General features: G+C 40.9%; 9 protein-coding genes and 2 long non-coding RNA genes across 15 annotated transcripts; 5 read left to right on the plus strand and 6 right to left on the minus strand.

Annotated features, from left to right (window-relative positions):
• Positions 1 to 18688: 18688 nt before the first annotated feature.
• Positions 18689 to 21290, minus strand: LOC134181715 (carbohydrate sulfotransferase 11-like). The gene is made up of 2 exons (XM_062648982.1): positions 21269 to 21290; positions 18689 to 19515 (listed from the first exon to the last, which is right to left on the minus strand). The coding sequence occupies exons 1-2, from the start codon at positions 21288 to 21290 to the stop codon at positions 18689 to 18691; spliced, it is 849 nt and encodes a 282-aa protein (XP_062504966.1).
• A 14018-nt stretch (positions 21291 to 35308) lies between these two features.
• LOC134182482 (uncharacterized) lies at positions 35309 to 44999 on the plus strand. Its single transcript, XR_009970336.1, has 3 exons — positions 35309 to 35353; positions 35497 to 35570; positions 44951 to 44999. It is a non-coding gene; the product is annotated as an uncharacterized LOC134182482 (long non-coding RNA).
• On the minus strand, positions 36316 to 39040 carry LOC134182579 (uncharacterized). The gene is made up of 11 exons (XM_062649999.1): positions 38903 to 39040; positions 38612 to 38818; positions 38045 to 38088; positions 37882 to 37980; positions 37766 to 37816; positions 37674 to 37701; positions 37539 to 37600; positions 37050 to 37205; positions 36837 to 36993; positions 36567 to 36770; positions 36316 to 36507 (listed from the first exon to the last, which is right to left on the minus strand). Exons 1-11 carry the CDS (start codon positions 39006 to 39008, stop codon positions 36398 to 36400), a joined length of 1224 nt encoding a protein of 407 aa, XP_062505983.1. The 5' UTR covers positions 39009 to 39040; the 3' UTR covers positions 36316 to 36397.
• Positions 42520 to 42919, plus strand: LOC134182712 (uncharacterized). Its single transcript, XR_009970404.1, has 3 exons — positions 42520 to 42593; positions 42664 to 42821; positions 42891 to 42919. It is a non-coding gene; the product is annotated as an uncharacterized LOC134182712 (long non-coding RNA).
• A 299-nt stretch (positions 45000 to 45298) lies between the features above and the next one.
• On the minus strand, positions 45299 to 47808 carry LOC134182481 (uncharacterized). 3 transcript variants are annotated; one of them, XM_062649886.1, is made up of 13 exons: positions 47717 to 47808; positions 47617 to 47664; positions 47483 to 47551; positions 47352 to 47428; positions 47125 to 47272; positions 47037 to 47060; positions 46606 to 46969; positions 46463 to 46538; positions 46352 to 46402; positions 46235 to 46279; positions 46096 to 46175; positions 45882 to 46032; positions 45299 to 45679 (listed from the first exon to the last, which is right to left on the minus strand). In XM_062649886.1, the coding sequence occupies exons 7-13, from the start codon at positions 46638 to 46640 to the stop codon at positions 45299 to 45301; spliced, it is 819 nt and encodes a 272-aa protein (XP_062505870.1). In that variant the 5' UTR covers positions 46641 to 46969; positions 47037 to 47060; positions 47125 to 47272; positions 47352 to 47428; positions 47483 to 47551; positions 47617 to 47664; positions 47717 to 47808. The 3 variants fall into 3 exon arrangements, with proteins under 3 accessions (XP_062505870.1, XP_062505868.1, XP_062505869.1); XM_062649884.1 differs by having other exon boundaries at positions 46606 to 46678; positions 46848 to 46969; positions 47483 to 47777; XM_062649885.1 differs by having other exon boundaries at positions 47037 to 47084; positions 47153 to 47272; positions 47483 to 47777.
• Positions 47809 to 50949: 3141 nt separating this feature from the next.
• LOC134182062 (uncharacterized) lies at positions 50950 to 60735 on the plus strand. 3 transcript variants are annotated; one of them, XM_062649387.1, is made up of 4 exons: positions 50950 to 51088; positions 54509 to 54718; positions 59888 to 59955; positions 60120 to 60735. In XM_062649387.1, exons 2-4 carry the CDS (start codon positions 54713 to 54715, stop codon positions 60526 to 60528), a joined length of 483 nt encoding a protein of 160 aa, XP_062505371.1. In that variant the 5' UTR covers positions 50950 to 51088; positions 54509 to 54712; the 3' UTR covers positions 60529 to 60735. The 3 variants fall into 3 exon arrangements, with proteins under 3 accessions (XP_062505371.1, XP_062505373.1, XP_062505372.1); XM_062649389.1 differs by lacking the exon at positions 50950 to 51088 and having other exon boundaries at positions 53744 to 54577; positions 54654 to 54718; XM_062649388.1 differs by lacking the exon at positions 50950 to 51088 and having other exon boundaries at positions 53744 to 54574; positions 54652 to 54718.
• On the minus strand, positions 53032 to 54682 carry LOC134181716 (uncharacterized). The gene is made up of 6 exons (XM_062648983.1): positions 54625 to 54682; positions 54493 to 54561; positions 54390 to 54432; positions 54294 to 54321; positions 54003 to 54230; positions 53032 to 53636 (listed from the first exon to the last, which is right to left on the minus strand). Exons 1-6 carry the CDS (start codon positions 54680 to 54682, stop codon positions 53316 to 53318), a joined length of 747 nt encoding a protein of 248 aa, XP_062504967.1. The 3' UTR covers positions 53032 to 53315.
• A 5899-nt stretch (positions 60736 to 66634) lies between the features above and the next one.
• Positions 66635 to 67221, plus strand: LOC134182790 (uncharacterized). The gene is made up of 2 exons (XM_062650226.1): positions 66635 to 66895; positions 67063 to 67221. The coding sequence occupies exons 1-2, from the start codon at positions 66683 to 66685 to the stop codon at positions 67177 to 67179; spliced, it is 330 nt and encodes a 109-aa protein (XP_062506210.1). The 5' UTR covers positions 66635 to 66682; the 3' UTR covers positions 67180 to 67221.
• Positions 67222 to 75146: 7925 nt separating this feature from the next.
• On the plus strand, positions 75147 to 78691 carry LOC134181717 (uncharacterized protein K02A2.6-like). The gene is made up of 3 exons (XM_062648985.1): positions 75147 to 75330; positions 75523 to 75619; positions 78646 to 78691. The coding sequence occupies exons 1-3, from the start codon at positions 75147 to 75149 to the stop codon at positions 78689 to 78691; spliced, it is 327 nt and encodes a 108-aa protein (XP_062504969.1).
• Positions 78692 to 79794: 1103 nt separating this feature from the next.
• LOC134182594 (CD109 antigen-like) lies at positions 79795 to 91308 on the minus strand. Its single transcript, XM_062650020.1, has 32 exons — positions 91007 to 91308; positions 90790 to 90950; positions 90702 to 90727; positions 90472 to 90637; positions 90340 to 90410; positions 90230 to 90281; positions 90087 to 90160; positions 89973 to 90024; positions 89825 to 89912; positions 89658 to 89757; positions 84765 to 84980; positions 84512 to 84709; positions 84334 to 84450; positions 84211 to 84270; positions 83926 to 84156; positions 83721 to 83870; positions 83242 to 83643; positions 83074 to 83185; positions 82876 to 83014; positions 82596 to 82821; positions 82313 to 82537; positions 82207 to 82258; positions 82022 to 82147; positions 81784 to 81960; positions 81635 to 81716; positions 81334 to 81571; positions 80898 to 81281; positions 80639 to 80797; positions 80407 to 80582; positions 80253 to 80346; positions 80122 to 80196; positions 79795 to 80062 (listed from the first exon to the last, which is right to left on the minus strand). Exons 1-32 carry the CDS (start codon positions 91090 to 91092, stop codon positions 79913 to 79915), a joined length of 4665 nt encoding a protein of 1554 aa, XP_062506004.1. The 5' UTR covers positions 91093 to 91308; the 3' UTR covers positions 79795 to 79912.
• Positions 91309 to 104589: 13281 nt separating this feature from the next.
• Positions 104590 to 106660, minus strand: LOC134181718 (carbohydrate sulfotransferase 9-like). The gene is made up of 2 exons (XM_062648986.1): positions 106573 to 106660; positions 104590 to 105416 (listed from the first exon to the last, which is right to left on the minus strand). Exons 1-2 carry the CDS (start codon positions 106658 to 106660, stop codon positions 104590 to 104592), a joined length of 915 nt encoding a protein of 304 aa, XP_062504970.1.
• Between the last annotated feature and the right edge of the window lie 37519 nt (positions 106661 to 144179).

The raw sequence follows: 144179 nt of genomic DNA on the forward strand, positions 1-144179 counted from the left end.
ACGCTCAATTCAATGTACATGTGCACACACGCTTCTCTAACCAGCACTCTGACGTATGCATTCAGTCAAACGCAAATTATGTCATCAAACCCAAACCCCTCCCCATGATTGCGCTAAGTGCCATCTTGTCCGTACGCTGAAGTCGCGTCCGTACTCGGAAGATGCGTCATGTCCGTAGATGGAAAGTAGACCGTCAGCAGTGCGGCGGGACGGATGGGCGGATCGGGTGCAATTTCGGTTGGCTTGCACATTGCGCTCCTTGTGGACTATTCGGGAAGCCCTCTCGGGATTCGACTTGGGTGGGCTTTGTTTCGTCGCAGAAGTTTTGTCGTGCTATAGAAGGAAAGTAGAGCCGTGCGGGGCGGGTTCAATTTCCACTTCTCACCGCGTGCGCTCGGACTTGCCCGATCGTAGGCTAGTCTCTATTATTAGTTTGTGCATGCATTATCTATTACGTTGCACAGTATCTATACGACAAGAGACGTGACAGGAGTCCCTCTTCTAGGGAGGAATTGTCGTTTCGTCGATGTCTTCGGGACACACGTCTTTGGCGTTTACAGTCATGTCATTTCTGCTTATAAGTAGTTGGATCCATTATCCTTGACTCTAATGGCCTCGATTCGAAATCGGTAACTTTGCAGCGATAACGCCCACTGCATAACTCCCTTATTCACGTACTTTGTTTGGTTCAGGAACGAGAGAGCGTGATGTTCAGTTTGTAGGATGAACTTTCGGCCGTATAGAAACATTCTCAGCTTCTTCACGCATTATGAAATAGCTTAACATTCCTTCTCTACGGCTGGAAAATTATGCTTACGTTCCCTCAACTTCTTACTGACATAAGTTACTGAGAAATATAGATCGTCATGTTCCTGCATAAGAAATTACCAATTTCTACGTCAGATGCATCTGCTCTCAAAACAGACATCTTACTGTGATCAGGCAGACGAAGTAACAGTCGAGACGTAATCGCAACTTTCAATACTGAGAGAGCGTTTTCTTGGGCGTTTTTCCACTCCAACCTGTTGGACTGTAGCTTCTTGGCAATTTTTTTCAATGGTGCAGCGACTGCTGCGTACTTTAAAACGTAGTCGCCAGAAAATTCCGTCAATCCAGTTAATGATCGAACTTCCTTCTTGGTGTTTGGTCTAGCAGCCTCTCTAACCTTGCACACGTTGTCCTCGAATGGACTGCTTGTACCATTACGACACCATATCCTACGAAGTCAATTGCCTTTGTACCCACGGCCGTTTTTGATGGTCTCGCATTCGGCTTGGCACGAGACATCTTCTGGAACACTTCACGTACCGTACGTAGATGTTCCCCCCACGAGGAGTTGTGCACCATTATGTCATCAAAAGTAATCTACAGTTTGCATTCCCTCCAGCGGTTTATTCATCGCCCTTGTCATGGTTGCACTCGAATTTACCATTCCAGAAGGCATTCGCAGGAATTAATACATTTCCGTCCGGTGTAGCAAACACAGTCTTAGAATAACCTCCTCCGCCACGGGTAATTGTCATATTCTTTGGTTAGATCGATCGTTGTAAACTATTCGTCGTTGGTGATATTTTGTATCGCATATTAGTTATCGACCCTATAGGCTCTTTGTGAACACGGCGGCTTTGTTCAGTGTTCTAAAATTCATGCAGACACAATTCAACCCGTCCCGTTTCCTCGCGATGACTATTGGCGCCAGATAGAGCAAGCGAGATTCCCAAATTATCCTCATCTTTAGCATCATCTCAATTTCCTTCCGAAGTTTCTCCCTAGCTCACGGGAAAAGGTACGGGGTAAGAGCACGATCGTATGGGGTTCGTTGTCGTTAGCTTAACTTGGTGTTGCATTAGGTCCATCCTTCCAGGACCATCGGTGAATACTTGTTAAAAGTCCGCGATCACCCGTTGGACATGCGTACGTTGGTGAGCGGTGAGGTCTTCGCCCGTCGCCACGTCCTCAAGCGACTCCTGAGCCCAACACGTGCTCATATCCAATAGCTCATCGTCGAATATTGCGTCGTCAGGACCGCCTGCTTCGTCATTTTCCAATACTGCCGACTTACCTGGTCGAGAACGGCTTCTTCCTAACTTGGTACGTCTTCCGCGCTGTCAGCGGCGCGCTCGTTTCTGTCGTGGTACATATGTCATGTTCGTATGGTAGGTCTTTCTTTCCCTCTGATGTTGACGACGTAGTCTATCAAACCTACTAATTGCTTCATCTCATAAGGGCCTTTCCATTGCCTAACCAACTTGTTTCGATGCGTGGAACATAAAAGCAACACCAAATCATTCGGCTTTAGCAAGCGCTTATTGTTTTTTGGTCAAGGTACCGCTTATATCGGCCCTGCAATCTTCCAAAATTCCTTCTTGGCTAACCTCAACGAGTCTTTCAGCCATTCTTTTAGCTCAAAACATATTGGGAAGAACTGCGTACTTCTTCGTTATTATCCCCATTCTTTCACAGCCACCGTAGTACACGCATCGGTCTTCTCACAGTTCTGCCAAAAATTATTTCGAATAGCGCAAACCTAGTCGATCCTTGCGGTACCTCTCGATAGGCAAATAAAAGGGATTTACGTATCTGTGCCTTTGACGTGGGTGTTCGCAGCACAGCGTCTTCAGCATGGCCTTCAAGGTGTAGTTGAACTTCTCTACAAGTCTGTTGCGCTGTGGTGTGGTACGGAGTGGTCTTAAGCGGGTGAACAGCAAGCAATTTGGCAAACCTCGCCCATACAATCTGTCATAAATTTACTGCCAACGTCACATAGAATTTCTTCTGGAATGCCCAGGAAACTGTAGATTGCGACAAACGCCTAGGCCATTGACTCTGTGCTTATATTGTTTAACGGTACGGCCTTGAGTAACTTGTAGCATAGCCGACGCACGTGAGTATAAATCTGTGCCTGTCTTTACTAGGTGGGTGTATGAGACCAACCAGATTAATGGAAACTTCTTTAAACGTTAACTCCAGTACCGGAATTGCTGTAGAGGAGCCTTACTTGACCCCTCTTCACGGTCTTCTGACAAATATCACACGTTCTACAGTACCTGGCAACATCTTTACGTAATCCTGGCAAGTCGAAATCCCTGATCACTTCGTCTGTTGTCGTACGAGTACTCAAATGGTTTTACATGGCTGAATCGTGTGCTAGACATATGAATCGTTGGCGCAAATGCGTATGCACCATACCTTGTCGAACTGGCTTGCCGTGGTTCACTTCTGGATGGTTAAATGTTCTATATGGTACATGATTCCTGGTCTCAAACTCGACTTCCTATTGTCCTATGATTCGCACCGCGTCCCGCACCCGCTCATATTTCACCATAAAACGGTCGTCTTGTTGCATCCTGGCAATATCTGTTTTGTTGAGCGTAATCAATTTTGTCGAAATCAATTTTGTCGCAATCGCGTGTTTTAACGGTGATATTTGCGTTTCTCTGCGTGCTCGTGCCCTGGTGGTAACTGCATGCGCTTTGATCCAAATCGGATGAAGCTCGTCGACGGGCCTATAGCTCCTAGCACATTTCCAATTATGACTTCGCACACGGCGTCGGGATGGCAAAGGGCTTAGACAATTGCCATAAAATACGGTGAATATATCTCAACGTCAGAGATTGGCAGTCGCTTTGCGGAGTTGTCGGCCAAATGTATTATTTCATACCTTCCTGTGTACTGGCTACCCTAAACGTTCATTTGTTTCACAAAGATCAAGCTACAACCAGTGTCGCGTAATAGTCTCACGGTCTCGCCACCAACCTTGTCATCTCTTACCGGCATGCTTCGAGGACTATCGAATTGTTGCTCTCTCCAATGGTAAATATGTAATTTTAACTCTGTATACGTTGCTAAATGCAATTGCGTGACCTTCTTCAATTGATTGTTCGGCACGTTCCCATCCTAGTACACACGCATTCGGCTGAGAGAAAGTTGTCTCTTGTGCATCTAGATTTCGGGCAGAATCGCCCTTCTCGTCGGCTACCGTTCGGTCTCCCAATGTCTGGATTATGGCATTGGACTTCATCACAGACTTACTGGGGCGCACTATGCTCCAACATTCTCTAGCCTTATGACTAAGATTTTCACATTGGAAGCATTGTCGTTTTGCTCCCTCTCTTTGCATTCGATGGCTCTGTGACCTTATTTATCTAGTGCATACGAAGCATTGTACACCTCCGCTTATGACCACATTTGATCTTTACTCTCTAACAATTTCGTGACTCGTATCACTATCGACCGGAGCCTTGGCTGCTGGGAGTGATACCGCATACAGTAGTCGGTTTCTAGCCTCTGCTTCGGCTACCTCGCCCATGGCGTACAGATTCCTTTAGCATAGATGCTCGGCTAGTTCGCTTGGGCAGGAGTTAAGAAACTCTTTCTTCACGACAATGTTACGCATTACTTCTGGAGAAGATTCGTCGATGCCTGGCAAGTTAATCCTCTTATCAAAGTAGTATTGCAGTTGCACTGTAACTTAAAGCGCTGATTCATCCTGTTCTGGCATAACCCTACGAAAATTATTTGTTGCTCTGTAATATAACTCGTCTTGTACGTCGCAAAATGATGGCAGTTTCGGCGCTTTGGACCTACACGACTTCCTCGACGCATCGCGTCCTACCAACAACGCACGGCTAGCTTCAATTTCTAACCTTTTAGTTCCAAATCGTTAATCATTTTTAATTTCTCACGTTCAGACTCGCGGTGTGGTCCTTCTGCACTGGCCTTTCGCATTGGCAGCGCCTGCTTCGGTTCTGCCTCTTGCTTCCTCATTTATTCTTCTGCCTCTAACTGGGCCATCTTCAACTTTGTCTCTCTTGTTGCCTATCTTCCTTTCAATTCTCTGCTGTTCCATCATAAGGTTTTGATGTCGTCGCCCTCAAGGACTAGCTTCCGTCCCAATTCGATCAGGCGGTCGATGTCGGAAGGCCTCCTGGTTACTTAGCAGCGTACTTAACCGAATATGTCGAAGCTCACATCACGAACTTACATGCACACTACTGGTACTTGCCTCTAAGTCTCGTCTAAACTACTTTCTCATCTCGACGCTATTTTCTCAATTTTTTCGGGCAGGCCGCCAGAATGTCGCCAAAGCTAGCAGGAGTCTACTTTATCGGCATGCACAAATGGCCGAAACAGTTCCTCGTAGAGGCGACACATTTTGCCAAAAGCTCAACTCAATGTACACACGCTTCTCTAACCGGCACTCTGACGTACGCATTCATTTAAACGCAAAGTATGTCATTCAAAACTAAACCCTTCTCCCATCGCTATTATTAGCCTATGCATTCATTATCTATCACGTCTAGTATATACAACATATATACAACAAGAGACGTTAAAGTATGTATGTATGTATGTATGTATGTATGTATGTATGTATGTATGTATGCAACCAGCGCAATTTGTGTGCCATTTGGATTGATCTTGAAAACGCCTACGGCAATGTCCACCACGATTTGATTCATTACGCTATGGATCATTATCACCTTCCTATCCAGTTTCAACGGATTGTCAAGGACTTGTACCACAGACTTGCAATTTTTGTTCAATCACCTCAGTGGTGCACTGATCTGATTCAGTTTCAAAAAGGTGTGTTTCAAGGCGACCCTCTCTCTGTTACCATTTTCAATATGGTAATGAATCTGTACTTTGACACTGTTACTCAACCGTCTTTCAAATCTCTGGCCTACACTTTTTCCTATGCAAATTGTAACCTTATTCTTACACAGTATGCTGATGACACCTGCCTTATTACAAATAGTGTTTCATCTTGTCAATACTTGTGTCGGATAAGTGACTTCTTCTTTCGTTGGGCTCATATGAAAGTCAATGTGGCCAAATGTCGAAGCCTGGCCTTGTCTAGTCGGAAACTTCCGTATGTGTTCAACCCCTCTCTTGTCATCGGTAATCAAACGGTGCCTTTCATAGGCTCATCTGTCTTCAAATTTTTGGGCCTACCTTTCGACATACGGCTATCTGACAACGTCGTAAAAAAAACCGTCGTCGAGCGACTTGAATATCTGTGTAAAACAGTCGACTCCCTGAAGATCAGAAGACAGCAGAAGCTTAAAATCTACCGTTTGTACGTCTGCCCGAGCATGTCGTGGCTGCTGGGTTTACTTGACCTTTCCATCTCCTGGGTAGAACGACATGTGGATAGCCTAGTAACGCGTTTCCTGAAACAGTGGTCTGGACTAGCAAAACCGGCTAACCCATCCATCTTGTTTCTGTCTGTCAAAGATTGTGGTCTAGGTCTTCCCAAGCCTTCAACCAAGCTCATGACATTGGTCAGCTGCAAATTGCGCCGCTTGCTGGATTCCGGCGACTGTGTGGTCAGGCAGTTAGCAGTTTGTGAAAGCCATCACCAATTGCAGATAAAGAACCGCAAATTTGTTGCTGCTAAATTTGCTGTGGACTCGTCCCTCAAAGATATTGAACGCTCTATACTGCAACAAGTGGAGAACGTTGACCTTGACACTCTTCAGCAAAGGACTGTCCAAGGATCCTTCTTTAGGTCTGATTTCGACCAACAACAGGGCTGGTCAAGAGTGATAGGTCATCTTCCTGATGCGATTTTCAAATGGTCAGTCAATGCCATCGTAGACACCTTACCTCACAACGCTAATTTGTTTCGATGGAGGAAATCCGCTACTGATCGTTGTCCCCTTTGTTCAGGTAGGCAGACGTTGCTTCACGTTCTTAACCACTGCCCAATTGCTCTAAATCAGGGTCGGTTCACTTGGCGGCACAATGAAGTGCTCTCTCTTATTAGAGACTTTCTAGACCAGCACCTCTTGCCCAATTTTGAGCTTGAATGCGATCTTCAGAACTGCTGCTACGGGTTCTTGCTTCGGACCTTCTTCTCCACTCTCCGTCCTGATATATGTATCTTTAACAAAGAGGAAAAGCGCATAGTACTAATGGAACTTACTGTACCTTTTGACGAACTAATGACTGCAGCGGCACACAGGAAAAGCACCAAATACAGAGATCTCGTTTACAACATCCAAGATGCAGGCTATCATGTTTCGCTTGTGACAGTAGAAGTCGGTTCTAGAGGCGTTGTTTCTGACTCTTTTTTCACTTTCATCAATGACTGGACAAATACCAAGGGTCATGAATCGTCGTCTCTTTTCGATTCTATACGTCGTAAAGTAATCTGCTCTTCCTACGCCATCTGGTCAAGAAGGAACAGTGACTCGTGGTTTTAAATTGTAATGCTTATATTATAGTCACGTTTGGATAACTTGAGCTTAGCTACTAGCTGTTATTGTGCGCAGCTGTAAGAGTGCAGCTTAGGCATAGCTGTAGTTGCTCCCCTTAGGTTTGTAACCATAATAAAGGGTCTCTCATATGTATGTATGTATGTATGTATGTATGTATGTATGTATGTATGTATGTATGTATGTATGTATGTATGTATGTATGTATGTATGTATGTATGTATGTGGCTCAATTGGTTAGAGTGTGCATTTGGAGATTGGCCACATCCGGGACCTTCGGGTCAGAGTTCGAGTGCGGGAAGGCCACATACATAAGTTCCCTTGGGCAAGGAACTAACGTACACTTGCCTCTCTCTCCGGAGTGTCAGTTCTGTCCAGCAAGTTTGAAGCATGAAGTATAAAGTATGAAGTACAGCAAGTATGACGTACCTAGTGACATGATAGTGTTACTGCTGAAAGTTTAGAGTATAGCAAGTATAGAAAGTTTAAAGTATAGCAAGTATAGTCATTGCAGTATCGAACCTGGGTCCTAAGGGTCCTTGTAAAAAATGTATGTATGTATGTACGTCTGTATGTAGTGTGGCGTCTGTAGCACAATTTGTTAGACACTGCATTTGGAGAATGAACACAGAAGAAACCTTTGTATCAGAAATTTTGGTACAAGATGGGCACAGACGCATTCCCTTAGGCAAGAAACTAACATGCAATTGTCTCTCTCTAAGGAGTGTCGTATCTGTCAAGCCAAGTACAGCAAGTGCATAGTGACTGATGGATGTAGCTAGCATTACTTTGTAACAAGTGTATAGTGACATAGTGATTGTTGGTTTATAAGCTACATTATGCATAGCAAGTGTATAATGACGGTTAACCTGGGTCCTAGCGGCTCTTGTAACCAAAAATGTATGTATGTATGTATGTATGTATGTTAAATGTAGGCTTAAAGTATATACATTAAATTATTTGTAACTTAGATACAACTACAGAAAAAACAAAAAATTAATAGCCATGTCTAGTACGAGTTGTCTATATTAATTGATTAATAAGCAAGACCAATATATAACACCAGAAGCATATAAATAGAGAAGACGGAGCGTCCGTCTAGGCATGGTTGGGGTGATGTCGTTGTGATGGTAATATGAGGAACCATTATCCTAATATGGTAACCTTGATTTAACGCTGGAACGACAGTTTTGACAGTTTCGCTGCAAGACGCGCTTACAAAACAATAGGTAGATGTTGAAAGTAACATTTACATCAGTACAGCTCGCTAGCACTACTCAGCTAGACAGAAAAGTGGTAAATCCGCATGTCCTTTCAAATGCTGACGTGTCAGTTGTCATGTCATTGTTCGAGCGTTGATCTGTTTTATCGAAGTTTGCTCCGGTCTCAGTCTTCTCGAACTGACGCTAACTCAAACAACAGCTCCGCCTCTTACCATAACAACAATATCACCCCACCCATGCCTAGACAAAAGCTCCATCTTTTCTCTTTATATGGTCCTGATAGCACTAAAGTATACAGTGTGCAGTGTACAGTGTACAATACGCAGTGTGAAATACGCATTGTGCAGTGTGCACACTGCACACTACACACTATTGCACACTGCACAATGCTCACTGCGTACTGAAGTCTGCACATTGCGCATTGCGAATTGCACACTGAACACTGCACACTGCGCATTTCACACTGCACACTGCACACTCTGCACTGCACACTGCTCACTGCATACTGCACAAGCATCGAGCCTTACAGGCCACGACACAAAGCACACGTTGTCTAGAGACTTGACGTACAACCCAAACTGATCAAATGGCAATGACAAGAAACAGAATTCGAAATAGCCATCTTCCCTCATTTCAAATAGGACCAACTCTTGGCCAGAACAAATAAAAGAAATATTGTTCAAAAACCGTTTTACAGCAGCATGATGTGACATTCCAAAAACTGAGCTGACGTAGTCAGTACCACTGAGGGTGTACACCGCGCACTGAGGGTGTACACCGCGAGAAGACATGCAACAAGGTGTGACAGACTTTGCAAATTAGGGTGAGATTTCATAACACTTGATATTTCACATATGGTAAAAATTCTGAATTTGGTCTTAGCTCAACGTATACCAACTTGTCAGAAAAATATCCCAGCTCATCCAATGCCAGTCCATCCATCCAGATGTCCGTATCATGAGCAAACACTATTACTGCAAAAAAGGGGCTCTTACAAGAGTGGTACCAAACACCTTCATTCCCTTCCCCTTTCTGGGTTTTGGGTAATTTCTCACACCTACCCCCAGGCGACAGCAACAATGATTGCTCAAAAGACGGGAAGTCACTCAAAACAGACTGTCCAACATGAAGCTCTTCCTTAGCTAACGGCATGAATGTCTCAGCAGCAAACTCTATCAGGTCTGCTTTGAAATCTGGTGTTGCCAAGGCACAGGCACACTCTTTGCCAAGAGGTATTTTCTCAGACGGTGACGGAAACTGATAAAATGACTTGCTTTCAACACCAACTTTCTTTTGTCTCACTGAATGAAGTAATTGCCTAAGGGAGGCAGAAATTCTGGTTTGTCAATGACAGTAGTAACCATATCATCCCCTCGCAAAAATCCAATTTTCACAACAATTTGACGCCACATGTATTGACAAAATTCAAGCAGGGATACCCCTTGAGATGGAGGGTGCTGATGAAACACCCGAAGAAAGTCAATAACAAAGTCAAATGCAGTTTGATTGGTTGTCAAAAGAGAACATGTCGTAGCAAGATTGGTGTCAAAACAGGATCCGTGACAAACGCTAGTCTGATTGAACTTTTGGGTCATTGGCGAATTTCACCCTTGCCCGTTGCTATTGCGAGTGGTAATGGACAGGTCTGGGCAAGGGCAACTCCACTAAGAATTACATGTGCATATGCATTTTCCAGCAAACGAGTAGCTTTCTGCACTTTAGCTTTCTCTCTTGAAATCGATGTACGGGTGGTAAACGTCCGGAGTTTTGTCTACTGCGTTTTCCTGGAACTTCTGTAGGAGGACATAAAGCATATTGCCTTACATAAGAAACCAACCGTCTCCTAACAGCATTTCTTATGTCTAGCAGATCACTCCTAGTTGGCTTGTCAAGTGACTGGGGACAATGGGCAAACCCATTATGCAACTCAACAGCATCATGAAATTTCAAATCAAGTGATTTTTCAACCAATTCTGTCACAATAGTTGGTAAGTGAGTGTCGTGCATTATTTTTGACTTTCGAGTTTTGCCAACATCAGAGCAAAAGCAAGACACCACATTTTCCAGATAGACTAGGAAATTACTAAGTTCAACTAACTAAATGTGGGAAGGTCTAGACACAACTTGCTTTAAGCCACAATTGATTTCAGTCTCATACAATTCATCTAGCGCTTGATTATGAAATGGCACACCTAATTTTGACGCTGTCCAGAGTCCTTGCTCGAAATGCTGGATGATGTCAGTAGGGTACGTCAGTACATCACTGAGTGTTTGGACAGCCAAGACCTCGTATTTATCACGGGCATATGCAAAGAGCAGGTTACAGGTCTGTTTTATGCAGGTATTACGAGGGACCCAGTTCCCTGATCTAATTGCCATATAGTAGGCAAAGTAGACCATTAGGAAGTGAAGCAAATTACACCAGAACTGGCTAACTTAATTTTTCCCTTTGCACAATTCCTGCACACAGATCTCAAATTTTCCTCAGTCCTGAAACTCTTCAGAAATGTCAAAAAGGCCCATATCGTAACAATGTTTTAAAATTGCTCTCATTAGGGCTTCTAGTAATGCTATGAGAATTCGATGTATATCCTTCCACTTTGAGACCTCCTTTTCATGCCACAATTTGCTGTTATATCGTGAAACTCTCCATCCCATAACACACTTTTTAGAACTTCTGACACCGTTTTGACAAAATGCCAATCACCAGGTACAGGAAAAAGCCATTCAAAAGTGTCAAGATCTTTACGTTTTAGATTCTTCATGATAGCTAGCATAGAGCTGCTGGTTCCCTCCAACGACAACATAAAATGGAAAGCCTTCCCGACCTATGCAAAGATCTTTCTACTGTTCAATAAGGTATGATGCTACATCTTCTGGTCTACCTGAGTATGCCTCTCTAACCGTTGCATATTTGATCACATCAGACTCAGCAGGTGTGAATAACTCTAACCTAGTCCATAAGACCTGGAGAAGTGACTGGGAGCACTCTAATGGTTTGCAAAACAAACGATCTGCGGAAACAATAACAGAAAGCACGGTTTATGCAAACTTACAATAATGTGCTCGTTCAGAAATGGTCAAGTCTACGAAATCTAATTCTTGCAAGCTTTCAGGCAGTCGAGATACCTCACAGCTAGCTAATTGGCAAGCAGTTGGACAGGGTTCTGCAGGTGAGAAATGATGTGAAACGTGGCCTGTCAGGAGATGGAGCATTCACTTTTAGTATCCACCACTAAAAATCTTCTTTGCAAAAGGCATTTTGAATTCCAAGTTGTCAACAGTCTCTCTCCAAAACTTCTTCACATCTAACTCATGAATCAACTTTCGTTCTGCAGCCCAATGTTTGCCATGATTTCTGATGCGCTGGATGGATGGCAGAATCCTAAACATACCCAAACTCTGAAAACCCCTGTCTCTAAGGTCATTAGCAAATGCCAACAATCCTAGCAGAGTTTGAATAAAACAAGACCTTTTATCTAGCTAGTTGCAAAGTAATGCAATAGCCGTATGCAACTTCAATTGCCATTTAACCTCAGTGGTGTCTGAAATTCTGGCATAACTTTCCAAAATTTTTTTTAGCTCAGGATGAACAAACTGTTTTAAAGAATGACTAAGAGATTTGCCTTCAGCTGGAAACAACGAGCGGTAATCAATCCTTCCTGAAACAGGTAGCATGCTGCACGGTTCCTTAATCAAATTACGAAAGTTATGAGCTGTAAATGATGTTTACCTAGTCTCAACGATCTTTCTGTACATAGCTGCAACACCCTTGGGTGAAAAATGTTTCGTCATATATCATGTAGCCATGCTTTCTAGGGCCAACATGAATTCAATACTTATATATGCTGTCCAGGTGTTCATCAAAGTATCTTCGAAAGCACAAAACTTTCATTTTTAAAGAGTGACTATCTAAGCAGGCATTGGCCTCTCTCATGGCATCTTCAAAGAAGGATATAATATCTTTGTACATTAAATAACCATCGATTTCAAGGGTATGGAGAGCTGACAAGGTGATTTTGGCCATAGTTTTGCTATCATCAAAATTTGAAAGAAGGTCCCCAGCAATATCTATTTGCCGATCAGACAGGCATAGGGCCGCACAGTTTCCACATACACAGTCTCTGCTAGATATCTGTGGAAATCCTTCAAACTGAGTAAAAAAGTGACACTACTTCTGCTCGTTCTCCCAACATCTCTCAATTTTTATCCCAATCACCTCGATCACATAGTTTGCACTGCTGACATCCTAGATAGGTTTTTATCTTGGAAGTGTCCTTCACAAATGGGACTGTCCAAGTGCATGTCCTGTTCTAAGCGAAAAAACTTCTTCCAAACCAGTTGAGGGCACTGTGTAACGTCTGAGACGCCAGACCAATTCTTCACTTCTCCGCAAGTACAAGTTTTACTACTCTGTTTGTGACACACCGCACAGTGAAATTCACATTGTTTCTGCCATCTAGAGATTTCTCTAGGACGTGTTCTTAAACAGTAAGCAAAGCAGGTTTACAGAGGCAACTGCCTGGTCGAAAATCGAATGCTCTACTGCTTCCACGAGACAAGTAGGAAGAAAAAGAGGATGCATTATGCTCATTGCCAGGGTGTCGCATTTCAGTCCCACCGTGACGTTCTCTGTACGCAGCAGAGTTACCTACCTGCACCCACACATCGCACGAATGGCATACGTGCGTGCCTCTTACGGTTGACTTTCTACCATTTTTTGCGAGAGGCGTAAATCCGCTCCCACTTTGTCCACTCATGATGGAACATCAACCGCACACTCAAGGTCAATGGCTGTATGTACGCGCTTAATCAATTAAGGAGAATACAAATCGTCAAAGCCGAAGGCTCAACAACCACGAATAGACACAAGGTTTCCTACCTCGATCACTGCCTAAAAAGGACTGCCAGAATGCAGAGACACTGTGAAGCAAGCAAATATTACCAGTAAGCTACACGTAGAAAGACCTGAAGCTTACCAATGTCAAAAGCCGGACTCAGTGTGATCCTTGCTGCAACAACACAGAACAGCTACCGTGGGATACTCGCCAGCTTGAGGGGAATGATTGCTCGCTAATATGTGAAAGCAACTGCAGATATCTAAATGGCGTGAAGTAGCACCGCCCGACACAACAAGTCACGACCAAATCTGAGTGCCATCTGTCGTGAGTTTAGCTAATAGCGTTGATACGGCGATGGTTTGCACGGTGCCAGCGAGACATGACAGCTTAGGAAAGCACACGCGCGAATGAAGCAACTCTTCTACTCTGCGTTTATGCAGATAAAGGGAGGAAAATCAGTTGGGCAAAATGTAGAGAACAAAAGAATGTCGCTTACTTTGACCGCTCACAACAAACTACGTAACATTAGTCCAAAAAACTCATACCTAGCAAGCTCCAACGCAACCGATTTCTTATCAAAGTGCACGTGCTAATGACAGTCTTTCACATGCTTTACAACAAATTTCAATAACACTCACCTTGTACGATTACACCACGAGTCAAAATGACTGGAAACCACCATAATCATCGTCACGTTGGCCAAGTCTTGCACCTCCAAACAAGAGAAGATTGCACCTTGACAAAAAGTTCTGAAGAAAGCAATAGTGCAGACACATCTAAGAACCAAGTAGGTTGGATTTGCTCCGCTCTATATGTTGAGAGAAATACAAATAGTTGAAGCTACCGGCCGACGAACGTCATAATTGGCCGTTTTGCTCGTCTTCTTGCAGGCGTATCTAGATCTCTTTAAGATTGGAAAGCACACAAAAAACAGAGAATAGGTCAGTTGTCAACGCTGCGTTGTAAGATATGCTGAGCTCTAAGACTAACTAGACTCTGAGCCGATGATTCGAGGTCGTCATACAAGCTAGCAATACGCCTTACATACGGTCAGATTATCCGGGACATATCGCAAACTTGATTTCTCCGGTTGTTTGGTAGACTGTTTGTGATGACTGGACGAAGATCGGCACACAAACGCAAGAACGTCGTTTTTGTCATTCTGAAGTTTTTCTTCCACTCCCCGTCATTCCAAACCCGACGCGCTTGATCCGACCATCTGTAGCTGCGGAGCTTCATCCACTCTGTTTGTCTTAGGCGTGCTTCTTTGGCTTTTCTAATCAGGAGCTGACCAAGTACCGCAAATATTTGCAGAAAATTCCTGCGAAACACCAGCATCGACGCCAGTAGCCGCTTTTCGTTGCTCTGTAACGCAATGATTTGTCGTCGACGCCTGGCTATGGCTGCATACTGCCGACGACGACAAAGTAACAAGAGCACAGTCTGTTTATCCATCGAATGCCACGTACGTAATACACCCTAATTGCATGCCAATGTTGCTAGCCTTGAGTTAACTGTTCTTGCTAGTCTGGTTAGCACTAGCCAAGAATATGACAGCTACATTCTCTCAGGAGGTCTTCAAACCGGTTGTTATCTATAATTAAGTTTACTAGCCAAGATCGCTAACTATAGTGTGGAAACGCCAAAAGAGTTACTAGGCTTCCCTTTGCTTTACGGAGACAACATCACGTGATACTGCCACGTTGCTATCCTCACCACCGAAAGCAAAGGAAGGCTTAGTGTCGAGGCTACTCCTAGCTATGATTTCACTAGCAATTCGCTTAGCAGTTGTTACTCTGACGTAACGCACCTGTCAAAGGCCCTTCTTTCGTTGGTTTGACGATTTGAGTTTCAGGCCAAGATGAAGGCACAATATTTGCTTTTTGCATCGCTTGTACTGTTTGCGACATGGAGCTGTGTATCTTCACTGTCTCTTGTTGCATGAGAAGACTAGCCAGATTTGCAAAATGACTTGGCATTTAGGGTTGGCTTTACGTTTCAGGTCTCCCAATAATTATCATGTTGTGGCAGCAAAACTTGTATCACTGGAAGAAAGATTTGTTGTGTACGTTCACGTAGAAGACATTCTCTCGAAAGCAAAACAGAATGCGTCTGTACACGTGATACGTTCTACTGGCAGCTCGCTTGCTAAAAACAAGGACAGTAATTGCCAGGCAGTAAAATATTGATTTAGTTTATTTCAACAGTCGTGTCATATGTGGTGTATTTTCCTGTAGGTTCATTCAACGCGTTTTCACTAACGTGCTATTCTTTAACCTGTCTTCACAACTGTGCACTTACGGTCTTTCACCGTAGATTCCTGAAGATGCTAATCCGTCTGCAGGTCCTTAAAGCATCGAAGTCAAATTTCGACGCATCTGCAAACGTTTGTGATCAGAAGTCTACCACTTACGATATCTGGCGAGGTCAGAATTATCCTCATTCAGACAGATAAACCTACTTGCAAACCAGAAGAAACGGGCATGAAATCAACCTCTAGAACGATGAAGTTACTATAATTATAACATAACATAAACGTTTCTTAGTTATGGCAAGAGTGATTGTTCTTGATCGTGAGACGAGATCTGTGACAGGAGGAGTTACTGTCACCATAGAGGTGGGTGTGGTAAATCTTTTAGCGCGAGTTTATGATCTACATTCTTCGTTCTTCATTGTGTTATAGAATGCTAAATCATATACCATTGGTCGTTATTCCAACATCGACCTAGAATTTGGTAAGTGCTTAAGATCTAGAACTTAAATGCATTAATTAATTAGCTAGAATGTAATGGTAATATCAACACGCTGTAGCACCAGCTCGCAGTCATTGGTTGATTAATGATTTTGCAACTGATATATCTTGCGCAGGTGTTGACAAGTTTGAATTTCCATTGTCTTCTGAACACGTTCTTGGAACATTCACATTGTGTGTTACATTCGAGGTAGAAGCGTTTACCAACTGATGTGTTTAGCGTACTCTAAGACTTTCTGTCTCTTCATACATAGAGTTGGCCTCAAAACCAACATTCTTGCTTTACGTTTGAAGTTAAACGTTATGATAAACTGTGCTCATTCTAATCAAAATATCTTTTGCAGTAAGTACTCATTGCTCGCCACCTTGACACAATCGAAAAACTTGACGCTTCAACGTGCAAGGAAACTCTGTTACACTACATGCAAACAGTCAAGACATTATAGACTCTACATTACTCAAATCAATTAAAGATATCTTATTGTAACAGGCTGCGAGAGAGAGATGACGTATCAATGTCAGAACGGATCAATGTCAGAACGGATCACACAGCGCATTCGGAGACAGTGATCATTGTAGAAGCAGCTGGCATGTTGAACCAACAAACGTTTGTTAAAATTTCTATAACATTGTTTATGATGTCTTTTTCATGTTGGACCGCGTATTGTTGAGATCTTTTGGTCAAGTGGACTGCCCAATTGAAATTTCTATCGATAAAAAAGTGCAGAAAGGAGCGATCCACTTCATCATATCAAAACAGAACAACTACGTTTCGTTTCCGCCGGTGTGTGGAGCACTACACAACGAGAGGCAAGGATGCAGCGGTGGTGGTTGCTCTATGACTGCGTACGTTACATTGGCGCTTGTTCAAGCTGGATTACAACCAAAAGTATAGCAAACGGATATTATATGCTCAAGATAAACTGCTTATGCGATTTTTACGATAAGAGCGGTAACCGGGGTGCTGATCCACTTGACAAACAACTATCCTGAGACTTTTGTCAATGTGTAAGCGACTAAAGCCAGATTATACGGGCTACTGCAGTTGGACGGTATATAGTTACGAAACAAAAGCAGACGCAGCTCTCGATTCGTTAAGAAATTGTGCCAAACTGATGGTGACCACATTTACTGGCAATACACACTTTCTCCAACTTGTGAGAACAAGTGGGTGTGGTCCTATTATTGCCGATCAAGCTCTTACGCCGTGGATACGAGCGCCTGTGCATTATTGGCGTTTGCGAACAGAGGAAACATCGTTTATAGCCTAAGAATTGTTTGCTGGCTACTCGAGCAGCGTATTTCGAGAGAAGGATCTAAGTTCACACAAGCTAGTAGGAATTGATCTATAGCATATATAACACGGAGTGTCAGTAAGTGTTTGCTATTGCGTTTATTGTAGGATACTGTGGTGGCACTTCAATCTCTATCGGAATATGCCCAGTTGACTTTGTCTGACAGACACGTTTCGGCAACGGTCCAACTTACAGCTAGTGGTCTAGACCAAGCGCTAATTATCGATTCCTTGAATGCCATGCAAGTACAAACAGTCCAGGTTAACTCCGAATTTGTAACAAAATTGTTTAATAGCAAAATAGAGCAAAACCTTGTTTAGCTTTTCGTTCTTCCTACCCCAATGCATTGAATTTTCTGTTTGTGGTAACGGCTGCCTGGTAGCCTCACTCGGAGTCAACTACAACATACCCAAACCGGACGAGATAGCGGCATTTGACGTGTCTACCATTGTCACACTGCAGAAGGAATCATGCAATACGTCGTCAGAGTCTGCAACAGGTTACCTCTCTTTGCATGTCAAATATATGCATCATCGCTGCATGTAGAATATGGTTGGTGTAGGTGGATCCTTAATAATTCGGATAGCTCCAACATGGCGGTGACAGACGTGACATTCTTATAATGTTTCGTACCAGTGCAGACGGAATTGAAGCAGGTTAACATTGATTATCATATTAATGAGACCTACCACAAATTTCTCTGTTGACTAGTTGGTGAGGGAAGGGCGATGTATGATCTAAAGAACAGACTTTAAAGGTCGAATTCTCGGCGTTTCCTTTGACGAGATTCGTCACTTTTAATTAACAAACAAATCATAGTCTTTGTGAACACATTTATATCTTTAGGTAACAAACGAAAAGTTGTTTTGACGTAACAATGAAAAGGATTTCAGTGGTCGAAGACTTGCAAGGTGTTCCCGTCATTACGTACAACTATTACGAGCCCGACCAGAAAGGAGGAACTATGCTGTATCCACGACAAGATCGTGAATGACGAAAGAAAATTGTACATGACGTTGACTGGTGACGTATAAACGTGTATATATGATTGAAAATGCAACAATTTACTTTCACGTTAGTTGATATAATTGAGAAACGACGAGATGCGCATCGTGCTGTCCAATGTGTATCTTTTAGAATTTAGTTACATATCAAAGTGAACAGAAAGCGTTGAAGTCAGGTAGGGTACATTTATCACAAACTCTGACGGTTTCTTTCCTTTTTCGCAAATAATAAATACCATTGGTAGGTGCTGATCATGATGTCTACGGTACTGTTGGCGAATTCAATTGCATGCAAATAGGTTCTAACATTCTGACAAACCTGGCCTCTATATAATATTATAGTCTGCATACATTTACTGTTTCATTCTACTCCGTTCTGGTTTCTCATAACCAAAAATCTCGTAATCATTGTAGTAAACAGACAGAAGGCTATTGTAGGATGCCTCAGGAAGTTGAGATAAATACGGAGTTTTGTCTTTTTTCGTAGGATTGACGTGAGGCATCTTTAGCCAATGCGGCGCACCTATTATCATCAAGAGGTAGCGACTGTCTCTGTCGACGGTTGAACTCTCCATATCGATGTAATAATCGTAGTGAATGTGACACGGATAACACGCCAGGTTCTGTGGCATCCACTGATAATTTAACTTAGCAGTTTTCGTCGTGTCGTTGCCGAAACGAGACACAAACGTGGCAAAATCCCAGATACTCATGTTTTGCCACGGATGTTTGGGATCGCTATGTCCTCTCACAGAGTCAGCGTACTTTACTATTCTGGTACTATGTCGGTCGTGACCTTCATTTCTCTTTCGTAACATCAAATAGTCTGCTGCGAAACGATCGAGTGGCTTTCTGTAAGCCATAAACTTTGTGTACGTTCTAAGTCTGTATTCGATTTCTGATCTGTTCTTGTACGATTTTAATGTCTTCAGTCCACTGAGAAAATGAACCGATTTGACCGCATCGCCGATAGTTGTGAACGAGCTTTTCAGTACTTGCATGACTGCTCTCCAAGAGGTCGAGCCTGACTTCCAAACGGGACAGTAGATAACTTTGTGATTGTCGTCTACGATGACGCGTTTGTACAAATTGTTAAGTTGTTCTTCAGAAAGAGGCTGTCGGAATTTCTTGCATCTGTCGTCGATAGAGGCTCTCACACGTGCAAAATGTTTACGAGATTCTGTAACATTAAAGTTTTAAGTTTTACATTAGAGCAGAGAAGCTTCAACAAACGTCAGACATTTTGTGTATCAACAGTTAAATAGTAGCTTGGCAGTTTTCTCTACGTAGAGGGTGCACGCAGCGGCGTAGCCAGCATTCCGTGCCTGCACAGATCGCATTTTTGTGTTTGAAGATTAATAGTGTAATGCTGCTAATTACATATGTGTAAGTATGTATGTATGTATTTACATAAGACGATGTGAGTCCTGCTAATCCTTCACTTTGATGGCGAAACCGTCAAGCCATGAAGGTATTCTTCTCCAATTTAATCAGAACGCTTAGGAGGAAGAAGGGAAAACACCCAGCCAAAGCTATAGTGTTTGCGTTTAGGCATACCATGAGGATAAAACTACAGATGGCAACAAGAAAAGAAAAACAATCAGCTGGCTACTGGAAACCACTTACAGAAGGAAAAGAAGTTATAAGCAATTAATGTAAAAATTAAATCTAGCTTGATTGATGTATGTATGATTGCAATGTAAACGATCTATACTAAGCTTTAAGCGACTCTTTCAATACAAACAGAAAAATGTATTCATGTATGTATACATTGATTAAAAAGTGCTTATCAAATCGCTCGACATACGTGTATACACCATCGTGTATATATAACGTCACTATAGAACATCTTAGATCCCACTGTCATTAGCATCCTGTCAATAGATCTCACTGCAACCACTGTTACCACATGAACACTATACTTACAATGTAGGAAAACATCAATCTGGTAGCGTATGCACCCGAGAAATCGCAACAGCATTACAAGTTCATGTCGGTGCAAACAAAATTTTGGAAAGCTTGTTCTCCTCGGCCCAGGTCTCCCCACAGCTACGCCAGCCAATGTAAGGTGTGTGTTTGTGTAGATTAACTTAAGACTGTCGATCCAAGTTTGCACCTGCTTTGTGGGACGGCCAGCTGTCTAGCTGAGTTTCTAACCGTCCATTTCTTCGTTGCTATTAGAGCTACAAATAGTTTGAGACTCCAAGGCTATCTTAAAAATAATAAAACTGCTTTAATTTAGCAGTTTTGTTATGTATAGCAGGAATTCGTGATATGCCAAATATTTAAAATGGTGTGAGGCAGCTAAAGCATGGTAATCTTCAAATGTCGGCTAACATTTTTTGGTATTAAGATAGACAAACGTTGAAATTGCAAAACCCCAAATTAAAAAAATGCAAAACGCATTCTATATCAAAGATATCGAGAAGGGCTCCAACCTCGGCCTCTTTATTCATTGTTCCCAATTCTTTACCCAAGCATGTCAAGTTTAACGGCATGCCACACTATGCCCCAAAGGCGTCATGGAATTCAGGTGTCCGAGTGACCCAGTAGAAGCACCACTGTCGGCCTACAAGAGGTATTCTACCCAAGCCGAAACTCGAGCAGCGTCGCCATCTGCTGGCTATAATACGAAAGCCAGCAGCGTGGAGTTCTTATCCACTACGCTAAATTTGAACACGGGTGGTAAGCGTTGGAACAAGTGTGCTTTCTGTAGATGGTATGGCCGGTCTAACTCTATTTCAGTTTCAGGTCTGTCACCCTCGAGCAAGATCAAACTATCCGAGACGCCGGATTCGCTCTCGATTTCATGTGGCAGTGTGACTTATATAGGCAAGCCCCGCTTTAGAACCCAAAAACGAAGCCTATCCACACACTATGGTGTAAGACTTCAAAGACAAGAAAAAGGTCCGTTCCCCCACAACCTCGCTCACCGTCGAGACCGAGCACACCCATGTCGGTCTTTCTCGGTGACATAAAAAATCCATAAATATGTTTATGCAACGCCCATCCAAAGCAACTCGTTGAAGACTTTGTCGACAAGCTGCGCATACGAAGAGATCTAATACAAGTAGTGTTTTTCAGCGATATCTTTTGGATTATTTCTAGTTTTCCGCACAAAGCAAAAAACTGGATTTAAAAGTGGTGCGACCAAGTGCTAGTGGTGGGATTCAATTAGAGTAAGTACGACTAGAACTTCATCAAAAAGCACTTTGTGAACAAGATCACCGATACTGCTAAGAATATCAAGGTAGCCAAGAAGGTCAAACAGACCATAATCTTACTAACTCCCCGCTCCTCTTCCTTTTTTTCGTGAAATATCTTGAACCAAGCACTAGCTACGACAAATGATTCAAAGTCTATGGCTGTAAATTGCAGAAGAGTTGGTTTCCCTACAAGTGTTTTGACAATCCCGACAACTCCAACTCCCTGGTTTGCCTATTCCAAGCTCAAAGTTCAATACCCACTCTTTCTGAATGAGTGGCAATCATGCAAACGCACATTACAAGAGAGAGGTACGACCACTTTTGCCGATTGGCTGCGGTACTACAACGACCGCAATATCGATCCATTCCCAGGAGCACTCACCAAGATGAAAAACTTCTATTATGAGTATGGAGTCGACATTATGAAGACGTCGTCCTACTCCCTTGTGTATGGCTCCAGTTCCAACTTCGAGGCACCCACCAAAACCACAAAGAACCCATCCTCGTGGCTCCCAAAAAGGAGTCATACAAAATGCTGAATAGTGCAGTGGTCTTCGGGCCAAGTCTCGTCTTCACAAGATATCACAAAGCTGGATAACACGCATTCGATCACAACAATACGACTATTCACGCCTTTGCCAAAAGGTTGTAGACAACGACGACAACGGTCTATACCTTTGGCAAGAGCGAAGCACATGCCCGCAGCGTACCAAGAGTTGTTCGGCACTACGAAATTCCCAAGCCGATGGGAAAACGTCGTCCAAAACATTGTCCAAACCTCTGATCAAACCACAAAATTGAGGTTTGGCATGCAGAGATCGGCATCCGTGTCCCTCCCAATCTCTACTATAAGTTCGCGGAGATTTGTCCACTATTCAATAACCGAGAGGTTGATGACGCCGACGTCCAAGAGATGCTGGACTACTTACAACTCTCTGGTAGACGCGTGTCAACGCTAAGAAGCTGCTTAGTACCCTATATGCCAACAAGATTCTCCTATATGCTCCACTACTCCAATGGTATATCGCCCACAGCCTGAGGTCACAAATATACTGCTCAATCGACTACAAGCCCAAAAGATCTTCGAGAGGTTCTTTGAGCAAGTGAAAGCCGAAAGACGTACAGGAGATGAGTAAATAGCCTAGGCCCTTTTGCAGATGTATTTGAACTGCTAGGTAGCGTCAATGAAAAACTCATCGAAGCGTTGGAGCGGCAAACCAACGGCATCTACACCAATGGCGAAAATGTCGTTGACAGCGCTATGCGGAGCGCTTGGATCGATGCAGATGGATATGATGAGATTGGTGACACCTATGAGTTGCATTCCAGCAAGCCACAGATCACCATCAGGAGAGCCTTTTATGTGGGCATTGCAGTCTGTGAATTAGCCAAACTACAAATGCTTAAGTTCTACTATGATTTCCTTGGCATGTATGTAAACCGTCGTGACTTCGAGTTGATTCAGGTGGACACCGACAGTATGTACATGGCTTTGGACACAAAGAACATAGACGAAGTGATACTTCCAGAAATGATGAAAGAATTCCAGGCCCAACGTCAAGAATGGTTGTCTAAGAAAACTTGGAGCAACCACATACCCGGTCTATTCAACCTGGAGTTCGAAGCATCACGCGTCATCGCCGTATGCAGCAACTGCTACTATGTAGACGATGGAGCCGGGCATAGTAGTAAAGCTTCCGCCAAAGGAATGTGCAAGAAGCACAACGACATCACATGATGGCGCTATGTCTCGACTCTCCAAGATCAAATCGAACGTGCTCAAAACAGAAGCTTCCGAATAGTGGACGGCTGCATGAAGACTTACCTGCAAGACAAATTAGGTCTCAACGCTTACTATGACAAACACCGAGTCTTCCCTGATAGCATTCACACGGAACCAATATACTAACCAGTCAACAAATATCAAGCCAAAATTATTTAATACTCCCAACGAGCCAGCCTCTACGCACTAATTTCATAAATGATGTTGGAGCTGAAATAGAGTAGCGTGTAATACCTCCGCTATATCAGAAACGTCCATGGCGACCATCTGTCTGTGATATAGCGACAGATGGATCAACACATCATCGGTCATGAGGAGTTTTATCGGTTATATTTGTAGTTTGACGAATAATCGAAACGATACTATCGTCAAATACAGCAAATCTTTGGCTAGTTTATCACAAATATTTGAATACACCGACTCTGGAAACATCTCTAAAATACCATCTGGAATATCAATCTTTTACGATCGAAGATAGCCCTCCATCACCCAAGCGGCGAGTCTCCAAACCAACGGGTGCACATCCTCATATAAAGGAACCGATTATTCAGCCATGACTGGTATACGGTACACTATGTATATTGTTATATTGAGGTCTCACGCGCGATTCCAGCGACAGTGTGATAGGACGGAGGGACAGCCTGCCTCATATCTGAGCAAGGCCTTGGAAAGTTGATCTTGAATATTTTAATAATATTTTCTACTTAGTTTATCTGCAATGGAAAGACACGTATCGGCGACGAGCCAATTCAATCGGTTGATTTTGAAGAAAAGAATGTCATCTCAAAACTCTTTCCTCACGGGCATCTCCTCAAAGTCTTCAACTTTTTCTTATAGCTGGTGTTGGCAAATCGACAGGCTTCCACCTTCTAGGGATAATGTTTCTTTATGGTCAGTGCGTGTAGAGTCAGACCCAATCCGCTCACAGCGAGCGCAATGGGATTCACACAGACAACCCACCACGTCACCCACAACCCAGCTCAGGCTCGGTCACATGGAGCGCCAAGTTATTGTGTTTGAAGAATCTAAACAATTTCCGATAACACCAACATCGATGGCGGTAAGTACAACTGGGTGAGCATACAAATGTCACTATTTGAAAAATTAACGTTGATGTGATTGAAGTTGATTGCTAAAATTATTTCCTTATATATGAGGATACATAGTCTTTTTCGCCTCCTCCAAATCTCTTGGAATGTGAGCTATTGCTGTACTAAGATCGCATATAGATTACTGCTTTGTCCAACGCCTATAGCTAGATGTGTTTGTGTAATAAATCTATTATTTTCAGTGACCGTACCTTCATCTCCCTCCAATTTGATTCTAAACCCGCTCACGACAGTTTGAATACCATTCATTTTGATTTCAACTACAGTACTTCCATCTTGGTTTCAACCCCATCCACTTTGGTTTCAACTGCATCCACCTTAGTGCCGACTGCGGTTTGCTGACCAACCACGCTGTTCACATCGGCACCAAGCTTACGCGCGGTTCTGTTCGTTCTCTGGATATCCTTTTAATTTTCTAGTATATCCAGACTATTTTGACCCACTGTTTTCTACACCAAATCCTTCCTACTTCTTAACATCTTGACGTCCTGCGTCAAATGCACCAAGACTTCAACTTCCTTATGAGTTTCAAACTTACTGATCGCCATTGAGCAATATATATATATATATATATGTATAGGTTAGATGATTTACACCTTATTCAATACTTCAAGCTTTTCGAAGTTTGCCTAAATCGACAGCAGGCTTACACACTGTCTCATTCAACACCCCAAAGCTTCTTGAATTTTGGCGAGCAAGCTTTGGTTGGTCTCTATAGCCAGAATATTCTGATTTAATGTTTTCAGAAATTTATCAATATTCTGATGTCTACCTTCCATAGTGGACAATCTCGTTATAACCGGGTTAGATTCCTCCAACAGTTTATCGATATTCTGATGGCCACCCGCTATCAGCTGTCTATTTTCTCTTGCAAATTCCGCTCCCTAATCAGACGCAGCTTTAAACAATTCGAAGTCCAGAAGGATTAGCAGCAAGTCTTCGATCTTCCTGTTTGTTCCAAAATTGTTTACTAACCTTATATAGTCACTGTATATAGATATTATATAAAATGGATCTCATTAATTTCGATGACAGATACCGTGGCAAGTCGAGAGACAATTGGTATTTTCTACTCCCCGATTGCTATTACATCATGGTTGGACTGACGGAATGTGGAAAAACAACATTGTTGTATAACATGTTGATGAGGTGGATGAAGCCCGACGAGTCGATTATCTACACTATTATTCCCTACTAAAAAAACTATTGATTGTTACAAGACCTTTTTCGATTTCTCGGAGACCAATGGAGTAGATTCCGAATGCTCGAATCGGAAGAGGTGATACCCATCAAGAAACTAGACGGTGATACTAGTAAGCTGATCGTCTTTTATGATATCAAAATAGACAGCAGGCATATGAATCCATCAAGAAGTACTTTTCACTCTCCAGAAATCGCAACTGCAATTGTATCTATCTTACTCAGAGTTACTACGACGTTCCTAAAACATTCGTCGAAATACCAAAGCCTTTTGTCTCTTCCATGGTCTGGGCAGCAAAGATATTCGACAGATAGCGGATGATCAAAGCAACGCCATAAGCAATGAAGAGTTTGCCGATATCTATAGCAAGGCATTATGCGAAATCTACTCATTTATGATTCTCAACAAGACGAGCAATTATATATCCGAGATGTATCGTTGTGGTTTCATAAATTCTATCTAACGATGACAACGTTTTCTTCTATGAGTGACGGATATCATTCAACAGCGCCACAAATATCTGAGAGATATACGCAAATACCAAAAAGAAGGCCGTCGACATATACGTTCAATAGTGTACCTTGATGAAACTTGAGCAAATTCAACTATAGTCTCTGAGCGCTTGTGGCTAGATGAAGAAGGAAAGGGAGGATGGAAAATAACCTCTGGGAAAGGCAAACGTCCTATCATATTCATGCAGGCTCCAAAAACGAATGGACTCCAAAATATGCTCTTGTGTTCCGTTCCAAAACCCATGCTGGAGATTATCATGATGAGATGAATGGAGAACATTTCTTGGATTGGTTTGACAACAAGCTACTACAGAAATTTCCTGGAAAATCTCTTATCATTTTAGACAACACTCTTTATCGCAATGTAGTGCTAGGAAAAGTACCAACAAAATCCAGCACCAAGACCGTGATGAAAGAGTAGCTTACAAGCAAATCATTGCATTTAAAGACACAGATCTCAAGGCAGACGTTTTTGCAAAGATCAGAGATGCCGCTCCCAACAGGAAACTGTTTCAGACGAATGATCTGGCACAGCGACTTGGGCATACAGTTCTTCGATCTCCTGTTGCTCACTGTAAGCTAAACTCGTTTAAAATGGCTTGGTCAAAAGTCAAACGGTACTTAAAGAAGCACAACCAAACCTTCAAGCTGGCCGACTTGGAAAAACTGGTACCTGCAGCATTTCAGCCTGTGAATCCGGAGATTTGGAAATCGTACTGCAAACACGTAGAAACAGAAGAAAATTTCTGAAAAAAAGACGGAATGAAGGAAGACCTCGTGGAGAAATTTATATCACAAATGAGATAGACGACGACGATGACGATTACCAAGTGACGGAAAATTCATAGTGATGTTCCTCACCAAGACGAGGAAGAAGACATTGGTCATCCAAGCCCAGACGAACACGCGACCAAGCGTTGCTGAACGAAGGCGAAACTTTGAACTAGAGTAATTAATCGTAATCAGGCAATTAACATGGCGTCTGCTCTCTTTACCACTTAGCTGTAATCATATCCTAACCATAACATTTTACTACACTAATGGTCTTTGACATGCAAAAACGATATCCTCCTGGCTGCGTCTTAATTACACAATCTGTTTAACGTCTAGAAGAAATCCGGGCTCTTGCGCTTTCGAATGATGCCAAGATCGTCGCTTACCGACAAAGGACACAGCAGTTATTGCAATTTTTGTGATTACTCAGTGAACGCAAACAGAGAGTAGACCGTACACTTTTCGGAGAACCAGTTTGTAAGTTGGAGTGCCGATAGAAAGAATGAAGCAACTAGTAATAGCTACAACAATAATGTAAGGTGGTGCTAAGCTTTACTGCTAACGTAGATCTAGAGGTGCAACTGTAATAATAAACGAAAGGTAATTGCAGCAGAAAGCGAATTATGAGTTAGCGGGGCAGTCTAAATCCGAGATGCCCAAATTTATATTGGACGTGGAATCAGGTGGATATTCGTGCATGGATCCGTGGATCTTTGGATTCGCGTTTCCAATTAGCCAACACGGCCACAGTTGTGTAACAGCCACATGCGGCAATCTGCGGTAATCTCATATTAATGCAGTATTATATTGCAATCTCATATTACAGTCTCATATTACAGTCTCTTATTACAGTCTCATCGCATGGTCTTTCGCATGGTCTCTTCGCATGGTCTCATCGCACGGTCTCATTGCATGGTATCATCGCATGGTCTCATCGCCTCATCTTATTGTCTAATTTTGACACAAATGGCACGCCATACTGACGGATAGTCAAAAGGAAGCGTTACGGGCTACACCCTACGATTACCTCACTTTCAACTATCGGAAGGTGATGCCTTGAATATAACCCAGACTCAATACAATGAGATTACAAAGGAATAGACCCAGGGGCGGAGCATTGATTTGAAACTCTCCAAGTCGCAGATAGAAAAAACGGTGGATCGATTTGCTCGATGTTTGCTAAATTTATACCTAAAATCCTCAAATTTGCCCTCGCGGTGCTCGGTACTCTAGGATTGAGCGCCGTATCCGGTGCTGTCTCTGTAGCCACAAAGAAAGCTGTTAGTGGTGGTGCGGTTCGCCATGTTGCGGTTCGACGTAGTGTGAGAAAGGGCGCGACTAAGGTGTGATCAAAGAGTATGGATTTCTGAGCGCGCTGTTAATCCGGCTTAGCAGCACCACTCATATTAAATACAAATACATTGGGTATCGGTAGTGGAGCCGGCAGGAGCCAAAGGATTGATGTACCCGGATCTTTTGGCTATGGAGTAAGAAAAGGACGAAGACGTGGAGGCCTCTAACCAATTTTACTGATTGACGATGCACTCGAGAATGGTGTGGTAGACAACTATCAAGGCACCTATAGCAAAGACACCATACCCAACAAACCCAAAGCCGATGAGTCTCTAGTCATCAACCTAACAGATTATTTTGATGTTGATGGAACTCATTGTGTGGCTATATATAACGATCCCAAGACACGAGATGTGGGCTACTTTGATAGCTACGGGATGCAACCTCCGGAGGCTGTCTACCGGTATATGAAAACGACAGGAAAAGCATCGTGTACAATTCGAGCATGCTCCAATATATAAATAGCGTCTGGTGTGGTTAATATTGCCTCTACTGTATCGTTCATCGTTTTCAAGTCCGCTCCACAAAAGATATTCTTATCGATTTTACCCAAATTCAGTCCTTGGAAAATGAACGCTGAGTAAGTGGTTTTATGTAAACACTTTTTAATGTAGTCGTATATATAGAACCGTGGTGTCGTACTGAGCGAGGTGCAAAAGAAAGACTCCGGAAGTGAATCCGACTCCTATGCGGACAATGAACAATAAATAGTTTAGTGATGAGGTTGACGTGCCAGGTGTCTGCAACCACAAGAGCCAGATTTATGTTGAGGAAAACAGTCAAGGGTGCTTAATTGGGTAAAGTTATAACTAGTATAGCACTTATCGGACCAACACTCAAAGGGATATTTGGTAGCGGAGCCGGAAAGGGGTTGCGCTTACCCGGCACGGTAGGTGAGGATAAAAAAGTATCGTGGACTGACCAACTAGCCGAAGAACTCCATAAACAAGCGAAACGGCGGTTTCCGACGAGACGTGTCAGGGTGGGAGGTGTGGGCGACACATGGTCCGCGGATCTCGTCGACATGCAGTCTTTTTCAAAATATAACGACCGAATATTGTATCTTCTCAACGTCATAGAAGTGTTTAGCAAGTACGAGGAGCATATTCCGTATGTAGAAAAGACGGTTAAATGTATGGATCATGCTTTCGACACGATATCAAAAAGGAAACCAGGTAGGTTGTGGGTGGGTCAAGATGGTGAATATGACAATAGGACCACGGATCACTTGCTAGAAGACAATTTGGTATCAAAATATATTTCACATACAATGAGGGCAAAGTGGTGGTGGTGGTGGAAAGATTTAATCAAACCCTAAAAACCAGAATGTGAAATACATGTCGGCCAACAACACTTATAGGTACATAGACGTCTTGGGTGAATTGTTGAAGAAATGCAATACCTTGTATCACAGATCTATACGAATGACCCCCACCAAAGCCAACGGCAAACAAAACGAATCAACCGTTTGGACAGTCGAACTCCACAAACCCGTTGTTTTAACAACGATCAAAGTCGGTCATCGTGTTCGAATGTCCAAGAAAGAGACCACCATTGAAGATACACAACCAACTGGACCAAAAGGTTATCGAGATTGTCGACATACAATACCCTAATTCGGTGACCTATAACGTCCAAGATTTGAATGGTGAGCCCGTCGATGAATCCTTCTACGAGCCAGAGCAACAGGCGACCCAGCAAGTGTTTCGCATCAAGAAGGTTTTAAGGAGTAAGGTGACCTAGCGTTCGTCAAATGGAAAGGATATACCAATACATTCAACAGTTGGGTGGACAACCTCACCACCCTTCGATAAGATTTATGATGGTCTCCCATAATTGCTCTTATTTGACTAGAATTTTCTCTTTCATGAGTGCACATCGTTGGTCTTGCTATGGAAGAGTAACACCATGTGAATATCTTGAAAAGCATAAAATCCAATTTGAGGAGTTGTCTTTGGTGGTGACTATACTATATTCTCTCTACCCGTCGAGTTCTTATCGCAATAGACCTTTTCTGATCTTTGGTTAGATCGTATCGTTGCAGTTGTTTCCTAATGTGGTATTTCATGTTGTATTTGGATTTTGGGACATAGTGAGCGTACGGCTGTTCTACTTGGTGGGGGAGACCGCAGCTCTTGCATGCGTCTTCATGCTCACACACCTTTTTAAATTTATCACTACATACACATTTCTTAGGAATGGGATCGATCCATTTTAACTTTGGAGAAGGATGGAGAACGTAGTACCAACATTGCTAGTTGTAGTGGATAGGAATCCTACAGTCGTGACACCGAATAACCTCTCGGGCTTTGCGGAAAATGTCGATGCCACGCCAATCGCCTGCTTTGCAAGTGCACACCATCTTAATATCATATAGAATTCGTTTTCTAATATCTGTTGTGCTTGCACAAGGATGGGCACCTCAGTTCGATGGCTCTCGACAAGACCTTGAATGTCTTGAACCCACCAATCAAAGCGCTTAGCCGTCTCGTGCAAATACACGACCTAGAGTATATCAGCCACAAGGCGCTCGACTCTGCATTGTGTGTTCGGACACATCCCTCCGAGAACATGGACGAAGAGGAGACCTTGGAGGGCAAACCATATAATGAGCTTTGGTGCAAGCCAGTGCCACCATCTCTAAAACCAAGACAAGTAAAAAACATCCGCTATGTAGCGGTAGTGAGAGCTGGTAGCAACGGTAGGTCTGTCCTTAGATAAAGGACCAATGACGACGTAAGTGTACAATGTCTTCATAGCCTCCCTCTTTGGCATATGCTATGGCCCATTTGAGATAGGGGGCACCCCATTCAAGACATAGAAATACGATGTTTATGTACCTTTCCTAGCGGCCTGTGCTATGGTGGAGTCAATATCGACAACTCCCAATTTACGACACAGCCGCACAATGGATTCACGCCCTTGCCTGTGGCACATATCGTAGCGTTGTCAGCGCCTGTGGCACTCTATTCGTGACATAAACGCACAGGATTCTCGTGACCCTCTGCGACCCAGGCTACGGCCTGGTTGAAGTTTGTGACACCTCAATCACGACACAGACGCGCTATGAGTTCGTGACACCAGCTTGTGGTCTATATCATAGACATGTCTACGTCGGTGGCGCTCCAGTCATGATAGAGGCGCACGATGTGTTCGTGCCCTCTGTCCGTGGCCCAGGCCATGGCCATATCAAACTCGGTAACACCCCAATTACAGCACAGACGCATGACGTTCTCGTGACCGCCACTTGCGGCCCAGAGGATTTCTTGTTTGAGATCGGTGGCTCCCAATTTGCGGCAGAGGCCTGCTATCTCCTCTTGACCACCTTCTGCGGCCCAGTTTATGAGTTTGTCAGGTTCGACCATGCCTTTATAGTTGTAACACAATCGCACGACGTGCTCGTGACCTCCATAAGCAGCCATATTCATAGCCTCTTGGATAAGAGTTTGTAGAAATTTTAGCAAAGTGATTTAGGTTTAACTGTCATATGAGAGTATCGTGCCTGCTTGAAGATGGTTTCAGGCAATGCCGTTTTGGTCTGCTTTTGTATTATTTTCTTGATATATGGTTGCCCTGAAAGCCATCAAATTTAAGAGGGAAATCAGCAAATACAGCATGTATATACCTAGATGCCGAGTTTGAAGTGTTGGTGACACCCAACTGCTGTTATAACTAGGAAAGAGCTGTCCAGTGTATCACAGCAAGCGCCGTTTCTGAACTTTTAAGAATACAGGGCTATTGCAAAAACGATATTTATAATACATATGTATACCCCGCACATCTCTGATGCAAAGTTCCTGGTGGAACGGTTGCCTTCATGAACTGGTTAAATAGTAAGCATTTAGTTTACGTAATAAACTAATAACACTAATAACTAGATAAACCAATAACGAGATAAACTAATAAGCTAACCCTAATAACTAAAACATTGTGGGTGTGGCTGTTCTAATAGCGTCTTTGTTACCCCAAGCAATAAGACGTTCTGTCTTACTTCTTCTGCTAATATTTTTTGTCTTCGGATAATTATATATATATATATATATATTATTTTTATTTTTCCTTTTTTATGTATGACAACTACTCTCAAATCGAGGAAACTAAAGTAACTCCCCTAAACTAAATCTACATTGACAAGTGCTAATCTGTCTAAATTAGGTTTGAAATGAAATTGCCAAAGTCTAACAGATATCTGCTAATAGATTCTGTTTAGAATTAGAAAAAAGTTCTAAAGCTACTTTGTGACAATGCTCCTGGCTTCTCTATATACTCCAAGGGTGTAATATATAGAGCAGAGACAATATGATCTCATGGGATCGAGTCATCTTCTCGGTTTCTCCAGCTATACGTAGCCACAACATCTGTTTTCTAGGCTGAATAGTTGACCTAACGGGCTTCAGGAGTTTCTGATTGTTAGATCAAAGTAAGCTTCCTTGTCGTGGAAAATGTCAAGACGTCACCATGCAGGTCTTGCACCGGCGAATGAACCGGGGGAGGAGGGGGGAGATGTAGCCCGCTCACTGTAGAAATTGGAATTTTCTGTGCTACTGACTTTTGCAAATCTGTTTACGGTCTGGCAAGCGAATTAGTTTTGCTTACTCATGATGACATCCACAGTAAAGCCTCCACGCTCGCGAACATCTTCTTACGCCACTGTCTTGTATTGTTGTGACTACTTCAGTGTTCTTAACGTCCGCAATCCCGTGCACGAATTTGCGTACATTGATTGTCAAAAACAAACGCATTGCATGCCCAGAGAATATGATAAACGATGGAGAAGATGGTTCTAGAGTATCAGAGCTCTAAATATGTCACATGTCTAGCGTTGAATTTGTCGCCACAAGACGTTCGCAGAGATCACGCATCAACCAAAATAGCAACTCCATAAATTGACTGGTCTGCAGCTTAGCAAAGAAGAGTCTCTGATCGGTCCATTTGAACGTGACGTTACGCTAACCCCTCCTATATAAACCGCTGTTCGGGCATCTCGAGTCAGGTGTGCGCACAGGCATCTTTTTTGGGGGGAGGGGTTGCATGGCCTAATTAGGGGCTGATCTACCGAAGAATTGTATAAACCGTAATAAACAATAGTGTTTTGCCGGCTAACGATCGTACCTCGTAAAGAGCATGATCGAGCAAACTTTTTCTTGAGATTTTCTGCTGTCTTCATCACTAGAGCCGTTAGCTCTGTCGCGTTCATTGCCTGATCGCTATTCATCAATCCGTTTACCGCTAACGCGATCGACATCCGTTCTCACGTTTACCTCATATGTACACGCCCCGAATCTGCCTTGCCTCTCGAAACCAGATATAATAAACCGAAAGCACATTATAACGCAATTTGTTTATAAGACCCTAATTTTAATACTATTTTTTGGCTAGGCACACTGTTAGAGCTATCATATACAAATATAAAAGAATTGTTTGATTTTTTGTGTTATTGGCCCTTAAGATAATGAATACAGAAGCACTACAGAGCTGAACCCTCAGCGGTGTATGTTATCATATCTCGTCACGTGATATGTTTTGCACACTAAGATGTTTATTCCAACCCACTGATCTCATATACGGTTTCCAATACAGGCATCTAGTAAGCAATGTCCAGACTTGCCTACTTATAGGTCAGTCGACAAACAGACCGGCTGTCATAGACAATGCAAGTGCCCCATTCGCGCCAAATTTCGACACAATTGATTAGCCACATACACCGAAAATTCAAGCTGTCAGACTGCAGAACGGCTCCCTATGCTTATATAAACACTGTGTAACAAGGCAAATGTTACACGTCAGGTAGCCTCGACCAGGGGCGTAGCGTAACCTCTAGAGATGGACGGTTCGACTTCATCTTATATTTTCTAGAGTCTGGAAAATAGTTGGAAAGCGATCTGTGACATGTTTCGGTGTATTTGGCACAGTGTAAGTCATTATGCAAATGGCGAACTCCGCGTCGCCGTAAAGAGCGCGTCCGTACAAGTGCTATTGTAAGCGTAGAGACGTTGCATCGGCATCGTGCAAGGGGTTGGTATCAGCATGCGGCTTCGATCCCATTTGCAAGTAATCAGTTCCCGTTTGCACAAAGGATCCAGAATAATTATCATAAAAGATGTGCATCTTTTACTAAGGAGAGGAAGAAAGACATGCTCAACACTTGGCGGACGTGGAAGCTGCAGGCGGATGTTTCAAACCTTTGAAGTTGCAACATTTGGGTTTTGGACACCTGCTAGTTTAGCTACACTAGAAATAACTGCCTCTAAAACGATGAAAAAACTAGACTTTAATTTAGTCAAGCGTTTAGTAATTTGTTAGAAAAATTATCTGTTCGTCTTTGGCAGTTTAATGCTAAAATATTGAACGATAGATTAGATTTAGCAGTGGATGTAGAGCTGTGCAATTTGTCAACTGTATAAATAAATATTACGAAACTGTGCGCCATCATTTTTCCGAGACTCTGCAAAAAGATGCCGTCAGTACCGTCGGTTTTAGCAGTTCCAGTTGGTGAACAGAACTCTTGAAATTAGTTCGAACAGTTGCAAAAATAAATCAAGCTTTAGTTTCAGCATTTCCGGCAGGGTGGAACAGAAAATCGAACACAGCTTGCGTTTAGATATACTAGCTTGCTAGAGTACCAATCGAGATTTACTATTTTGAAACTTACCTTTCCGCTCTGCTAACAGGTTTTTACTTTTCTTGTCTCCAAATGCAGTGAGATGGACCGTCGGGACACGATTACGATGTCTCTCCATGACGTGTACTAGCACGAAAGCACAGCAAGTAGTCGCTACACAAACTCCAAAATATACGGAAAGAGGTTTTGAATGCTGCCACATAGCTTGCTTTTCGCTGAGCTTGTCTATCAGCAGTTGCCACCCAGATCTTATTACTTAATTTGATATTCGTAAAGCGGATGTGGAAGTCAGCTCAGATAGATCGAATGGTATCTAATGAGAGGTATCCGGGACCTGCTGCCACATGGGGCCGCTGCCACACGGGGCCGCTGCCACACGGGGCCGGATGCGACACTAATATAACGCGCGTTCTCGATGACTTGTTATTACCTTCCCACTCTCATCAGACGCACCACGGGTATGTAATCTTCCAAGAACATTAGAGCTGTATGCGACTCCAGTATTCTCGCAACTTGCACGAGTTCTAACTCTGACGCTGTGTTGAGGGGATACTAGGAATGAGTCACATATTACTGTCTGAAGGTTTCTCTAACGTTTTAGGTCTCCTATGAAGATAGCGTATCATTCTTGAAAATCACTATTGAAAATTAAAAGTGCCTCGTTGTTTTGGTAAGGTAAGAAGTTTGCTAGCTTGGGTTTAGTTTTTTCAAGGCAAAATTTTGGTTTTCGTTTTATTTTGGTAAAGTTTTTTCTTTAATTTTATGAATTTTACCTTTAGTTGTATCTGCTTGTACTGCATGCATGTGGTTACTACTCCCATATATAAGTACAGGTGCACTAGGCATAGATACTGAAGCACTAGGTAGGTGTGGACACACCTGACCATCACTGCAATAGTACATATGTGCAAGAATTGAGCGCGCGCGTGTGTGTGTTTGCATGTGCACCTCTGATTAGCTCATCCAGCTATCAAAGCATTCTGACTCTACCCTTTGGAAAGTTGAGATGTGAATTCGACTAGAATTCGGCAATAACATAGTTCGTATTTGCACTCAAATTCGGGAGAATTCGTTGCGTATTCGTACTGAATTTACCCCTACACTCAAGCGAATTCGCTTCGGGTTTGTTGCAAGTTTTGGCCACTTTCACTTAGTGACTTCGGGACGAATACTTACTAAACAACGCGGAATTAGGTGAGAAATTGCTCTGTATTCACACCAAAATTCAGCAGAACTCGCAGTGTATTCTAGCAGAACTCGCAGTGTATTCCAGCAGAACTCGCAGTGTATTCCAGCAGAAACGGAGGCGGAGTCTATTCGAATTCTCTGCGTATTGTGGCCATTTCTATACTCAGTGAATTCGTACCGAATTAGTTGCAAACGAGAAAATCGCCGGACCTTTTGTGTACAATGTATGCGTATATCAATGCCACATCAATTCAGAATATCGATCTCTACTATACAGTACTACACTGCAACAAGTCTCACATAAACTACACCAGTCACTTCTTAGACTGAAATCGGCACTTGTCTCCAAGCACTTTGTTCACCTTGTTCAAAACGACCTTTAGGTTTTCATCTGGACCCAAAGGAAATCTCAGCATACAGTGACCTGAACACCACCACAAAGCAATCATCAGTCACAGTGATGAACAAGACAAGCAGACATACTTCTTAAAGCTTCCATTTTCTTCACATCCAGCTGTCGCTTTTCTTGTCCTTTCCCTGTTATGCTGCTGCAAGCCTGCTCTTCCTTAGAAAACAGAGTGTCTAGCAGGTTCCTTGCTAACTCTGTTCTGTTAATAGCAGCCTCAGCTTTGTTTAAGCACAGAAAAGGAACCATCACATTCAGTCTTCTGTCTTGAACAAACGCAACTGATAATTACACAAACAGATGAGTAATAGTTCCTATACAAAACTAAATGAAAGTATATCTGGTACCTTCACTTGATGAAGCATCTTGTATAGGAGATGGAGCAGCCGGTGATTCCAACATAACAACAGACCTGTCAAGCTCTTCCACTGATGATGTGCTCCTTGTTTGAGTATGTTGAACTTGGTGAGGTGGAAGATCAGTCTTCTCAACTTTGACAGGAACCTGAAAGCAAAGCTGTTGTTAACTGTTCAACACATGCTAGGTGTACCGATAATTACCTTCATCTGCTTGTACTTAAGCAATATTTTGTGTATATCCTCTATCATAACTGTGCTGGTATCCGACTGAGAAGTCAATGAGTCAACAGTTGATTTCAACTCTGCCTGAACAGCATTCACTAGCAGGAGAGTGTTTTGAACTTGTTGTAAACTGCTCTATCAATTAATACAGAGCCAGACATTGTTAAGTTAATCTAAAGATATTATTAGGTCTGCGGAGAATTCAAAGCTTCTCTGCTGTAGGGTCTGTGATTAGCCAAACCGGCATGTACTTAGAGTGCATGCATAGCTCCAGAAAGATAGCTAGCATGTTTACTATAATCTACTTGTATAGGCGTATGACTTTATATTCATGCTCACAAGAAACATTCGAAAGCGGGAACAACATGCATACTTAAATACTCTTTCTTCAATTGCTCAATGCACGAGCAATATCAAACACGTTATTGTACAACTTCACTTAAAGCTAAAGTTGCTGCAAATACTTACTTTTATGCATTGTATGTCTTTTTGAAAAAGATCCTTCCCACTAGGTGATACAACACACTTCTCTATAATGAAAATCAAACTTGTATAAGTACAACGTACAACCGTATATATATAGTTTCAATGCCAGCACTGTACCTGGTTTCTGAATTGACAATAACTTTCCCTGTATACAACAAAATTACACATGACTATATACAGACCTCAACACACCAATGTAAACAACATACACAATTGCCTCCATCCGAGTCAACGTTTAATTCGTCTGTGTCAGAAGATATCTATATAGACCAGCAACCACCTGTGCAACTCTAACAGTCTGGGAAACAAAAGTGATCAATCTTACATTATCTGATATTGACATGCTTCGTTGTAATGATGATGATGCCTTCTTTGCTTGAGAAGCATTTCTACATTTCTTGACTTCTCTGACAAGAGACTCTGTCTGCAAGAACCACACAGTACATTCAGATGATCAGCAAACGCCTCTGTACACGAGTATATCTTACTTCATCATATTCTAGTTTCCGTTTGGAGCCTCCTTGTTGTGCACCTAAACATTACAGAACAAGGTCAGAACTAAGACAATTCTTTGAGAACCGACACCATCTTCCTTCATGGTGAACGAGTAATTGATGCGAATTATCAAGATATTTCACTGCATGCCCAGACAGTTACTAGGCCGAGCCTTGACGAGATCCTTTCTCTTGTGTACTAGTTTGAGATTTCTGTATCTAGCGTACATGTAACTAACGTGCATGTACATGCATGTGTAACAAACCAGCAATTCAATTTATTGTCATACGGATTTACAATCGAATGGGGAGACGGATCAACATAACGACGATGCCAGATTAATTCAATTTTGACTCGGCACGACATGCGCCACAACTGAAGTAGGGGTCCCCTTCCAGGGGTTTACTGTATATTTACGAAAAGAGTGAGGTGACTCCCAATTGACGCAACGTAAGAGAATAGGAAAGTGAGTTCTGACAAAAAATTGAGGTACGTGTACTGAAGCTCGCCCCAACAATCATAATTGTCCATTTTTACTAGTACTCTACAGCTAGACAGACCTTTCAGTGTGCCTTTTGTAACGACTGATGTCACACGGCAAGCGTACGATGTCTTGTCCGGAGAGTAAAAGCAGAAAAGCCTGCATTGTGGACGAACTTCGTCGAATGCAACCATGTTTCCATGCTTATCTGTCAGCCTCCACGGCTCCGTGACCACCCTTTTCACGTTGTCTGCATCGAACTTTATATTGACAGTCGTCAAGCAATCTACAGAAACAGGAATAGTTGACTCTGAAGTTCACAAAGATATATCGTAGAAACGTGACCAGCAGACTGGCTCGCTAGACCTACTCGAACCACTCTGTTCAGCACTGTCGTAAATATAGTCATCTTGTTGATTGACCCCTTGTTTAATTCGTGTGGGTCGTGTGGTTCTTGTCTTCGTCTTCTCTGCCATTGATCTCCAAGTTGTAAGACTTGGTAATAAGCGAAAACTGAGCACATGGACGTGTAATCATGCTCATTGGCCCACTGATTGCACGAGGTTATGACTTCATCAATTATCGCATTCCATTCAGTACAGAGAGCAGGTGTGATCGTCGATCGTGTTGCGGACATCGACCAAATGAACAATCCGATCGAATTCGAAGCTGATGAAGAAGACTCAGGTCGCGATGTGGAAGAATTAGTGAGTCCGCTTAGGCGCAAAAGGAGGAGAACGTACCGTGAGTTTCGGGTACCCGAGAAAATAATACAAGAAAGAAGGAGAAGGCATCGCTCAACAGCATCAAGGGCTCAACATGATGACTTGTCCACATTGGTTCAAACTGTCAGAGAAATGTCTTCAACGGTATGCTTACTGTTAATTATAATGAATTGCACGTGTAGTAGAGGGATAGTATGATATAGAGAATCTGTACGTATATATTAAATTTACTCGCTTCAGAGCTGCAAGTGTAGTGTGTGTGTGTGTGTGTGTGTGTGTGTGTGTGTGTGTGTGTGTGTGTGTGTGTGTGTGTGTGTGTGTGTGTGTGTGTGTGTGTGTGTGTGTGTGTGTGTGTGTGTGTGTGTGTGTGTGTGTGTGTGTGTGTGTGTGTGGATATTTTGAACTTAATTGGTCTTTTCTGATAGAACATTATTATAACATTATTATTAAATATGATTCATTATCTAATTCTGAATGTTGACACAACTCTTGATATTTGCATCAAATACCATGCAGTTACATAGATTTTTGTTCTGTTGTTTTCTCAATTTATTGTGTTAGACTCAACATGCATATGATGCCTGCCCAGCATGCAGAGGCATGTTTGTGGACATTGTCCAGTCTCTCTCTTATTTAGCTTTTATGTTATTGGGCAGAGATTTGTTTTCTGAGCCATAATTAAATCAACCACTCTACAGAATGTCACATTTTGCTACTACTCATTTCATGTTTTGGCTACTGTAAGTTGAAGAGTGCGAGACATGATGCTATATGCAATACTATTTTATCTCTCGTTTACAGAAAACTTAATTTTTTGGAGAGCTGTGTTGCATTAACTGCGGACACAAAATCATTTTTGTTAGTACATATCATTTTATTTGTCTTTGAGCTGATCGTGATATTCATTACATTATAACAAATTACTTCCATTGATTGGGTCTAGCTATTTAACTTCTTTGAATGGCAGAAACTAGATAATCTGAAAAGAACGTGCAACTATATAAATTAGTTTGTCTTCTATGGTGGTAACTGCATCTGCTGACTGACATTTTAAGTTACTGAAACAACAGTAACTGTGTTCAGCTAAACTGTAATATGTGCTTAGCATCTTTTTTGACTTGAACTCTGACACTGCATGCATAGATGATTCTGTACTGTGACTGGATTTGGATCTTAAACATTATATCTATAATACTGAATTATACATAAATGCATACATATAAGGTACCTATGAGACAGGATATTATTATACGTATCATGCTTTCATAAACAAAGTTGATTTTCTTCTAGGTAGCTACTGCTTCACAAAGTTGTCAAATGCATCTTAGTGATGGAAACAGTGCTAGTAGTGATAAAGATGTGTCACCAAACAGTAGCTTTGATGATCAGTTGCTATCTGGCCTCTCTGACATTCCTTTATCCGATGGAGAAAATATTCAAGAAATTGGGCAGGAAGAGTCTTCATCACCAGTGTTTGACAGCTGTCCTCTTTCTTGCAAGGTCAGTGCTTTGTTGACAATGGCTTTGATCAGTCGCCACAAGCTGACAACTTGTGCAGCCAATGACATCATAGCTCTACTGGTTGCCCACTGGCCAGATCATCATCGGGGTTTTACCTCCTTGTACACTTTAAAGTCACGGTTTGCTGAAATGGTGGGGAAGCAACCTGAAATGCAAACTGTTAACTATTGCAAACAGTGCCACTTAATTCTGAATGAAAGTTTAAGTTGTCAGGAGTGTGACCAAGCCGCAACAGTTGGCGAATGTCTTCAAGTCAATTTAGAAAAGCAAATTCAACAACTTTTCCAAGGTATGATTGTCTCAGAATTGTGACATAAATTAATTGCATACTTATTAGAGGATTTTCAGACCATAGTTTTGTATCACACCTACACAAGAGATCTGACAATTTAGGAGATCCTGATGTAGTTGAGGATGTCACAACTGGCAAGGAGTATACCAAGTATCTCCTATTCCATAGATCTGCAGTGTCAAAGAGTAACCTAAGTTTGACTCTAAACATTGATGGTGTAGCTGTTTTTCGAAGTTCCAAGAATGGTAACCTGTGGCCAGTTTATCTGACAGTAAATGAGCTACCACCAAAGCTCAGGTAGGCTTGTGATGTCAATTGCTTTTGGTACACTGCTTCAGTGATTCTGTTTCCTACATAGATTCTCTCCTAAGTATGTCATACTGGCAGCTGTTTGGTGTCAGGCATCAAAGCCAGATGTGTACATCTTACTAGAACCATTAATGAGGCAATTACGTCAACACTTTGAGCAAGGTACAATTTGCATATTTCATGTTTCTGACAGGCAGTCTTGTAAGCATACAAATACAGAGGCAAGCAGACAGTTAGGCAGGCAGATATATACTCAACTGGTGGCATTAAAATGGATGCATTACATGTCGTCTGTGCACTAGGGATACCAGTTGAGACTTCTTTCTGGAAAGGTCGATGCCATCCTGCTCTGCTTCTTGTCACTGTTGATCTCCCAGCAAGAGCTTTAATTACTTGTATGAAGCAGTATAATGGCAAAAGCTCATGCCTTTATTGTGAGCAAGTTGGCACAGTCGTATCCACCCAGACATATTGGCCTTATGAGAATGAAGCACGTACAAGAACTCAACAGTCTCTAAAAAGAGATGCCAAATCAGCAAATTCCAGGGGAGAGCCTGTTAGGACAGTCTTGTCTGCGGTTGCCTAGTAGGTCAATTAATTGATATACATTTACAGGTTGGTGATATTAAAAGTGCATCTCCACTGCTGCTAGCAGAACCCTTTGACATGTCAAAGGGAGTTGTAATAGACTGGATGCATGGTATGCTGTTGGGGTTGCCAAAGAAGTTGTTGGAGTTATGGCTACAACCAGTGAATCGACATCACGTGTTTTACATTGGTGACAAGGTATCTTTTGTGGATCCAGTATGAGAAGGTATTTATATAGTTTGCTAACTGTTCAGTGCTTGCATTAGATTGATGCTCTGGATAACCGACTCTTGAAAATTGAAGTGCCAGATATTATTACAAGGAAACCTAGAACTTTGAGAGATGCGTCTGGTTGGAAAGGTTTCATAAAGTTTTGGTTTTGCACTTAGTAGTTACTGGTTTATACTCCATGTTCTTGTCTTATCTAGCCAATGAACTTCGTTCATGGTTGTTCCATTATTCTGTTCCCGTGCTTTTTGGCATCCTTCCTCCTGTCTACTTTGTTCACTATGCCATGTTTGTTTCAGCAATGGTAACCTTGAATGGTTTGTCAGTAACTCTTAGGCAACTTGATCGAGTCAAGTGCCAGTTAGATGATTTTTATAGGGCTTATGAGCGACTTTATGGTAAAGCACTTTTAGATGTATTCTCACTTGCTGTTATATTGACTATTGCACTATATTTATGTTTATGCAGGTATTGAAAACTGCACAATGAATGTTCACCTTTTGACTCATTTGCCAGATGTTGTTAGACGGTGGGGCATGTTATGGGCATACAGTTGCTTCTGGTTCGAATCCATCAACGGACAAATAAGGAACCATGTTCATGGCACTAGATATGTTACATCCCAGGTTATAAGAAAATCAAGCTGTTACTTTCAAGGGTACATGTATAATGATCATGTATTGTTGTACTCTTAGGCTTTCACGTCAATGGCAGTTATACGAGGTCTGCTATTGCTGCAAGATGAAGATGTATCAAACCTGTCCAGCACTGCTCAGTGAATGTGTTCCAACTATGGCAGCGATTACTACATACAACTGATAAACCAAGGTTAGAATGTTGTTGCAAAATATTGTAAACTTGCCACCAATAGGTAAAACCTGACATGACAGATATAGCTGTTTATTGAAACATTGTACTATAATATTATGTAGAACTTTTGTTGAACCATTGATCAGGTACATATCATTGGGGTTGTCTGATCAGAATCATTCAGTTTTGACACAGTAATGGAGAAATATTGGTCTGTATTGAGAATAGATGTTTATAAACTGTGTGCATCTGCATGTGCATGTGCATGTGCATGTGTACGTATTTGCTTCTGTATGTGTTTATTGTCTTCTTGATACTCACACACGTTAACAATTGCTTTTGGACAGATGTCACTTAGTATTCAAGCAGTTAGCTATAGCTTTTTCAGATGTTTATGTATGCATTTTGAAAATAATTGAATGTTCAGAAATTCACTAAATAATTTGATCTTTTACTTTAGAATACAAATACGTGAATTGTTTTCTGGATGTGTTGCTGTTGGATTATCAAAGAATGAACACCTGAACAGTTCAGCTTTGGTTGCTGTGAATAGGTTTTGTGATGAGAGAGGTTTACCTAGTGTGCTTCAGAACACTAAGGCACGTGAGAGTCAGAGACATGATGTCTTAATTGCATTTTGAAATTGCTTTTGATGTATATTAATTGATTGCAATGCAGGTGTCCATTGTTGACAAGATGATTGTGAAAGGCCAAACCGTGTTTGCAAAACGTTACCATAGAGTCAAGAAGAGTATATCGTATGCAGTGAAACTCAGTACAGGTGTCAGAAGAGATGTCAGATTTGGGCTTGTGGAGGCTTTTATTTCGTATGAGAATGTGGCAATTACGCTGATCAAGGAGCTACTGCTGTCATCCACCCAAATCAACGAATACTGTGACATTGATATTCTTGATCAGTATGTTGTCAGTGATCTTCTTTCACATATATATATATACAAAGTGGAAGTTTCACGTAGTGTTGTAGCAATTGACTCTGTAGAGATAGTTGAAAAGGTAGTTTTTATGAGAATTCCTTCTCAAACGGGTTACAATTGCTATGTGTCTTGTTTACCTAACTGTATTGAGTGTGATTAGTACAAGTGTAGTGTAGCTGGACTTGTGTGTACCAAATTGCTTTTTTGCATGTAATTTCGTGTTACGTATAGTTTAGTCTAAGCTATATGTGAGAGATAGGAGGTTAATTGAATACTCCATCTATATATAGGCGTTTATAACTAGACCATCAGCTGCGTGCATGTGTATACTGCATCAAGGGCGTCGCTGGACCTAGGGAGGCCAGCAGCTATATTAAAGTTTAACTATTTTGATTGAGACCTTTTCTGTTGTGGACCACAGCTATATTGGGGGCCAGGGCCTCCCCAGGCTCATGCCTAGCGACGCCATTGACTGCATGCAAGACCCCAAATCAGATAATAATTAACTGTTTATATCTTGTGTGAGTGTATCGAATCGGTTCAGAGGATTGGATCTATCTAGAGATAGATAAATGGATATGTCTGATGGTTGCGCGTTGCAGCTGGACTTCTCAACGATTTCGAATACGATATACTGTCTAGACTTCTGCCCGAATTCGAAGAGAATCACTACTGCCTGTCCTTTGGCCAGAATTCGAGGCGAACAACTACCGCATACTCCGTATACGGACCGAATTCCACCCGATGCAAATACTGCCTTGCTTCCGCTACGCTACCGCTTCCGTCAGAGTACGAAGCGAATTCATCGATTTCGGCGCGTGTTCTGCTCAACTACGTAGCACCTCTCACCGAATTCTGACCGTATTCGCATCTCAACTTTTCAAAGGGTAACGTGGATGGATTCTTTATGACATAATATCAAGTTTATTTGTCTCAGATTCTGCAAAGAAAGCTTTGTCATGTTATAAAGTAAGAACGAATTTGTATTGCTAACACGCGTTACCTAACAGGAACAGGACTGTTAATTGGATGCACTAAAGATGTCACCTGAATTAGTTAGTGCAGTCAAAACAACAAGTACAGTCTAAACAACAGAATGAAATAGAGCTGCGTTGAAATTATATAGCCTACTTTTCAAATGGAGAACTTGAACCTTGTATAATACACTTTGGTGATCAGTAAATGAAGCTTTTGATTTATAGTAGATAATCCATAGCATTCATAGCATTGTAAAGCAAAATGCCCATTGATGAATAGACTTAATTAGCAACAAACTTCAGTTACAGTGCTTACACATTAGTACTGGGGAGTTTGCAAACAATCAACAATACTTAATGTCAAAAGTTTACTTGCTTGATTTAATAAGAAATGTTTCTCCCATGCTTCTCAAACTGCTCTCTCATTTCACGTATCCATACGCACAGATCATCTACTATAGACCTGTCAAGAGCTAGGTATTCTTTTCCATTCCTATGGACAGTGTTTGGGCGTGGTTTCTTGCACTTGTATGTGCTCCAGAATTTGAACAAATCAATTGCTGGTAGTAGACATATGTCAAAGGTTGTGGTGCTTGAAGTAAATTCCCTCTGCTGTATGTGTTGGTCAATGCTCACCAAAACAAAATCACCAGCTGTTTTCAAAGGAGGCATGTTGTTAAAACTTCTGTAGTCCAACCACAAAGCTACCCAGGGATCAATGCTAAGCCAGCAGTCTCCAGGCGCTATACTATGTTCTCTGAGCTGCATTTACATAACAGCAGCAACAACAACAACAGTAAGTTTAAATCGTTATTTGACTAGTGCTAAGCTCCACTGCAATAAAAAAGTCAGTCTTCAGTCATTTCTTGTTGCTTACATATGTTTATCTGCATTTGAGCAACAAGAAATGACAAATTGGTCTGCTCAGCCTCTAAGGTAAGCACATTTGTATGTGACAACATACTTGCATATTATCGTCATCTTCTGCTCTCCATTCTTCTGAACTTGCCGCTGTTTGACAAAGTCGCAGCAGCGAGGTATCAAACAGCTGAGACTGCAAACTTTCCATGTTCTCACTTGAGTTTTTGGTTTTGGTATCGGTTTCCAAGGGTGAGCTTTCAAAATACAAATTACTAAACTGTCAAGTTGTATCAAATTTTCGGCTATAGTGCCTTCACCTTTGCTGAGTTGTTACGCTTTGAGCTGAAAATGTTATTAGTCTGTGCACTAGCCAAGATCGAATTTCATCAATGTCACTCTGCAGTTCAGCAAATAATGCTACTAGGTATGTAACTAGTTAAACATAAGGTTGTCTACCTCACAGAAGTGTTGGTTATTAGCGACTGCTTCTTGTCTCATGTACTAAAAAGTTCACAGATTGGTAGAAGTCGTTGTGCAAGATTTACATAGAAAACAGTTGAAAATAACATTTACCATTAAACAGTAGACGCCACAGCTGCAACTGTCTAGCTGCCTTGGAGCATTCTGTAGAAAACAAGAAACGATTTTGTGATGTGCATGAGAAATAAGTACTGAGAGTTTTACTTTCACAGTAATGTCACGCCAGTTACCATCCACATATGTTTCTCCTGTCTGTCTTGCTGTATCTGACAACCACTGTCTAATAAGAGCATAGCATAATTAGAGTGTCATTCAAAAATAAGAGATGTGCTGTTGCTTCTTTGTACCTTGTCTTAGGAAAAACGTCTGAGCACATAATCATTTGTGGATCATAGTAACGAATTTCTTTCTTGTTAATGTCTATAATCTAAAATATTCTTGCCACTAGTTCAAAACAAGGTTTAGACAAACTAAACGACAAACAGTACAACACCAATGCTGCTTTATAGGCCAATGTATGGGCATTATGAGAATATCATAATGAAGAAGTTCTTTCTATATAATTTACAATCAAGCACTTGTGACATACTGTGTTTGATTTTCTTGGTGTGATCTCACCAGCCATTTCCTTGTCCATGGTCTTAAAGCTTGAGGGCCCTCTTTGTCCAGCTTTTCAAAAAAATAGGTATTTAATGCTTTAACTTTCTTTCCCTGTGCAAACAAGACTTATTTATGATTACAGAACTTGTATGCAAAAAGCCTTTGACTAGTTCAATACCACAAGCTGAGCATCAATTTCCCACTAACGTGACAATGCATTGATTAGCTGCCAATAGCAAGACAAACCACTTTGAAGACGTCTATACATTAGTAGGTGTCTTTATAAGATCTGACATTGTCATTGAGCCATCGTTTGGGATGTAGTCGTGATATGTCACCAACTGTTACTAAACCGAGGAAGTTGGAACATCTGAGAGGTGTGCTACTAGTCTCTTCATGAAATGCTGTAGCCATCTGTGAATTACAAGACACTGGTCATTATAATACATGTAGGCCATTGGTAAGGTGCTAATAGTTAATCGGTACTAAGTACCATTTCATCCACTTCTTTCTGCTCTTTCAATGACACAACATAAAACGGATGAAGTCTTTGTTTCTTTGGTAAACTACCTGTCATAATCCGTACCATTCTATTCTTATCCATGACGTGATAAATGAACTTACTTGGAACCGCTTCAGTGGCCTGTGCTTCAACAGCTTCCAAGTCTTGCAAACAACAGTGTACTGCTTTGTCTAGTTACAAAATTCATAGACCTAAAGTGATGTGAGTTTAATTGGCAGATCGCGTGTCATCATACTTGTAACTTCTAGTTCGTTGCTGGATTCAGTTTCTGTGACAGGATCATCTATTGATTAAAGGACAATCAGTTTTGGTAGAAATAGTAGACTCAAACATACCATTAATTGCAATGTCCAGGCTTTCATAGTGGTTTTCAGCGTAGTGTCCAAGAAGTAAGGGAATGGCATGTCTAGCTGTGTGTCCATTTGGCTCAACTATAATATCGAAGCATGCAGTCTCCGGTGCCAACTGCGCTACTAATTATTCTGATGTTATAGGAAAGAAATGTTGCTACAGCCAACACTGCTATGTGATCAGCCCATGTTCCATTTCTTCTCAGATTAATTAATCAGATAGCTTGCCCAGTCTTTGTTGACAACAAAGTGTGACATATCAAGAGGTTTGCCTTCTGTATCCTGGATATGCAAGGTAATCAGATGATGAAAGTATAAATCTTATTGTAGTATAGTATAATATAATTATAGTATAATCTTATTATATTATATATATATATATATATATATATATATATATATATATATATATATATATATATATGCAAATATGTATATATATATAATTTCTTACAAGAAAGGGGTGAGCTTCAAGATAAGCAACTGTGTTTGCTCGCAATTCACTGTGACTGTACTTTTCTGTTGAATGAAGTCGTTGAAGCTGGTCTTGAACTGCATGAAACATGCAATTGCCATCTGTAGGCATTCTGCCGCGAAACCGAAGTCCTGAAATCTGAACTCTTTTATGCAAGCGAGCTCTGTTGAGGTTGAGGTCATGTATTTCTAAGCATGATTGTTCCATAGCTCTCTTAAGTTCTGAAAATTTTTCTAGTTTCAGTTCTAAAGCATGCACAAACACAGGGTTTAGAATAATGGTATTTGTTGTTTTTACTTTGATTGCTTTGCTTGCCTGCTTGAACAGATCTTTGTGTTCCAATGTCTTTATAAGTTCCATGAACTTTAGCTTTATCAGAACTTCCTGCATACAACATACATACATAGAAGTGCATGTCTGTGATGACTTTTCATCGGTAGACAGAAAGAGAAACAGAAGTAACAATATATGAGGAAGAAGTTTAGAGAAAACAAGAAACAACTGTAATGAGGTTTTGCTATATTTACAACAACATTTATTGAAACATTATTATACAGCAAATCTGCAATTACATCGTTCAAACAGGTTTTAGCAACCTGTAGCCAATTAACATAGCTAAAAGTGACTTTTGATTCCTGTTCTGGGAGATACTCAGAATCACTGGTCTTTTCTGACCACATCAGTTAAGAGTTTTCTTGATGGCATAACCATTTGGCTACTGCTCTGTGGATGCAGCCTTTTTGTTGGGAAGCAGAACAGCGACATGTCCACTTCATAGTTTTAGTGTCCAAACAGACAACAGTTCGACTCAGCCTACCCCAGTAGTGTACTCCATTGGCAAACACTGAAAAAAAGACATACCTGCTACCAGCTGGAGTTAGTTGGCTGTTCACTGAGCTAACTGCAACTGGACATGTTTTCCTAAAATAACATGGCCAAACTTAAATAGGAGTGTCTGTGCAGGTGCATGCCTATGTATGCGTGTAATATAATATAATATAATATAATATCATATAATATAATATAATATTAATATAATATAATATAAATATAATATAATGTAAATATAATATAATATAAATATAATATATAATATAATATTAATATAATATAACTAGCTGAGTAGCCCTTTCTTCGCCTAGGCAAAGTTTAGAGCTGTGGTTTGTTATTAATTAAATTGATGTTCAGTAACTGACCGTTTACCTGCCTGATTGACTGATTGCACGACTGACTAACTGATTGTTCAACTGACTGTACGACTATGGACTGAGTGCACAACTGACTGCATGACTGTCTGTATAAACGTCTTCGTTAGGGTCACCTCATTGAATCAAAATGGTGTGCTGCATAGCCCATTCTTTGATCAAGCATTACTCAGTGAGCCAGAATGTACACTACTACTACTACTTAGCAACATGGTATATTTGACAATAAACCAATTGTACATATAACAGCAAAAGTAGAGCACCAACATATAGTTCTAGACAGTTTGTATATAATGATCTAGAGATAAAGGCGGCTCTCTGCACAGATGGAGAGCACATTATCAGAATTGATATAATAACGTTTGTGAGACCTGGAGCCACGCAAACACATGATGGAAGAGCAAATGCCACTCTACATTGAATCCAGCAAATGGTGGTGTTGTAAGACATATTGTTGTTCTCCGACAGAAGGGAAGCCAGCTTCATTATGCACGTTGCTGTCAACTTGCTTGCTCCACCCATAGAAGAGAAAACAAGAGGTGTGAACGATGCCTGTTCCAAAAGACGTCTTCTATTTTCATATTTTCGCTTTTTCTCTTGCTCCTGCTTTCTGTAACATGAGGCAATACTCGTGCTAAGTACACTACTACTACACTACTACTGTTTCCACACACACACACACACACACACACACACACACACACACACACACACACACACACACACACACACACACACACACACACACATCTCCTTTATATTAGAGATATAACATAATATAATTTAAACTAATATAAAATAATGTAACATAATGTTAATTAATTAAACATAACAACATAACATAAGTTGATATAATATAATATAACGTAATGTAAATAAAATTAACTTATGTTAGCATTTCATGATGATAATTTTCTTGTCTCATCATGACATTGCTACTCCCAAAGCAAGTGCAAAATCTTCTTGACCGTGTATATACTGAACCTGCAGATTATGAAGTTTAATGTCAAGAGAACCGAAAGAGAAGAACGACAGAAGCGATCTACCGCTCAAGCCTGGTTCACAATATTGACGCCGACGCCGACGTCGACGTCGACAATAGAAATGAATCCTATTCCAGCGGCGACGTCGGCGTCAACATCAAAGGATGCCGCCGACGTCGAGGCGGTTTCTTTGAAGTTTGACGCTCAGCTCAGCGTTGGCGTCATATTGTGAACCAGGCTTCAGACATACCAGCAGTCTCGTACCACGACCAAACTTGACCGAACGCGCAGTTAATATCTACAGGTCGATATCGGCAACTAAAAAACGTACGGCATTTTCGGCCCCATGTGGCAGCGGCCCCATGTGGCAGCAAGGTCCCGGATACCTCGCAGTTGGGATAGATCCGGCGTAGCAGCGGATTTGTTCCGGGGGCTCTTATTGCTATATGGGGCTACAGCCTACAGAAAAACACCTAACGCGCGCATGAATGTTACTACTCTAGTCGGGACCCCCTTTCAGAGATATTTCCACTGTTAACAATGGCAGCGATGAATAGGATTGACACTAAAACAGTGAACAATGCAGTGTAAAACGAACGAGCTAAAGGTAGTGTTATCCGGGACCTGTTTACAAAAGACATGTTATTTGGTAAGCCAAGCTGATACACAAGTCAAGCCGAAGGTGTGGAGCCAGGTATTCATCATTGCATGTATGTAAATTGATTTATGGATCGATTGCTGTTGATAGAGTCAATATCTATCTATCTCTATGGTTCTCCACGTTTTTATTATTCACGCAACAGCTCACTGCAGACTAATCAACAGCACACTACTCTCTCAACGCAACGCAATACACACACGCACTATCAGACTCCCACTCGTCACTGTACATGTACTCTAATTTATTAGACAAGACCAGATGCCATTACATATCTGATAGCTAGTATAGAGTTTGTGGATGCCTTCCAGTCTTGCCACTTTGAAGGTTATCGCGTCCAAGCCCATAGCAAAGAGCAGAATAACTTTTAGTAGGGCAGTCAGTAACTTACTGCAACAGATTTCAGTTCGCTTATTTCAGTCTACTGCAAGTATAATTTGCACTAATTAGTTTACGATTTGACACTGAGTTTGACTTTTGGGATTTGCCAACTTTGGCAGGGGACTGGTAATTGTTCTCTGAAATAAGAATATATATATATATATATATATATATATATATATATATATATATTAGTAGAATTGTTTATTGGCTAAATAGCTGTAAGCAAGCTCTGCCAGACAAAAGAGCAATGGATGTACTGTACCTGTATCTTTTGCAGTGCATCAGCTGTTTCTCACCGGGTTGTGTAACTTTGTAAAACCAATCATAGCTTTTTGAATTTTATTAGTGGCAATTAAACTTCTATGCAGCAATTGACTGCGTTGTCTACTGTATAGTGATTGCAAAGTTGAATATATGACTGAATGTTTTTCGGTGATGTATAACATGAAATACTATGAGACACTAATATTAAGAATGCTGTTGTTGCTGGTGTTCAGTGGTATGGATGTTAAATATTTTGTATACATGTATTAGCATTGTTAAGTTGTTAACTAAAATAATAGCAATCTACATCACAAATTTTTGGTGTTTTGCAGTATGAGACTGAATAAAGGCATAATTATTACACAGGTTATTTCCTGGACAGTTTGGTAGGATTTCAGTTGTCTTCATGTTAAAATGTCCATGTCTTTGTTTGCTTTTGTGGGACATAATTGATAAATATTTCTTAGTAGACAAATGTTCTACAAAAATCTTTCTGGTGAAACAATTTCATAGGAAATTATGTTCAAGAGAAGTGATGACCATTTCTACTTGTATTTTGTACACCTCTCTTTTGACTTATTATGGATTCTAGAATGCCAGATGATAGTTACTCTATCTACAGTACAAAAGATATCGTATTAAATATTTTGCATGCAGTTATCCTGATCTGTCAATCAATTATGCAAATGAAGCCAGTTATTAGATTGGGCAACATAGGTACAGCACTGGTTATAAACTTTGTTTTTCCCTTGGGTTCATCTTACACAATATGATGCAGATCAAACTGTCTATCATGGGAAGAGATCTAAACTACTCTTGACCTGCTTAGGATTTTTAATTAACATATACACGCAGCTGTGATTGTAGATTTATGTGTATGTGTAAGTTGTTGTTGTTCAGAGGTTACTCACATACAGTGGAATTTTGATAAATGAATTGCAGGAGACACTAGAATTTTGTAATAAGTGAACGCATCCGGATTGTTGTTGCACATTCAGGACATCAAAACTAAATTCATCATATCAAGGATTAATTACATTGAGGTTTGCTATAGCAAACTCCACTGTATCCCTGTGCTGTTTATAGAAATATTATCTACCTATATGTTGGCAGTGGCTGTTGGTGCTTCCCATTTGGGTGTACAATATACACAATAGATGTATGTATATGCATATACATTCAACACATTATACAAGTGCGAAAGATACCTTTCTTTGAAAGTAGACCTATGTGGCTCAAGAATAGAGTTTATGAAGTATTCTGAAAACGCTGTTGACTGTAAGTGCTACAGGTTGTGATAACATAAAATTAAGTCCAGATATTGATCAATTTCTAAGCATGCCGTTCCCAAAGCATTGAAGGTTAACAGAATGACCTATACCGGCAACAGCATGTCAACTTGGTTATTGATAGGGACTTTAGAACTTCACGATGTCAAGTTTGCTGTAAACAATATGCAACAGGAGTTGTATTAAACCTGAAACGGTGCTTATGAGTCTTGGGCTGACTTCATGATTACATTCAATGAACAGACAACATTACATTAATATAGCTATTGTAACCCATAAAAGATCTGTCTACCATGCTTATAGAATTGTTCCTTCATGTCACGTATTCAAGCACACAGATCATCTAGTTGAGAGCTGCTAAGGTAAATGTATTGTTTCCCATATTTATAAATAGGAGTTTGGTATTGTTGCCCGCACCTGCACCAATACCTGAGCAAAGCTGCTGCAGGTACAAAGTATATGTCTGGCATTGTATATTTTGCGGCAAAGTTGTTGAAGTCAATGTGCAGGTTGTTTGTAACAAGCACAAAATCACCCACAGTTTTTAAATGAGGCTTGTTGACAAAGCATCTGTAATCCATCCACAGAGCAACACGTAAGTCAATACTAAGCCAGCACTCTCCTTCTTCTATTGGATGTTCTCTGAGCTGCAATGAAATAACAGTAAACATTTAATCATTGATTTGACTATATATATATATATATATATATATATATATATATATATATATATATATATATATATATATATAATAGTGCTCAGCAGCAAAGTGACAAAAGTCAGTTGTCATTCTTATCTTGTTGCTCACACTCACTTGAGCAAAAGTGTACATAAAAATGACAATTTCTTTTTGAAAGTGTGAAGACCACTTTCAGAAATTGTAGCAACAAGGTACAAATGACGAAATTGTTTGGCCTACCATATTTGTAATGTGTGAATATGTGAGTTGTTAGTGTGTTGTTGCACTGACACACATTCCAAATGATGTCTACAAAATTATAATATAACTTACTATGGTATCATCATCATCTTCTGCCTTCCATTCTTCAAAGGTTGCCCCTGTTTGACATAACTGCAATAGAGAAGTGTTAAACAGGTCACGTTCCACAGTTTCTTTATCGATTTCCTTGATTCTTGTGTCCCCACCTTTGAAGTCTGTAGCTTTCACTTGTTGATGTAACTGTATGCTGTCACTATCAAGAGCATGAGTACTGATGTCTTTATCCGACAGTGGAGCAACCTGTTTGAATCACACTAAGTGAAAACATGATCATATGACATCAATTAACAGAACTGATAATACTTGTAAATTTGTTCTTGTTGGTGTTACACTATAAGTACCATACATAATTGCAACACATCCATTGCAGCAACTTCATATAACTATATACTGACTAACCAGGTATGATTGTCACTGACATCATCATGTACAAGTAAAATGTCTGCACACAGATTGATGTTGTATGTTGCAAAAGACAATACATATTGCTAAATTAACTAACCATTCTTCTGCAACAGACTTCTTGGCGAATCTCTTTCTGTTGATTTGTCATCTATAATTTCTACATCACCTATCAAGACATCCAGGGAATCTATTTTACTATCTAAAAATTGTAGTGACACACTTTGCTTACTGTTGTTGTCTGCTTGTGTTTTACTTGCAGTTGAAGTCAGTTTCCAAGAGCTGTACATTCAAGATTCAAAGCTCAAGGTTTAGTGTTCATGCAGGTGTGTGTGTGTGTGTGCGCGCGTGCGTGTGTGTGTGTGTGTGCATGCGTGTGTGTGTGTGCACGTGTGTGTGTGCGTGCGTGTGTGTGTGTGCACGTGTGTGTGTGTGTGTGTGTGTGTGTGTGTGTGTGTGTGTGTGTGTGTGTGTGTGTGTGTGTGTGTGGTTATATAATTATGTAGGTTCTTAATTACTCCATTTGCACTAGCAACTTTCGAACTGGGCCAGTGTACTGATGGGCAGGGTTTCCTGTGTGAATTTGTCAGTTAGTGTAAAAAGAAGAAGACCAGTTTGCCACTGACATACGGAACCATCTAAGAATAACTGATAAAGCATCCTGGCTTGGTTTGAAAGTTGCTAATGTCAGTGGGGTATATGTCCACAACAATTATTTTGTACCAGTGTGAATTTTTCTTGAGACAAATTATGTTGCAAATCCATGATCGTGCTAATGACATGTGGCACTAATACGGAAAATGTAGTGAAGAAAATTAGGCTGTTTGTAGTGTGCGAAACACATGAACAACATACTTCTTTGAAGTTGTATGAGAGCCTCATCATTTGATAGAGTGCATGCTGTTGTAGAAAGTTAAGCATACAGACAACAGGTGTATCTTCATGGCATTGGAGCTACTTACCATACATATGAAAACACCACAATCTGCTTTATTGGTTTGAATTGGGAAATCCTATGCATAACAGAAAATGTAAGTCTTCCTAAAGCAACAAATTTATATATACTGACTCTTAGAGAGAATCCGGCTATGCAAGGCCACTTGCCCGATACACTGAACTTCCATTTTGCTGCTTCACATCGTAAGGACTCTCTGTCAAACAAGGGTTTGTGTCAATAATTAGCACAGGTTATCAAGTTCATTGCAACGCTATACCGAATGCATACTACAACTGTATAATTGGTTTGGTTTGGTTGAAATGAATCAAGGTACTTGATTTCAGCTCTGTTGATGTCCAGAACCTACAAGGTAGCAAGTGTATGAATTTCCTGTCATGTGTACAAATAATGAAGTTTACCACAATTGTCCAGTGACCAGGAAGATGAACTGGTATAGTAACAACGTCATACTGAAAAATGTTGACGTCCTGTCACAAAAGTGTTATGTAAAAGTCAATGTATGCAAAAATTAAAGGGAATGGCAACAGAGATCAGAAAGCCTACTTTATGCCATTTCCACCAAAGTGGTCTCTTGCCATCACGACACAAACTCAGGGACATGTAGAGAAAAGTATTATATGAGAATACTTGAAATCCCTGCGATACCAGCTATTTCAATATTTTTCAATTACTGCAGTGACTAATCATTTTACTTGATGGCATAATGATATTGTAATTTTTGAAGAAAAGCATTGATAACCTGGCAACACCACCCATTTCTGTTGTGTTGCTCACCATAGACACAAAGCCATGCATAAATTACTGAATTACTTTCTTACTTTATCATTCACCCAGTTGTTTGGGCACAGACTACACAATTCTGCAGCTCTCAACTCCTGGCCATCATCATCGTAGGCAACAACACTGTTTGGTGCTGTGCCTTCCCAGATTTCATCCACCTAGAAATTATTTGAAGTGCTATTTTGGTCTTATCTTTAAAAGTTCTACCTGCTCTTGTTGTTCTCTCGTCAAAAACAGCCACTTTGGACCACTGGCATGGTGTTCCTGTTCCATTGAGATAATTGTATCGCCAATTATGACATCATTCGGTAGAGTGTAGGGCAAAGACAGACAGAGAGTTTGTCTGCAGTATGTATGGTCTGTGACATTTGCGATGGCACTACATTTTGATCTTCCAAGAGCAATGTATTTCTCTGTACTCTCACTTGAATTACTGAACAAAATTGATATTGTTATTTGGATGTCTTTAATTAATGAAAGGAGCATTCCGGAGATATGCGCTAGCTGCTAGCTCCGCCTTCGCTCTACTAACAGGAAATATATACTAACCAAGTTGGGTATCTGGGCACTATCTCAGAGCAAACCCGGCAGATGTACATTCAGATTGTTTAAAAACATAAAAACTGACCGGGGGGGGGGGGGGGGCTCTTTCAAGAATTTTGTCTGCCAAGTGAAGCGGTTTTTGCACACCATCAGATGTGCAGTGTTTCGGAATGCTCCTTTAATGTGATATTTAATATACCTGGATGTGCCAACAATCTTCTCACCAGCTATTGGAACAAAACAAAATTTTTGTTTAAGTGTTTAGTTAGCTATCAAAATTCAGCATTAGACAAGTACCATCACAAATACCGAGACTCTTGTAGTGATTCTCGGCATAGTGCCCCAGAATTAGAGGTGCCTCATGACGTGCTTTGTGGCCATTTGGTTCGATGATGATGTCAAAATGGTCATCAGTACGAGATACACTGCTAACTATTCGAATGTCATGGGATAATGATGTTCCTAGTGCCATCACTGCAAGGTGATCACCCCGTGTCCTGTTTTGAGCAAGATTATCAAAGTAGCTTTTCCAATCTCTGCCAGCTACAAAATTGGCCATGTGTAGAGGTTGACCAACTGAATCCTGCATCAACAACTTGATTAATACATGCTGCCCAACACTGATGGAAGAACATTGGTAATGACTTACAACAAATTGGTGATCTCTAAGACAAGTTACTGCTAGGTCACGCAGTTCACTGTGGCTGAGCTTGTTGTTGGAATCAACTCGCTGCAGTTGGTCTGCTACTGCATGAAATAAACAGTTTCCAACGGTAGGCATTTGCCCTCTAAATGTTAGACCAGACAACCGAATTGTTTTTTCGAGTCGACCTCTATTTTCCGTGATCTTTTGTATGTCTAAACATAATTGTTGAAGTGATAACTTCAGTTCTGAACTTTACTGAGAAGATTACAACATAAAATTATTTGCCGTACCTACTGAAAAAGTAATTCTTGCAGATGAGAATAGTCTGCTCATTTTTCGTTTCTTTGCTGACTCCTCATTTTGAGAGCAAAATCTTTCACCCACTGATGTAAATTTACTCTCTGAAACACAGTACATGTACCAAATTTCTTTTTATGTTTCAAAAAATCTTGCTATTAATTTACCAAATGTAAGCGCTTATGGTGATACAGTGTGCAATATTATCATATTCTGCATTGTCAGAAGAAAGTATGTTCTATTATCGCAGTTAATTAATTAGTTTGTTTCACACATGGAGATGGTACATTTCAATGTACTAACATGCCTTTTGTAAAGTAGAGATAATGCTCTTTTCCTACAAAAATTAGATATAGCTGATGATACAGAAGGTTGGCTAAATTCCTGTTGTTGATGGAACGGTTTAAGTTTTGTAGCACTGTATAGGGTTTTACATATAGCACTGTCATTCTGCTTTCTTACATAATATCTGCCTTGCCAGCTCTCTCGGCAATCTCATATGGGCCTTTCCAACTCTGCTTCCTTTACGAGAAAGTTTTTTGGTGTTCTGTAGTAGAACATTGTCACCAACCTGCTCACACATCAACATTATTTATTAAACCATAACGTTTCTGAATGAAGGATTGCATTAACAAATCACCTTGTATTCTTCTTTTTTATGTCTGGCGTCATACTGCTGTTTCTGTCGTTTTTGTGCTTCTAAGATGTTTTTCTTCACATTGGTGTCCACCATCTTTCGCAATTGGACCATTTGTTGTACAGACAACTCAAGTTCATCATCAGTAACAGTGAAAGTCATGACATCATCTGTGATTTCTAAGGCATCAAAGAAAACATGTTTGCATTCTAAAAGTCTGTATGGCTATGGAAAAAACACTACAAGGCATAAAACACAGAACTCTTAATGCAAAATGATTCTGAACAAAGGTACATAACATGCAATAGACAGCGGAAACTAAGAAATTTTTAATTGGAGTCACTGCATGATTATATATTATATAAATAGTGACCAGAAAAGTGTCTTAGTGTCCTCCTAAAACTATACTAGGAATTGCTATTGGTAGAAGCTATCTTGCTATAGCTTCTGCCTTGTGTGACAATCAGAACAGAAGTAGAATTACAGAGTCTACCAGGTATGTATGTTCCATAAGCTTTCTAGTAATGAGAGTGAACAATAGACATGGTGAATCTGATGTAATGAGTACTAGTCAATAGTCAATACGACTAAGCTCAATTATGACTTTGTGTCTCCATAAACCAATTTGTGCTGTACAAGAGCAACCACATATAGCACAGCTAGATGTAATTGCCACTCACTGATTACACTACAGCTTTCGCTTTTTCTCTCTTGTTGTAATGCTTATATACCTGCGTTGTCTTCAAAGTACTCGGCTGAGGTTTTGCAGTAAGATCCCCATAGACATACATACTGCAGGTACATAGATTTTGGTACACATACGTTTTTAGTTACAAGCGCCTGCATGGTCCATGATTATATACACAGAGAAACAGAAAGAATTACAGAAATTTTGCTGAAAACCTTTCAAATAGTTATGAAAAGCGATGCAACTGCAATTGTTGTTTGTGAGAGTAGCAAATGTCTTTTCTGTCATTAGTGTCATATACCTACATGCATACATACGCAGTTCTGACCATTTGGCTTTGCTAGCAGATCAACAGGAAGTCTTGCGTCTCGTCCATAAAGGAGGAAAAATGGCGAATATTTTGATGATGCTTGTTTACTGGTATTATATGCAAACAATACTGAGTCCAAGTACTTGAACTAGTCACCCTGGTTCTCTCCAACCATCTTCAGAAGGGATCTTTGTAGCGTCTGATTGAACTTCTCAATCAGGCCGTTGGTTTGGGGATGGTAGGCTGTTGAAATTAGATGGTTGACTCCTGTTGTTTCAAATAATTTGTGGTTGAGGCAATTGACAAATTCCCTGCTTTGGTCTGACATAACAAGCATGGGCAGTCCGTGTCGGCAAAACAAAGTTGTGAGGAATTGTGCAACTTCTACAGCAGACTTGGTGTACAATGCAGCAGCTTCTGCCCATTTTGTATAGTAGTCCATACAAGTAATGATGTATCTAAAAACACGTATTAATGTGTGGTGTGTGTGTGTGTGTGTGTGTGTGTGTGTGTGTGTGTGTGTGTGTGTGTGTGTGTGTGTGTGTGTGTGTGTGTGTGTGTGTGTGTATGTGTGTTAATTGTTGCATAAATGTATAAATGCATGAATGTGACTCAGATCTCACTTGTGCCCGGTAGGTGTTGCAGGCAGTGGACCCACAAGATCTACTCCAATTCGATGCCAAGCACTCTTCACTGGGATGGAAGTAAGCTCTGAGGAAGTTTTAGAAAACTTTGGATTTGCCTAAAATAGATCAATAACAGCTGATAACATTAAATATGCAGCTGTTGTAGATCATAGTCGTTTGCCAAGGACGTATCCTACTTATAATTTATTATTATTATTGTTGTTGTTGTTGTTGTTATGTAGATTCCTGGTATTTTTTGCTAAGTTTGAGTTGTCCTACCTTTTGACATGTCTCACACGTCTTGATGTACTGGTCAATGTCTTCACAAATGCCATGCCAAAAATACCTGGAGCATACTTTTTTGCGTGTTTTGTCTCTGCCAAAGTGACAGCCTCCCATGCGATTGTCATGGATCGACTGAAGAATCTGCTCCTTCAACTCCTTGTTTTGAATCCACTGTCTCTTGATCTTTTCACTCCCACTGTTGCTTTCAGAGTAGTACAGAACACCATTGTTCAGGGTCACCCTCTCACTAGTGAACTTCCGTATGGCTCTTTTTCTGCTTTCTGTTGCACCTTGTACATACCTTCCACCATGGGATTCACTCAAGTACCTAAACGCTTCTTGGTACGTAATAGGATTTCTATTTGACATGATGAATTTCAACAGGTGTACACAATCTGAATGCTTGAATTTAGCTTAAAGTCAGGGCTATAGCTGGTCAAATTGAAATATCATGAGCTCTAATTAAGTTATAGTCATCATTGTCAGAGCAGTGGTGACACATACTTCTTCTTTGCTGCTGAAGACGTCTTTTCTTAGCTATTATAATGACCCACAACAACCTTGTTTAGAGTATAGGCAATTAAATGGAAGTGTTCTGTGCTGCAAATAAATCATTTAGCATATACTAGGGCAATTGTAATGACCCCACAACAACCTTGTTTAGAGTGTAGAGAACTAAATGAAATTGTTCTGTGCTGCAAATAAACCATTTAACATATAATATAGGTAATTGGCTTATTCTTTATTTTTTTGTACACAAACTGCTTGTTGCCATGTTGTAGTCACTTACCTTTAATAGCACGTACTCTGATTCTTGGCATGAGAACTCGATCCTAACTCTCTCTCTCGATCTCTTTCTCTCGAACATTTCTTATCTACTAGCACTCTAGATCTAATGTATTAGAATTTATAATGAGTCACTCTGCTAGTCATAATGTGACTGTTCTATTCTAGCTATGATCTCTGTGGTGCATTTGCAGCTGTCTGTAGTGATATGATGCCCAAGTGACCACAACAGGATTACCTCACGATCGGGTCTCTTCATTATAGCTTCTCTTTGTCCGTCGAGTACACTTACTTAATCAGTTTGCTTGGACAATATTTTGAGTTTGCGTGCATGTAACCGTAACTCAACCAATGTTAGTTGCTTCTATTAAATATGTAACCGTAATTAAATGCACATATTCACAAAGCAGTTTGGACTCCGCAAGTTTTTCTCTTGGCTTTTGCATGGCATTCGATCACTCGACATTTCATTATACCTAAATGTGTAAAGTCCACAAGTAAATTTGTTTGCATTTTTAATTTGAGGTAGAAGGTATCTAGGCTGGTACTAATCGATCCCCACCATTACTAAATCTAGAGAATTAAACATGCACATATAACACAACACATATAACACAACTTGCTTGTATGAATTTTCTCTCAACTTCCTGGAAGCATTGCAACATAGAATTTAGATCTACAGTGTCTGTACTTAGTTGAGGAACGCGTGCTACATGTTAAATTGGTAAGAGGCAGTATTTACCAAATTGTTTAGAACTGGACTATTTCAAAACTATTGCATATCTTCATTGTAATGTTTCAGTTACACTGTGCTGAACTTGTTGCCACCAGCACATTCTCACACATCTACGTGCTAGTATTAGCAGAAAGAGAGGTACGCACCACTTATTCATGAAAAGGTTACACTACGTGAACACGTATGTTGTACAGTATGTCATCAGACAGTTGGTTGGAGCATTGCAGAACATTATTGCAGACTACTAGTACAACTTTAATTAAGTGCTATATGTTTATAGTAGAATTACTAGGTAATTGAATACTAGCAGAGAGTTAATGTTGATTGCTCTTGTGAAGTGTTATAGTTGACCTTATAATTAGGTGTTGTATCGCTGATAAAACACCTGCAATGGACCAATGAGAGCACCTAAAGGTCACGTGATATGTAAGCATATACTGGCATTAGGTTGAAAATATGTAGTTGATAAGTAAAACTGCTTATACAAACTTCTATTATGTAAATCCTCTCCAAAAAATTAATAAGTAATATCAATTTATTAATCTTAATAATAATGTTCTTTAGGTCTGTCTTCAAGTGTAGATCAGTACAGCATAATTGTGAAATCTTTAGGTAGTTTGTATACTGTTCAATTTTGGTATACGTACTTTCTAATCTAATTCTAGTTGTTTAATTAAAACAACTTTTGAATCTAAGACAACTGAATGCATATGGCATCATCTTGCAATATATACAAGTGCACCAATTCTTGAAATCAGTTGTTAATTAAACGTGTGCATATCTGATCATGCACTACTTCTGCAAATGTGCAGTTTCTGAAGAAAAACTACACATACAAACTTCTACTGGCCATGCTAATCTTTTGAAACAGTTTCAGTAGTTAATATTAATATATTCATCTATAATAGTTATGTATCTCACTTTAGATGAAAAATGCTAATGAATTACAATGTATCCAAGTGGCTGATAGAGATGACACTTAATCAATGTGCTTCCTAGTAAAATTGTTTTTCTAGTGACGATATGAGTTTTCTACACACATATTAAGTTTGAAAGGAATTGAATGTTATTTTAATGTAATATTAGAGCTCCGATTATTTGGAATCGACTGATAAGTATGGACATATCTGATCACTACTTCTACAAATGTGCAGCTTATGGAGTAAAACTGCACATACAAACTTCTACTGGCCGTGTTAATCTTTTGAAAGAGCTTCAATAATTAATATTAATATCTTCATCTATAATAGTTATTTGCATATCACTTTAGCTGCAAAGTGCTAATGAATTACAATGTTTCAAGTGGCTGGCAGGGATGGCACTTAATCAAGGTGCTTCGATCTGATTCAAATTGTTTTCTATTGATGATATGAGTTGTTCTATGAAAATATTAATTAAGTTTGAAAGGAATTGAATCTTCTTGTAATACCAGCTCCGATTATTTGTATTTGTAATTGGCCGATAAGTATGGGCACATCTGATCACTACTTCTCCAACCATTCACTTTTTGAAGTAAACCGCACATACAAACTTCACTGATCTCACTGATCTTGTTAATCTTTTGAAATAGTTTCAATTATTCATATTTATCTCTTTATTTAATATAATTAGTTGCAATTGGTTGCAAAATGCCAATAAATTCGAAGCCTTCACAAGCAATAATTTATACCAGCAACTTATATAGAGGTACTACATATTTTCAATAATATTTCTGTTGCTGGTATAAATTGTTTAATTAATTAAATTGAGTATTAGTATGCAAATGCCTAATCACCACTTCTGCAAATGTGTGTATACAAGAAATAACTTTTCATGCAAACTTCTACAGACCGTATAGTTGTAAAAGGTAGGATACTTGATATCAATAATATAATGCTACAAATTCACTAGTAGTATCTAGCTGCAATATATACGTGCTATAAAATTCTTAGAACAGTAAAAATGCCAGACTATCTACATGAGCAACTGCATGTAAGTCTATACATCATACATTTGTCTTCACTACACATAGGTAGAATATACAGGCCATAGCCGTTACAGTTTGAAAAGTATAAGTCAATGCTTGTATACATTCTTGGTAAGAACTTGGAATATCTTGCTGTTCTTAGACCTTGAGCATTTCTTGATGGCATCTGTTAACGCAAGAGTAACTAGAACAAGTCAAGAAATCATGTCATACAGTTAGATTCCATTAACATCTTCACACATGCCCAACTAACTTTTCAGTAAAGTTGACAGAGATCTTGGGTTCTACGTGGCACGAAATTGCGGAACAACTTGTGTCGACCAAGTGAGCTAAATAACAAAAAACCTAGAAATAAGTCAGTACAAGAATACAAACTAAAACTACCTTCTACCGTCTACATATATTTACAAAATCAAACCAAGATTTTGGCAGCTGCGGTGGTCTTCCAGGATCTTTCAAGATCTTGAGGTGTAAACACCCTGCCGCATGCACAAAGGCGAACAGACGACAGTTTGCTTCTGTATGTACTTTCTACAGCAAGCAAATAGACTCTCCTTGTAACCATTGCCTAAAACAATACGTATATTGAACGAAACAAATTTCTTGTGATTTCTTGACCACACCCTTAATTTTTCTTGCAGGAACCTGCACTAGCCAAAACAGCAGGTAACATGGTCGTAATGCATCCAATACTCTTGTACCGATTAGGAAAACAAGCAAAACAGGGTTTGCTTCCGGTACTTGCAATATACTTTACAAACCAGACTGATCTGGTTGAGCACGACACATAATAATAAAATCTAATAGTACCCGGGGAGTTCGTCGTGAACAACGTCGCTCTGCTACTGGCGGAGACCGCTCAAGAGATGTATATCATCCTGACTTCAGTCAGGGAAAACCTGCTTTTTCAATTAAGTCACAGTCAAGAATTCTTTTGCAGACGTTTACGTGAAATAGCAAGTCATTCCATGCGGGAGCTGCTGCTGAACCTGGGGAAATAATCAAGGACCATCGCTATGAAGCCAATGTCATCGCAACTGGAGTTGTCTTCTATCCATTGGCAGTGGAATCATTTGGTATATAAGGCTCACATAGCCTTGAAATTCTGAAGTCTATTGCGAGAAAGACGTCGCTTTTGCATACTTTGACAATTAGCAAAGCTGTGTTTATAACTTGCATGAACAACTATAAATATGACTTTGGACATTTACATATATATATATATATATATATATATATATATATATATATATATATATATATATATGTAGTAGAATGATTTTAAATAGACTACATTTAGTTTTCAAACATAGCTTCTTAGATTTTTCCAAATAGGTGTGATATTAAAAAAAATTATTTATTGGCGACCGAAGCGAGCCACTATCTCGTCATGTCAATTGAAATCGATATATTTTATAAAAAATGAAGAAATAGAAAATAATATATATATATATATATATATATATATATATATATATATATATATATATATTCTCGTTTCACTTGGCACTATCAAGAGCACACCGCGTGAAGTTGGGAACGAGCTGTGCTCCAAATTTGATTGGGAAAGGGTGTTGGGACCTTTCATTGTACTATCTACCGAAACAAATTGAAACCCAATTCAACGCAAAGATACTGATACAAGTCAAATGTCAAGTTTCGACAAAAAAATTCAGCTAAAACAACAATAAGCGTATGGGAAATCCACAAAGCCTATCTAGATAGAGGAACACTAATAACGAAACCTTACGCTAAACGTAGACGGAGAAAGAAGAAAGCAATCAGACTGACGTACAAAATGGCGTCAAGGTGTCTAGAAATTCTACAGTTTAGGACCCAAATGTAGTTACTACTCGGATCTTTAGCCATTGCTACAGGGATGACGTCATCGATTGGCACAAATGGTTCTGTGTAATCAACATTAGTGCGTGACCATTTCGTCCATTCCATTTTCAATTTCCGGCAACAATTGAATATTGAATTAGAAATTGAAATTGCCTACAAGTTGCTTGCAATTTCAATATTCAATTCTATTAAAAATTGAAAATTGATTGATCGACGGACTATAATTATTTGCGGATTAAAATGAATATTGAAAACATACTTAATTTTTAACCAATTTCCTTTTTCAATGCGATTGAATATTGAAATTGCAAGCACGTTAGTTCAATTTTCAATATTAAATTCAATATTCAATTTAATTTAAAAATTGAATATTAAATTTTGAATTTGCGTGGCCAATTCGTCCATTCCATTTTTAATTTTTGAGACAAATTGAAAATTGAATGTCAAATTAAAAATTGACTGGCGTTGCTTGCTCTTACAATATTCCATTACATTGAAAATAGAACTTGATTGAAGACCAATTGTCATTTCAATATTCGTTTACTTTGCAAATAGATTCAATCTTTCCATCCGTCCAATTTTCGTAAATTATGAATATTAGATTAGAGCCTCCGATGCAATTTTCTTTCTCCGTACTAAATGTAAATAGAAAGTTACCCGCAGCTGCTAGCGCGAGCCATATCTCATAAACGGTATAATGACACCGCGCGGGCGGTCGCCGGTGACTTCAATATTCAATTCTATTGAAAGACGAAAGTTGCGTCTAGCTTAGCCACGCCCAGCCACGCCTCTGGCACGCATGCAATGTAATGCAATTAAGAGATGCAAGGAAAGCCTCAACTGGCACGCGACCGACCTCTCACAACAAGTCGGTAAGCACTTGCACCTGGTTCTCGTCAACCGTCACGCTCAATCGTGAGACATTCCTTGCGGCGATGAGCGAGGGACGCCCTTGGCATGGAGGCACGCGTCTAGGGCATCTAGAATCAACGAGATCAACGTCTAGCCTACACTGGAAAGTTGACGTCTAGTCGATTTGGAAAGACTTCAAGCAACTATCTAGCTAGAGGACATTTGCGTGGATCATCTAGACCACGCCTCTAAACATCTGACGGGGAAGCCCCAGCCAGTATCTATCATCTGACGATATAACGGCACGTCGTGCATTCTCTCCACTCTCGATCTCCATGGACGAAGTTGACGAAGATTTTGTTCGGAAGCGAGTCGAAGAGGGTAATAGTCATGCTGTCATCAGTGAAGAATTACAGACGATGTTTCCAGGACTTCGGGGACTTAGCGAACGATCTGTTCGACGTTTCTGTACAGACAGAGGCCTAGGTCGACGTTGTTCTCTGACTAAAGAGGAACTAGAACGCCGCGTGTCTGACGCCGTAAGCGAGGTGAGCACTAGCTATATATCTCTAGGTAGCTGGCTGCATGCTCATTAGAGTTAGATTAGGTCATGATTTGCTCATGATCACTATAGCTAGGTCATGATTGTACACTGCATGTATACTGTGTGCATGGCCTATAATTCCTGTATGTATATTTATATTGACTTTGACAGGTCGGACCATCTTGCATCTTCAGATCGTCAAAAAGCAAGAAGAAGGCAATGGCTACACAATGCAAGTCAAAGTCTAAGATTTCTCGTACTTGCAGGCGGTCACCAGTAAATTTTTGATTTTTTTCTTTGACTTTTACAAAATAATATCACTATACATATTTTAACTGCTAATACGGTCTTGTTTCAATATCATTTTACGTCAAAATTGTAACATGGTGGCACCTAAATATTATATACTCATGATCAGTTATAACTCTTGATCACAGAATGTCATCGCTGTAGTTTGTCTTCTTTAGTCTTTCTAACTTTTCTTTGTAATGAAAGCTTGCATATGTCCATTTAATTAATTAATATATATATATATATATATATATATATATATATATATATATATATATATATATATATATATATTAATCTCATTGCATATCTTTTGGGAACAACTGTCTATTATTTATATCAATATGTTCATTATGTTAGAAACTGCAGAGAAGATCTTCAGTTTTAGAGATGTCCACAATTTTGAGCGACGAACAAAAGAAGACGTACGCTAGTGCCACGAAACTGGAATTGATGTCGTCAGAAGTCTCTGAAATAGCAGTGATAACGAGCCACCCTCTGAGGGAGCCTCCACTGCTGGACGTTCACAACTCCTGGTCCGACCTCTTCCATGGAGAGCCATTGGAGCAACAAAGGAGTTTGAGTTTTTGGACAGAAAGTACGCCAGAAGGCAGACTCAGAGAGGAACGCGGTACCAAGAGTAAACGGAGCTCCATCTACCAGAACACGTCCGGGAATGACATTGTACCAGAATGGGCTCTAGAAGACTTCTGCTAATTATAATACGTTTGATTTTAATATATGTCAAAGAACACGGACATATAGAGCTAGATCATTCAAATTTGCTGTTAACATTGTTGTCCATTGCCAAAGTTTGTTGAACTAGAGAAATAAATCACATAACAATTAATGTCAATCACCTGGTTAGTGTGTCTTAAGACTACCTATAGCTCATATTTGGAAAAATCTGTACAGAAACGTCGAACAGATCGTTCGCTAAGTCCCCGAAGTCCTGGAAACATCGTCTGTAATTCTTCACTGATGACAGCATGACTATTACCCTCTTCGACTCGCTTCCGAACAAAATCTTCGTCAACTTCGTCCATGGAGATCGAGAGTGGAGAGAATGCACGACGTGCCGTTATATCGTCAGATGATAGATACTGGCTGGGGCTTCCCCGTCAGATGTTTAGAGGCGTGGTCTAGATGATCCACGCAAATGTCCTCTAGCTAGATAGTTGCTTGAAGTCTTTCTAAATCGACCAGACGTCAACTTTCCAGTGTAGGCTAGACGTTGATCTCGTTGATTCTAGATGCCCTAGACGCGTGCCTCCATGCCAAGGGCGTCCCTCGCTCATCGCCGCAAGGAATGTCTCACGATTGAGCGTGACGGTTGACGAGAGCCAGGTGCAAGTGCTTACCGACTTGTTGTGAGAGGTCGGTCGCGTGCCAGTTGAGGCTTTCCTTGCATCTCTTAATTGCATTACATTGCATGCGTGCCAGAGGCGTGGCTGGGCGTGGCTAAGCTAGACGCAACTTTCGTCTTTCAATAGAATTGAATATTGAAGTCACCGGCGACCGCCCGCGCGGTGTCATTATACCGTTTATGAGATATGGCTCGCGCTAGCAGCTGCGGGTAACTTTCTATTTACATTTAGTACGGAGAAAGAAAATTGCATCGGAGGCTCTAATCTAATATTCATAATTTACGAAAATTGGACGGATGGAAAGATTGAATCTATTTGCAAAGTAAACGAATATTGAAATGACAATTGGTCTTCAATCAATTTCTATTTTCAATGTAATGGAATATTGTAAGAGCAAGCAACGCCAGTCAATTTTTAATTTGACATTCAATTTTCAATTTGTCTCAAAAATTAAAAATGGAATGGACGAATTGGCCACGCAAATTCAAAATTTAATATTTAATTTTTAAATTAAATTGAATATTGAATTTAATATTGAAAATTGAACTAACGTGCTTGCAATTTCAATATTCAATCGCATTGAAAAAGGAAATTGGTTAGAAATTAAATGTGTTTTCAATATTCATTTTAATCCGCAAATAATTATAGTCCGTCGATCAATCAATTTTCAATTTTTAATAGAATTGAATATTGAAATTGCAAGCAACTTGTAGGCAATTTTCAATTTCTAATTCAATATTCAATTGTTGCCGGAAATTGAAAATGGAATGGACGAAATGGTCACGCACCAACATTAGTTGGATCATATGTGTTTAGACTCCACAACAAAGTTTCTGTGTCTTGCTGAGCTCTCCTGGCCCAAACAACTTCCGCCACTTGAATGGAATCGTCAGGAAAGAAACCTACTTCACCAAGTCGTAAGACTCTCGCAAAATAGACGTAAATAGGATCTTGTCCATCGTCTGTCGGTACGTAGACACAGTGTAACTCTTCTTCGTCGGTTAGTGCTTGCCTCATGAGAACAGCGATCCACGACGACTCAGAGGCTTAAACTTAATTTCTGCCCAGCGCTCCAACAGGTCTGACATGAAGCATGTTGCCAGGAACATCTACATCAGGAATTGCTGCACGACGAAAGGATTTGAATTGAACATCTGGACCATTACGCAGTAATCTGATTCGACTCTCGTCAAGATCGAAATTGTCTGGCATCCATTTTCTCATAGTCAGAAAAGACGAGTTGTTGGCCTGTTGTTTCTCTTCTCCATACCTTGTAGCAAGATCGCCGTAGTCTCTGTTGTATACTCGAAAGAAATCTACCAGGTGACCGTACTCAACATGTCCTAGTATGTCCTCTCGAGACTCTCCATAGAGATATCCAGATGCTCGTCCTGTGACACATTGTACCATGTACTGCGTATACCGCTGATCAAAGTCTTCAGTTGCTTGGTCAGACTCAAAACCTAACAACTGCAATGACTCCCTTGGATACAATGGGTGTATATTATATATCGGCATTTGCGGCACCTGCAGTCGTAGCAATGTACACGTGCTATGTACAGAGACAGTCTCTATGACTGTAGCTTCGGGGGATCTTTTGTTGTGAACACACCTACTTAACACCCCATCAATCTTTCACATCCAAACATCCATGTGCTGTACACAGTGCTATACTTTCGTATTGCTACAACGGAATGATGAAGAAGATGTAACATGACAACTTGCAAAGAAGCTGGAAAGTTCTGTTCTACTTCAGCTAGTGTTTCATGAATTAATGATTCAAGGGCCTCTAAAGAAACGGCTGTATGTGCTGAAGCGGCTATATCATTCAGACAATCAAGGAGTCGAAACAAGACTAGTCGTTGACGTTCACCAAGCAGACCACGCAGACAAAGTTTTAAGATTCCGGTAGTGACTAGTTTCAGCCAATCGCTGGTGCGGTGTATCTTCTGATAATTGGTAAAACAGGAACCTGACTTAAAACCGAAGCCTATCGGTAAACAAATGGACATCGCACGGTCATTGGCAATTCTGACCTCTTCCGGCGTCATTTCCCAAGGCCATGGCAAAGGTTGGACGTCGTCCTCTCCATTGTCTTTTGCTGGCCATAAGTCAAGAAAGCGTCCGTGATCACGTTCTTCTCGTAAAACGTGGTCCCCAAATTTGACAGTTCCTCCCGTGAGGCACTAAAACAAATGTACCAAGACATTCCGCTGTAAGTGCATAAAATCTACTGGTACATTCCCATGTAAACCAAGTCGCACACCAGGAAGAGCCAATAAGCACGTTGACTCCAGTCTTCTTTTGATATTCTCTTAAACCTCTTTCTGTCATTATTCCTTCCCGTATCCTTTGGCGTATGGACAAGCATTCTCTTCCTTGGGCAATGATGTCTTCGTGATTTCGTGGTTTGGGTATGTCAAGGTCCTCTGGGTTGGACTTGAAGTACACTGTGGCGCTTCGTAAATGATGACTGAGAGGACGAATGTAACCTCTGTTGTTGAGATAGACCACCTGTCGTAAATTGTGAACGTATTGTCTCTGAATAGTACAAAGATGGCAACCTTGAATAGCGCCTTGCTCCTTCATGCATAAAACTTTTGACTGGGCTTCGTAATCAATAGCTAGAATGTCAGTCACAGCTCGTACTATTGAGCCATCACTGAGGACAATCCCTTGATCGAATAGTTGGACAAATTCGTCAATTACGGGCCTCAGAAAAGAACTTACGTTTTTAGAGAAGGACCAGGAATGATAGTTGTCAAAAGGAGTGGGCAAAGCAATAACGTAATTCTGGAGGCGGACTCAAATATGAGCATAAACAGGCCACATAGAATAGACCATTGACCTCTTGCGGAAGGGGTTGACACCATCAATGCTAAATGCTAGAACAAGATTTCGTCGATCTCATTCCATGTTACCACCATTGACAAATAGAGATTTCCAGTGGTCGGTCTGATGTAGGTCATTAATGTAGCCGTTGCTTGGGGATGTAACATTGTGATAGTGTGTCAGCAAGTCAACCATTCGATCACTTTCCAAAACTTGTTTTAGTCGTGGAATTAAGGGCAAGACTTTGAAGGTTCTTCTTGGGGGACGATCAAGCCTACGACGTTTGGGCCTGTATGCCCATGATCTAGGTTGCCTGCGATATCGTCTTGCATTACATTCAGGACATCGCTCGGCGTCAGTCAACTCTCCGTAGTAGACACGGCAGCCATTCGGACACATGTAAAAAGACTGTAACTGTTGAGGGCGTAGTAACCTTAGGAACTGTTTGTATGTAGTTGAAAGACAATGTTCCTTTGGCAAAATATGTGCCATCAGCTTGAGCAACGATTCTAGCGCATTCTTTGTTACCACTGTACTGAGTAAACCAAATTCCCAATAAGAGTACTGTCTCAAGAATGGTTTTACTAGAGCCGGGGTAGAGATAGTCATGCTAATTGCTCTGGTTATCGCTGTCTCCGTTTTCAGACTTATCATCGCTGCTGCTGCTACTGCTGCAGCTGCTGCTATCGAACTTGTGTGTATGTTGTTCTCCGTGTTCAGGACTATGTTCATCTGTGTAATAGATAAGATAGTGACTGAGCATGCGTGTAGCTTGCGAGTGAGATTCTGTAGCTCTGACTGCGTAAAGCAAACTTAGCAAGTGTTGTAAGTTCTAGCAATATAGAAATAGATCATCGATATAACTACAGAGTATCGATACAACAGTGGCGACGAGGATGGCTGCTAAAGTAGAGTTTGGGAAACTCAGCGAGTTTCGGCAAGGCGTGGACACTGTCGACGACTACGTGGACAGCTTTGAACTCTACACAGTGGCCAATGACATTACGGACGACAAGAAAAGAGCGGTGTTCTTGACATCCGTGGGAGCCACAACATACGCCTTACTCACCAACCTTCTCAGACCAGCGAAACCGCAGTCGAAGTCGCTCGACGATCTGGTCGGGTTGATGAGGGACAACATGGAGCCCAAAACGATCGTGATAGCGAAACGCTACAAGTTCTACAGGAGGAATCAGAAAGAGGAGGAGACGATTGCGTCGTGCATTGCAGAGCTTCGCCGCTTAGCGCGGAAATGTGAGTTCAAAGACTACCTCAACACAGTATTGAGGGACCAACTCTTGTGTGGACTGTACCATGCGGCAGTCCAACAAAAGATTTTAGCCGAAGCGGAGTTGTCTTTGGATCGTGCCATTCAAATAGCACAGGCGTGTGAATCGGCTCGGCAAGAAGCACAAAAACTCAGAGGTCAGACGCCCCAGAGCGCTAGACAAACGGAGACAGCATTTGGTGTAACACAATCCACAACAGACGGATCCAGCCAATCATGAAAAGCCAGCTACGAAGGCAAGGCATGTTCCAGATGTAACGGAACGAACCACAGCAGCGACAAATTCAGATACAAGTTCTTCACCTGTCACTATTGCAAGAGGACTGGACATATCATCCAGGCATGCAGGAAGAAGGAATGAGACAGTCAAACGACGGATGTTCGAAGCAGAAGTCGAAGACGTGGAAGACTACACATCAGATTGACGAGGACGAGGCTAGTCTCATATTCTCATTATCAGATAAGCGTGGTATTGATGTGAAGTTGCATGTTGCTGGTACGGAGATTGATATGGAGGTAGACACAGGAGCCACAGTAACTGTGATACCTAAAGCAATATATGAAAAGCGATTAAGTTAAAGCATTTGCAATTGAAGCCAAGTAGAGCCAAATTACAGGCTTATAGTGGGAAGGCCCTCAAGGTTGTAGGAGAATCAATGGTTCCCCTTGAGTATGAGGGTCAACAGTGTACTGAGAAAATTATTGTTGTGAATGTACGTGACAAGCCCGCTGTTCTGGAAAGAAATCTGTTGAGACAGATCAGGTTAGACTGGGGAACACTCTTTGCGATTGAAGAGGCACCTATTGTTTGGGAAAAAGAATTCCCTCAGTTGTTTGAATAGGGTATGGGAACAGTAAAAGGTTATGAAGCCCATATTGTTATCAAGCCAGTGGTTACTCCTCGGTTTTATAAGCCAAGGCCGGTACCGTATGCATTACAGCAGAAGGTTGAGGAAGAATTAGACAGATTACTGGGCGAAGGAGTATTACAACCGGTCCAGCGAAGCAAGTGAGCGGCTTCATTGGTGGTAGTGCGGAAAGCTGACAACACTGTCAGGCTGTGTGGAGACTATAAGGTAACAATTAATCCCTACTTAGATACGGAAGGCTACCCTATGCCCAACCCACAAGACTTATTTGCGACATTAGTAGCTAGAAAAAGGTTTACAAGGCTAGTCCTCAAACAGGCATATCAGCAGCTGGAAGTTAGCCCCGATAACCGAAAGTACCTTACTGTGAACAGTAGTAAGGGACTGTTTGCCTATTTGAGAATGCCATTAGGCATCAGTACTGCCTCAGCCATTTGGCAAAGGACAATGGACGAGATCCTGGCAGGACTACAAGGCGTAATTTGTTACCTCGATGACATCCTAATAGTGGGAATGTCCCAACAGGAACATGACGAGCGAGTCAGGTTTTTTCTGGGAAGACTCCAGCAACGAGGACTTAGATTGAAACAAAAGAAATGTGCGTTCAACCAAAAGGAAGTAGAGTATTTAGGCCATGTGATTAATGAAAGATATCTTAGACCTACAGCTACCAAGACTCAGGCCATACGCGTCGCACCAGAGCCAAGAAAACCGACCGAACTAAAATCCCATTTGGGATTGTTGAACTATTATAGCAAGTTCATATCAGAGATATCGAGTACCTTGCAGCCCTTATACGCATTGTTAACGAAGTCCCAACCGTGGGTATGGCGAGAAGCGCATAAGCGAGCCTTTGCAGAAAGCAAGAAGAAGTTGCCGTCATCAAGCTGTTTGACACATTACGACTTGGCCAAACCGCTAAAGCTAAAGTGTGATGCCTCACCTCATGGGGTGGGAGCCTGCTTGACGCATGTGATGGCGGACGGGACGGAACAACCTATTGCTTTCTTTTCCCAGACCCTCGCTAAAGCAGAAAAAGGCTACGCACAGTTAGAGAAGGAGGCGCTTGCTCCAGTCCACGGTGTACGTCATTTCCACAAGTACTTAATGGAAAGAGCGTTCGTCTTAGTGACTAATCACAAGCCACTACTCAAGATTTTGGGTCCGAAACAAGGAGTCCCACCGTTAGCGGCAACAAGGCTGCAACGCTGGGCAATTACTTTCAGCGCTTACCAGTACCAGTTGGAGTTTACATCGGGTCCTAGCAACGTGGAGGCCGACATGTTATCACGGCTACCATTTCAAGTGGACGTGATCGACCCAAATGAGCAGATACACGAAATCCGATACTTGGAGCAATTGCCAATTACAGCCAAAGAAGTTGCCAAAGAGACGGCATTGGATCCCGTATTGCGGAAGGTACTCACCTATACCGTACGAGGGTGGCCTTACCAAAGAGATACCGAATTACTCCCATATTCGAGGAAAGCTAACGAATTGTCAGTGGACAACGGATGACTACTTTGGGGACAACGCGTTGTCATACCAGCCAGTCTGCGGTCAACAGTGCTACTTGAGTTGCACTTAGAACACCCAGGCCTTAACAGGATGAAGGCTCTGGATCGGAGTTTTGTGTGGTGGGTCAATTTGGATAAGGACGTCGAAGAATTAGTCAAGACCTGTGAGCAGTGTCAGAATGCAAGACACCGCCCATCTACCACCAACCCACCACATTCGTGGCTGTATCCAAATCGTTCGTGGGAAAGAGTTCATTGTGATTTAGCAGAATTCGGTGGGAGACAGTATTTGTCATGATGAATGCCTATTCGAAGTGTCGGATATATACGACTTAGGAACCAGTGCTTCTACCACAAAGGTGATCGACGCACATAGGCGGTCTTTTGCGAGCAACGGTCTACCGGAGCGTCTAGTATCGGACAACGGGCCTCAATTTATATCATTGGAGTTCATGAACTTTGTCCAGTCCATCGGCATTCGACACCAGCTCACACCGCCGTACCATCCAGCCTCAAATGGGCAGGCGGAACGACTCGATCAAGAGTTAAAGAAGAGCCTCAGAGGTAAACCGGCGGCAAGATCTTGGAGTCGCAAATTATCACTATTCCTCCTACACTACCGGTCAACACCTCATACCACGACAGGAAAATCACCAGCAGAATTACAGTTGAAGCGTAAATTGAGAACCAGATTGGATCTTCTGTTTCCTAGCTGACCTTGGACAGCAAAATGAGCAACAATTTTAGGAGGCAAGTAGTCAAGTGTGGAAGTTAATCCCCGGAGAGGCTGTAGGAGTTTGGAACCCAAGAAGAGATGGAAGGGGAAACTGGGTATATGGAACAGTCATGCAAAAGGTTGGTCCTCCTAACTACATGATCGAAGAGGAAGGACACTAACGCTATGTACACATCGATCATTTACGGCAACGGGATTCGAGAAGTATGTCCGGAGGGTTACCCACTCCAGAACAGACAGACATACCTATAGCACCAACCTCATCAAAGGAATTGATACCACCGGTAATATTGGTAACACAAGAATCAGATGCAGTGGAAACACCAGGAAGAGTCAACGCATCAAGCAAAGAACGGACACCGACAACCAGAGAAGAGAATGGACAAGTACGACCAACATTACAACCTGTTCCAACAAGGCAAGTGAAATCGCCACCACAACCACCTGGCAGGCGGTACCCTCAACGGAAATGCCGGCGACCACCGTTGAGGTATCGGAACATTTAATATAGGGGAAAGGAGTGTATAGATAAGATAGTGACTTAGCATGCGTGTAGCTTGCGAGTGAGATTCTGTAGCTCTGAGTGTGTATAAGCGAACTTAGCGAATGCTGTACGTTCTAGCTATATAGAAATAGATCATCGATATAACTACAGAGTATCGATACATCAATCTGAAACAGTCATATGTTAGAATAGGTAGCCTCCCTCTTACTGAGAGAAAAAAACATATAACGTTAAATTTATGAGATTTAATAAATATATTATCATTATATAATTTTAAAAATACCTCATTTTAAATTTGGACTAAGTTTGCTGCTAAGAAAACAATTAAGATATATGCATATTAATATTTAATTAATAATACATATTAATTGAATTTGTTTTAAGCAAATATATATATAATAATTACAGTAAAACTGTTATGCATATTACTGCATATATATAGAATTCTATACAGTCGTTGCATTTGTTTAGTATACTGACAAATTATGCAAAAATTTATGCTCTAAATTCCACTTTGATTAGCTAATTGCACTCTAAATCTACTTCACCTGAAAATTGAACACGACTGCATGTACGTCTTCTTCTGGTGACACTAAAGCCTCCATTTGCTCATCATTTTCGTGTTCGAATCATAGGAGAAAATTATATGGAAGAAAGAAGATTGCCAAATAATTTAATTAATTAACTTTTGATTTTGTAATTTGTGTTGCATGAATTTACAATAAAAGATTCTCTAAATTAAAATTATTTTGACAGACAATAAACAAAAATTTTGCATATCTGTTTAGCAATCTCTCGCGTTACTGCATGCATATATAACTGGGTAGTAAATGCTACGTCTATGGCAGTAATTGAAAAGTAATTAGGCCGTAATTAGACGTAAAGTTTACGTAAATGACCAGTAGATGAACCGTTTTCGCAACGTAAATAGACGTAAGTTAGAGTAAATTGAGTCGTAAACCCTACGTAAAACAATCGTGAATGAGCTGTAATTGCAACGTAAATGCGACGTAATTGCAACGTAAAAGACTCGTAATTGCTATGTAAATGACCGTAAATGAACGTAAAGTGGCCATTTACGAATTAATACGTCTATTTACGAGTAGCATCGGCGTCATTGACGGTTTCAATACGACGATCGTAAATTCGATTTACGTGCTATTTACATCGATTTACGAGCGTGGGGGCCAGTAGTGAGGGTATGTCAACGAGCGATGTACGAGAGTGGTTGGCGAGGAAGTCATTCAACAGCAGAGTCCAAGATCTCTTTGAGGGTGAGGAAACTAGAAAGCTTTGCTAATTTAGAATAGAAAATTAGAAGATCTACGAGTTGCTCTTGCAAGTGTCTTTTGCAGAAAACGAAATCGATGGAGCGGCTTTGATGGGTTCTTTAGGTGATTCAAACGAATTTAAGAGTCTCTTTCTTGTCACGAAGATCGCCTGCGGTTGAAAAAGGCAATATCTGATGAGATGAAAACGGCATAGGCAAGCTAGCTACACGTCTGCTGAGTCACGTTGGTGACGTTGTAGAGTTGCCTAATCTTCCTAGGCGGCGTCAATTCGCTCTTCGACTGGTCCACCTGCACGTAGACCATCGCTTGAAATGATTGACTGTAGAGGAGATGCTAAAGACAACGTGACGGATGATGAACTCGATTAGATCAAAGAAGACGTGAGATCGGATATCGAAGAACCTGCTGCGAAGAAAGGAGTCCTCTCCGCCTCACCATTTGTCAACCCAACGATGTCCATTCCTGATCCGTTTCCATTTCCGGCCAACTACCCACCCAGATTACAGCGTGTGCAGTGAATTCTTGGGAAATCTACGGTACGGATAGATTAGCGTTTATTCGTCACGTAAGCGACATCATTGTAGGTTTCAATTCCAACCCTTCACCATCTGAGAAATCTAGGAATGTGTCGATTGCCGCGTTTGTGGGAAAAAGTAAGGTATATGTTAGTATGTCCGGGTCTTTAAAAATACATCTACCTTTGTTTGCGCGTATGCGCGTGAAATAATTGCCATGTTTAGTTAATACGCCAGTATCATGTAACGGCTCAATGACGACGGCTAAGGGGACTGTGGAAATGGCTGCGAGACGAGGCGTAGTTTAGTATATACAAGGGGAATCGATTATCCGGGTGAGTGCGTAGCTGCACATGACTTCCAAGTTTCTGCTGCTAGTCTGCTGCCAGGCATCTATATTTAAACTGGATATCTCAAAACAGGACACCCGGTTACATTTGTATTTGTCTTCAATGGGATTAGTTAAGTCAACACAGGATAGTATTACTTGGTTAAGAGTAGCAATACACAGTGAGTGTTGGTTGCTATTGCGTTTATTGTAGAACACTGTTTTCACACTTCAAGCTCAATCAGAGTATGCAAAATTGACCTTGTCTGACCCACGCGTTTCAAAAACAGTGCTACTTACATCTAGTGGTCTAAACCAAGAGCTAATTTTCGATTCCTCGAATGGCATATGCAAGCATGAACTGTCCAGTTTCACTCCGAATTTGCAACGAGATTGTTTTGATAGCTAAATTGAGCAAAGGTTGGTTTAGCTTCACGTTCTTTCAAACTCTATCGAAGTGTCTGTTTGTAGTAACTGTTGCCTGTTAGCCTCACTCGGAGTCAACTACAACGTACCTAAACCAGATGAGATCGCGGGCATACGAAGTGTTTGCTGTTGCCACTATTTATTCAGAATGGAGAATGAAAATACGTTGGAGTTTGCAACAGGATAGCTTTCTTTGTATTTTATATATCATTCTTCTATAATGTAATACAAAATGGTTTGTCTAGGTGGATTTATAATGACTTCGCTATCTCCAACATGGTGGTGACCAAAGAAATATTCTTTCAAGTTTGCACCAGTGGTAAAGGGAGTTGAAGCTGGTTAACTATATTGATTAAAGAACATTTTGGCCACATGCGCTAGTACATTGCTCCAGGCATACAATTTTGATTGCTGGTTACCAACAATCAAATTAAGACATTTGATCATTTGCAGAACGAGGTATTCTTACGTATACTAACTAAATAATAAATTATTATCGAACTCGTTTGTAACATTTTCAATCGGAACTCCAAATTCTAGAATACCTGCCCTAGATCTCAGTTTGCAAAACGTGCTGTTTGATTCAGTAGCTGCAAAATTAATGCGACAAATTATTCTTACTTATCAAGCAGGCCTTAAGGAGAGTTTCTCACAATCACGTGAGACATCACGTGACATCGACAGTGATTACATAGTACACGTAGCGCGGTGGACGTCGAAACAGATCCGGACGCCGATAACGCTTGCCTTCTAATCCTTTTATTAGTGTTTATGTGCGACAAACCACGTATGAACAGCTGTCTTTACCAAACACCGAATGGGGCCCCATCGTAGAAACGGGACTGTACCTAAATTAATACTGCATGAGAATTTTACAGACAATGAGTGTAACTTACTGAGTTATGGACATTGACAAATAGTGAAGCAATTGCAAGACAGCAATTTTTATATTTGGCTTTCAGTAACTGAGATATCATATCTCTGTCAAACAACACAGCACAGTTCTTGCACAGCCGACAAACACACATTCAGTTCAACAGGAGAACGATTCTTCTTCAAGGGCATTCTTGGCGAGGATACAGCATCGTTCCTCCCCTCTCATCAGGCTCATAGTAGTTGTATGTAATAACGGGAACACCTTGGAGATCCTCCACGACCGAAGACCTCTTCATTATTACGTCAAAACAACATTGAGTTTGTGTAACCTGCAAAAGATAGTATAACATCACGTGATTTGTTTAATCTCAGGTTTCAAATTAAATACCTCTTCAAAGTATATGCTCAAAGTACGACCCTTGAAGTCGGTCCTCTTGGTGTTACAGCGGTTACTTTTCACAAGCTATAGAAACACATCATTAAATATATGCAGCGAAAACATTTTGCAGAAGGAGTGACCTGCTTCAATTCACTTTGAATAGGTTGAAAACCCGAAAAGAAAGTGATTTCAGTTATGGCCATATTTGAAGTGTCCGGTTCATTTTGAAGCCATCTGCAATGCACGTGAGGTTTAGTCAGTCAATTGTGTTTGTATGAGTTATAGATGGCATACCTGTTACAAACGGTGACCAAATACTTGCATGCACCTTTCTGTATTTCAGCTATGGCAGAAACATGAAAGGCTGCAGTTTTGTCGGGTTTAGGTACGTTGTACTTAACACCAACCGATGCCAAAATACAACCTTTCCCATTTGCGGTAACACTAACCAGTGTCGGCAGACTTGAAAGCTATATCACATATGCTGCTTGAATTGTGTACATGGCTTAGTCAATGCATGACTAACTGTGATGGTTTGCACTTGCATAGCATTTGAGGAGTCAAGCGATAGAGTCTGCGTAAGTTTTTCGGCCTTTAGAGATACGTCTGCAACGTCACCATCATCAGACTGTGATTCCGACAACATTACGTACTCAGCGAGCGCTTGAAGACCAACCACCGTGTCCTACAATTAACAATATATATGTATATATATATATATATGTATTTGTATAGTAATTCTTGATCTAATACACAATCTCTATTTCAAAAAGCATTGTCAATACCTGAGTAGAAATGAATCCTCCTCGAGGATTACGTTGTTCGATCAACCAACGCACTATTGGCAAGCTGTAAGCAATGTTTCCTTGATTAGTAAATGCCAACAATGCGTAGGCGGTCGTTTCGACGTCACATGAACGTGTCCGGCAGTAATATGACCACGGCCATGTGTTATGACATGTTCTTTCAATCGAATACTGCCAGTGAGTGTGGTCACCTTCTATAATGGCACACTTTTTAAGAGCTTCTAGAGCTCTTTCTCTTTCTTGGTCATATCCTACAGCTCTAGACAGCGTGAAAGCAATTAGAGCGAGATTGTACGGGCTGCTACAGTTTTGGGCTATGCATCTGCTAGATAGATAATCCAGAGCCAACTTGATACTCTCGTCCTATACAGAAGGTTCAATTAAATTCTGTTTCATTATTTTGTTAATTTTTTACTTCTGGAGATATTCCTGCTTCCAGTAGGGCTACTGTGACGTAAGCCGTTAGTGAGCAATTACCACCGCTGCATCCTTGCATTTCTTTGTGTATTGGACTGCAAATAGAAGGAAAGGAGCCATCTGTGTTCTGGTTCTTCTTGACAAATTGAGCAGCCTCATTCTGCACTCTTTCATCAATTGACATTCCAATTAGACCGTCTGCTTGACCGAAAGATCTCAACACAAAAGCTGTCAACCTAAAGTTTATGTCACTACATATATACACAGAGAAACTCACGCATTATTTGCAATAAAATTACCACATGCTGCCACAGCGATCACTGTTTCCAAAAGCGCTGTAAGATCCATCTTCTCGTTGATACGTCATTTCTCTTTGATATCCTAAATGCATTAATTTGCCAACAGTGAAATAGATTTTTGACTAATTTTCTTGTCTCTTTTCTATTGCCTGTTTGCATAAAGTGGAGAGCTTTCTTTCGGGTTGCATCATCAAGTTGACCGACTGTGTCAAGATAGCGTGCTATGTAGACGGCAGGAGCAAAATTGAGCATGTTCTGTTCTCCACATCCTGTCGGTAATCGCAGCAAATTATCTAAACCCTCAATCGTCGGTCCCATATAATTTGCTACACATTCATATAGATTAAATACGTGAAATGTGTTTTATTTTCAATGCATTCTACTAACCTGTTATTGAGACAACTGCACTCTCTGAGTCGGGAATAAAATTGTCTGGCAGGGAAGCATTAAAGACGTATGTGATGCTGTTATTGGTATTGTCAGAACGAAGTTTAGATGTGGAATTATCATCATCTGTATTAGAAGAGGACAACTGTTTTATTAGATATATGGTGCACCAGAATTGCAATTACTTTGCAAACACAAAAGAGATGACTGACTATACTCTTCTTTGACGCCTTCAGGCTACATAAAGAACACCTTCATTTGTTGATCGTGATAGAACATATGTTGTCTTACTTCGACAAGCAGATTTCTTATTAGGCTATCTGCTCCTAATGTTGATGTAGCTGTTGCCCTTATTGGCAGGTGGCCGTTTCTCAAAGGTAAAAGGAAGTAAGATATCACCTTTCCGTTTCCAGGAAGCACTTCAACTGTCCTCGTTCGCTGATTCAAAGCTGTTTTGTCTCGTTTTCCTTGCACTAATCGTGCGTCATTGCTATCTACGTGTACGTCCACGAAGGCCTAGAAAACTAAATTTGTTGTATTTCTTCGTTGCTAAATGACATGCACATAACCTTACGGTTAGCCTTGTTTCAAGATAGTTGTAGACGGTAAGAGATATCTCTACTAGCTCTCCTCTAATGACCGAATACGGCAGGTTGATGATTATGAAAAACGGTTTGAAGACTGTCAGAGTTGCTGGACTTGCGATGGACATTGAGTGTGACGGAGATACAGCAAAGGCATCTGCTACCCACGACGTGATGGTATCGGGAACAGTAACTTCTTCATTTAGAGTGTTGTTTCTAAAACACATCTTTGTATATTTAAGATTCTGTGTAAATAGAGAAATAAGATACCTGCTTATTCGGTCAAACCACAACCAAGTTTCTGGAAAGTGTGTTCGCACACGAGATGGACTTACCAAATTATCGCTTTTGCTATCGTCAACTGAACTTGTTCTTTCAAGAGTTCTAGCTACTGCAATGTTATCGAAGACTGCTCGATATACATGCAGTATTAGACTAGTCTATAACATGTAAATTATTTTCTCTTACCTATCCATCGCTCGCAACAGTCGTAGGTGACGTTAGGCTTAGGTGGAGGATTTGGTTTCTGACAAGCCATTGGAGGTTCCGTTTCACCGTCAGACAGTTGAATTCCAGATGACTGTTTGTGAAAAATAAGCATAAAAATTTGAAAACAAGCGCAAAATGGTTGAGTACCGTAAAATAGCTGCTTGCTTTGTAATAGGAACAAAGTTGCATAGAGTAGCGCACTTCAGTACAGTTTCGTGGACAACACTTTTCAGTAGTATTTCTCCATGGTGGAAATGGGTCAACGATGACGTCTGGAATAATTCGATCTTGTCTCTTGTCTCTGCCAGCGTCTCTTGTAGGTCTACGGATATCGCTGTTGTCTCCTTGGTCGTCCGATAGAATATCTGGGGAATCAACTGCGACAGTGGGCGGATTAGTTGTGTTTACGTCTTCTTCGGATTGAGCTGTTGGTGTTGGGTACGGCCCGTAACACACACAAGGACAATCCCAATACACGTACCAACCACACACGTACGACTCAGTGGGCAATTTCTTGTGCTCATCAAACATGCCTACTTCTTCATACAACTGCAAAAATGATAAAATTGTAATGTAGATAATACAAAACTTACAAGTCGTACTGGTTGCTACGAAGTTTCACTAACTTTGGAAGGAGTCAGTTGATTTTTGTCCTGTTTAATGTAAACGCTCTGATCTACTGCAACCACGCCCACGTATGACATTGGAGGTACTCTAATCAGCAGATTAGTTTTGTCACCAGGCTTTACTTGTTTATGCTGAAATTGTAGCGATATCTACAAATGGGACACTCATAAATTAATAGAACATTAAAAGTAGATTTTAACGTACCGCAGAGTCAGTTTTTTGAACGACTTCAAAAGCAAGGCGTGAAGCAACGAGAGCATTTTGACTGACAATCAAAGTAAACTTGGGAGCCATAGATGACGTGACAACAAATGAGATATAGCAAGTTCTTCTAATTCCTCCCGTTTTGCACAACTGTTTGTGCTTCCTGCGAGCTTTCCTGTCGCTTTTTGGTGAGCAACGGCCGTGGTTAATAATCTGTCCACCATGAACAACCTTTAGAAAGAAATGATTAGAAAAGTGTATTTGAGGTATATTTTGTTGATTTACGTAATAATCCGCTACTGCTGCATTAGAAAATGAAGCCGTAATATTTGCTGATTCTCCAATCTGCAAGAGATTTGAAATTATATTGTGTTTGTATGTTTGAAAACTGGTATTATATCAGGTTACCTGCAATTTCTGTTTGTTGCTTGACAATGCAATTCTTTCCGGAGAATATATAAAATTTCGATAGCTGTATGCCGTAGAAAACTGACTTGTTTCGTTGGTTTCTGGAACTACAGACGCCTACATAAACTCATTTGTTTGAGATAGCAGCACTTTCAAATTTGGTCAGAATATGTCTTACATGAAAGTTGACACTCAACGCGCTGCAAGGCATACAAACAGAGAATGTTGCTATTCCTCTGCTGTCGGTAGGTTGGAATAGAGGTCCTAATGAACGTGCTTTGTTTGCTTTGCATGATTGTTTGTTCTTTGCGTACAAAGAGACGTCTAAGCTAATATTTGCAGCTTTTGGTTTTCCAGAAAAGGTTGAAGCAGCAACCTAAAGTAAAGCATCGATTGACTAATGAAAACGTTATACTAGTATATTTGTATACCTTCACGACTGTTGCATGACAAGGGTGGAAACTGTCATCCTCCTCAATCATTGTGAGTTTGTAGGGTCTAGACCTGACAGGTACACGGGTCTGTCCTTTGCATTGAACTGTTTCTTCTGACAAGACATCAGTTACGTTGACATCAATTACTGCGTCTCCACCACAGAAATATCCGTGAGAGCACATATTAACGCACACAGAAGTTGTTCCAGAAATCTGCAATTAATGTAAGCCATTAACAAAAACGCATGTTAGGCATTTATAATAATAAAAATAATGATAATACAAATACAGCTTTGTCCTAAAACAGCAAGATCTCTAGACACAATTCTAAGGTAACTGTAATAGGAACGAACACAATGAACTGTCTGGAATCGGACTAAGTATACAAGTATTTTGGTGGGGACGAAAATAACGGTATCCAGCACAGCAGCATGTGGGAAACGAGACGCTCCATCCTGGGTATTTCTTAGAGTGAAGATGCTTCCCCGGCCCGAGTTGTATGTTCAGAACAGGATTCTGGCCATCAACCGGCTTGCACTGCCGGTTCTCACTTATGGTTTTGTTGACATTAATTAGAGGACCACGGACATGCAGGAGCTTGATCAACGGATAAGGAAACTTCTCTCTATGCAAAGTGTCTGCCATCCTATGGCAGACGTAGACCGGCTGTACGCTCCGTGCACCGGACTCGGTCGAGAGTTACAACAGATCGGGTAGACGTATCATTCTTGTATTGTGGAGCGGGACTATTACCTTCGTAACAGCTCTGATCTCTTTATAAAAATGGTACAAGAGTGTGATGCTAGGAGGTCTTCTCATTCGATCCAAAGCATTACCCGGCAGTTTACTGCACAGCAGCAGAGAGTCTCTCTAAGGACAACAGTTCGCGGAGCCTGGAAGTGAGACCATCCTGTGTGGTAAAGTCTTCGAGCAAGCGCCTCAGACAGATGCGAAACATCCCCCACACTTGCAACGGTTCTCTTCGTATAAAGCACTAGGGCAGAACACCTATGCATGGTCAGTATCGCCGGCTCACTGAGAAACCACTTTGTAGACATGAAAAAGACCTACAGATGGCTAAAGTCATCGAATCTTTCTCCTGCAACTGAGAAACTGGTTGTTGCTGCTCAAGACTAAAGCCCTTCGGACTCCGTATTATGAGAGCAACATTCTGCATCGAGATGTCAGTCCCACTTTCCGCTTTTGCAGTGTAGGCCTGGAAACAGTTAACCACACTATGGCAAGCAGTAGTAAATTGGCACCAATAGACTACCTTGATCGAAACAATCAAGTAACCTCGATTATCCACTGGGACATTTGTCGTCATTTTGGGGGTGTAGTGGAGAGCAGATGGTACTGGCATCATCCTGATAGGCTTGTGGAGAGGAACGACATCACTATGATGTGAGATACAGCCATCCCTACTGCTGGGAAGATCGACGACAACAGTCCCGACATCTGTTTCAGAAATTAGAAAACAAACACTTACCATCTTATTGATTCAGCTGTCCTACTGATGGCAACGTCGCCAGGAAACAGGTTGAGAAGTTGACAAAAACACAGTGACTTGTGGGTAAAGATAAGCCGCGTGTGGCATTGTCGGATACTGGTTGTTCTAGTGGTCTTGGCAGCGTTGGGCACAGTGAACGCAGGTATTGCACGGTGGCCGGACATTATTCAATGTTATCACAACCTGCACCAGTTACAGAAAGCAGTGCTTCTTGGATCCAGTCTGATCCCACTTAAAGTCATGGCTTCAGTCCTGACAGCCATGACGGTCAAAGCACCTCTGGGGAATTTGCTGCCAATGCAAAAGACCTTACGAACCAGACTGATCTGGTTGAGCACAACATAATACCTGTAGTGGTAGTAGTAGTAGTAATAATAATAATAATAATAATAATAATAATAATAATAATAATTATAATTGTGGACATGAAAGAGACCTACGGATGGCTAAAGGCAGCGAATCTTCCTGCTGCAACTGAGGGACTGGTTGTTGCTGCTCAAGACCAAGCTCTTCGGACTCGGTACTATGAGCGCAAGATTCTACATCGTGATGTCAGTCCTACTTGCCGCATGTGCAGTGTAGGCCTGGAGACAGTCGACCACATTGTGGCAGGCTGTAGTGCTTTGGCACCGACGGACTACACTGATCGACAAAATCAGGTGGCCTCCATCATTCACTGGGATGTTTGTCGCCATTTTGGGGTTCCAGTGGAGAGCAGATGGTACCGGCATCATCCTGATAGGCTTGTGGAGACGGATGACATTACTATGATGTGGGATACCACCATCCCCACTGCTAGGAGGATCAAAGCCAATCGTCCAGACATCTGTCTCAGAAATAGGAAAACAAACACTTGTCTTCTTATTGATATCAGCTGTCCTGCTGATGGCAACATTGGCAAGAAACATGCTGAGAAGTTGGCGAAGTACAGCGACTTGCGAGTGGAGATAAGCCGCATGTGGCATTGTCGAACACTGGTGATTCCGGTGGTCTTGGGAGCTTTGGGCACAGTGCACGCAGGTATTGCACGGCGGCTGGACATTATTCCAGGTCATCACAACCTGCAGCACTTACAGAAAACAGTGCTTCTGGGATCTACTCGGATCCTTCGTAAAGTCATGTCTTCTTTCTGGACAGCCGTGATGGTCTAAGTACTTCTGAAGCAGGGTTTGCTTCCGGTACTTGTAATAGACTTTACAAACCAGACTGATCTGGTTGAGCACGACAAATAATAAGTGCTTCTGGGATCTACTCGGATCCTTCGTAAAGTCATGTCTTCTTTCTAGACAGCCGTGATGGTCTAAGTACTTCTGAAGTAGGGTTTGCTTCCGGTACTTGTAATAGACTTTACAAACCAGACTGATCTGGTTGAGCACGACACATAATAGACTGCAATCTATATCAAATTGGCTAGTCATTGATCGCCGTATGGACTACACGGAAACATGTACTCCACTGGGCTCACCTGCCGGGTTGGTGGGCGCCCAGATGGGGGTAAAGACCCCACTTGCCCATTATGGAAGGGCATAACGACACATAGACTGATCTGGTTGAGCACGACAATAGAAACAGTCGACCACATTGTGGCAGGCTGTAGTGCTTTGGCACCGACGGACTACACTGATCGACACAATCAGGTGGCATCCATCATTCACTGTGATGTTCGTCGCCATTTTGGGGTTCCAGTGGAGAGCAGATGGTACCGGCATCATCCTGATAGGCTTGTGGAGACGGACGACATTATTATGATGTGGGATACCACCATCTCCACTGCAAGGAAGATCAAAGCCAATCGTCCAGACATCAGTCTCAGAAATAGAAAGACAAACACTTGTCTTGTTATTGATATCAGCTGTCCTGCTGATGGCAACATTGGCAAGAAACATGCTGAGAAGTTGGCAAAGTACAGTGACTTCCGAGTGGAGATTAGCCGCATGCGGCATTGTCGAACACTGGTGGTTCCCGTGGTCTTGGGAGCTTTGGGCACAGTGCACACAGGTATTGCACGGTGGCTGGACATTATTCCAGGTCATCACAACCTGCAGCACTTACATAAAACAGTGCTTCTATCTACTCGGATCCTTCGTAAAGTCATATCTTCTTTCTAGATAGCCGTGATGGTCTAAGTACTTCTGAAGCAGGTTTTGCTTCCGGTACTTGTAATGGACTTTACAAACCAGACTGATCTGGTTGAGCACGACATAATAATAATAATAGTCACCGCCGTGGCTTAGTGGTTAGCGACAATGGCTACCACTCCATGGTTTGGGGGTTCAAACCCCAGTGACCACAGTAAATTATGAAACTTGTCTGTCTTTCTTTCTCGTGTTTCTCTAGCTTTATTCATGAGACTATGACTCGTTTCAGTCGTCGGGGAGTTTCTGTGGTCTGGCGACCGGTCCGTTGACGATGACGTTCAGTGCTTTCCTGGTGGTCATCTATATCCATTAGGCGTGCTGTACCGATGTTCGCGGTCACCGTAATGCCTGCAATCTATATCGAATTGGCTAGTCATTGATCGCCGTGTGGACTACACGAAAACATGTACCCCGCTGGGCTTACCTGCCGGGTTGGTGGGCGCCCAGATGGGGTAAAGACCCCACTTGCCCATTATGGAGGGGCATAGCGACACATATATTTTACTTCGTAGCAATAGGTACAACTACAATAAGTACACAGAATAAGACATAAACATTTAAAAAGCACAATTAACTATGCAACATAGAACGCAACTTGTTGTAAGCTATAGCAAAGAAGATATTGTAGAAATTTGCAAAGGGTCACTTGCCTATATAGAGACAATTGTACCTAAAACATTTCTAGTTTGAAAGGCGTTGCTTGCAAAGCACGAATCTATTCTAAGGCATTAACCATCCAATTTCCTAAACGCTCGTAGAGCAAATTAATCTCTCTATCGTAAACCAAGTTCCAGCCAAATACCCTTCCTGGATATGGCATAAATTGTTTTAGTAATTGAGACTTTCTGCAAGTTCCACAGATGACTACTAAAGATATAATAGGAACTAGGAGAGTACCAGATAATATCTACTACTCTGTTTCAAATATTTCCGCTCAAGTGACTATCTCTCCTGTCTTCAACAGCAATGTTGACAGTGCTAAAAGATTTTCGTTTCCTGTCATCCACTGCCACATAATTAAAACACTGCATATCCAAAAATCTCCAAAGTAATTGATATTTTTCGGACACATTCAAGTTATTCTTCAATATGCATTAGTAGTTTTAGTGCAATTGTCTAACAGTAGTAATCTTTGCTCTTCCATTTTTCATACAGTTTTTGAATCAAACTTGTATTAGAAAAATAACCTTATATGAGACATTATAACATATAGACGTTCCAATAAGTTGTTGTTACACTTACCTTCTGTAGCGCAATATTAGTCGCTCTGCATCGGCTCCACGTATAACTAGGTGCTACTGTAGCCCTTAGGATTCCCTCAACTTTTTGCCCATATGTATATCTAGAACGTCAATAGTAAACACAAAAATTATTTTTTATACGTAGATGTCATGATCACGGACACTAACTTTGCTGATACCGAAAAGCAGAGAGTTTTAAGTGAGCAGGAGAGGACTTCATCAGTAGGAGCGATAGTACAAGAGAATTTGGGAAGAACTTAGTACCAAAAGCAATTACACACTGAAATGGGCATAAATTGATGCAAGTGTGAGTTACCATAACGCTGGACTTCAAACTTAAAACATGACTGTTGTCCTTTTGGTAAACCCTGTTTAATTAAAATGCATTATCATTGCAAGATATAGTCATCATAGAATTCTAATCAGTAACCTCATAGGTAGCACACACCCGATGCGTTCCCAGAACGGGTTCTGATGATATAGGAAACTCAAAATTTGCAACTCCTAAGAAGACAAACAATGCTGTAGATATTTGTATGCATAGCATAAGCAAATGGAATATATAAAGCCAACCATAATCCAGCGAGATATTAGAATAACGTCTCATTGTGTAGGAGCTGGGATTCTAAAATCGAAATCAATACTAAATTTGCCATTCACATAGACCACTTTATGTTATAGACCTGTATTGTAACTGAAACAGCTCCTGTAGAAGATTTTGTATGACGATCAAGCACGATTATTCTTCCCATTACTAGAAACAAACGCAGAAATTGACATTTATTAATTAATCAAAAATAAATTACAATTTCTACCTGTTTCTCCCGGTTTATAAATGGGTTTGTCAGTTTGAATCAAGATGACTTTGCTCTTTCTTTGAACTGTAACTGGTATGCTCTTGTTCTGCGCTTTTCCTGGCCCAGACACTTGGTTGACAAAAATGTAGTAGCTGCTAGCTGCAGGATCAGCATTCAGTGGTGTCTACACAACCAGGTAGTAACTGTCAAACGTGAATTTGACAACGACTCAAATTGTAGAGATATACCCTCAAGACGAACTTGTTGAACGAACCTAGACATCGACAAAATAAATTTACTGTGACTGCCTCTGGCCACAAAATTGTCTATTATTACCCGATTCTACCACTCGTGTGCCTCCATCTGCAAGGGTGAGCCCACTAGAATGATGTAAACTTACGGATATCAACCATCTACTTGTGGGGATGGTGACCTCATAGTGAACATAGACAACAAACGTTTCGCCAGGTATAAGGTTTCTTGGTGCAACCACATGACTATAGACACAAATCCAAGCTAGAGATGACAACGGATAATCTATATTGTTTGTTACAAAGACGGCTTTGCAGTATCACAATCTATCGGGTTGACTGCGGCCAACAGCCAAATTGAGAAGACGACAAAGGTTCTCTCGTTCATACCGCCTCTCTGAAGTGTGAGTTTCGACTACTCTGCAGTGCCGGCAAGTGCTCCTTTTGTTTTCAAATCGTGTGACGTACGTCATTGTCATGCGACGTCGAGGGCGTGAATTTGACGTTCTAATGAACTAATCGGTGCTTTGTGCCGTCGCCAAAACTCGTGAAAAGTAACGGACAAGACGGGAAGGACTTCCGCTGAGTACGATCAGTAATGAGTTGATAATAATGCGCTAAGTGCTGTCGAGCGACCAACCCTTAACGACTAGATAGAGAGCATGGATATACGCCTGAAAAGAATGTTGAGATAAATTCTTAATATCCTTTAGCAAACGTGCAGTTATCATCGCATACTGCAATGTTTATTGTCATGTTTAGGGAGCTGTAGCTGTTACTCTAGGTCGTGGGTGGGTCTGTTGCATTTACATTGTAATTGTCGTCTCTATATTTATAGCAAACGGATGGATGCTAGACTTCTTTTGCGCATCCATCGGTAGTGTAGGCGTGCAGTGCCTAGCTCTTGGGAGCACGACACCTGCTATTTACAATACAAATGATGTTCTGTATGGATCTAATGTAGACTTGGCCGGATGCGTGGGCTTGAGGTGCCTATAACCGGCCAGAGCCGCTCTCTTTGTCCATTGTTCTTATGCCTACAGGTTAAGATGTCCAATTGCCGTATATTCACATGTATTCGTACATTATGCGAATTGCGAATGAGCTGTACGTAAGGCAGAAACGCTTTGATCCCAGCAGCTAAGGTGTAGAGTGCATTGAAACTTTGGAAGGTGTATGTGTTGCCACTTCACGCTTCACTTAATTAACAGCTGTACCACGCAAATCCACCTGTGAACAGACAACTTGACACGCTTCTTGAATCTCTTTGATTACTTAGCTTACTACTAATTGCTTCTAACGTAATAGGTAAAGTTGGTCTGACCGTCAACCATGCAAGTAGGACTGCTAGACATATGAAGTATGCAGAAGTGCAGATTATAACAAAACAATTATACGTACCCATCAGTTTTGCACGCAATCTACAGCAGCAAAGTGTAAGAAAATTTAGTGAGCACAAAAACAAACTTTAAAAAGCGTTGTATCTTATGCAAATTACTTGTTATAGAAAAGTTTTAGCTTAACAAAAATTTTCCATCATCTAAATGCTTTAGTTATACTTCGATCGGTAGTTGCAATCTCTTCCTTTTTCTACACTGTAACGCATATGTCGTGAGTATTAAAGAAACACTCCGGGGATCTGCGTAGCTTTTACTAAAGCGCAGCGTAGTGCGCAGCCGAAATATCGAGGTCCGGTGATCGAGGGGGTTCTTGGAATGTGTTCCTGCGTAGGGGTGAGTGCTTCGTAAACTACAATCAACGACAGCGTCCATTGCCTTTAACGCCAAAGAATCTCACAAAGTGCCAATTCTCTCGAATGTTGTCGGGCGGAAATAAACCGCACGAAAAGAAGATCAGTCTCTAGGCAGTCTGAAAGTAGCACAAAGGTGTCCACCGTTCTTGGAGCGACGGAAACAACAGAGAGAACATTTTCGGAAACGAGATTTTGTCAGTAAGGCTCACGTGATCTGATGGATCGCAAAAACGCTTCACTTGGCGGACAAAATTTTCGAAAGGCCCCCGTCAGATTTTTTTATTTATGAAACGTTCTTAAATTAACATACATCTGTCGGGTTGGCTTTTAGAAAGCGCCCAGATGCCCAACTTGACTATTATGGATTTCCCGTTAGGGAGCGAAGACGAGACGAAGCCAGCAGCCTAGCGCATATCTCCGGAATGCTCCTTTGAAATATTGTGGTTAGGGTTTGTCACAGGCTTACTAGGAAACTATCAGGTAGGTAAGATGACCTTCTGTCCTACGTATGTTGTTGCAGAGGGCATGAAGCGGAAACTGCGTCACTATGTATTCCACCGGTGCGAATCCAGAGCTTCTTGGTGTACATACATGCTACTCACATATTACGCTTAACTTAATATAATAAGAATGGTATTTTTACGTAACGATATTAATTTGTAGCATATGTAATTGTTCATGGACTTGATCTAATGCAAAAATTTTGCTCTTGCTGTCGCACTAATCTAAATCGAGAATATCAACTATCTATTCTTCGAGGTTTCTCGCGTGCAAAACTGTCCACAACTTTGTCGTGGTCTATATCAACATGCAATTTATTTTAAGGCTATATATAAGAACTGCTGCATGTAAACATGACAGCAAATTGACCTTCCTGCATGGATAAAGTTGGAGTGACGATTGTATTATATAAGTTAGTAGAGAGTACTTGTCTGCTGTTGAAATCTGATTTCTACAGCGTCTTACATAATTACAAGGAATTAGCCGTCAGTTTGAAGTAATCAGGTTGAAAATTTGCAGGCACACACACACTCAAAATCCCGCATGCCTAAACTATCTTCTCGTGTTTGCTTTTTTGAAAATGTCACCACGCATACGTATATCTAAAAAATTAAGACATGCTATCTCATGAAGGATGAAATGTTGCAAGTATAGTCCTTCTTGCTCATTTTATTTTTTAGATTTTAGACTTGAAATGTATCAAGTTTGTCGGTTGTACCTTGGTGGTAGTGCTATTTTCATGAGATGATTTCGCTGTGTCTGCCTAAAACCCAATCTGGGTAGAATTGTTAGACTACTACATTAGAATTAACATATTAAAGAAAAAGCATAACCTTACTTGCAAAATACTTTAGGCAGAAATCAGAATGAGCAGGTACGAGAGCTCTCTAAATCTAGGCATTCTGATCTGCGGGGATTCAGTCACTTTTGATATCAGGCTGTCTACAGAGTGATTAAATAAAAACTTATTTAATCAGCTATACCCTATTTCGGAAGTTTTTGATAATAGTCCATTGGTTAAAGTACAAATATTGAATAGTGGTTCGGTTGAAACCGGACCAACAAGACCGGTGACTACGTCCTGAACTACAAGTATTATTTGTACTCATCGTCGACCACCATTGCAGGAAACTACTAGGAAACAATCAGCCTTGGAAACAAAGGTTGCCAAAGCACTATCACTACTCATTGCCTGGGCCTCCTCTACTATGCCTTTCAAAACACCTTCTGCCTCACCCGAAAACAAGGATAATACTTTATCAAACACCAGACTACCATCCACTTCCTCCAGAGGAATGTGAGGGAGCGAATTGATGTCAACCGCTGCAAAGCGTGGAATCCCAATCTTACTTCTATCCGCCGCGCAACACAGCTCCAGGATGTCTTCCACATCCGCCTCCACCTTTCGTTTATGCCAGTCTTCTTTCTAACTTTCTTATGGAATCCCTTCAACTCTGAGAAATTCGCTGCGGCTTCAAACAATAGGTCTTTCGCCTGTCCGACCTCATTTTCTCCAAATCCTCTTATCCCCACTTCTCCAAGCTTCTCGACTGGTAAGTAACTCATCTTGTTTTGAATAAAGCACAAAAAAGAGCACACCACCACGGACTCACATTCAGACGTCGCCATCATAAACATCCGGGATATTAACATGTTACATACAATTAAATGCATGCATCGACTTGAATCAGTAGAACATTGCACTTAACACTGTGCAGCCAAGAAATAAAACCCAGCATTACACTTTGGAGAGTAAGCCAGCCAAATGTACGTCTGCAGCCACCGTCATCTGACGCTTTCCCACATCACTCCATGTACTGGGATAAAAATTCCACCTTTCGTCAACTTCAAAACCATTTCCAATGTCGTTGACAATCAAAGTATGTTTCCGACTAGGCTTGACAGTGACAGCAGCAGCTGCTGGTGAACTTGACTGCTGATCAGGCAGACACGTTTCACCTAATTGTCTTACCAGTAGCACATTCGTCTCCTTCCTTTCGTCTTGTAGCCAGAACAAACAAATCACTTATTGTGAACTGCAGGCGTTTTCGCTTTGCTTTCAACAAGGCAGATGTACGGGTAGATACACTACGACGACAATCACCAGCAACCAGATCTACCAGTTGAATCTATACTACCCCGTATGTTCGGTGTGTGGGTCCGTAGGAGGAGTTTAAACAAAATCTCCGTTACCTCCAACGTCAGAGTACGTAGCACACGTACACGTGCACAATTGGACCGTACAGACAAAACATAGGTCAAACATTTGAGGGATGAAAGTTTTTCTTGTGCCCTATGCCGGCTACGCGCCTCAGCGTCCAAACAGATTATTGTAATAATTTAGTAAAAAGGCCTATCTATGACCAAAGCACATTAGAATGGTCAATTATGATAGCAATAAGTTTTAAAAAAAATTATTTAATCTATGTCAACGTTGAAAATTATTTTTCTTGGCCTTATATGCCAGCAGCGTCAGTAACATTCCATAAATATTGGTGCAGGCGTGCTGCTGGGTTTAATTAATAACATTGTGAGACAATTAATTGTGTATAATATATAAATGTCCTGTTTACAATAGCTGTTTTCCCAGTGTGAGCACAATTAAGATCGTTTTGATATTGACATCGTGTAGTTTATATACGTAGCCGGACGTGCCGATAGGCCATTACCGAGCCGGGCTGACCCACCTTAATTAATTAACTTGCCCTGCCAGAGCGATCTGGTGGCGGCTCGTAAACCGTGCTAGAGTTGGCACTTGTTCAATTTCTTAAATATGGCGTGGTTTAAGCAGGAAACGTTAATTTTAATTATCTCTGTTATATACTTAGCTGTCTGTCTGTTTTTGAGATGTCTGTGTGTATGTGTGTGTGTTTATATGTATATTTCCCTAATTTTTGAGAGGCTGTACCTGCTGGTACGAAGTGAAATATATTATTTTATTATTATTATTATTACTATTATTATTATTATTATTAACAGAACGATTATGCAGTTTTATATATTTGTTATAGATGACGAACACTCAGCGACCGATGCAAAAGCTTTAAGGACATGCAGTCAGAGATTCTAATTTCTACGTTAGCTGCATTGGTTGCGTTCTGCATAATTACCATTTAAGGAGTAAATTGAGACGCATGCACAAATACTTTAGTCTGTTAAGTATAAGTGAACAGCAAAATTCCAAATTTGAAAAGGTGCAAACCAACCAGAATTGGTAATTTCAGACACAGCGGGATGTATTATGCGGAATTCTATTCAATAGAGTGCGTTGCACAGGTAGGTTTCGACTAGTTTACTAGCAGGGGCACCGTGTTTTTTTTACATACTTCTGAACTGACTTTGTGTATATGCAATAATGATTGCTCAAGTAATTGTTGACATACGAGATGTAAATACACACACATTGATAGGGTGTCGGTCTATTTGGCGCGCTTGCAACGAGGCTAGTATGGAAGTGCGCTTGGCTTATCTCTGTTTACAGTCGCTTGGCTGAACAAAAGTATACATTTGACATATTGAGGATAGTGCAAGTCAGGTTAGTTACTAAGGCCAGATACATATTGCATTAGATGGCTAGTACTGTCTAGCTCGCAGCAGACTGGCATAAAAGGGATCAACCTTTTTATAACTATTTTCTATTCTTGGCAGCACGAGCGTCTGTTTGCATGTTTGTTGCTATCGACTAGTTTACACGAGCTAACATACGTCAACGTGTAGAGGCAGCTTTTCTGTTTTCTGAGATAGGCAATCTGCTGGCTTTGAACTTTAAACTTATACTTGTTGCATGTGATTTCAATCAGAAATAACGCAAGAGACAAAGTGCACGACAAAGAAGTTACCTTCCTTCCTGAAGTGTTCGCGTTCTTTCCATCTGAAACGCAAACAATTCCAGTCAAACTCGTAGAAATGATAGATATTCGGAATATTCATAGTTTCAGCACACGCTGCTGGCCGTAACGATCCTCGATCGTCTTTGCTCAAACGACTAGACGTCTCCGCTGAGGCAAGCGCATAGTCCCGGGATATTAGAAACTATATTTTAAACTCGCCTGCGCAAATAACGCTCTTTGCGGATCGACTATGTGGATACGGTGTGAGAAGCAGTTGTTGGCGAATTTGATGCTGACCTTATCGAGAGCTCCAAGGAAATACTATTAGTAGCCGTGCTAGTTGTAGCCAAGTACGGCTCATATCAGAAACAAGAAGTGTAAAATTTGGCATCCAGAGGAAATATAAGAAGAACGAAGTCGTTTCTGATGTGATTGACGTGCTACGTTCAAAGTTGACAAGTTGGGTTGTTCTGACTCGCGACCAACATATGCAGGTGTTTGGCTCCACTCAACAAGTTACGCACCTTTCTATAGAATCAGACTGACAGCTGTTATTGGAGCTTTGGTTTACAGCGCTCTGAGCGAAAGAAGCAATGCTGAATGCAGTTCACGTTCAAGAGAAAAATCCAAGAGCAAATATGGGGGAAGAAGAATATGGAACATACTAGTGTGTTAGTCTTAAAATTCTTTGGAATCAATGCGTGGAATAAGGCAATATATGTGTACCTATGTGGATTTAATAGAAGATACCATCAGTAATGATATATGTTACTAATAACATCGTCTTCAAGATTGAATATCTTAAACAGCTGATAACCAAAGTGGGAAATACAACAAAGGATTTAGACAAGCATTTGAAGTCTAGGAAGTGGTCGGATGATCTGTTGAGAAAGTTTAGACACATGGCATGTTTGAAGAGCTGACAAGTCAAGTAGCTTAATTAAAATGATTTCTGTGGTCAGAAATATGTACAGACTCGGACAAAATTATAGGGACACCTGGCATTTTTGTGTGTAGTCTAACTTTGGCGCTGAATTTTTCTCTAGCAGAACCAAATGTTTTTCGAATTTAATTTTTTCATGGATTGCGCAATAGTTAGTATGTAACATAGCTTGAGTTCAAGATTGCAGCTGTACTGACTACCTACTGCTCATCTAGTTTGCTTTGAAAAAGGAAGACGGCCATTCCTACTTTTATGTCTTTGCACACGTTCATCGCTCTTTTAACGCCCATTCTTGGCATACAATCTAAGAATGCTCTGTAGTAGAGAGTGAAAGCAATGTTTTGAGTTCTTTTATCAACATTATAAAAAAGGCGAATCATCTATTTATGCGCATTGATTCTGCGCATGTCATCACAATTTGAATTGTTTTGCAATTTTAAGCAATAACAAACGTCAACGTATTCAAAAATTATAAAATAATAATTACTAACAAAACAATCTTGCTAAGAAAAAAGCTAAAAAAGTTACAGCAACAAAGAACACCGACATGCCACTTCATGTCCATGTTTACGTAGCACAATCTCAAACTGCTACCGTCAAAATGCCAGCTGCACTGAAACTGCTGCTCTTCAGCCCGCCAAACTTAGGCGATAAGTTAGCTTGAACGTTCAGCTGCACGCAATTGCAGAGTCTTGTTCCGTGCGATATTTGACAAGTTGCAGCGATGCCTCGAGGCAACCAGTTGAGTCCAAAAACGCGAGGGAAAATTGAAGCCCTTCACTCAGTTGGCCACTCTGTGCGTCATATCGCAGCTTTTGTCCGCCGCTCTGAGAATTCGGTTCATCAGTGCCTGCAACTGCTTTTCCATGGAGCAGCGATTATGAAAAACGACCTGGACGTGGAAATGCAGCGACGATCCGGGAAGATTATCGACTGAAGAGAATGGCACTGCAGAACCGCAGAGCACGATCACGACTGCTCTCGTATCAGCTGGCTAAAGAAACCGGCAAGCTGGTATCAGGTAGAACAGTCCGCCTTCGTCTCAGCGAGAGGAGTGAACGCTCGGAAGCCTAGAAAATGCCACTGCTAGCAGAAAACCATCGGCGTTTGCGACAGGGATGGGCAACCACTCACACACAATGGACTTTGGATGACTGGAAATCTGCTCCTTTTACAGATGAGTCAAAAGTCGGCATGGGAAACGATGGTGCTCTGTACGTTTGGCGTCGCAAAGGTGAGAAATTTTCCCTGATTGTTGTGATCGTACGGTCCATCAGGCGACTAGTGTGATGGTGTGGGGATAGATGTATTGGCATGGAGTGAGGTCTCTGGTGAAACTGGAAGGTCGTTTGGACAGCACGGAGTACCAACAAGTTTTGAAGGAGCACATGCTTACAGACTCAGCGGCACTGATAGGAGAAAACTTTGTCTTCCAGCAGGACAACGCGCCAATCCACACGTCTCGGTCAACAAGACAATGGCTGCGCCAGCATGATGACACACTGTTGGAGTGGCTGTCAAAATCGAATCCAATCGAGAACTTGTGGCATGAAATCAAAACTGCTTCCAACATTTGCCAACCGAGAACTGCAGCTGAGCTCTGAAATGCTTTACAAGTGGCGTGGCAGCAGATTCCAACCGCGTGTGTCCGGAACTTGGCAGAATATGTTCCACAACGTTTGGACGCAATCAGGAGGGCGAGAGACGGGAACACTCGGTACTGAAGAACTAGTGAAGAGCTTCAATTTTCATTCGCGTTATTGAAACCGGCAATTTTAAAAGCCACTAAACAAAATCAGAGACAGCCTAACTTACGAAGCTTACACAATCATGACGTCATACACTTTTAGCTCTCGTTTTCTGCAATGTCAAGCGTAACAGAAAAATATTTAGGGTCTACAGTATTCTCAAGTAACGTAACAATCAACTCGGTAACTATTAAGTTCTCAGGAATATTGATAGTTGGTAAATCGTGATCTAATTATTGTGTTAGTACATACACACAGCGGACTGTCCCTATAATTTGGTCCAAGTCTAAATTATATAAATAATATATTTATATAGTTATGTTCATTTCAAGTATAAGTTATAGAAAACTGGCGAGTTTATAAACAAAATAAACACTGCTCCTCCAACAAGTTGGCACGAGGGCGAAGCCAAATTGCTAACGATTTGGGTGCATCCGGTTATTTCGTTTATACAGTTGGCTGAAGTTCTATAACCGGCTTGTAGCACCTAGCTGAGGCGTTGATATTCTTTATGCGCAAAATTCAAATCATTTGTGTAGCAAATGAAGATGCTTGTCTTAGCTTACCCAGGCTGAAATCTACTTGAGCATGCAGCAGAATTGCCAGTTAATGATTTTCTGGAAGCTTGTAAACTGGTTGACATTGATGTTGTTTCTGATTATAGCAGTCTTCTGAATCTCGTTACCAAGCTCCCATTTTATTCAGTTGTTTACAGAAGTTTCATGATTCGCGTGTTCTCCCTAACATCACAAAGGCTACTACCTGAGCGGTTAGAGCGTTCAACGCATGGAAGAAAGGGAGAAGCAAGCAGCCAACTAAATAGGGAGCGCCCGGTCGGTATACATGCATGATCTGCATGTTATGAACAATCGAGAAATGAAGTACTGGCTTGTACGGTTTGCGCATAAAGTTCGGAAGCAGGATGTAAAGCCGAATCCACCTCCTACCACGCAGCAGACTGTAGCTGCAGGTTTACAGCGTTTTGTGCGCGAGTATCATTCGGCTGATGGACGCCTAATCAAGTTTAATTTTTTCCAGAAGGACGACTTTCAGCTTAGTTTGAACTTGATGCACGCATTAAAGAACTCACGAGGCAAAATGTCGGCACACACAAGAAACAAGCCCAAGCTGTAACAGCAAATCTACGTATTGTTTGTTCTGGCTCTCAGATATGTTTCAGGAAATATGTAGTAACGAACAGTTGTTATGTTCACACTCTGGTTCACATCTTGATTACCAGTAGCCTGAGACAGTTATACGGCCCGATTTATTGACCTATCAATATGTAACAGAAGTGGGATATGTCACTTATTCTAAGCGAATACTGGACGCTGATTGGAGCAGACGAAGCTAGGATGCTACAAACACAAGTCACCAAACGTATGCAGAGGTCTTGCTGTCAAATATGGTTTCAAATCTATCTGAGAACACTGGGGAAGTCATTGACCCAGACTAGGTTGTGCATCCTGTCTAGGATAGAAGTTTCTCCAAGACTGGTGACGTAGGCAAAAGAAGAGTTGAGCAAGGCTAAATGGTCAGTAAACGATGACTGTGTGTTAGTTGAACGAATGAGAAAAAGAAACATTAAAGTAGTAAGTGGTTAAAAAGTCTGTCTAATCCTGAATCAATAGATGCTAGGATAACTAGAAGAAAACTCGAGATTTTTGGGATATCTATATGTGGGCCAGTTGGCGGATGATACGTACTACAAAGTCAAAAATAGAATCATATATGTGTGCCTATACTTTGCAACTACTGGAACGCTGTCTCTTGCGTTATAAGATCAAAGATTCCATAAGCAGCAGAGTTTGGGTATTGATCGGAGACAAAGATAAAGTATTAAATGAAAACTTCTGGTTTATGTGACCAGTGTTAGGAAATAGCGTATGTAGTCAAAGAGTGCCAATTCAAATTATCAGGATGACGAGTAGTTGCAATTACAGCAGTTGGATGCGGACAGAAGCATTGGTAATGTTTACAGTGGGAATAGTAGAGATGGCTTATTGCGCATTGCAGGTTATAATTGTAGAGATGTTAAGTCATTAATAGATGAAGTGGGAGATAAATTTAGACATAATGACTTAGTCGCAATACGGGAACACAAGCTTATGCCGTTAGACTTTACTGGTTTTTATAGTAATATCATAGTATTGTTGCTGTAGGTGCCGTCTCACTTATGAAATCTGAAGAAGTTTATTTGAAAACCTTTATTGTGGAGTAGCACTTAATTGCACGAAAACTTGCAGAATTCAGTTTTTTCAATTTAACACAAATAGTGACGGGATAGTAGCGGTGTTGATAAAGTCTCAACTATCAAATCTATCGGTTTTTATATACATATGTGATTATGGTAATCAAGAATCAATGGATAACTTTATGGAACAATTGGGATGTCTGGAGATCATTCTGCATTCTTTGGAATTTGATACGTGTATTTGCACTAGAGATTTTCATCCCGATTTAGAGAAACAAGGACGTTTCTGCTTTGCTCTACTTTCGTTTATGCCAAAACTCACTTTAAAAGATGGCCTTGCCTTCAGGGGTAGACCAAATTCGTATATTGTGCATTAGATGAACTTTCTTGTACCTCTTGGACTGATTATGCTCTAGTATCTTTGATATCTCTTATGAGCTTCTTTATTTCTCAGTCTCTAGTAATAAAATCTGGATGTCTGATTATCTACCGTTTGTCGTGTCAGTTTTATCTGAAATATTTGGTATAGGAGATGATAAGAGGGAACCTCCAGTGCACAAATGGTCTGGTAAAGAGTACCTGGACTGGAGTCACTCGAATTTGAAGCATTAGAAAATTTGGTGCACAGCAATAACTCAATCGTTATAAATAATGTGCCTATGCAACAGGTATGTGAACCCGCAGTTTGTAACGATATGTGAACGTGCTGTCATGGCTATAGACATTGTTTGGTCGTACTATGATAATGTAATAAAGCAATGGCATTGGCTGCAAACGCCTTCATTAAAAGGGGAATTTCGTCGTCAGAGATGAAAGGAGATTTTTAAGCGATGAAAGAAATAAGCTAGAAGATCAGTTACAAACGTGGAATGTAACCAGTAAGCCAAGAGAGAATGCTTCTTCAAGGCACTATGTAACAGAACATGTGTGGTACCAGAAACTTTTGCAAACAGAAATTCAAAAATTTGAAACGAAGGCAAGCTATGGCCGAGGAAAAAATTTTGCAGACAAACTGAAGGACGAAAGCCATAGTGATATCTCTAGGAGTTTGAAGAGAAACACCACTGCAGGTCTGTAAAGGTAGTCATATAGCTCTAGCTACAAAATGGTAAAGCTATTACATAATCTGAGATCCTGTATACATGGCACAGCATTTTGAGGAATTTGCAAACAGCCATAACAGAACCAATGTTAAGCGTCTTCAATAATCGTTTATGGAAGAGTTACAGAACTATGAGACAACATGTAATATAAGAGTGCAAATTTGCAAGTCGTCTTGGAAGAGTTAAGGGAGGCAGTATCCGGTTTAAAGAACGGCAACGCTACTGGTCCCTAAGGTATTTCTGCAGAAAGTACTAATGGTAGTTGTAATGTATTAGGCATTGCCAGAAAACTTGGACGAGTTTGCAATGAAGAGATAGTCTGAACTACAATCTTAGTGCGTGTTCACAACGACACTTGGACTAACTAACTATGGTTAGGCTAACTATGATTAGACCAACATTAACGCAAGCGTGTTCACACCGCTAACTATGATTAGTAAGTCACGTGAGCATGTGAGTTAAATTAGCTTTGACAGTTTACATCCGTCATATTCGGCAAGAATTTGCGTGAATTGTCTTGACGAATCCATTGCTTTAGCTTTGAAGAAAGAAACATTTAGTTAGCTTTCTCTGGCAGCTCATTCCGGGACGTCAGGAAGTTGTCACATGTACAAGCACGCACGTAGTATACATCTGCTCGTGCTTCCATTTACGTCGCCATGTTGTTACTGTGTTTTTATGTTGAAACATACAACAGCACATTAGAAACATCGGCAGCATGCTCTTTTTGTACTACCTCACGTGTCAAAGTCCCGTGCAACCAGTAACGCCGCTAACAGTGTTGCAGGCCTTCTTTATGGCTGGTGCTAAAATTGTGGTCTCAAAGCTGTCTTTGTTGCCACATGATTAATATTAATAGTGATATCAGCAAATTGACCAAGTCCCAAATCGAAAAATCGAATACGACAAGCAGACTGTTATATAGAGATCAAACGATTGCAAAATGCTCTATACAGCGTTAGCTGTTTGCTGAGACTACGTTACTCCTTGCCAGCTGTTGTGCCAATATTTTGAAGTCTGGTGCCACAATTGGCAAAATTACCATGGATGGCAATGGCATCCTTGACTAATGCGGTTGTAATACTGCTCTCTACAGCGTTTGATTAGTGTAACGTCATTCTAACGCCATTCTAACGCCATTCTAACGCTGTTAGAATGGCGTAGAATGATGTTACACTAATCATGCTTACAATCCATGTGAACGAGTAGCATTAGTGCACTAACGTCAAACTAATCATGATTTGGTTCAGTATGAACACGCTTTTAGATTGACAGGTTTTCGCCATTGTTGTCTTAAAAGGCTCATCTGTGGAATCTTGTTAAAGGAGCGGCTAGGCGTGAATTAAATAATGCATGGAGAAAGGTGATTTGCAGAGGTTTGGGTATGAAATCCTGTGATACAATTCGTGAGGGATTCGACTGTTGGTTCCGAGAATTTATGGCAGTAAAAGACTTATAATGGAAAAGATTCCTTTCATAGTGCTCTACACAGTAAACGTGAATACGGTGATCTGCCAAGGCCAGAATTGGTCGACTACTAGGACTAAGCTCTTTATCGTATAAAGTACTCAAACCAGAATTTGAATGAATGGCATTTTTGGTTGTACTTAGCGTAGTTTCGGTGTATGTATGTGCATATGTGCTATGTTGTACTGACCGAAGATGTAGTACAATAAAATTTATTATTAGTGTTGTTATTGTTATCGTTATTAGTTACTTAGTGATGATCATAAAGCCTACGGTACCATCGGCGCAGTAAATATCATTGAAATAAGTTCTAAACATTGCTAAAGCCATATTGAAAAGTCTAGATTTAGGGTTTCATTCTACTCAGTTCTGGTTTCTCATAACCAAAAATCTCGTAGTCGTTGTAGTAAACGGACACAAGACTATTGAATAACGGCTCAGAAAGTTGAGATAAATACGGAGTTTTGTCTTTAGTGGTAGGATTGAAGTGAGGCATCTTTAGCCAATGCGGTGCGCCTATCATTTTCAAGAGGTAGCGACTGTCTCTGTCAACGGTTGAACTCTCCATATCAATATAATAATCGTAGCTAATGTGACACGGATAACACGCCAAAGCTTGTGGTCGCCACTGAAAGTTTAAATTAATTGTTTTCGTCGTGTCGTTACCGAAACGAGACACAAACGTGGCAAAGTCCCAGATGCTCATGTTTTGCCACGGATGTTTGGGATCGCTACGTCCTCTCACGGAGTCAGCGTACTCTACTATTTGACGACTTTGTCGGTCGTGACCTTCCTTTCTCTTTCGCAACATCAAATAGTCTGCTGCGAAACGATTGATTGGCTCTCTGTAAGCCATAAACTTTTTGTATGTTCTAAGTTTGTATTCGATTTCTGATCTGTTCTTGTACGATTGCAATACTGTCAGTCCATCGAGAAAATGAACTGATTTGACGGCATCTTCGATACTCTCGAACGAGCCTTTCAGTACATGCATGACTGCTCTCCAAGAAGTCGAACCTGACTTCCAGACGGGACAGTAGATAGCTTTGTGATTGTCGTCTACGATGACACGTTTGTACAAATGATAAAGTTCTTTCTTGGAAAGAGGCTGCCGGAATCTCTTGCATCTGTCGCCGATGAAGGCTCTCACACGTGCAAAATGTTTTCGAGATTCTTCAAAATGAAAGTTGAAATTTTACACGACACCACAGAATTTCCAGATACATCAGACATTTGTGCATGTATGCAAACTCATGCGCGCGCATACACACACACACACACACACACACACACACACACACATACACACACACACACACACACACACACACACACACACACACACACATACACACACAAATGCACACACACACACACACACACACACACACACACACACACACACACACACACGCACGCACACACACACACACACAGACCCATGCACGCACGCTCACACCCACCTGCTTCGTAATCGTTGACTTAGAAATATATTTTTGTATTTGCATAGTTTTCGCTGCAGTGCATTTAAATTACACGAAAACATGCATCGCAGTACTTAGGAAGGAGTCAGCAGAAGGGCATAATGCTTACTCGCTACCGCGTCCTAGCTAGCTCCATATTTCTTTATCCCGGATGTCGTCATTCCCAGGATATACCAAAACTACGTCACAACGCTTTACTTTTTTACAATTTATTGTCATTGTAATGTGTAAACCCTGCGATTGCAAACAGAAATATAGTACCTAGCAAGAGCAATTGACGGCACTTCTGAAGAAGGGCGTGTGTCCTCAATGCCCCTATCTAAATCCGCTACTGCGGGCCCCAAACATAATCGCAACCCATATATACATAATTTTTCAGAACAGATTTTGTACCTCCAGAAAAAGCCTGTTTCACCGAATATGCAGTTTAAAGTGACCGGCCCTTTAGTCTTCCAGGAAAAAACTGAACAAATTTTTACTTTAGTCGCTTCTTTGAAACTATTCTAACGGTGATTTTGAAACCTATACGATGCGCAATTCGCAGCCTATAGGTCTTCAGGTAAGCTATCGAATGCTATTTGACGGAGTATACAAGACCGTATGATACCATACCATGTATGGGCGGCAATTTGTACATACCAAGGTTAGCGTGTTGATGATAGTTTGAAAGCGCCTTCAAAATACAACGTGTCTTACTAACGGCACTTTCAATCTCACACAAATGACCATGACGCACGCACATACATAGACGTTACTTACACGTAGGTATACAAACAATGGACTTGCTGTAGCGTACTTCAAAGCTGTCCAGAGTACCAAAGAAAATTTTCTATTTGGAGGCTTACCTTGCAACTCTGCTAACAGACTGTTAGTTGTTTCGTCTCTGAATGAAGTGAGATAGACCGTCGGGGCACGAAAACGAGGTCTCTCCATACCGTGCCATAACATGAAACAGTAGAAGATCAGCGATAGACAAATTCCGCAAAATATAGATAGATGTAGGAATTGGTGGCACATGGCTTGCTACTTTGGCTTTTCAGAGCGCTTCTCTGTATTCTGGTTACTCAGCTGTTGCTACGTAGATCTATTTGCTTTACGAAACTGCAGTAAAAGCAAATTTACGTTGATTTGGCCTAACGCGCGCTAAAGAGCACGATCAACAACTTGATAATTTTTAGTTCTTCGCCCCGTTCTGTAGCACAGAAATTTGTCGCTTTTGATATTAACGTTATCTTTTTGCAAAAACTGAAAGACGTGTTGGGGTGCAGCCTGTATTTTGGAGTTGAAAGTAATATTAATGATATAGTTTAATGTTAATTTGAAAGTAACTTAAGAATTATTCAATTTTGTATTAGATTCTTTTTATTTTATGTTGTGTTATTGCCAGTAAGCTGCTAAATATGCACAACTAACTAGCGAAAGTAAAACGTAAAATGTAAAAGAAATAGCAGAGAGTTGAGTCTATACAGACAATCTCATTCACTCAGTAATACGTTATAGTATGCTACTATGTAACTAAACAAAAATCTTATTTTTCTATTTTAACTGCCATTGCATTTTCAACTGCCTAGGCTCTAAAATGTTAGGATCAATATTCGTGGAACGTCCGCTATGATACATGGTATACCATCACGTGACCGTTAAAAAACCTGAATAATTAAGTTTACATTTAATTAAACAGGTTTAATAATTATTAACGCTAATGAAAACGCGATAAATTCCAGAATATTTATAATTACAGGCCCTAATAGAGACACACCTTAGGTTGCGCTTTTGGACTCCTAAAAACTTAAAAAATAGAATTTTAATTTTTCTTTGCTTAAAAAAATGAATGTGTGGTTGGAAGGATTAGCTAATGATGTCTGGCATTGGTTTATATTATCTATAGATGTTGTTCCTGTTATTTTGAAAGAATCCCTACATATTTTTTCAGAATAAGAGTTCTTAAAATTCTTGTATAGTGTGTGTGTATATATATATATATATATATATATATATATATATATATATATATATATATATATTTTTTTTTTTTTAAATATATTTATTTTATTTTACTCTCCATGACAGACCAAATGTAGCCTGTCCAAAACCATATATATATATATATATATATCACGTTTTGCAGTCTGGACATGCCATTGATTCTACCGTATCAGTCAATTAGAAGACAATAAAATGGGCGTGTCGCTAAAAGTGGGCGTACTCCGTAGCATTGTAAAGTTTATCCCCCATTTCTAGAGGTCACGCTATGCCCCTGATTGTGTCATAGTCGGTTGGAGAAGAACGAGTACAATATCATGTTATGCAAAGAAAGTTGTTGAGTAGCTAGTTACGTAAATAATTAATGTATACTAACATTCCCATGACAGAATGCCACGGCGAATCAGCTGCGTATCTATTACGTTTCTCGCGTTAGTGACGCTTCGAAATCGAAACAAAAGCGTTTCAAGATCGTTGCTTGTTAATGGCGAGTCGAAGCGTATTCATTGTGAAGTTTCGTAGGAATTCATTAAATTTTTGCGCGGATTCGCGAAGCACTCACAGCTGTGTCGCGATGATTTCGTTCAAAACGCACAGCGAATTTCCTATAAATCTCGCTACGTGATCGCTGTGATTTCGCTGTGACTTGACGTCAAGGGAATACACGCATGCGTATTGTGACGACAGGATTGAATGGTTTTCACACATACTTTACTATTGAGCACCAACATTGAAGAAAACAGCAGCTGCAGAAGACAAACAGAAAACACAACAAACGAAGAGCGGCAGAACTATCAAAAGACCTGGGTTATTTAAAAGACTACACCACATAACTGTTTTATTTGTTTACACATAGTTGGGTTTTCTTGTAATTGAAACTTTAAAGAAAGAGAGATGTAAGGAGTGGTCTTACTGTAATTGGATTATAGTCGTTATATACACTGGATATATATTGTAATATATTATTATCTTTGATTCTTGCCTACTTGCTTGCACCACAACGTTACAGCGGTGACAGCATCAAAGCGCGTCCACTTCCGTCCGTCTCCTACAAAACCTCGTCTTCTGTTGCATCCTACCTATCGTTGAATTTATGCTCCAAACCTTCTTTTCACTACAAGTTGCGACAATGGAGAAGAAAAAGGTCTGGTAGCTACACAGATTATCAGTAAAGAAGCTGACATATCAAGCATCCGAATACGGGACATTGTAACACAACGAGATGCAGGTAATCCGGGTATTGTTTTGAAAGATAACTCGCAGGCTATTTCCGTAGACTGAATATAGGCTGCAGCTAAACAAACATGTTAAAAATACAGGCCGCCCTCGAATTGAGGGCGAAATAGCAACAAAGTTACTGGCCACGCCCACATAACAAAATGTTTTGATGCTTCCACGTCAATCTCATCCTAGCGCACATGTTTATAATTATCAAAGTATCTATTGTAGTTGTACGGCATCCGTAATTCGCACGTTGCATTTGTGAGCTTCATTTGCATGCCTCTCATTCAACCACACTCGTTATCAAAGTATTTATCGTAAGTTGTGGCAATTAAGTCTAAAATTGGCACCTGTAAAAGTGACAACTTACGTCAACAGAAAAAATGTGACGTCCAAGTACCAACGTGTCACATTGTAAAATAGAGAATTATGAATTGAGGCCGCAGTTCCGTAACGTTGTTAAGAATGAAGGCCGCGGCCACTAATCGAATTCATGTATGTATGCATGTATGTGTGCATGTATGTAATTATGTATGTATGTATGTATGTGGCTCAATTGGCTAGAGTGTGTAGTTGGAGATTGGTAACATCCGGGACCTTTGGGTCAGAGTCTGCTTGCGAAAGGGCCACATTCATAAATTCCCTTGAGCAAGGAACTAACATACAATTGCCTCTCTCTCCGGAGTGTCATGTTCTGTCTACAACAAGTATCTACCGCAAGTACAGCAAATGTTAAGTACATCATAGTGGCTTCTGACAGTGAATTCCGATACAGTAGTGTTAGATTGTAAAATGGTGATTACAGTATCGAACCTGGGTCCTAGGCGCTCTTGTATGTACGTAGGTACAAAATGTATATATGTATGCATGCATGTATGTATGTATGTATGTATGTATGTTTGTATGTATTTATGTATGTATGTATGTATGTAGCTCAATTGCTTAGAGTGTTCAGGTGAAAATTGGCAACATCAGGGACATCTCGTTCAGATTTCAAGTGTGGTAGAGCCACATACATAAGTTTCCTTAAGCAAGGAACTAACATCCAATTGCCTCTGTCTCCGGAGTGTCAGTTCTGTCCAAGCAGCAAACTGAAGCATATGGTGAAAGACAGTGACTGCTGATAGATTTAGATTGTAAAGTATCATAGCAAGTGCTTAGTGACTGTATCTAACCTGGGCCTTATGGGCTCCTGTAACAAATTTAAAAAATGTATATATTTATGTATTGCGAGGCTCGAAGGATGCCACAACGTTTTGTTAACTCCGCCAGCCTACCCGATACACGGTGAATTCCAAGTTATTTTGGAGAACTTCAGCGACAGAAAGGTATATTAATTAACCGACATGCTACGTAGATTGCGAGCCTAATCGATCGGAAGACTAACCACGATCAAGAAAAGAAATAATGGCAGCCGACAAGTTGCAGAGGCCATTGTCGGTCAGATTGGTTGCCAAAGGCGTGACATCTGAAGACATAGTGAAAGCTATATTTAAGCAACTGCCGGAAGAGTGTATCATGTGCGTGTGTCCGACAATAGCAGAATGCATGTATGTATGTATGTATGTATGTATTCATGTATGTATATATGTATGTATGAATGTATGTATGAATGTATGTATGCATGTATGTATGTGTGTGGCTCAATTGGTTAGAGTGTGTAGTTGAAGATTGGCAACATCCGGGATCTTCGGATAAGAGTTTGTGTGCGGGATGGCCACATACATAAATTTCCTTGGGCTAGGAACTAACAAAGAATTGCCTCTCTCTCTCCGCAGTGTCATGTTCTGTCTACAGCATATATCTACAGCAAGTACAGCAAGTGTGAAGTACATCATTGTGACTTCTGATACAGTAGTGTTAGATTGCAGAATATTGATTACAGTATCGAACCTGGACCTTACTATTTAGCGTCTCTTGTGTGTACGTATGTACAAATGAATGTATGTACGTATGTACGTATGTATGTATGTATAAATGCATGCATGCATGCATGTATGTATTTATGTCGATTTATATTATTCCCCGGATCTCTACCGTTAAGTTGTTGTCGACATCATCGCCTTATACTGATAACAATTCGTAATACTGTTGTGGTATACGAGAGCGTACATGCAGCAACGAAATTACGGTATTAGTTGTCCTGGCGGTGATCTAATTGTAACATATACTCCTAACATTACAATATAGCACTCGTTATTCAGTAGAACATGTAAGATGAGGGTGTGTAATGTTAAAAGAACCTAATTCCATACGCCTTAAATGTAGACGGGATTCCTGAGTAGAAACCCTGTTCATTGAAGAAGCGGACTTTCTCAACGTGCGGAGGATTTGTTCGACCCCCGAACTCCTCAGCCTACGGGCTTGCTACGTTCTAGCTACGAATACTTACTTATCCCGGATGTGGAGACACGGAAGCTACGAAACGATGCTTCACTTTTTTACTGTTTTGGTATTTCTGCAGAGACAGAACCTTGCAATTGCGCACAGAAATACAGCAACAGCAATTGAGGTTGCTTCGAAGGAGCTGGGCGTGTTCTCAATGCTCCTGTCTAAATCCGCCACTAATGGTCCCAAGACACACAAATCTCGACGCCTGCATAATTTTTCACAAATTTTTTGGTACCCCAGAATAAAGCCATTCTTCCGAAAATGCAGATAAAAGTGACCGGCCCCTTAACTTTCTATAAAGAAAAGTGACCAAATTCGGACTTTCGTCGCTTCTTTGAAACTATAAATCCTAACGATGATTTTAAAATCTTTACATTGATCCGCATCCCATGTCATAAAAACACAATGTCTGCGTTTTCAAGTAAGCTCTGGAAGGCTATTTGGCAGAGTTACAAGTGGTTATATTACCATACAATGTATGAGCGGACAATTCCGCGTACCAAGGATACTGCGTTGGTGTTACTATGCATAGATTTCATCTTTGCATAAAAAGGCGGAATAATAATACAAGTTTTCTTACTAACGCCACATTCAATACCACGCGAATGATCCGGACGCACGCACATGCAGGGACACATATACGTAAAACTTGCTTAGGTATACAAACGGTAGACATGCTGTAACGTACCACTGCCTAGAGTTACAGAATCTAGATGGAGATCTGCTGTTCGGAGGCTTACCTTGCAACTGTGATAACAGACTGCTAGTTTTTTTATTCTCGGAATAAATTGAGATAGATCGTCGGGACACGAAAATGAGGTCTCTCCATGACGTATCACCGCATCACGAAAGCGTAGCAAATTATTGCTATACAAACTCCAAAAAAATACATAGAATGGTTGTAAATGTTGCGACGTAGCTCGATATGGCGGATTTTTGCTGCGCTTCACTGTAGTCTTGTTTCTCAGCATTTGTTACGCAGATCTCTTTGGTTCACAAAGCCTCGGCTGAGGCAGATTCTGCCTAACGCGCGCTAAAGGGCATGATTAAGAACGTTATACTTTTTAATTGTTTGCACCGTGTAGTATCTCAGAAATTTTTGTCGCTGTTAATATTGACGTATTTTTTTGCAAAAAATTATAGACGAGCTGATCACTGGACTGCTGGCTAAATTTGGTGGTGGTGCGTTCAAATAAATATTTATGATATAGTTTAATATTGTTTTAATTAAAGTATTATAAAAATAATTAAACTTAGTATTAGAGTTTATTTTGTATTGTATTATTGCCAATAAGCGATCAAAATATACTTAACTAGCTACTAAACTAGCGAAAGTAAATACTAAAAATTAAAAATATACAAAAATGTAAAGAGAGAAGTCTGTATAGATAATCTGATTATCAATACAACGCAGAAAGATCGTAGAACCGGGTGTGCCATCTCTACCCCTGCATGGCTCCTGCTTCGCGACTTCGTTGTCAACGTCTACTGCATTCGCGCCGGACAGCTCAACAGTCTCTTGACGGATTCCAGTTCCTCCATTGCACATCCATTGTCACTGCTATCTGTATCTAGCAAAGGAATCGTTGTTTGGTTGTCTGCCTTTTGTTTTGTTGAATTGACGTCATCTCTGAATTCTGCAAGTCCATCGGTAGTGAGGTCATAACTTAGTCGTTCCTGTCGACCTCCTACAACTGTGGCTGAACACTAAAGACTTGCTGTCATTGTAGATCGAGCTTCACGATCTTGAACAGAACAGTGTAAGGTTTCGACGATTTTAGAAATAGACCTAGCTCTTATAACAGCTGGACTGTACAGCCCTGTTGAACTATGCACTTAGAGACATTTTGTCACAAGGCGATTGACTGGCAGAGACTGAAGTAAGACATGACATTAAAGTAAGACAACTCTGACATTGAAGTAATACAAGAATTGAAGTAAGACAAGACATCAATTAATATAGAAGACAGACAAGACATTGAAATAAAACAAGACATTAATTAATATTGAAGTCAGACAAGACATTGAAGTAAGAGAAGAAGTGATTGTTCAACTAAAATATATTTTTAGCTCGGTCACCTAGCGCTGCACCATTTATGCATATTCTGAAAGCAAGTTTCTCTTGCTAAATAGATCATCTATAGCAAGCACTTAAAAAAGACCTCGACGTAGCAAACATTGCACGACAATTATTTTCATCTGTGTTCCAGGTACAGTACTGTTTGTACGTGTCAACCGGCTGTGACTAGACATCTCTCTTTTTGTCATAATGGCAACATTCTTGAAAACACTGTACCAAAAGTCTTCTTTCACAACTGGATCGATCTTCAATAAAACATCATCGTACACAGATAAAGATATGAATTTATCACTATTGGAGTTCTATCGTCATGATGGTACAGCATATTTCAAAAAGCACCAAGCTACATTTGAACATGAAACAGCAGAACAACTATTCGATCAAGCCGCTAGGAGATACTCAGCTGTCAACCACCCAACACGCACATTCTGTTTCGTGACTCTATACGAGAAAAATCTGGTCCAGAATTCCATTTGAAGGCGAAATTCCATCATCAGTTGGAGCTTTGAAGTTGCATTGGTTATAAGATCTGTGTGTGTCATTGACCTCTGAAGTAAGGCAGATAGTCAAGTGGTTCAAATAGGATGTTACTCAGTCAGGCTTAGGGTAGACTCAGGTGGATTGAAAGTAATGTGGGAAACTCCAGAGCGTGTTTTGGTGTAATACATGAAAGAGTTTCTTTGCTTATGGCTTGGCTGTCAATGTCAGGCAGAATGTAGAAGGAATTAATGCTGCCAGTGTGCAAATTAGCCTAAAGGTCAATATTGTGGACCTTGTTGAAAGTGTGTTCAGTACTGTAACGTGAGATCTGGACGAGTATTTAAATAAGTCTCAAAATAAAACATTATGGCAAGAAGAAGCAGAGAACATTAGGGCTAGACATCGCGTGGAAAGAGATCTAGATTTGAGTGGACGACAGTGAAGCTAACCGAATCAAACTGAGAACAGAAAAATGTCGGGTATGAAAATGTAGTAGTGTCAAGTTTATTAATTAAACTATTGCAAGGTTTTCTGTACGCCATACATAACTGCAAATCATACATTCCTTAGAGGGATTCCGTTCCTATGGCTGCATAATCATTATGGAATTGATTAAAACTAACATCCAGGCCAACAGAAGTTCTAATCAGCACTCTAAAGCTTGCATCACTACTGGTTGTATCCGAGTTCAGATTCTTCGCAGTGACGTAGGCACAGCAGCAGTAATATTAATACGTAATAATCATAAATATATACATATACACAAATACCAACAATCAGAAATGAGAGAATGAAGTTATTTTTACTTGTTCTGAGCAGTGGTCTAAAATATGAAACTTCGGGTCTGAACGGATTCCAGTACATCATATCACACATACTGTCACCATCAAGAGCTAGCAATCTGTGATTGGGGTCGAAGGTAATATGTCAATTTTTGAAGATCAATTTATTTAATAGTTAATAGTTTGATTGCTGTTAATTAATTACGTATGTATATACGTACGTAAATGTGTAAGTATGTATGTATGTATGTATGTATGTATGAGGAAAAGCACCAAATACAGAGATCTCGTTTACAACATCCAAGATGCAGGCTATCATGTTTCGCTTGTGACAGTAGAAGTCGGTTCTAGAGGCGTTGTTTCTGACTCTTTTTTCACTTTCATCAATGACTGGACAAATACCAAGGGTCATGAATCGTCGTCTCTTTTCGATTCTATACGTCGTAAAGTAATCTGCTCTTCCTACGCCATCTGGTCAAGAAGGAACAGTGACTCGTGGTTTTAAATTGTAATGCTTATATTATAGTCACGTTTGGATAACTTGAGCTTAGCTACTAGCTGTTATTGTGCGCAGCTGTAAGAGTGCAGCTTAGGCATAGCTGTAGTTGCTCCCCTTAGGTTTGTAACCATAATAAAGGGTCTCTCACATGTATGTATGTATGTATTTATGTCATAATGTGTGCGAGATGTCATTCATTTTTTGCAAGAATACAAGCCAAGACGCATCAATAACATCTCTAGACCAATGCAGAAATGATGTCTTCAAAGCAGTTTCAATGTATACGATCTGCGTACATGAAGTTCACCGATTCTGATCGCGGACAGAGGGCAGCGTCTTGGATGTCGAACTGCTATATGATTGAACTACTGCCGCAGTTTGTTCGTTCCACTCGGATTGGAGACTGGTCTCTCCACTTGTAATGCCTTCACGACATGATACCATGGATGTTTGCATACGACAGAACAAACTACTGTCGATATCTCACTGTCTACTGGTACGACATGGTCCCTCTTGCACAAACTCATCCGGATGCTCACGCGCTGTTAGAAGCTTGAGAGTTTGCTGTCCAAACGTCTCATAACGTCTTCGCATAAGTACCTGTTGACATGGCCATTAAACAATCTATACATTGCGATACTAAAGCCAAAGAAAAAGTTAATGGTAGTAGTCTGAGATGCGGAGCCGTACAAATGACCGTGCAGCCATAACTGCGGCTTTCCACAGTTTGGCTGGCATTTCAAAAGATTCTGATAGAAGAGGGCGACACAAAGATTTAACGCGAATAAAGCGAGACGAAGATGATGTCCAAAGTGTAATTGGTATGCTTGAAAGTTGGTCTAACCCATTTCAGGCGTCAATCTGCGTTGTGAACATTTCATCTGGAATAATGGCTCCACCTGACGTCGCGAACGACCTCTTGCAAGCGTACCAAGTAGAAAGCACACATGCCGATAAGTTTGCTCTTGAACGTTTGTGTAGTGGCAGTGTTAGATTTTTTTGACAAGCTGCAAAAGTTGAAGCTGTAGACTTTCTCATTGATGGCCAAGACAGTTACAGTCAGAGCTAATTCTCGTGATGTAGCAATAAAGGCTGACAGGAGCTTCTTTTCACGAATGTTTGCAATTTCGACGAGTAGGAATCGTGACTTGCGGATGGTCCTTTCGTTTTTCACAAGTTCACTGCCATCGAGTTTGGCTTCACCGAAGGGCAATTTGAATAAAACAAGCAAGTCTTCTGTACTGTCTCTCTTGGAAAGCTATGGCTCCCCGGTAGAAAACTTTGACAGAGCAGCATGCTAGTCGACGCAATGGCAACCATTGAATCACTTACTAGGCCTACAGGCACTTTTTCGAGATCTTGCTTTTCAAATTCTTCGCTCAGTATTAGGCACTCGTGACTACGATCAGCTTTCTCTTGTTGACTTTGTCATAGATCGCTATTCATCTGTATTCATCAAAGACACAGAGCGTAGCGAACGTGTCTCTACCGGCGTTATTGTTTCCCATATTATTAATGCGTCTCAGCGATGTCCAAAGCAGTAGAAGAAGTACCTAAGCTCTGGAAACAACAAGAGTGCTCTGTTGGACTTTCTAGTAAACGAGTGGACTTCCTCTTGCTACAGTCGGATGCTCAAAAACATCAATTTTTACGTTTGTTCCGGAACCGGTTGTGTCCGCTTGACATCTACCGACAGTGAACAGATATCGTGGTCAGAGGTTCTTGAGCTAACGTGCTTTCACGAGGAGGCAGACACAAGACTCTTCCTACACACTGCGCACACTGCACAATCTAGAGAATCAACTACCATCATCAAATCTCCAGACAATTACGTTGCTGTCATTGGCTTATATGCAGCCTCTTTGGATGTTTTCGTCATGTTCAGTTACCGTGGCTAACGGGTACCAAGAACAGGCGGCGTTTCGTGCATTTGTCGAGGCTAGCTCACTCGCTTGAAACAGAGATATGCAACTCTCTGCAAGGATATCATGCATTCACTGGTTGCGACTCTACGAGTGCATTCTATGGTAAAGGCAAGAAGCGGTCTTTTGAAATACTAATAAAAGATCGTACAATTCAGGCAGGCATGGCAGGACTAGTATTAGCCCCTGAATGCTCGTTAGACACTCAGAAAAGTTGTGAATTGTTTGTTAGTCGATTGTATGGACAACAGAACTGCACATCTATTAATGAAGAAAGGTACAAATTTTTTTGTGCTAAGGTTCCTTCGTGCCAGAATCTTTCTCCAACATATAGTTAGAACTCGTTTTCTTTCAGTAAGTGGCTCATGCAATATATACTGTGTTGCTTGTTCATCATCTCCATGTATCTATTAATGCTCGTAGTATACCTAAACGCAGTCGCTATAGCTTTCGCTAGGAGTTTTCCTCTCTCTTTCCAATACGTTCTGCTTACTGAAAACAGCAACGCAGATACAGTTTGTCTGTCTGCAGTTGGAACTCAACTGTACAGTACGCATTGTCAAAATTTAGTATTTTCGTGAATTGAATAACATTTGCCTTGATTCAGGCTTGGTTTTCAACCTATTTGTGTTGTTATTGGGTTTTAAACCTACAAGCCCTTAGTTGGCGGCGTCCTTGCATTACAAGAAGAGAAGAAACGCATGTTTTTGTTTAATCGAACTCCATGCATGAATCTATATTGCTAAAATAGTATAGCTTGAAAGGACAACGAATGTGGTATCTCGTTGAAACAAGAAGAGAGCGAAATGAGTTAGAGATTGTGTCATAGTCATTTGGAGTCCACCGATGTGAGTGGAATGTCACGTTATGCAAAGACGGTTGTTGAGTATCTAGGTACGTAAATAATGTACTTATATTAACTTAATTAATCACTTAAATTTTCTTGTTAATATTTAACATTGTAACTTCATTTTGATCAAAATAAATACCATGGTAGACAACAATTAGTCGCAACTGACGTCTGCTTCCAATCAATACAAAGAGCTCGAGGTGTAATAACATCGATTGTCAAACGAATTGATTTGATTAGTAATGTGCATGTTAAATTATGTAGTTAGCTGCTGATGGCATCACAGACTTTACCCTGACAAATTGTTTTCTCGCAAATTGATTACTTACCCTATGTTATAAGTACGGATGTCTAACAGACTTGTAGCGAAGTTAAAATAGCATGCAAATAAGTCCTAAAAATACTGAAAATCCTTAAGGCTGATTGAAATTTACACATCTAGGGTTTCATGCTACTGTGTTCTGGTTTCTTAAAACCAAAAATCTCGTAGTCATTGTAGTAAACAGATACTAGTCGATTGTGCAACGGCTCAGAAAGTTGTGACAAATACGGAGTTTTGTCTTTAGTCGTAGGATTGACGTGAGGCATCTTCAACCAATGTGGCGCGCGTAGAATCATCAAAAGATAGCGACTGTCTCTGTTAACGGTTGAACTCTCCATATCGAGGTAATATTCGTAGTTGATGTGACATGGATAACATGCCATATTCTGTGGTATCCACTGTTTATCCAATCCAATCATTTTCGTTGTCTCGTTACCGAAACGAGACACAAACTTGGCAAAGTCCCAGATGCTCATATTTTGCCACGGAACTTTGGGATCGCGACTTTCTCTCACAGAGTTAACGTATTCTACTACTCTGCGACTTTGTTTTTCGTATCTTTTACCACTCCTTTTTAGCATTACGTAGTCTGCTGCGAAACGATTGAGTGGCTCTCTGTAAGCCATAAACTTTTTGTAATTTCTAAGTCTGAGTTCGATTTCTGATCTGTTCTTGTACGATTTCAGTGTTGTCAAGCCATCAATCCCATAAACAGATTTGACGGCATCGTCGAGAGTCTTGAATGAGCCTTTCAGTACATGCATAACTGCTCTCCAAGAGGTCGAGCCTGACTTCCAGACAGGGCAGTAGATGACTTTGTGATTATCATCTACGACGACGCGCTCGTAGAAATAGTCAAGTTGTTTCTTGGAAAGTGGCTGTCGGAACCTTGTGCATCTGTCGTCGATGGAGGCTTTCACATTTGCAAAATGTCTTCGAGATTCTGTAAATTATAAATGTTTTACATTAAATCACCTAATTTTAAAAACCCCAGACATTTGCATAGACATGTATGCAAACACACAAACACACACACACACACACACACTAACGCGCGCGCGCACACACACACACACACACTAACGCGCGCGCGCACACACACACACACACACACACACACAGACACACACACACACACACACACACACACACACACACACACACAGACACACACACACACACACACACACACACACACACACACACACACACACACTATAAAATAGAATATAACTAAACGTTAGAAAGGCTCCCAGATACTGTTCACTCCCCCAGCTAACAGCTGGACTCCTGCATGTGCATGCTCTACTCAGGAAAACTCTGTGCCTGCGCTAGCAATGTCCTGGAGACTATATTGACAGGAAGACCGGCTTGCGGAACAAACTAAAGTGTGAGTACCCGAAGTCTCGCTTATACCACTGTTGTTGACGTCAAGTCACAGCCGATGTCCGCTTAGTACTCCAATCAAATACCATGCATATGCTTATTTACACTTTTGAGTCGAAATAGTCAAGTCAATTGTGTGAGTGTTTTGCCCAAGGAAATTAGGCTATAGCCTGCCATGACTGTGGCTTGAACTTGCAACCCTGCAGGTTCTCGGATGTACACACTCTATTGGATGACTCTGTAACCAACTGACCTATTATGCGCGCGCACCCCCCCCACACACACATGCATGCACACGCACGCACGCACGCACGCACGCACGCACGCACGCACCCAACCGCTTCGTTAACATATAAATATTTGTATTTGATTTCAGCTATAATGCCATTTTAGATTACACGATAAACATACATTGAAGTACATAAGAAGCTATCAGCTAGAAGGGCATTACGGTTAGTTGCTACTAGGGCGAGCACACGTTCTTTCAACATACGCTTTAAGCAAAGTATACTACACGGCACACACATATACTATGCCTCATCAAACGTTACAGCTATTCCAAGACATTATCTGGGATTTTCTTTGGATTAAAACGCCACTACTAATAAAAAGATCGGTGTGTATTTCACGAAGTAGAGATGGAGGACTAGGCATACCTCATCTCCTTTCTAGACTAATGGCAATACGCCTCCAAGCGATCCGACGCCTGTCTGATAAAGAGAATCAAGCAGCTTGGAAAGACCTCGCTCGACAGCAACTATCTCATCTCAGTGGACAATACAACATGGGCTATGCAGTTTTTGCCGCCTCGGGCTGGATGCCCGACCATCGCAACTACACCAAACTTTCATCTTTTTATCGCCAACTTTACATGTCCTGAAGAAAACTTGACAGAGGACGAGATCTTGCTCCTCCCAAGTATTATGAAGATGCTGCCGAAGACCCTCTGTGGGGAAACCAACTTATAAAAGACCAGTCCAGACGCCTCATACTTCAGCCTTCATTAGCTAGATGTCGCTTCTTCAATGTTAAAGATATATAGACCAAACAACTTGCAGATGCCAGAACGGTCGCGGCAAAATTTTACCATCAAGTTTTACATGCCATTCCGCAATCTTTGACTAGCCTCCCCCATCAAGAGCCCTCTTCCGAACATAGAATGCCACATTGGCAGGCACGTCTCTGTTTCTTCAGCACAGCCGATAAACAACTGCTACTGTCAGATGCGAATACACGTTTACTGTACCGATGTCTCTTATCTAAACACATAGATCGTCCACCATGCCAGGAAAAATGGGAGGTCTCATACGGACCAATTACGGACAACTATGGCTCTCAATATGGAATTTTTCTCAAAACATGACGCCTTTACAATGGGACATAGCATGAAAATTTCTGCAGCGGGTTCTGCCATCTAAGTCAGTTCTGTATACGGCTAAACTTGCCACAACACGTTAGTGTCCAGCGTGCCACCAGCCAGACGACACCATTGAACATGTATTCAATACTTGCCAGATATGAAAAGGACTCTTACAGCAAGCTTGTCTCTTATTGAGTAGGGTATCCTTAAATCCACCTATGGCCTTCCACCCATTGCAGCTGATGAATGAAACTGGAAACCTAAGAACTTTCTTCGTCATTCTCATGACCACATATTGGACAAAAAGGAAAAGTCTTCCTCTCGTTGAAATTATGAACAGTTTTAAGTGGCATCTACGTCGACATATACGAACGTTTTGTGCAAGAAAGTCGGACATATCTTTTTGGAAGCCTTTGGGACCTATTGTAAACCTAGCTTTAGTATAAAGAATTTAGATTGATTTAGAAGTTGTATCAGCTTTTAATAATAACAAAAAAATGTATGTATGTATGTATGTATGTATGTATGTATGTATGTATGTATGTATGTATGTATGTATGTATGTATGTGGCTCAATTGGTTAGAGTGTGGAGTTGGAGATTGGAAACATCCGGGACCTTCGGGTCAGAGTTCAAGTGCGGGAGGGCCACATACATAAGTTTCCTTGGGCAAGGAACTAACATACAATTGCCTCTCTCTCCGGAGTGTCAGGTTCTGTCCAAGAAGCAAAGAAGAAGTTTACATATAGACAGTGACTGCTGATAGTGTTTCAATTGTATACTAGTATCGTAGATTGTATACTAGTATCGTAGAAAGTATAGTAGCAAGTACTTAGTAGTGTCTGCAGTAACCTGGGCCCTAAGGGTCCTTGTAACAAAAAAAAAAAAAAAAAAAAAAAAATGTATGTACGTATGTATGTATTTTTTTGTATTATGTATGTATGTATGTATGCATGCATGCATGTATGTATGTATCTATGCATGCATGTATGTATGTATGTATGTATGTATGTATGTATGGATGTGGCTCAATTGGTTAGAGTGTGCATTTGGAGATTGGCAACATCCGGAATCTTTGTGTCAGAGTTTGAGTGCGGGAGGGCCACATACATAAATTCCCTTGAGCAAGGAACTAACATACAATTGCCTCACTTTCTGGAGTGTCAGTTCTGTCCAAGAAGAAGAAGAAGTGACGTGTAGACAGTGACTGCAGATAGCATTGTAGCATTATAGCATTCTAGCATTGTAGCATTGTAGCATAGTCATTGCAGTATCGAACCTTAGCCTTAGGGACTCTTGTAAGTACGTAGGTTCAAAAAATGTATGCTTGCATGCATGCATGCATGTATGTATGGATCTATGCATGCATGTCTGTCTGTCTGTCTGTATGTATGTATGTATGTATGTATGTATGTGGCTCATTTGGTTAGAGTGTGCAGTTGAAGATTAGCCATATCCGGAACCTTTGAGTCAAAGTTCAAGTGCGGGACGGCTACATTCATAAGTTCCCTTGGGCAAGAAACTAACATACAATTGCCTCTCTCTCCGGAGAGTTATTTTCTGTCCAAGCAACAAGTTGAAGTACATAGTGGCATATAGTGAGTACTGATAGTGTTAGATTGTAAAGCATCGTAGCAAGTGCTTAACAGTATCTAACTTGGGGCTTAGAAGCTCTTGTAAGAAAACAATGTATGTATGTATGAATGTATGTATGTATGTATGTATGTATGTATGTATGTATGTATGTATGTATCAATGTATGTATGTTTGCAAACGATCTAACGCTACTCTCAGACAGTTTATGCTCTGGTCAGGAACAGTCTCATTTGGTGCAGAAGTTTCAAAAATTGAAGCAAAAGAAGTAAAAAGGAGCTCGCTAGCGTTCATAAGCCGACCATTATCTACCTTATATAATCCCAAGTTAAACCTCTGTGGGCAAGATATCCCTTTGCTGGAGATAAAATGTACAACTTTGCTGAAATTGCCAGTTGAGACTTGCTAATGTATGTCGATTCTATCTGCCTTTCAAGACTGGCGGTTTGAATCTTCCCTCGCTATTTACCTCATTCAAAATATGTCAAGTGTCTCGTTACCATCAACTGTCAAATTCCAAAGACGCTTGTGTTCAACATTTAGCAATGTCTAAGTGTTTAGTTCTTGCTATGAACAAAACTCTGAAATTCAATTCTTTCTTTTACGTATTTACGGTGTGGATAGTATGTAGATAAAGAGTTAAAGAGCAATTTGAGTCTTGAGAACCATCACAACCACATGTAAAATTTGTCAGTTTGTGCAAAGCCAAACGACTAGTACAGAGTGTTGATGATCAGTGACGCTTGGATCTCATCAAAGCTTGTGTTGTACAAGGCTCGACACTGCGCTCGCAGGTGGATGATGACAGTTGCAGTAAGACTGTACTGTCATTCAAAGACAGAATCTCCTCATTCAGTCTTAGCGGCCTTCAGGATACTCTACCTCATAAGGCAAACTTGCGACGTTGGCAGAAATCTGATTCTTCTGACAGTCCACTTTGCGGCAATTATTAAACCCTTGAACATGTGGTCAACAACTGCCGGACGGCTTTAAAGAGTGGGAGATACAAATGGCGCCACAATTCTGTGCTTAAATGCATCTACCTGTTCTTAGATGAACATCTACCAAGATTCTGAGCAGTCTCTGTTTACCTTCCAGGCTTAACATATGTACTCTCATCTAATATTTCCAAGTCATCTCTTCTCCCTGACATCACCTTATGCTGTCCGAAAACTAAAGAGATTAGCCTTCTGGAATTGACAGTGTGTTTTGAAGAAAACTTTACCACCTCATCCAAATACAAGAAAATACATACAACAATTTGGTATCTGCTTGTAAAAAACCTGGGTGGTGTGCTCAACTTCACATCTTACAAGTCGGATCAAGAGGCCTGGTAGATTGGAGTAGCTTTGAACGTATATTGTGGTTCTTCAAATTCAGCAAGCCTTTATCAAACTTCTAGTTTGAAAAGATGTGCAAAATTTCCATAGGCACATCGTTTGCAATCTGGTGTCGAAAAAATTCAGACTGTTGGATGGACTTAGACCTATTTGTGTATAAGTAGTAATAGCCTTAATTTTGTTTCTGTTTTTATAATTTTGACTCTTGTCGTCTGTTGCTGTTTAGTGTAGTGTTTAGTGACTCTTTAATTTTGCGCCGTACTGCTAGTAGTTGTACGTATGCAGAGGCCTCGGGCACGCCCCTCGGGATAAATAAACCATGTATGTATGACCGTATTACCTCACATTATCCGGCATGCCGTTTTAGCCGAGGCTTAGCAGAGCGCCCGACAAGGCATTTCTGCAAGTAAAACGGCATGCCGTTATAACTTAGAGTGCCTCGATATCCAGACCTTCTTGCGTATTCTCGGGTAAAAGTGCGTATGCGGCAATATGGCGTCCCACAGTGTAGCACGTTGCGATGTGGGGGAGGGTTTCAAGAAAGAGGAAATAGAAGAGAGAGAGAACGAACGCCTATCACGAGAGAATAGCAGCCAGAATAGAAGTAGGAAGTCATACACCATCGAAACGAAGCTTTGTGGTAGTTCCGTACAACTTTAGCGGTAGCATTTACTGTTCAATTTAATTAATATATGTACCAAACAAACGCGGTAGCAGGCATGTTTCTGACGCGACGTGATTCTCTAAAATCCGTATATTCTTCGCGTGCAAGAAATGTTTGGCAAGAGTGACCGGCACCTTCGTCTTCTACAAAGAATACTGACCAAATTCGGGCTTTCTTTGCTTCTCTGAAACTATAAATGCTAACCATGATTTGAAATCTTTACAATGCTTAACCCACAGTCCATGTCATAAGAACACTATATATATCTGCGTCTTCAAGTAAGCTCTGGAAGGCTATTTGGAAGAGTTACAAGTCCGTATGATATCATACAATTTATGGGCGGACATTTCCGCATACCCAGGTTAGCTATAACATAATAATGCGTTGGTGATGATTTACATGACTTCAAACGAAGGCGGAAGAAAAATACAAGGTGTCTTACTAACGCCACTTTCAATCCCACGCGAATGATCCTGACGCACGCGCATGCAGGGACACATATATAACGTACTCGCAGCATAGATTTACAGAGTCTAGATGGAGATTTAATATTCGGAGGCTTACCTTGCCACTCTGCTAACAGATTCCTGGTTTTTTCGTCTGTGAATGAAGTTAGATAGGTCGTTGAAACACGAAAAAGAGGTCTCTCCATGACGTACCATATCACGAACGTGTAGCAAGTTATTGCTACACAAATTCCAAATAATACATGTAAAGGTTGTAAATGCTGCGACATAGCTTGATCCGGCGACTTTTCAGTGCCCTTCACTGTAGTCTGGTTCTTCAGATGTTGCTACGCAGATCTCTTTGTTTCGCAAAGGCTAGGCGGAGGCAAGTTATATTAATCCCACCTAACGCGCGCTAAAGGGCCTGATCGAGACCGCGTTAATTTTTCGCATTATGCTGTATCACAGAAATTTCGTCGCGTTTAATATAAACGTACTTTTTGAAAAATCATATACTTGTTGATCAGTGGCGTGCTGGCTAACTTTGGTAAGGGCTAAATTAATATTAATGATATAGTTTAATATTAGCTTAATTAAAAGTATTCTAAAATAATTAAAATTACTTTTAGAGTTTTTATTTTATATTGCGTTATTGTCAATAAGATATTAAAATTTACTTAACTACCTCTTAAACTAGCCAAAGTAAAAACTGAAATATAGAAAAATGGAAAGAGTGAAGTCTGTCTAGACAATCTGATTATCAATACAACGGATGAGGATCATAGAACCAGATGTGCCATCTCTGACTCTGGCTCGCTATCTAGCCCAGTACCAAACTTACTGACACGAAACTCAAAGAAATGTTAATTGCATCTACCAAAAAGTATCAAGACTTACGAATAGAACCTAGGATGTATGTAAGAGCTCTTGCTTCTCAAGTTACCTAACACCACTCGCTGAGCAAACAATGTCAGAGGCATAGACCATCAATAAAATGTGATTGAATAAGCCGTCCATTATACCAAGGCCTCACTAATGCCTCATTCTCAAATTCATTTCTTCTCCACAGTTCAAATACATGCAACTCTCGCTGCATATCTTGGTCGACGTCCATTAAACGCACGGAAAGCTGTCAATAGACCTACTATTGTTATGTGATGGCCTGAGTAAAATACAAATTGATGTTTGAGGTAACTTCTCATCCATTGAGTCATCTGGTAAACAATAGTAGCTAAGAATGGTTGTATTTTAAGATGAGATATCTAGAGGAATTTGTACACTCAATTATTAAATTTTAGCATATTTATTATATTTTGAATTCATTTGATACTTGCAAGACAACACTTAATTAATAGGTTTACACCCTTTTATCACATGTATGTTCAGTTTTCTGGTCTGCTGCCTGTACAAATTTCCTTTGCTAGACGAAGTAGAAAACGTTGATTAGATAAGACTGATCTTGCGAAGCAGCTAGAGAACTCTTCGGTATCTCTGGTTTGTTGCATCTTTCCGTCAAATTGCTAATCAACGTCTCTGCTTTTTCCGTTTTCGTCTCCGCATCTGCCAGATGTCGCATCATACGGTTGCTGTCTCTTCCAACCGCATTCCCTCTTTTCTACGTGTACGCAAAAATAGCCTCCTGTCGCAAATCAGCGGTTTTGCTGGATAGAGGTTTTAGTATGAGTGGCTTCAAGAAACCTGCGCAATCACAAAGAATATGCTGGGAAACCCCTCGCAACATAGTTTTTAGGGTTCTTGATGAAAGAACCCACATAACACTAGAGTTGGAAAATCTGAAACCCAGTCTGAGCAGAGAACTGATGCGTACGGTATACTATACCTCCACGTCAGGAAAGCTGCTAGATGGTAATGATGTAGTAGGAAATGATCTCCTCTAACATTTCGTTGCAAAACTAACTTGGCTGCAGAGAATGAATCATGAAGTAGCTGCAGATTATGTAGGTAAATCCACTAGAACCTTCGAAACTCAATCATAACCCAATGCAGTTGCTAGTTGTTTGCAACTTGTTGAAAAGTGCGCGAGTAAATTTTCTTTAAGTCGGTGGGCTGCATGAAAACGAGAGAAATCAAGTCTACAAACGGACACTGTAAGCGCGAGCAAGGCATTAGAATTCCGAGGCACATCAATGTTGTAAATTGTAAACTTTTTAGTATTATTAAAAGTTTACCTTAAAAAGTCATGTACTTTCTCTATTTCTTTGCTTGTCTTAAGCCTTTTTAATGTGTTTTTTTGCCATGTCATTTACCAAGCTTGGTGCACTCGTGATCCAAGGTCACGCCTACCAACCAGTCTGATAGTGTTTACTTTCAGACTTAGTGGATAGTAGACTAGCGATTAGCAAGTCTAGAGCCTACACAGCTACCAGCTTGGACCCATAAGATGTGACCGTAAGCAGCTGGATCGAGGAGGATCGAAATGAACCGATCGGCGTAAAGCTTGGAAAAGCGTACCTAAACGGGAGTCTTCACTCTAGCCAATCACCATCACGCACTGTTCAAATTGGGCACTTGGACTCAACCGGCAGTCTGTTTTGGCGGTTCGCTGTCGCGGCGTCTGCAAAGAGGATTAGGCCTGCACGGAAGTTTACCAATAGCTCTGTAAACCATATGTACAGCACCTACATACAAGATGTACGGCACAGTCCAGCGACTTTGGGTACTGTACGTCATTGACGTATCTGTCTACGTGCCGTGGTTGTCGCTCTTCGGATGTAGAATGAGTCACGTTTTCCTGTTGATATTGTACGTAGATGAAATTATTGATGAAGAAGCCTAGGCCTGAAAAGGCGAACACGCATGAAGCTGGCCCGGGATCGAGGCTGTTGAACGAGATTCGAAAAAACAAACTGGTACCTCTTGTCTCTTCTTGTCTGTATTACTTCTGTTGCAACGAGTTCTTTCTATTAGAAAACGATAAAATCCTCAGTATAGTGCATGAATGCTCAGCCAGAGCTCCCACATGATGATGGCAGTTCAACTGAAAGAAGCCACAGCTGCTGTTACCGATTCATCACATGGGCAAGAGGATCATCAGAAACCAAGTGAAAAAGCAGATAACTGATAGGGATTGCTACTGAACGCGAAAAGAAAGTAGAAACAGTGTCACTTGTCAAGAACATTCCTCAAGTGCATTTTTGCTGGTCTAGAGTGGGCGTGCCAAATGGTTATTACCACGTAATTGAAGTTGTGGCGATTAGATAAGATTAATGGCAATATAATCAGACATGATTACAATCAGTTCAATGTCCACTTACCGTTGCAATTTGAAACAGCATATTTCCTGTGACTGTGAGAAGCATGCAGTTGGTACAAGATGTGCACACTGTTAAAACAATAGGTGTTCTCTATACACTAAAATTGGTGTAAGTACCGTGAAACCATCGTAACCCTAGTGGGAGTGTATGGTAACACCACATCACGGTGTTAGTGTTAAACTTTATGAAAAGTGCTCTAGATACACTTGGATCGCTGTTAGGTTTTACACGCATCGTGTTCCTGTTACACTTATTGAGTGTTACCGTAAACATGTACCAAAATTTCCCGTATATTATTACAAGATGCGCCGATTGAAAATGCAAGGGTTTGAAGTTCGAGGCAAAACCGGCTCATTAAAATTAATTGCTTGTTGAATATAACAGCTGATTTGCAAAAACATATATTCTCATACATCAGCACGTCTACTCATTATACTCAAAATGCTAACATCAAGCTAAAAAACAAGAAATCTAGGTACTGTTGGACTTATCATCCCTGATACTGTTTCTATTAATTAACAGTAGTTCCAGAAAGGTATAAAAGGCGTTGCATCGATCTGGGTACTTCGTATCAAAGCAGCAAAACATTCCAAGTAGTGCCATAGGGCAGTCCATAGCATCCAGTATCTCAAAAAACATGTTTCCTTCCGCTACCATAAAGATGTGTTTCAGATTGGTTTTGCTTCCTGCTATGACAAGAAGTGGGCAGACTTGAAAGTTTCGTTTTTGCAAAGTCTTCAGGGTCATCACCATCCTAGGGCACACAACGGAGAACTCAAAAATAACACATGATTAACAATTACTATTAGAGACATCACACGTATATGGGTGTGCTCAGCAATATGTAGTTAACTATAATTAAATTATCCTGTAAACTCTGCAAATGTTTAGTAAAACTTATCTCACACTCAATGTGAATAGCATGTAGCACAAGTAACATGTCAATACACTAAAACAATTAATTGCAAAGTGACAGATCATCAGAGGTAATCATCAAGATTCCAATAGTAAGTACATGTACCTAACAGTCGATGCACCCATTAATCAAGTGGTGAAAGTCAAGCTTACATTTTCAATACATGTAGTCAAAATCTTCCAATATTTACAAATTTAGATTAAGCTAAAAGTACAACTTCATGCAATTAAGAACCAACTAAAAGTGCCTGCAACCATTTACACATTCATTGCTGTAATGCAGATAAATAAAAGGTATGAAACTCAAAACATCCATACGATTGGCTGTTCATCCATTGTCTTTGGTTGCCACGTACAAGATTAAGGATTTAATATTTCGTGATTGGGCCACACAAAGGGGGCGTGCCACATTCCTGCAGCGTGACAGACATAGCCAGTCAGCCACACAGTCCCCAGACTGGAAGTCGGTTCAGCCCTAAACGTTTAGAGTACGCTACTCGTTAAGTGTCATGACTTTTACAAAGTCCCTTTTCTTATAGGCTCATAGCTGAATAATTCATTATTATCAACCCACCCCACAAAATTCTGTTTTCAGCCGGTTGTGTCACCCAAGTTAGTGAGAACAAGTGTGCCACTCGCCACAGGCAGCAGAGAGTAAGGTTATTTACACTAAAATAATTCATTATTATCACCCCATACAACTCTGTTTTCAGTCGGGTGTGCCACCCAACTCAGTGAGGACAAGTGTGCCACTTGCCACAAGCAGCAGGGAGTAAGGTTATTTACACTAAAATAATTCATTATTACCAACCCATACAACTCTGTTTTCAGTCGGGTGTGCCACCCAACTTATATATATATATAGTGAGGACAAGTGTGCCACTTCCCACAGACAGCAGAGAGTAAGGTTATTTACACTAAAATAATTCATTATTATCAATCCTACAACTCAGTCGGGTGTGCCACCCAACTTAGTGAGGACAAGTGTGCCACTCGCCACAGACAACAGAGAGTAAGGTTATTTACACTAAAATAATTCATTATTATCACCCCATACAACTCTGTTTTCAGTCGAGTGTGCCACTCAACTTAGTGAGAAGAAGTGTGCCACTCGCCACAGACAACAGAGAGTAAGGTTATTTACACTAAAACAATTCATTATTATCAACCCATACTACTCTGTTTTCAGTCGAGTGTGCTACCCAACTTAGTGAGGACAAGTGTGCCACTCGCCACAGACAGCAGAGAGCAAGGTTATTTACACTAAAATAGTTCATTATTATCAACCCTACAACTCATTCGAGTTGGCCACCCAACTTAGTGAGAACAAGTGTGCCACTTAATTGCCACAGGCAGCAGAGAGTAAGGTTATTTACACTAAAATAATTCATTATTATCAAGCAATACAACTTTTTTTCCAGTTGGGTGTGACACCCAACTCAGTGAGGACAAGTGTGCCACTTGCCACAGACAGCAGAGCAAGGTTATCTACACTAAAATAGTTCATTATTATCAAGACTACAACTCAGTCGGTGTGCCACGCAACTTAGTGAGGACAAGTGTGCCACTCGCCACAGACAACAGAGAGTAAGGTTATTTACACTAAAACAATTCATTATTATCAACCCATACTACTCTGTTTTCAGTCGGGTGTGCCACCCAACTTAGTGAGGACAATTGTGCCACTTGCCACAGGCAACAAAGAGAATGGTTATTTACACTAAAATAATTCATTATTATCAAGCAATACAACTCTGTTTTCAGTCAGGTGTGCCACCCAACTTAGCGAGAACAAGTGTGCCACTCGCCACAGGCAGCAGAGAGTAAGGTTATTTACACTAAAATAATTCATTATTATCACCCCATACAATTCTGTTTTCAGTCGGGTGTGCCACCCAACTCAGTGAGGACAAGTGTGCCACTCGCCACAGGCAGCAGAGAGTAAGGTTATTACACTAAAATAGTTCATTATTATCAACCCTACAACTCAGTCGGGTGTGCCACCCAACTTAGTGAGGACAAGTGTGCCACTCGCCACAGGCAGCAGAGAGTAAGGTTATTTACACTAAATTAATTCATTATTATCAATAAATACAAGTCTGTTTTCAGTCAGGTGTGCCACCCAACTTAGTGAGGAAAGTGTGCCACTCGTCACAGACAACAGAAAGTAAGGTTATTTACACTAAAACAATTCATTATTATCAACCCATACAACTCTGTTTTCGGTCTTGTGTGCCACCCAACTCAGTGAGGACAAGTGTGCCACTTGCCACAGACAGCAGAGAGTAAGGTTATTTACACTAAAATAATTCATTATTATCAACCAATAAAATTCTGTTTTCAGTCGGGTGTGCCACCCAACTTAGTGAGAACAAGTGTGCCACTCGCCACAGACAGCAGAGAGTAAGGTTATTTACACTAAAATAATTCATTACTATCAACCCTACAACTCAGTCGGGTGTGCCACCCAACTTAGTGAGGACAAGTGTACGTGCCACTCGCCACAGACAACAGAGAGTAAGGTTATTTACACTAAAATAATTCATTATTATCAACCCATACAAGTCTGTTTTCAGTCGGGTGTGCCACTCAATTTAGTGAGGAGAAGTGTGCCACTCACCACACACAGCGGAGAGTAAGGTTATATACACTAGAATAATTCATTATTATCACCCCATACAACTCTGTTTTCAGTTGGGTGTGCCACCCAACTTAGTGAGGACAAGTGTGCCACTCGCCACAGACAGAAGAGAGTAAGGTTATTTACACTAAAATAATTGATTATCATCAACCCATACTACTCTGTTTTCAGTCGAGTGTGCCACCCAACTTAGTGAGAACAATTGTGCCATTTGCCACAGGCAGCAAAGAGTGTGGTTATTTACACTAAAATAATTCATTATTATCAAGCAATACAACTCTGTTTTCAGTCGGGCGGGCCAGCCAACTTAGTGAGGACAAGTGTGCCACTCGCCACAGACAGCAGAGAGTAAGGTTATTTACACTAAAACAATTCATTATTATCAACCCATACAACTCTGTTTTCAGTCAAGTGTGCCACCCAACTTAGTGAGGACAAATGTGCCACTCGCCACAGACAATTGAAAGTAAGGTTATTTACACTAAAGCAATTCATTGTTATCAACCCATGCTACTCTGTTTTCAGTCGAGTGTGCCACCCAACTTAGTGAGGACAAGTGTGCCACTCGCCACAGGCAGCAGAGAGTAAGCTTATTTACACTAAAACAATTCATTATTATCAACCCATACAACTCTGTTTTCAGTCGGGTGTGCCACCCAACTTTGTGAGGACAAGTGTGCCACTCGCCACAGACAGCAGAGAGTAAGGTTATTTACACTAAAATAATTCATTATTATCAAGCAATACAACTCTGTTTTCAGTCGGGTGGGTCAGCCAACTTAGTGAGGACAAGTGTGCCACTCGCCACAGACAGCAGAGAGTAAGGTTATTTACACTAAAACAATGCATTATTATCAACCCATGCTACTCTGTTTTCAGTCGGGTGTGACACCCAACTTAGTGAGGACAAGTGTGCCACTCGCCACAGACAGCAGAGAGTAAGGTTATTTACACTAAAATAATTCATATTATCAAGCAATACAACTCTGTTTTCAGTCGGGTACGTGGGCCACCCAACTTAGTGAGGACAAGTGTGCCACTTGCCACAGACAGCAGAGAGTAAGGTTATTTACACTAAAATAATTCATATTATCAAGCAATACAACTCTGTTTTCAGTCGGGTACGTGGGCCACCCAACTTAGTGAGGACAAGTGTGCCACTTGCCACAGACAGCAGAGAGCAAGGTTATTTACACTAAAATAATTCATTATTATCAAGCAATACAACTCAATCGGTGTGCCACCCAACTTAGTGAGGACAAGTGTGCCACTCGCCACAGACAACAGAGAGTAAGGCTATTTACACTAAAATAATTCATTATTATCACCCCATACAACTCTGTTTTCAGTCGAGTGTGCCACTCAACTTAGTGAGGACAAGTGTGCCACTTGCCACAGACAACAGAGAGTAAGGTTATTTACAATAAAACAATTCATTATTATCAACCCATACTACTCTGTTTTCAGTAGGGTGTGCCACCCAACTTAGTGAGGACAATTGTGCCACTCGCCACAGGCAGCAGAGAGTAAGCTTATTTACACTAAAACAATTAATTATTATCAACCCACACAACTCTGTTTTCAGTCGGGTGTGCCACCCAACTTAGTGAGGACAAGTGTGCCACTCGCCACAGACAGCAGAGAGTAATGCTATTTACACTAAAATAATTGATTATTATCAAGCAATACAACTCTGTTTTCAGTCGGGTGGGCCAGCCAACTTAGTGAGGACAAGTGTGCCACTCGCCACAGGCAGCAGAGAGTAAGGTTATTTACACTAAAACAATTCATTATTATCAACCCATACAACTCTGTTTTCAGTCGGGTGTGCCACCCAACTCAGTGAGGACAAGTGTGCCACTTGCCACAGACAGCAGAGAGCAAGGCTATTTACACTAAAATAATTCATTATTATCACCCTATACAACTCTGTTTTCAGTCGAGTGTGCCACTCAACTTAGTGAGGACAAGTGTGCCACTCGCCACAGACAACAGAGAGTAAGGTTATTTACACTAAAACAATTCATTATTATCAACCCATACAACTCTGTTTTCAGTCGGGTGTGCCACCCAACTCAGTGAGGACAAGTGTGCCACTTGCTACAGACAGCAGAGAGCAAGGTTATTTACACTAAAATAATTCATTATTATCAACCCATACAACTCAATCGGTGTGCCACCCAACTTAGTGAGGACAAGTGTGCCACTCGCCACAGACAACAGATCGAGAGTATATAAGGTTATTTACACTAAAATAATTCATTATTATCAACCAATAAAATTCTGTTTTCAGTCGGGTGGGCTACTCAACTTAGTAAGGACAAGTGTGCCACTTGCCACAGGTAGCAGAGAGTAAGGTTATTTACACTAAAACAATTCATTATTATCAACCCACACAACTCTGTTTTCAGTCGTGTGTGCCACCCAACTTAGTGAGGACAAGTGTGCCACTTGCCACAGACAGCAGAGAGTAAAGTTATTTACACTAAAATAATTCATTATTATCAACCTATACAACTCTGTTTTCAGTCGAGTGTGCCACCCAACTAAGTGCGGACAAGTGTGCCACACGCCACAGACTACAGAGAGTAAGGTTATTTACACTAAAATAATTCATTATTATCAACCCATACAACTCTGTTTTCAGTCGGATGTGCCACTCAACTTAGTGAGGAGAAGTGTGCCACTCGCCACAGACAGCAGAGAGCAAGGTTATATTTACACTAAAATAATTCATTATTATCAACCTATACAACTCAGTCAGTGTGCCACCCAACTTAGTGAGGACAAGTGTGCCACTCGCCACAGACAACAGAGAGTAAGGTTATTTACACTAAAATAATTCATTATTATCAACCCATACAACTCTGTTTTCAGTCGGATGTGCCACTCAACTTAGTGAGGAGAAGTGTGCCACTCGCCACAGACAGCAGAGAGCAAGGTTATATTTACACTAAAATAATTCATTATTATCAACCCTACAACTCAGTCAGTGTGCCACCCAACTTAGTGAGGACAAGTGTGCCACTCGCCACAGACAACAGAGAGTAAGGTTATTTACACTAAGATAATTCATTATTATCGACCAATAAAATTCTGTTTTCAGTCGGGTGTGCCACCCAACTTAGTGAGGACAAGTGTGCCACTTGCCACAGGTAGCAGAGAGTAAGGTTATTTACACTAAAATAATTCATTATTGTCAACCCATACAACTCTGTTTTCAGTCAAGTGTGCCACCCAACTCAGTGAGGACAATTGTGCCACTTGCCACAGACAGCAGAGAGTAAAGTTATTTACACTAAAACAATTCATTATTATCAACCCACACAACTCTGTTTTCAGTCGGGTGTGCCACCCAACTTAGTGAGGACAAGTGTGCCACTCGCCACAGACAGCAGAGAGAAAGGTTATTTACACTAAAATAATTGATTATTATCAAGCAATACAACTCTGTTTTCAGTCGGGTGGGCCAGCCAACTTAGTGAGGACAAGTGTGCCACTCGCCACAGACAGCAGAGAGTAAGGTTATTTACACTAAAACAATTCATTATTATCAACACATACAACTCTGTTTTCAGTCGGGTGTGCCACTCAACTTAGTGAGGACAAGTGTGCCACTCGCCACAGACAACAGAGAGTAAGGTTATTTACACTAAAACAATTCATTGTTATCAACCCATGCTACTCTGTTTTCAGTCGGGTGTGCCACCCAACTTAGTGAGGACAATTGTGCCACTCGCCACAGGCATCAGAGAGTAAGGTTATTTACACTAAAACAATTCATTATTATCAACCCATACAACTCTGTTTTCGGTCGAGTGTGCCACTCAACTTAGTGAGGAGAAGTGTGCCACTCACCACAGACAGCAGAGAGTAAGCTAGGTTATATACACTAGAATAATTCATTATTATCACCCCATACAACTCTGTTTTCAGTCGAGTGTGCCACCCAACTTAGTGAGGACAAGTGTGCCACTCGCCACAGACAGCAGAGAGTAAGGTTATTTACACTAAAATAATTCATTATTATCAACCCTACAACTCAGTCGGTGTGCCACCCAACTTAGTGAGGACAAGTGTGCCACTCGCCACAGACAACAGAGAGTAATTTTATTTACACTAAAATAATTCATTATTATCGACCAATAAAATTCTGTTTTCAGTCGGGTGTGCCACCCAACTTAGTGAGGACAAGTGTGCCACTTGCCACAGGTAGCAGAGAGTAAGGTTATTTACACTAAAATAATTCATTATTGTCAACCCATACAACTCTGTTTTCAGTCAAGTGTGCCACCCAACTCAGTGAGGACAATTGTGCCACTTGCCACAGACAGCAGAGAGTAAAGTTATTTACACTAAAATAATTCATTATTATCAACCCATACAACTCTGTTTTCAGTCGGGTGTGCCACCCAACTAAGTGCGGACAAGTGTGCCACACGCCACAGACAACAGAGAGTAAGGTTATTTACACTAAAATAATTCATTATTATCAACCCTACAACTCAGTCGAGTGTGCCACCCAACTTAGTGAGGACAAGTGTGCCACTCGCCACAGGCAACAGAGAGTAAGGTTATTTACACTAAAATAATTCATTATTATCAACCAATAAAATTCTGTTTTCAGTCGGGTGTGCCACCCAACTTAGTGAGGACAAGTGTGCCACTCGCCACAGACAGCAGAGAGTAAGGTTATTTACACTAAAATAATTCATTATTATCAACCCATACAACTCTGTTTTCAGTCGAGTGTGCCACTCAACTTAGTGAGGACAATTAAGTGTGCCACTCGCCACAAACAGCAGAGAGTAAGGTTATTTACACTAAAATATTTGATTATTATCAATCAATACAACTCTGTTTTCAGTCGGGTGGGCCAGCCAACTTAGTGAGGACAAGTGTGCCACTAGCCACAGACAGCAGAGAGTAAGGTTATTTACACTAAAAAAATTCATTATTATCAACCCATACTACTCTGTTTTCAGTCGAGTGTGCCACCCAACTTAGTGAGGACAATTGTGTCACTCGCCACAGTCAGCAGAGAGTAAGGTTATTTACACTAAAACAATTCATTATTATCAACCCACACAACTCTGTTTTCAGTCGGGTGTGCCACCCAACTTAGTGAGGACAAGTGTGCCACTCGCCACAGACAGCAGAGAGTAAGGTTATTTACATTAAAATAATTTATTATTATCAAGCAATACAACTCTGTTTTCAGTCGGGTGGGCCAGCCAACTCAGTGAGGACAAGTGTGCCACTTGCCACAGACAGTAGAGAGCATGGTTATTTACACTAAAATAATTCATTATTATCAACCCTACAACTCAATCGGTGTGCCACCCAACTTAGTGAAGACAAGTGTGCCACTCGCCACAGACAACAGAGAGTAAGGTTATTTACACTAGAACAATTCATTATTATCAACCCATGCTACTCTGTTTTCAGTAGGGTGTGCCACGTACCCAACTTAGTGAGGACAATTGTTCCACTCGCCACAGGCAGCAGAGAGAAAGGTTATTTACACTAAAACAATTCATTATTATCAACCCACACAACTCTGTTTTCAGTCGGGTGTGCCACCCAACTTTGTGAGGAGAAGTGTGCCACTCACCACAGACAGCAGAGAGTAAGGTTATTTACACTAAAATAATTGATTATTATCAACCCATACTACTCTGTTTTCAGTCGGATGTGCCACCCAAATTAGTGAGAACAAGTGTGCCACTCGCCACAGTCAGCAGAGAGTAAGGTTATTTACACTAACATAATTCATTATTATCAAGCAATACAACTTTGTTTTCAGTCGGGTGTGCCACCCATCTCAGTGAGGACAAGTTTGCCACTCGCCACAGACAGCAGAGAGTAAGGTTATTTACACTAGAACAATTCATTATTATCAACCCATGCTACTCTGTTTTCAGTAGGGTGTCCCATGCAGAAAAGAGCATGAAAATAAGCGAAATCTCATGAGATTCTCGCTCATCTCATGAGATCTGGGCATTTTTCATGACCGGAACCTCATGAGACGTGTATCTCACGAGATTCAATGGGTGTGTTCATGCGGCTCATACGCCAATTCCTCATCTCATGAGATTTGGGCATTTCTCATGAGCGGAGTCTCATCAGACGTATATCTCATGAGATGCAATGAGACAATTATTCATCTCATGAGATTTGTGTATTTCTCACGAGCAGTGGCTCATGAGACGAATTTCTCATGAGATGTAATGGGTGTGTTCATGCTGCTCGCTATGAGCCGCGCGAGTTCTCATGAGCAGATCGATCTAGGCGCATGCATGAAGATTTGTTCTAGCTAAACAAAGCTACTGTTGGTGCATGCCTACTAGCGATGTCGTATTATGACACACGATCGCAAATCAAATAGAAATTAGTTTGCGTGCGATCATGCACAGCATGTACCCTTCGAATTCGATGATATGATCGCTCTAGATAGATCGTACGTACAGTAGACGTAGCCTACCTCGTCACATTCAGTGAGTTGAGTGTTAATTGCACGTGAGAATGCCTTCACGATGTACAGTCGACCAGTACGACCAGAGTAACTTACAATACAGATGTACGGAGCCTCCAACGACTGCGGATACGTATGCGCCGGAAGTAGATGGAAGAGCTCTCGTCCACTCAACTGCCCCGTACACTTACGTGCCTGGCATAGGCATACGACGTCTGTTACGTATCTGACCGCACAACTCAAAGATAAGGGAATGTTTTAGATAACGTCAAACTAACTTATATAGGTAAGTAAAATTAAATTTGACCCACCACATGCAATCAGGAGCTTATACACTCCGTCTGACTCATCTACACGCACACACACACACACACACACACACACACACACACACACACACACACACACACACACACACACACACACACACACACACACACACACACACACACACACACACACACACACACACACACACACACACACACACACACACACACACACACACACACACACCACACACCACACACACACTAGAAAGATTAAATGTCTGAAATATCTGTCGATAAGTATATCTGTAATGGTACAGCTATGTTTCACACTAACACAACTATTACATACCATTAATACTTACGCATAGCTATAGACAATAAGCATATAGCGTCAGCCCACTACATTCCTCCCCATCCGCTTCATGAAAGTAAAGTGAAAATGCAAAACAGATAACATATGCGAGAAACACAACACGACAGAACTCTAGGTCCAAGGCAACAGCTAAGTCACTACTAGTCTTCAAGGACGAATTATTTCTCTCCCAGATCTTGTCATGTGACACCCCTGTTCATGCAGCTGCAGTCTCGAGTTCGTAATTAATGCTCTTCAGCTTCTTCCTCAGTTGCCTGTTTGATCTCATCGACTTCTTCCACAGAGAGTTCCTTATAATATGTTTTGTTCTTCAGGGTCTTCCTCAGTTGGGTATCTAGACTAGGTAGTAATGACTGCTGTTTTCTCTGTAAGCATGTCATTGATTCTCAGCAATGCGTAAGGATCCTTAGTCTGCATGATCATTTAAGCTGATCTTTCTATCTATATACATAATCAATGTAGAAACATTTGCCTTCATCCCATTTGTCAGTCGAGAGCCAACCCTGGACTTTGAGAAGGTCAAATTATATTACTAGTAGTTTCCAGCATCTCATCCACTTCTCTTGTGATCTCTTTACGCTCAAATTTAGGGTCCCGTTCGGTAAGGGTATGATGAGACAGGCAGCTAGGCTAATGCCAGTGTCCATGCAGTGTGAGTTTCACCCAAATCATAAGGTCCAGAAGAAAACACATCAGAGTATAATTATGCACCAACTCAGATATTTGATCCCACTGTTTATTATCATTGCGGCCTGTTAATGAGCATATTTTGTTGACTATAGACAATGAATGGTCAGGGTGTAAGGCACATAAGTATTCCGCATCAATAGAAGACCTTTCTCAGGTGGAGATTCACTTGACTGTAATTCCTTGACCACTAATGGCACAGCATCAAGGAGGTATATACCTACACATGTGTGTCCTTTTCTAATTCAATCAAGTCTGCAGACTCAGACTCTTCATATAATAGGTCTTAATATCTCTGACATCAATTGACCAACAGTTACCACCTCAACTTTCCCACAAGCTCCATAACAAAGAGAAACAATCCCCTGCCTGAATTCCAGTACAGCATGCACCCTAGACATGCAGAAAGTCATGATGATGACCCAACAAAACAGAAAACCCAAATTGCTTCACCACAACAAAAGGATGTGTGATGTGTTTCGGTCCTATTGAAACAGCTAATTGCATGGTACCAGCTGTTATGACCATTTAATTGCGGATATATCACTCTCTGCGTAGGCGGTAGGACCTTTGAGCAAATTCGTAATTTCCTCAGAGACAATTAATAGAGATAGAAGCACCAATACCCAGCAAGCAATCAATAGATTGTGTGTTACGGCGCGAGATAGGCAGGCCAGCAGTATTCACAAACGCACAAGCTCCCGAGCTTCTTGAGATCGGCACGCACATCATCACCACGTTGAGACATAACACCGACATTCAATACCTGTTTAGGGAATTCCCCTAATAGTTCTGCGTCTGCCTGCTGCATGTACATGTACCTTCCTTGCTTGGTGGTTGCTTGAGTTGCTGCTGTTCGCGTAATCTCTTTCGGCACTCAACGTAGTGATGACCCACAATATCGCAGTAGTGATCGACACTTCCCCTAGACCGCCTAGGTTGAGCTCTAAAGTACGAGACATCTGCGAGCGCGATTAGTATATATTGTTGCTGTTGATCGAGAGGCAGCAGGTGAGCACTGACCCTGCTGCATCAGAAGACTCAAGGCCTTGTCTTGTCGCTCGCCCACCTTGACCATCTGCTGAAGGAGTTGGGTTGTATCGTCGTCGATCTTGTTTTGCCACAACATCATGTCGTCCGCGTAGTTGACGTTGTTGCACCCTCTCAGGCGGATTTCACGGCATCAGCTAGCGTTGCGGGTTGGTCACGTTCCAACTCGACTTGGCACTCAGCGCAAGCCTTCATGAAATAAACTGACGAGAGTTTCCTCCGGCATGCAAGCGTGAGTCGATCACCTAATTTGCAGCTCTCGTTGCAATATTGAGAAGCAACCTGACAGAATCGCATAGCATCTAACATCTTTCTGACAGATGCCCATGACCTTCTAGACACACAGACCGTTGTGTCCATGAGAGCGCGATCGCCAAGTGCTAAAACAACATAACGAAGCGTATAAATGACATCTAGTGGTGTCATATACATCGCAATTCCAAACAGCACACGGAAGATGCACCACTTTGTAGCGGTGTAGAGCGCTTCCGCGTGACACAACTATCAATACATAGGCGTGGCTAGCCAATCTACTAAAAACTAACCACAACGTCAGCCCACTGTACACTGTGTCATACAGTATGATATCTGACCATTGCAAATGTACAGTTTTAGTTAACAATTAATTAAGGCCACAGATACCATTTTTAATTATGTTAATTAATATTCTAAACTGTTTCAATAATTGCTATTAATAACTACATTTAATTAATACATTTATTTTGATCCGATGGCTGTGAAGAAACAATAATGTATCTATGGTTGACTATATTCTAGTTATATTTCTATTGATGAATTGAGTTGGGTAAAATATCTACTAAGTTTGAATTCAATTGAAAGTTGTCTTCCCTCAATGCAAGTCATTCAAATTTTGAAAACTTTTGATAGATATTGACATATCTGACCACCACTTTGGCAAATATGTAGTTTCACAAGTAAAACTTTACATGCAAACTTCTTTTTTAATGATTGATATTAATATCTACATAATATAATTATACTGAGTCAACTCTGGCTGTGTACAGCAAGACCTGTATGTAGCTAGTATAATATAAATGGTTGAATATTGTAAACACTCATTTTTTACATTCTAGTTATATTTCTACTGATGGTTTGAGCTGGGTAAAGTATCTACTAAGTTTAAATTCAATTAAAAGTTGTCTTACTTTAATACTAGTCATTCAAATTTTTGAAATCTATCGACAGGTGTTGACATATCTGACCACCACTTTGGCAAATATGTAGTTTCACAAGTAAAACTTTGTATACAAACTTCTATTTACAATATTAATGTTTTGAAAAAGTTTTAATGATTGATGTTAATATCTACATATTACAATTATTTTGATTCAACTCTGGCTGTGGAGCAACAATCCCATGCAGAAAAGAGCATGAAAATAAGCGAAATCTCATGAGATTCTCGCTCATCTCATGAGATCTGGGCATTTTTCATGACCGGAACCTCATGAGACGTGTATCTCATGAGATTCAATGGGTGTGTTCATGCGGCTCATACGCCAATTCCTCATCTCATGAGATTTGGGCATTTCTCATGAGCGGAGTCTCATCAGACGTATATCTCATGAGATGCAATGAGACTATTGCTCATCTCATGAGATTTGTGTATTTCTCACGAGCAGTGGCTCATGAGACGTATTTCTCAGGAGATGTAATGGGGTGTGTTCATGTTGCTTCGCTATGAGCCGCGGGAGTTCTCATGAGCAGATCGATCGAGCTAGACGCATGCATGAAGATTTGTTTTAGCTAGACAAAGCTACTATTGGTGCATGCCTACTAGCGATGTCGCATGATGACACGCGATCGCAAATCAAATAGAAATTAATTTGCGTGCGATCATGCACAGCGTGTGTAGCCTTCGAATTCGATGATATGATCGCTCTAGATAGATCGTACGTACAGTAGACGTAGCCTACCTCGTCACATTCAGTGAGTTGAGTGTTAATTGCACGTGAGAATGCCTCCACGATGTACAGTCGACCAGTACGACCAGAGTAACTTACAACAGAGATGTGCGTACGGAGCCTCCAAAGACTGGCGGATACGTATACGCCGGAAGTGGACGGAAGAGCTCTCGTCCACCCAACTGCCCCGTACACTTACGTGCCTGGCATACGTATCTGACCGCACAACTCAAAGATGAGGAAATGTTTAGATAACGTCAAACTAAGATATAAATATATAGGTAAATATACACACGCACACACACGCACGCGCGCGCGCACACACGCACGCGCGCGCGCACACACGCACGCGCGCGCGCACACACGCACGCGCGCGCGCACACACACACACGCGCGCGCACACACACACACACACACACCACACACACACACACACACGCGCGCGCACACACACACACACACACACACACACACACACACACACCACACCACACACACACACACACACCACACCACGCACACACACACACACACACACACACACACACACACACACACACACACACACACACACACACACACACACACACACACACACACACACACACACACACACACACACACACACACACACACACACACACACACACACACACACACACACACACACACACACACACACACACACACACACACACACACACACACACACACACACACACACACACACACACACACACACACACACACACACACACACACACACACACACACACACACACACACACACACACACACACACACACACACACACACACACACACACACACACACACACACACACTAAAAATATTAAATGTCTGAAATATCTGTTGATAAGTATATCTGTAATGGTACAGCTATGTTTTACACTAACACAACTATCACATACTATTAATACTTACGCGTAGCTATAGACAATAAGCATATAGCGTCAGCCCACTACATTCCTCCCCTTCCACTTCATAAAAGTAAAGTGAAAATCCAAAACAGATAACATACGCGAGAAACACAACACGACAGGACTCTAGGTCCGAGGCAACAGTTAGGTCTCTACTAAGTCACTACTAATCTTGAAGGGCAAATGATTTCTCTCCCAGATCTTGTCATGTGACACCCCTGTTCATGCAGCTGCAGTCTAGAGTTTGTAATTAACGCTCTTCAGCTTCTTCGTCAGTTGCCTGTTTGATCTCATCGGCTTCTTCCACAGAGAGTTTCTTATAATATGTTATGTTCTTCAGGGTCTTCCTCAGTTGGGTATATAGACTAAGTAGTAATGACTGCTGTTTTCTCTGTAAGCATGTCATCAATTGTCAGCAATCGGTAAGGGTCCCTAGTCTGCATGATCATTTAAGCTGATCTTTCTATCTATATACATAATCAATGTAGAAACGTTTGCCTCCATCCCATTTGTCAGTTCAGAAGACAACCCTGGACTTTGAGAAGGTCGAATTATATTACTAGTTGTTTCCAGCATCAATCTCA

This window comes from Corticium candelabrum, chromosome 7 (genome assembly GCF_963422355.1).
Source record: "Corticium candelabrum chromosome 7, ooCorCand1.1, whole genome shotgun sequence".
Taxonomy (NCBI): domain Eukaryota; kingdom Metazoa; phylum Porifera; class Homoscleromorpha; order Homosclerophorida; family Plakinidae; genus Corticium; species Corticium candelabrum.

Coding starts and splice junctions, on each gene's coding strand:
- LOC134181715 (XM_062648982.1), bottom strand. CDS start 21,290: ATGGGTGTGCTCGGTCTCGACG. Junction 19,516..21,268: donor GGGTGTGCTCGGTCTCGACG/GTGAGCGAGGTT, acceptor TTAATGTTACAG/AATCTCGTAAACATTTTGCA.
- LOC134182579 (XM_062649999.1), bottom strand. CDS start 39,008: ATGGCAGAGAAGACGAAGACAAGAACCACACGACCCACACGAATTAAA. Junction 37,981..38,044: donor GGAAACTAGAATATGATGAA/GTAAGATATACT, acceptor TGGTTCTTGCAG/ACAGAGTCTCTTGTCAGAGA. Junction 36,508..36,566: donor GAAAATGGAAGCTTTAAGAA/GTATGTCTGCTT, acceptor GGTGGTGTTCAG/GTCACTGTATGCTGAGATTT.
- LOC134182481 (XM_062649886.1), bottom strand. CDS start 46,640: ATGATTATGTGCTCAGACGTTTTTCCTAAGACAAG. Junction 46,403..46,462: donor GGCGTGACATTACTGTGAAA/GTAAAACTCTCA, acceptor TGTTTTCTACAG/AATGCTCCAAGGCAGCTAGA. Junction 45,680..45,881: donor AAGATGACGATAATATGCAA/GTATGTTGTCAC, acceptor ATGTAAATGCAG/CTCAGAGAACATAGTATAGC.
- LOC134181716 (XM_062648983.1), bottom strand. CDS start 54,682: ATGTACAGCTCTTGGAAACTGACTTCAACTGCAAGTAAAACACAAGCA. Junction 54,433..54,492: donor AAGTCTGTTGCAGAAGAATG/GTTAGTTAATTT, acceptor ATCTGTGTGCAG/ACATTTTACTTGTACATGAT. Junction 54,231..54,293: donor CAACAAGAACAAATTTACAA/GTATTATCAGTT, acceptor TGATTCAAACAG/GTTGCTCCACTGTCGGATAA.
- LOC134182062 (XM_062649387.1), top strand. Junction 59,956..60,119: donor CACTCTTCACTGGGATGGAA/GTAAGCTCTGAG, acceptor GTTGTTATGTAG/ATTCCTGGTATTTTTTGCTA.
- LOC134182790 (XM_062650226.1), top strand. CDS start 66,683: ATGGACGAAGTTGACGAAGATTTTGTTCGGAAGCGAGTCGAAGAGGGT. Junction 66,896..67,062: donor TGTCTGACGCCGTAAGCGAG/GTGAGCACTAGC, acceptor TGACTTTGACAG/GTCGGACCATCTTGCATCTT.
- LOC134181717 (XM_062648985.1), top strand. CDS start 75,147: ATGAAGGCTCTGGATCGGAGTTTTGTGTGGTGGGTCAATTTGGATAAG. Junction 75,331..75,522: donor TTGTGATTTAGCAGAATTCG/GTGGGAGACAGT, acceptor AACTTTGTCCAG/TCCATCGGCATTCGACACCA. Junction 75,620..78,645: donor GTTAAAGAAGAGCCTCAGAG/GTAAACCGGCGG, acceptor CGTTTATTGTAG/AACACTGTTTTCACACTTCA.
- LOC134182594 (XM_062650020.1), bottom strand. CDS start 91,092: ATGAACGAGAGAACCTTTGTCGTCTTCTCAATTTGGCTGTTGGCCGCA. Junction 90,951..91,006: donor GATACTGCAAAGCCGTCTTT/GTAACAAACAAT, acceptor TTGTGTCTATAG/TCATGTGGTTGCACCAAGAA. Junction 83,015..83,073: donor CTGTTGCGAGCGATGGATAG/GTAAGAGAAAAT, acceptor TATATCGAGCAG/TCTTCGATAACATTGCAGTA.
- LOC134181718 (XM_062648986.1), bottom strand. CDS start 106,660: ATGGAGAGACCTCGTTTTCGTGCCCCGACGGTCTATCTCACTTCATTC. Junction 105,417..106,572: donor TCTGTTAGCAGAGTTGCAAG/GTAAGCCTCCAA, acceptor TTCATTTTGAAG/AATCTCGAAAACATTTTGCA.